At 45.7% G+C, this 123,388-nt stretch overlaps 8 protein-coding genes and 2 long non-coding RNA genes across 23 annotated transcripts; 5 read left to right on the forward strand and 5 right to left on the reverse strand.

Moving 5' to 3' along the window:
- Positions 1–3,856: 3,856 nt before the first annotated feature.
- prpf4 (pre-mRNA processing factor 4) lies at positions 3,857–28,043 on the forward strand. Its single transcript, XM_004084569.4, has 15 exons — positions 3,857–3,949; positions 8,002–8,179; positions 9,928–10,114; positions 10,282–10,369; positions 11,461–11,540; positions 18,689–18,782; positions 24,947–25,041; positions 25,122–25,180; positions 26,018–26,141; positions 26,251–26,340; positions 26,409–26,531; positions 26,997–27,104; positions 27,469–27,587; positions 27,667–27,773; positions 27,853–28,043. Exons 2-15 carry the CDS (start codon positions 8,023–8,025, stop codon positions 27,937–27,939), a joined length of 1,518 nt encoding a protein of 505 aa, XP_004084617.1. The 5' UTR covers positions 3,857–3,949; positions 8,002–8,022; the 3' UTR covers positions 27,940–28,043.
- A 1,380-nt stretch (positions 28,044–29,423) lies between these two features.
- LOC105357611 lies at positions 29,424–32,974 on the forward strand. Its single transcript, XR_911486.3, has 2 exons — positions 29,424–29,939; positions 32,029–32,974. It is a non-coding gene; the product is annotated as an uncharacterized LOC105357611 (long non-coding RNA).
- An 835-nt stretch (positions 32,975–33,809) lies between these two features.
- On the reverse strand, positions 33,810–42,158 carry LOC105357610 (RING finger protein 224-like). The gene is made up of 3 exons (XM_011492844.3): positions 41,600–42,158; positions 40,794–41,024; positions 33,810–34,191 (listed from the first exon to the last, which is right to left on the reverse strand). Exons 2-3 carry the CDS (start codon positions 41,016–41,018, stop codon positions 33,871–33,873), a joined length of 546 nt encoding a protein of 181 aa, XP_011491146.1. The 5' UTR covers positions 41,019–41,024; positions 41,600–42,158; the 3' UTR covers positions 33,810–33,870.
- Positions 42,159–42,342: 184 nt separating this feature from the next.
- Positions 42,343–51,722, reverse strand: pisd (phosphatidylserine decarboxylase). 2 transcript variants are annotated; one of them, XM_004084567.4, is made up of 9 exons: positions 51,592–51,722; positions 50,787–50,827; positions 50,580–50,716; positions 45,567–45,701; positions 45,388–45,489; positions 44,065–44,188; positions 43,416–43,559; positions 43,183–43,343; positions 42,343–42,810 (listed from the first exon to the last, which is right to left on the reverse strand). In XM_004084567.4, the coding sequence occupies exons 1-9, from the start codon at positions 51,657–51,659 to the stop codon at positions 42,565–42,567; spliced, it is 1,158 nt and encodes a 385-aa protein (XP_004084615.1). In that variant the 5' UTR covers positions 51,660–51,722; the 3' UTR covers positions 42,343–42,564. The 2 variants fall into 2 exon arrangements, with proteins under 2 accessions (XP_004084615.1, XP_011491147.1); XM_011492845.3 differs by lacking the exons at positions 50,580–50,716; positions 50,787–50,827; positions 51,592–51,722 and adding exons at positions 45,937–46,081; positions 47,144–47,352.
- A 5,282-nt stretch (positions 51,723–57,004) lies between these two features.
- On the reverse strand, positions 57,005–64,456 carry LOC101173760. 4 transcript variants are annotated; one of them, XM_023960692.1, is made up of 11 exons: positions 64,275–64,456; positions 62,433–62,546; positions 62,157–62,366; positions 60,585–60,987; positions 60,166–60,456; positions 60,033–60,056; positions 59,760–59,919; positions 59,603–59,691; positions 59,309–59,380; positions 58,957–59,087; positions 57,005–57,467 (listed from the first exon to the last, which is right to left on the reverse strand). In XM_023960692.1, exons 2-11 carry the CDS (start codon positions 62,536–62,538, stop codon positions 57,307–57,309), a joined length of 1,647 nt encoding a protein of 548 aa, XP_023816460.1. In that variant the 5' UTR covers positions 62,539–62,546; positions 64,275–64,456; the 3' UTR covers positions 57,005–57,306. The 4 variants fall into 4 exon arrangements, with proteins under 4 accessions (XP_023816460.1, XP_023816461.1, XP_023816459.1 ...); XM_023960693.1 differs by having other exon boundaries at positions 64,368–64,439; XM_023960691.1 differs by having other exon boundaries at positions 62,157–62,546; positions 64,368–64,439.
- Positions 64,428–69,656, forward strand: LOC101173361 (UDP-glucuronosyltransferase 2C1-like). Its single transcript, XM_004084564.4, has 7 exons — positions 64,428–65,637; positions 67,435–67,924; positions 68,079–68,227; positions 68,305–68,436; positions 68,516–68,603; positions 68,731–68,950; positions 69,304–69,656. Exons 1-7 carry the CDS (start codon positions 65,392–65,394, stop codon positions 69,581–69,583), a joined length of 1,605 nt encoding a protein of 534 aa, XP_004084612.1. The 5' UTR covers positions 64,428–65,391; the 3' UTR covers positions 69,584–69,656.
- A 10,663-nt stretch (positions 69,657–80,319) lies between these two features.
- Positions 80,320–88,189, reverse strand: ythdc1 (YTH domain containing 1). 3 transcript variants are annotated; one of them, XM_023960834.1, is made up of 16 exons: positions 87,976–88,189; positions 87,137–87,238; positions 86,793–87,064; positions 86,335–86,725; positions 85,663–85,725; positions 85,492–85,586; positions 85,256–85,364; positions 85,065–85,182; positions 83,654–83,738; positions 83,414–83,568; positions 81,957–82,036; positions 81,766–81,802; positions 81,610–81,649; positions 81,473–81,535; positions 80,924–81,112; positions 80,320–80,837 (listed from the first exon to the last, which is right to left on the reverse strand). In XM_023960834.1, exons 1-16 carry the CDS (start codon positions 88,001–88,003, stop codon positions 80,667–80,669), a joined length of 1,998 nt encoding a protein of 665 aa, XP_023816602.1. In that variant the 5' UTR covers positions 88,004–88,189; the 3' UTR covers positions 80,320–80,666. The 3 variants fall into 3 exon arrangements, 1 of the variants encoding a protein (XP_023816602.1); XR_002874296.1 differs by lacking the exons at positions 80,320–80,837; positions 80,924–81,112; positions 81,473–81,535 and having other exon boundaries at positions 81,604–81,649; positions 82,414–83,568; XR_002874297.1 differs by lacking the exons at positions 80,320–80,837; positions 80,924–81,112; positions 81,473–81,535; positions 81,610–81,649; positions 81,766–81,802 and having other exon boundaries at positions 81,920–82,036; positions 82,414–83,568.
- Positions 87,068–90,316, forward strand: LOC110014262. Its single transcript, XR_002289380.2, has 3 exons — positions 87,068–87,421; positions 88,898–88,990; positions 89,067–90,316. It is a non-coding gene; the product is annotated as an uncharacterized LOC110014262 (long non-coding RNA).
- Positions 90,317–101,773: 11,457 nt separating this feature from the next.
- ufc1 (ubiquitin-fold modifier conjugating enzyme 1) lies at positions 101,774–102,939 on the forward strand. Its single transcript, XM_011492252.3, has one exon. The coding sequence runs from the start codon at positions 101,838–101,840 to the stop codon at positions 102,348–102,350; it is 513 nt and encodes a 170-aa protein (XP_011490554.1). The 5' UTR covers positions 101,774–101,837; the 3' UTR covers positions 102,351–102,939.
- fktn (fukutin) lies at positions 102,924–114,265 on the reverse strand. 8 transcript variants are annotated; one of them, XR_002874298.1, is made up of 10 exons: positions 114,006–114,265; positions 110,493–110,552; positions 104,906–105,106; positions 104,635–104,827; positions 104,436–104,566; positions 104,212–104,344; positions 104,017–104,146; positions 103,807–103,940; positions 103,608–103,732; positions 102,924–103,508 (listed from the first exon to the last, which is right to left on the reverse strand). XR_002874298.1 is itself a non-coding variant. In XM_023960838.1 (10 exons), the coding sequence occupies exons 1-10, from the start codon at positions 114,105–114,107 to the stop codon at positions 103,295–103,297; spliced, it is 1,407 nt and encodes a 468-aa protein (XP_023816606.1). In that variant the 5' UTR covers positions 114,108–114,264; the 3' UTR covers positions 102,930–103,294. The 8 variants fall into 8 exon arrangements, 7 of the variants coding, with proteins under 7 accessions (XP_023816606.1, XP_023816604.1, XP_023816605.1 ...); XM_023960838.1 differs by having other exon boundaries at positions 102,930–103,508; positions 104,645–104,827; positions 104,906–105,103; positions 110,493–110,549; positions 114,006–114,264; XM_023960836.1 differs by having other exon boundaries at positions 102,930–103,508; positions 104,645–104,827; positions 110,493–110,549; positions 114,006–114,264.
- Positions 114,266–123,388: the final 9,123 nt, after the last annotated feature.

A 123,388-nucleotide genomic window follows, 5' to 3' on the forward strand; every position in this document is an offset into this window, starting at 1 on the left:
CTTTCATTCAAATTAATTCAATTAAGTAGGTGTAACTTTGGAGCCGCTGTTAGATCGGCACCGCAAGGGATTGTGGGATACCATTCCCTTTGACTGTCTGGACGGATTTGGGTTTAAGTGTGGGTTTTTGACCAAATGTGTTTAGTTTAGCTGTTTTACTGTGTTTTGTCTAGTTATTTTGTCCTGTTATGTTTAATTCTTTCTGCACCATGAGTGAGAGGGAGGGAGAGGATGATGAGTGTTAAGCACCACTAGTGCAGCATAATGTTGCTAGGACTGAAATTAAAATTAGAGTCATAATAAATAAATGCATGGGTCATATTGCAAAACCTCATTGTCATTTATTTTAATGGTGTAAAATGTATTCTAATGGCCTCAAACTTAGACATATGGGAGTTCAAGAAGTACAATAAATTAAGATGGAAAAACATTTAATTGAATTGGAGTAATATGACATTTAGTTAGACAAATATGTTAAAAAAAAAATTCATTCATTCATTCATTTTCTTAACCGTTTTTCCCGTTCGGGGTCACGGGGTTGCCGTAGCCTCTCCCGGCCACTTGTGGGCGAAGGCAGGGGACAACCTGGACAGGTCGCCAGTTTGTCGCAGGGTAAACATTTGTCTTGTAAATTTGAGTTGTATAAACATCTGAGTTGGATAGACGTACGAAATTAGGTTGAATAATTGAACTCAAATAAATTACTACTATTGGTAAAAAGTAATTAAGTTGGATAAGTTATATACAGGGCTCCAGACTGCGAGCAATTGGTCGCATTTTGCGACCAAAATTTGAGAGTGTGCGACTGAATTTTACATCCAGTCGCACATGTGCGAGCAGTAAATTTGCCTCCCCCACCCTTCGTATTTTTTTATACATTAAACGTGAAAGGGGCACGTCAATGATCAATGAAATAATCAATGAGACGCGAGCGCACACGGAAGCAGGCAGACACACACACTCGCGCACATACTCATGAAACGCGAGCACGTACACTCTCGCGTGATGCCCGTGTGTGAGGCGGCCCTGCGTGTGAGAAGAATAGGGAAAGCCACTGTGAGTGGCTAAAATGCGTGTAGGGGGAGGGGCCTAGAGATAATCGAGTGCGCGTAAACATCTGTGGGAAGGAAACGGAGACAAATATCACAACCTGATATGTGCGTCTGAGCTATGGGTAAGCGAACTATTGATTCGTTCTTCCGACCTGCGGCTAGTGTACCAGTGCCAGAGTGTACAGCAGGGGTCTCAAACTCACGGCCCGCGGGCTATTTGCGGCCCCCAAGATGATATTTTGGGGTCCCCGCCTTAATATGAAGGTTTAATGTTACTGCAGCCCGCCAGTTTGTATGAATGACACATTTTCATTGTCGTGCGCGGAGCTGACCAACCAATCACAGTGGGGTATACGACTCTTGGGGGCGTGACAATGACAGGGCTTGAAAGCAGGACACCTGACAGCCCCCTCCCCAGACCACATTAAGGAGTTCCTTACTGTCCTTTAGAACGGATTTATTCGCTCGTAATTTTCTAAATACATGCAGTCCGTGCTGAACTTTTCTCTGGGTCACACAGACCCGGAGGAAGGTTTAGGTTTTGGTTACGGTTACGGCGGCGCATCAAACGGTTTATGCACGGCTGTCAAGGCAGCTCACCGCTCCCGCGGGAGTCGGGTCAGCTGAGGAGAATAAATGTCCCACACCTACATGCGTGACAGCTAACGGGGCTTGAACTTTAAACACGCTCGAGCAAAAACAACATTAGTTTTAGACACACTGAAAATACGTGGGGAAAATGCAACGATAGACGTGTTTGAGATGAACATCGCCTGGATCGTTGGGGAGACCAGGCGGGGGGGGCTGTGAGATGAAGGCGAATCTGCAGCAAGACTGAAGGAGAACAGGAAATTGGAGTTGTCCTTAACATTCAATTTAGTTTTAATATTCTTCTCCCCCTTAGTATGATCTGTGTTATTATATATTTTATGATTATTTTAATATTTTGTGATGTATGTAGCCTTTTTTTAATGAATTGGTATTTTAAATTATTTTAATTAATCACTCCACTACAAAAACCATCAGGACACATGTCCCATAATGCATTATTTTGTAGTCATCTGGGCAGCTTTCAGTCAGTGCAGTACTAAATTTCCAGCTGCGTTCGCTCAGGTTGGGGCCTTGCTCCCGCCCCTTTCTCGTGATATTTTTGTTTTGATTGACAGTTGATGTTGGAGCAAAAACAAAAATATATGTCACACACCAGGTGATCTGCGCAGCGTTGAGTCCACCTGGGTGATCTCAAACATGCTTATTGTGCATCTTGGCTGCACCTATTTGGTGTCACAAAGATAAATTTCCCTCCGTTTTCTTTACTTATTTGTACTGTCATGACAGTGATGGTGCTGTCAGTTTACCTTCTTGTTGCATCTTCAAAAGTGCAGAATAAAATGTGACACTGAATTTGAAACAGCACATTGTAATTTCTGCATCTATTATTAAAGTATTTATTAGTAATACAGTGGAAATTAGTAGATTGGGTTAGAATGTTGATTTACGGTATGCGCCCCTAAATTTTCTGGTTGTGCCCCTAAAATTTTCAGTTGGGGGCCACAGTGCTCCCAGTGAAAAAAGTTAGTCTGGAGCCCTGTATATATATGCGTCACAAGGAAAATAGAAATAAGATCAGAAACTCGTGCGTTTACTTTGTCTGTTCTTTTCTCCAAGCAGAAACTCTCTTTTGCTGATGATGCAGCCGTGTTACTTTATTGATGGACGTATAATCTTCATACGCCGTCATTTAAATGTCCGAATCCGTCTTACTGAAGTACAGCTCTCTCTCTTTTTTTCTCCACACGTTTCCATGGTGACTCCAGAAATCGGCGATCCATTGAGAATGTTTTTATGTACCTGCTGTGCACGTGCATTAACCCAGGGTTACCAAGTGGAGCGTAATTATGCTAACTCATATCCGGTCTGTTGGAACCGACATACCCAGAGTAAGCAAGTTCAGGTGGATTTCAGCCAGAGTTCAGGGTTAAAGTCAGGGGAGTTTAAACATGACTTCTGGAATACCCCCCTGGTCTCTGTGGGGGTTTACTCAGGAACCTCTGGTTGGATCAGATCTTCAGACTCCCACAAAGAGGGGGTCAGAAGTCTACAGTGTTTGACCTCAAAGTCACAAGCTACTCCAAAATATCATTTTAAAGAACAAGCTCTGTTTCTTTTACATAAATTATGGGACACTAGAACTTAAGCTCATCTCTGGTTCTGTGGGTTTGGGCTATTCTGGAATTGAAGACGCCCTGTGACTACACCCAGCAATAAGAACCATACCATTTCTCCACTGAACCTCAGGTCTGAATCCAGCAGCCAAAACAGCGCCCCCTAGGGAGCAAAGTGGACGTACTTTGCTGATTATCTGACACACCTAACCACGAAACGTGAAAGGTTCTAGTTTGATGCTCCACTGGTTCCAGTTCAGTCAAAGGGTCTTAAAAGAATGAGGATGCTCTGGGTCACACGGATCAGTTTGTGTAAGGTTTTGGTTGACAACCACCTGTTTCTGTCATGACAGCCAGCTGTACAGAATCTCTGATTCGGAGGAAAGCCACGAGCTCTGCTCCGTCTGCAAGGAACCCAAGACCTGGAGATGAGCTCCGGACGTTTGACCTCCTTTCTGGACATCCATTCAGCAAATAAACAAACACCACGTGATCTGCAGTTTTACTTCTGGTTAGCAACAAATTAGGTTCGTCACGCGCTTTTACCAGTGAGCTTACCTTGAACGAGTGGGTAAAACGCGCGCTCGCGGAGCTCCACGACCTGTTGTTGAGACACAAGACGCGCGTATCCAGGTTTTTCCGGTGAACCGGAAGTAGTAGGTTGACCCGGAAGCGGTTACAGCACATATATCCGGATCATTTAGCGCGTGGAGGCAGCTTTGTCGGATTAAGGTGAGTTTACGAAAAAAGTAACGAAGCTGTAGCAGCAAAAACAGTTAAGGACTAGCACGCGCTCACAGCATCTAATTTATTCCTCCGCCGCACGCGCTTTCAATCAGCCACAGATTCCCCCGCGTGGATCGGAACCGGTTCCACTGCAGAAATTGGTTGGAGGTTCTAACTGTTGTGCAGCTTCGCCTGCAAAAAGGGTGATGGAGGGAAGAAATGTTCAGTGTTTAGTAGATGACGTCATTAGTACAGACTGAATGTCCGTTTGCCTCAAGAAACGCAAAACAAAGAAAAGACGTAAGAATAGGCTGGCATTTACGATAGGACAGGTATAAAACATCAAATTACCAAGGATAGAAGATTAAAACTACTGTCGACTAAAATGCTTCATCGTTTAAAAAGGCGACCGTACCAAAATCTCCAAATAGGGGAGGAGCATCTGAAAGAAACAGAGAAGTTCAGCCGGCTAACAAGGAATATTGTGTTTTTGTTTTTCATTTAACTTTATTTGTTTTTAATTAACTTTATTCATTTCGTAGACAAATGCAAACAAAGGGAGTCAAACGTACACATGTTAACATAAAATGATGGATTCCTAGAGAAGAAAATAATAGAATAACTGAATATGATAGAGCTTATTGATGCTAACAGATGTGAAGAATTTATGTCATGTTTACATTTTATTTCTAAGTATCACTTCGGGTTTGCTGTTGGGGACTTAGCTGAATATAGAATTTAGCAAAAAATTAATATTTTTATTAAAATATGAATCCTTTTTGTCCTGATTAAAATGATAGAAATCGAAAATAACATTCTCATAAGGGTGAAAATCAGTGCAGATCAAGTCAGTGATCGTCTTTTAGAGAAGGAGGCCAGGCGTCAATCGAGAGGGTCGGAGGGTCCTGTCCCGGGTAATTATGAAAAGCAGACCCGTTATGTACATTTTCAAGGCATCGTTTCAGATGATTTGAAACCACCAGGGGGGTATTCCAGAAAGCAGGTTATGCTAGCTCCCACGGTAAGTTTGAGGCTAAGGAAGTGGATAACCTCAGCTTTCTGTTCCAGAAATGGAGGTATGTTTCAGGGTAGGTCAAGTTGCCATAGCAACTCATGCTCTGAACATAACCTGGTCAGGAGCAGGTTTAGTTGAAGGTTAGTTTGTTTTTCAGAGATGTGAAGCAGCATGGCGTGTCCATTTGAAGATGATTTAGTGGATGAAGAAGCTCAGATAATACTTTTTCCACCATGAGAGGATGATAAGACCACATATGGATGTTGGAAAGAGAAACTTTATACTTTCATCTAACTTAATTATTTGCTTAAGTTAAGATGAATCTTTTTTGGAGTTCAGTCAGCTTAAAAATAACACGTAGTTATCAGACATTTATTTTACTTTCATTCAAATTGATTCAATGAAGTAGGTGTAACTTTGGTGCTGCTGTTAGATCTGCACCGCAAGGAATTGTGGGATACCATTCCCTTTGCCTGTCTGGACGGATTTGGGTTTAAGTGTGGGTTTTTGACCAAATGTGTTTAGTTTAGCTGTTTTACTGTGTTTTGTCTAGTTATTTTGTCCTGTTATGTTTAATTCTTTCTGCACCATGAGTGAGAGGGAGGAAGAGGCGGATGAGTTTATTTAGCACCACTAGTGCGCGTTTCCATGGTGACTCCAGAAATCGGCGGTCCATTGAGAATGTCTTTATGTACATGCCGTGCACGTGCATTTACCCAGGGTTACCAAGTGGAACGTAATTACGCTAACTCGTATCCGGACTTTTGGAACCGACATACCCAGAGTAAGCAAGTTCAGGTGGATTTCAGCCAGAGTTCAGGGTTAAAGTCAGGGGAGTTTAAACATGACTTCTGGAATACCCCCCAGGTGCAGAGATTGGGTTCACTTCTACTCTGTTGACGGCTACATTTTCTTCTGACCTGCGGGTTTACGACACAATTTCCAAACTCATCTCCAGAGTAAATATAAACATGTGAGCGGTGGAGGCGATGCGGCTCAATGGCTGCGGGCCGTTATCGTGTTGTGGGGATGGCTTTATAATAATAATTGTTATGAACATTCATCGTCTCCGCCTTGTTCTCACTGTCCACTTCTGTCTTGATTCACACTTGAGTTGCTCCTTTTTGGTCTCCTGAACAAAATCCGTAATAAACTGCATCTGGTCCAGAATTCCACTGCCCATATTGTCTCCAGAACTCCAACCTTTGATCACCCCCCCCCCCCCCCCTTCCTCCAGCAATTGCACTGGCGTCCAATTCAATTCAGACTCCTCCTCTTCCTCACCTTCAAATCCCTCCATAACCTGGCCCCTGTTTACCTCTGAGCTCCTCCAAGTTGACGCCTCCTCTCGTTTTCTCCGGTCCTCTTTTTTTCTCCAGCTTTCTCACATTGTTTTTTTATCCTATTTTTCTAAATGTATTTTTATTCTTGTTTTTACTGCTATGTACAGTGACCTTGTGTGTCAAGAAAGGCGTGTGTCATCAAATTATTATATGCAATTCTTAAGATGGAAAAATTGATATTAAAATATAAAAGGAAAAATTCTACTAAATTTGGTCAAAATTCATCAAATCCATTCAGAGCAGGCTTCTAATGAATTCCACTGTCTATTTGATGTCTGCATTTAATGTCTCCACCTTATACTTAAATTTAAGTGAAATGAAATTAAACCATTGGGTGTTTTTGCTGATATTTGTTCTCAGTCTGTTATGATATTTCAACTTATGGACAACAGAAGAAAACGTGTCAAGGATCCTCTGAAGTAGGCCTGCACAATATACCGCAAATTTATCGTTATCGCAACATTAAGCTGTGCAATATGCATACCGCAAAAGACGGCGAAAATCGCAATAAATGGTTACCTCAAATGTACAAAAACAAACTCATGGCAGCTTGAAATATTGAACACATGAAATGAATCCCTTTATGCATTTAACCAATCGGAAGGACCCGTTTATGTTGTTGATCAATCAGATGAGCCCTTATATGTTTGATGTTTGCCTCCTACGTCAACAAGGGTCATTTGGATTATAATTTTTAAACTGTTGTAGTGAAATGGAAATTATTTTTTGGTTGTTTTGCTATTTGTTTATATACCGCAAATTATATCGTTATCGCAATATTAATCACCAATATCGCATATCGCGAGTGTTCCTCATATCGTGCAGCCCTACTCTGAAGTACAGTAAACCCTTGTTTTTCGCGGGGGTTACGTTCCAAAAAGAACCCGTGATAGGCAAAACCGTGAAGTAGAAACCTTTATTTTTTTTACAATTATCATACAATTAAATCCTCTATTATACATTGAAAAGAAAGAACAAACCATTTTACAGGCTCAAGCATTTGTTTAACAAATAAAGGTACTTTAGAAACGTTTTTTTCAACAAATAACTTCTATACTGTTCTGTCAAATAAAATTTTAATCATCAATGTGAACAGAAGGCGTCAAATCGCGGAGATTAGCCCCGCCCACCGCGACCCGAGTAATTTGATTAAACGGGAGAAAATTTAAAATGGTTATGAAAAAAAATACAAAGTACAGTGGGACAAATAGTGACTCAGGTGTATTTCACTGCTCTTCAGTCTGAGCCGCTGCATCCTGATGGGTTTAAGAGAAACTCGAAATTGCAAGAGAATTTGCACGACGTAATGTTAATTTGGCAAGCTGTTGTAGGTATGTGGACATATTAAACTGCAACGTTATTGATGCACAGGTAGAGAAGAAGCGGAGTGACTTTTTGGCCAATCAGAATGCAGAACACAATGCACGATGCAAATCCGTGAAGTAGCGAAACCGTGAAAAGTAAACCGCGTTATAGCGAGGGATCACTGTACTTGTATAATGAATACTGTACAGCAGTTTTACACCAAATCCTTTGCAATTTAAAAATAGGACAAAAACAAATAAATGTTGATAAATTCTGTTTTGTAGGTTTGAATTTGTGGATACATTTGAATGAAACATCAAAAAGTTAATTTATACTATTTAGTCCAAAGTCTTTCACGCTTGTCTACATTCTTCATCGTCTCTTTTGTTCTGCAGCTGAGGAAGAGCAGCACGAAGATGTCAGACGAAGAAGATGCAGTTCCGGTTGCAAAGAAAAGCCGTGTTTTCTACGGAAGCCTGGAGGAGAAGGAACGTGAACGTCTGAGTCTGCAGGCTACAGGAAGTGATGCCGTGAGGGCGGGGATTAAGGCTGGAAACATCAACATTTCCTCAGGCAGGTCAACTGTTGAATCATCACTCTGTGACTTTGGTTTCTGTGGTGACCACGCCGCAGGGATCCTTCAGATTCAGGGTCCGTCGTTGTTCCTGTCAGCTTCGTCCCAGGCACAGACGCAAAAGACCGGCTCTTCGTTTTGTCCGACGAAAGCCGGACACAAACCACAACTAATAATTTCTGCTTCATCAACAATTTTGAATTCATCTTCCATGAATTAAAGGGACGATATCCATACATCACTCCCAAATCCAAGTCTCTGATTGGTCAAAGTACAAAAGGTGTAACTTTCAACCCGCCGTTAATGGCTGTCATTTTTATTGGCCTGAACATGGTCATGGAAACTTGTGTGGCGATGCGTGAACGTAAGACTTTTAAACACGCATGTGCGCACATATGCATGTTCACATAGACTCTTCATTGGAAGTGGGCGCTTGAACTCAGGTTTCCGAGGGCGGAGTGAACGTAGCTTAACTGCAGGAACTTGGACAGCTAACAGCTCTGCAGATTGACAACTTTACTGCAAATGTAAACAAAAATAGCACCGATTTAAGTCAAAGTCAAGTAGGGATGAGACGATAAGCGGATTACAGCCCTTTTTTTTTTAATAGTTCTGCATATGGTGCGTGATTGAAACTATAATAAACACATTCATCTTTGCTGATAATTTACTTTTTCTGCTAGTCCTGTGTTCAGACTTCAAGGGTTTCTGGGGGAAACCTATGCTGCACACCCTCCCTCTACTCACACACACACGTGCGCGGTTACAGCAGCACACACACATCCTCATTCTACAACAGAACTTTCCGTCTCGCTAGGAAATGCGACAAATTTACTGCGTTCTAATTATTTATTTCCATTACAAGCTGCGTTCTTGAGTGCGTGACCCGGCCGCCCGCCGGAGGATTTTGTGTTGGGGGGGGGGGGGTTATTACTGTTCTCCTTCACTCTGCAACACCAAACATGAACTGCTAGATTTCCATGAATATCACTACATGTTTTGTTTGGGAACTATTTTGTGCAGCGTAACGTTACGTGTCTGTATGAACAAAGGCCTCCTGCCCCGCGTTCTTCATGGGTGTCAGGCCTCATGGCTACCAGAAAGGTGACAAAGTGTCTGCAGTCTGTTTATTACTGGTCAATATAGAATATTCTGAGAAGATGTCTGAACCAGAGAGCACAGGTGAAGCCTCACATACAGCTAGAGAGCAGAAGAATCAAAACACACCCCCAGCACACGTGTGCGCTCTTTCCTCCTACACACGCAGCGCGCTGACACACACAGACTCACACACAGTCATTCTACAACACCTATATAGTTAGTTCATAGGTAGTTGTTACCGTTATTTATTAATAAGGAATACTGCGTTGTAATTGTATTTATTTGCGACGTGGCCGCCATGGGATGTGGTTGGGGGGGGGGGGGGGGGGGTTGCAGTTAAATGTGACAACCCGCCCCCTGCTGGTTCATCACAATCCCACACCGTCACAGCTCTAAAGTCAAGTCAAAGTCAGCTTTGACAAAAATGCTGCAGACACAAGACAAGCAGCACAGATTAAACTACTTTCCTCTCGGCCCGCAGTGCGAGCAGCTTATACATTTTACTTTAAATCACAGAATCAGGATTCAGAACTCAGTCAAAATGAAAGAGACCACAGAAGTGTTCCATCCAGGTGTGTTCTCTCAATGCAGACAGGTAGTTTACAGCTCTGTCCCTGTTGTCTCTGTCTCCCATGATGCCTTGCAGGGGAGACTCTGGAGATTGAGGATCGAGTCAGCGAGCGGCAGCAGGAAGTGCTCGCAGAGTTCGAGCGGCGGCGGCGAGCTCGACAAATTACAGTCTCCACCGACGATGCAGAGGTGAAGGCCGGCCTCCGAGCACTGGGGGAGCCAATCACATTGTTTGGAGAGGGGCCAGCTGACCGCAGGGAGAGGTGGGTAATCTCAACTGAACTGTATTTAAAAATACTTGAAACAACAACAGTTAGAAAAGCAAAAACCTGCAGTTCTGTCTAACCAGCACAGTAACACAAATCATATTTTTGGAAACTGTATGAATAGAAATATCCCGCCAGAACGATGACACAATGCTTGTTTTCAGATTGCGAAGTGTTTTGTCTGTGGTTGGACCAGATGCCCTAAAGAAGTCCAGGAAAGACGAGGACAGAGCCAGAAGGTCCCAGGAACAGGTCAGCCTGCAGTCCTGCTTCCTGTGCTGCTAAGTAGCATTCTGAAGTACATTGTAGTACTGCAAATCTCCACTTGATGGCGTTGCTCTCACCGTGTTCATCAGCGTTGTTGGCGGTCCCTGCGTGTGCATTTAGCCAGGGTTCGTTCTTTAGTCCAGGGATTACCAGGCGGTACTTTCTCCCGGTCTTCCAATCGTTTCTTGGGGTCATGGATCTCATTGTCTGCCGGTTCGTTCACGGCGTGTAACCTCCTCACTTCCTCCAGAAGCTCCATCATGTTTCTGTTGGATCTTGATGACCCTCACGTCGTTAAGGCCGCCGTGGCGCAGAGATAGGGCGGTTGACCCCAAAGACCTCAGATTTGATTCCTGCCATGTATCGAAGTGTCCTCGGGCAAAACACTGAACCCTTCGTTGCTTCTGGGGGTTATGGGTTGTCTCCAGTTCGTGAATGTCTGTGTGTGAACGGGTAAAGCGTTTTTACCATTTAAGACATTAAGGGGTTTTCTTGATGGTTGGGGAGGACTTTTAACAAGTAATTAAAGACCCACTCATGAAAATGGATGTTTTTGCTGTTTTTAAACTGTTCTTGTAGCAATTTTCAAATATAAAAGAATTTGAGATTGAAACAGCTTTTCTGAGTATTTCTTTATTCAGATTGTGTTGGATCGGGGTGGGCTTATGACGCAGTGTGTGGGTCAAAGTCTCCCTTCTTTGGTTTCAAACCTAAATTCTCCACTTGAAGATGAATAAATCCATAAACGTCTTTTTTTTTCCTTGTCTTCCATGCCAACAGTTCTGCCCACATCCAAAAAGCAAATTTCTAACAAGCTCCTGCAGCTCTGGAGAAAATATGTCTCAAAACGACACAGGCTTTTTGATTGAGCCTAAAAACAGCACAATCATAATTAAAATACCACTGGGAACGACTTTAGCATGGAAAAAATATAGTTGGAGTAGGACTTTAAATTGTAAGATGACTGCTGCTACTGTGAAGCAAAGGTCCTTACTACTTCATATGAATTGATGAAGTAGATCTATTTGATGAGAATTGTCTTTCTAAGTCTGAAAATGTTTTTCCTCCAATCACAGTGTCTGCAGACCTGGTATCATGAAGGCTCCGCCTCCCTAAAACAAGCTCGACTGTGGATGGCCAGATATTCTCTGCCTCGGTAAGTTTCCAGCAAACTTGCTGGGCAGAAGAGGGGTAGGAAGGGTAAAACAGGTTTCTGCTGGACTGATTCTATAGAGCAGTGGTGGGGAACCTTTTTGGCCGAGAGAGCCATAAACGCCACATATTTTTAAATGTAATTTCCTGAGAACCATACAATATATTTAAAACTAAAAATACAAGTGAATGTGTGCATTTTATGTAATGTCAACAATTTCAAAGTACAATAAGTCTGTGGATTATTTTTAATAACATTGTTATTGAGGACTGAGTTGGACTGGGTGGCTGTTGGGTCCCGTTCTAAGTTCCAGAGTTCATTGAACGCATCAAGCAGAGATGCTGATTGGCCCTCAGTTCTGTCGCTCAGCCTGTCGTTGGGGGGTTTGGACCAATGGGGTTCAGCTATGGGCCGAATAAGGAAATAGGGGGACTGGTGCGGGAGCGAGGGAATAAGGGGGGGCTTCGGCGGGAGAGAATCAGGAATTGCTGAATCGATTGTACGGTGTTGGTTACGGCCTGCAGTAACCAGAATAAAGAACCTTAAAGGAAGTTAAGTGTCCGTGCCTCAGTGTGGGAAAGGGACACTACAATATGCTGTTGCTGATTAATAATGAGTATTTGTTAGCATGAATGTGACTCTGGTGCTGCGTGGTGGTTCTGCTGATGGTCTAGTCTGGTTACGTGGTGAGTTTAAGCTTCATGCAGGCGTTGAGACGTCCATCCGTTAAACGGGATCGTAGGTCTGAATGTTCTGTAGACGTGAGGCAGACCGCTCACATGCAGACGTCAGTACAGCAATACTCACGCGCTGCAGTGTGTGGTATGTGACGGGCAGGGTGTTCTCATTAGAGCGCCGCTTCACCTCGCTGCCTGAGCCCACGACCCCTCCCCTTTTCCTTCCCAAATAGGGGGGGGTGCAGCTGTAGGGACGGCAGTTCACAGTTTCAGGCTGCTACAAACCCTGTGACATAACAGATAATAGGAAGCCAATAGTGGAGCAGATTTTTTTTCTATAAGCACTGCTACTACTGCGCGCCCCCCCTGGCATCGCATCACACGCGTGAGAGACTGGTCTAATGAAACTTAAAAATATATATAATTTAAGATTTGTCTGCGAGCCAGATGTGTCCATCAAAAGGCTCGTGAGCCATGGGTTCCTGACCCCTGCTTTAGAAGAACTTGACTGTGACACCCAGGTGGGGGTTGATGTTTCTGACTCATGTTTAGCCCCTATTACGTCAGACAAAAATAGACCGTAATGCTGGACAATAGAAGGACAGCCAACGTTTTTTACTGTAATGTTTGTGGATAAGGTCAGGAGGAAGAACAGGTGATGTGGTGAAGAACACATAAACTAAACACATCATATCTGTGACACGGACACTTTGTGGCTTTTTCTACTTTGGATTGCTGGTCACCATGAAGTTAGTTATTTTGTAGTTCTTAAAAATATCAGAACCAAAATTACAGAAACAATTAGTATTAGATTAGGTAATTAGATTAGCCATTTTTAATTGCATTACTCTTCCACAACATAGAACAGAGCCCTCCAGGGGTCAGTGGTAAAAAAAAAGAAAAACTGATAAATTGTGCACATGGATTATCAGATTTTTTTTCTTTTTAACCAATAGGGACCTGGAGGGCTCAGTTATATAGAATTATATTTATATATAATTTATATAATGGGAGGAAGGCATAATAGTCAGAGAAAATTCACACAAAACTCCAAAAAGTAATGTCCCAGCTGGGATTTGAACCTTCTCGCTGTGAGGCGAAATTCAATTCAATTTTATTTGTACAGCCCAAAATCACAACAACAGTCGTCTCGATGGGCTTCGAAGTAAAACATGAAATCAAAAGGATCACGAATACAAAGAGTTCAATAGAAAAATACTAAAATGAACTAACAAACTGACTAAGCTATACTGGCATCCCTGCCCTTAGACCCCCCTTCGCGGTAAGGAAAAACTCCCAAAAAAACCGGATTCCGGAAAAAACGAAGAAACCTCAGGGGTGAAGGAGGGATCCTCCCCCAGGACGGACAGGCGATTTACCAGAAATCTTAGAGAAGAATTAACTTATCTAAATCTACAACTACATATATAAAAGTCCAGCAGACGAGCTTCATCCAGCCGTGGTTATCGGGACAGTCAAAGGCGCGAGTCGAGCCGGAGACAGGAACCACAGCCAGGTGTAGGAGCAGGAGCAGAGACGAGGTACTCGGTCAGGTACAGAGCAGAGACGAGCCAGAGATGAGCCAGAGGCAGGATCCACAGCCAGGTGTAGGAGCAAGAGCAAAGGCGAGGTAAACGGTCAGGAACTGGAGCACGGATGAGCCAACTGGAGTCTGGAAGCACTCCCACTCCCCAGGAGGGGAGAGGAAAAGAGGGACAATACATGAATCGCACTGCACCAAACAGAGGCATGGAGAACTAAATGATAAATTATGATCAAGAATAGAGGAGAGGAAGGGTAGAAGTAAAAAAGGAAAGAGGACAGAACCCCAGTGTACCATAGTTACCCCAGCTTCAACTTCTAGCAGCCTTTTAAAAGAAATAGTTATTATTAAGTTTAATTTAAACAAACTAACATTAAGTTAAATAATCTCTGAATACTAGCCAGTCTGACAATAAGCCTGTCCAAAGAGGAATGTTTTCAGTCTAGCTTTGAATGTAGAAACTGAGTCGGCCTCTCTTATATGAGCTGGGAGTTTATTCCATAAGACAGGGGCTTGGTGGCTAAACGCTCTACCTCCAACCGTACTTTTACCAATTCTAGGAACCACAAGCAGTCCTGCATTTTGCGAGCGAAGTGTTCTGATTGGTTGGTAAGGGACTATGAGGTCCTTAATATAGGACGGGGCCATTCCATGTAAGGCCTTATAGGTTAACAGGAGGATCTTGAACTTAATTCTAGAATCAACTGGGAGCCAATGGAGCGAAACTAACACAGGAGTGATGTGATCTCTTCTGCTGGTTCCAGCTAACAATCTAGCAGCTGCGTTCTGAACAAGCTGGAGACTTCTTAAGGAACTCTTAGGACACGCTGCTAACAAGGAGTTACAGTAATCCAGCCTCGACGTAACAAATGCATGGATGAGTTTTTCAGCATCACTCTTAGAAAGTATATTTCTGATCTTAGCAATATTCCGCAGGTGAAAAAAGGCAGTTCTACACGCCTGAGATATATGAGCCTTAAATGATAAATCCTGGTCAAGTAAAACCCCAAGGTTTCTAACTGTGGAATTGGGGGCTATACTTATACCATCCAGGGAGACTATCTGAGCAGACAGAGCATCTCTGAGGTTTTTAGGACCAAGTATAATGACCTCAGTTTTTTCTGGGTTCAAGAGGAGGTAATTAATTGTCATCCAGGTCTTGATGTCACTGATGCAGGCGTTCAGTTTCTCTATCTGGTCATTCTGGTCAGGCTTCATGGATAAATACAACTGCGTATCGTCGGCATAACAATGAAAATTAATGCTGTGTTTCCTGATTATGTTTCCTAGGGGTAACATATAAAGCGTAAACAGGATCGGTCCCAAGACTGAGCCCTGTGGGACTCCATAGTTGACTCGAGTGCACTGAGAGGAATGGCCATTTACATTAACGAACTGATACCTATCAGACAGATAGGATTTAAACCACTGGAGAGCAGATCCTCTGATCCCTATGTCCTGCTCTAATCTATGGAGTAAAATACCGTGGTCGATAGTGTCAAAGGCTGCACTGAGGTCCAACAGGACCAGAATAGAAAGTAGTCCCTTTTCTGAGGCCAATAACAAGTCATTAGAGACTCTAACTAGTGCAGTTTCCGTACTGTGGTGAGGTCTAAACCCCGACTGAAAGTCTTCAAAGTGGCTGTTGTCCTGTAGGTGGCAGTAAAGCTGCTTAACTACAACTCTTTCTAGGATTTTAGAAATAAAGGGCAGGTTTGATATCGGTCTATAGTTGGCCAAGATGCTAGGATCCAAACTGGGCTTTTTCAGAAGAGGTTTAACAACTGCATATTTAAAAGACTGTGGCACGTAACCCGTTTCCAGAGAGGCATTTATCATTGTTAATATGGGATCATTAATTAGGGGAAAAGTTTCTTTAAAAAGTCTAGTGGGAATTGGGTCTAACAGACACGTTGAGGATTTGGAGGATGTAATAATTGATGTTATTTCCGCTTGATCCACAGCAGTGAAGCAGTCTAATGTTACAGAGGTTTCTATGGATGCCTCCATTTCTACCGCTTCAGCCTGTTCTGGGCTGATAGTAGGAATAACTTGATTTAACTTATGTCTAATATTTGAGATTTTACTATCGAAAAATGTAAGAAAATCATCAGAGCTGAGAGAAACAGGAACATGTGGTTCTACTGAGCTCTGACTGCGAGTTAATTTAGCTATAGTGCTAAAAAGAAATCTTGGATTGTTTCCATTCTCTGATATTAAGGTTGAATAGTACTGGCTTCTAGCTCTACGCAGAGCTTTTTTATAATTTAATAGGCTATGTTTCCAGATATCCAGAGACTGCTCTGAACCGGAGCGGCGCCATTCTCTTTCCAACTTACGGGTTTCTCGTTTAAGAGAACGAGTTTCAGCGTTAAACCACGGTGCTACTCGGTTTTGTCTGACGAACTTAGGTTTCAAGGGGGCAACAACATCGAGTGTACTCCTGAGGGCTTGTAAGGCATCATTAACAAAGTGGTCATTTATACTAGGACTGATACTATGGGAGCTGGTCTCAGAGTATTTTCTCAGAATATCACTAAGTACTGGCTGAACTGTGTGTTTAAACTCAGACACAGAACGGTCAGTTAAGATTCTTCTAAGCTGTTTCTTATTCACTGGGGCAGAAGGATGTTCCAGTGTAAGCTGGAAGGTAATCAGAAAGTGATCAGAAATGATGGGGTTAAGAGGAAGGACACTCAGCTGGCTGATCTCTATCCCATGGGTTAGAACAAGGTCCAGGGTGTGCTTATGACAGTGAGTGGGTTCATTCACACTTTGGGTGAAACCAACATCATCTAATAAAGCTGCAAAAGCCTTTCCTAGGCAGTCACTGGGGTCATCAACATGAATATTAAAATCCCCTAATATTATAATTTGATCAGAATCTAAGACAATAGTCGATAGGAAGTCGGAAAACTCAGTTAAAAATTCTGAATATGGGCCGGGGGGGCGATAAATAATTATGAGTAAAACAGGTTTTCGAGTTTTCCTGTTTGGGTGACTTAAAGACAATATGATGCTTTCAAATGAATTATAAGCATTTTTAACTTTAGGGCTGAGAAGTAAGCTAGACTGTGATATTACTGCCAAACCACCTCCTTTACCTGAAATCCTGGATTTCTGATAGTTAGCATAAGTGGGGGGGGTTGCTTCATTCAATCTAACATAGTCATCCTGATGGAGCCAAGTTTCTGTTAAGGCTAAAAGACTAAGATTGTTATCAGTAATTAACTCGTTGACTAAGAGGGACTTGGAGGAAATGGATCGAATGTTTAATAAACCGCATTTAATGACATCATAATTCTGCTTGTGAGAACTGCTGTCTGTCACTGTAAGGTTTCTATGACGCGCTCCTTTCATTTGTCTTTCAGCACATAAGCTAAAGCTAGGACCTGCTTGACTTTCCCTGCATGGGTTTTGCACCGGCACTAACCCTAAGGGAGGCACTAACCTTAGAATTGATCACCATTAAAACAAAAAGAGTACAGGTCCCTGTCATTGTTCTGGCAATCTGTCCTACCTTGTGAGATTTTCCTACCCGTAGCACAAAATGATAAATACAGCCATCTAACTGTCCTCATCAAATAATTCTACCGATATGAACGGACGCACCATTTGGATGTTGTAAACAATGGGGCTGGGTTGATAAAATCGACAAATTGAGCTGAATCGTTCCAAGCTCAATTAATTGGTAACCAATCCATAAAAATAGAGATTGATCTTTTATACTTTTCCTTTTTTCGGTGACGCTAAACATCAGTAAAGCTTGAGTCCACTATCTTGATGCTAACGTATAATGGAATTTACCATAGGACGGCTAATGCTAACTAAATGAGAAGCTTTATAGACTCACAGGCAGGAATTTTCCTAAGTGTTTTAAGGAAAGATGTTTTCTGATTAACCATATGTGGTCTAATGCAGGGGTCCCTAACCGTTTTCATGTCAGTGTTTTCACTAACCGAACGGGGCTGAAATTGGCATGCAATATTTTTTTGCTTACGGTTTGTGAAGAACCAATTTTTTACATTAAAATGCTAATACAAGAAATTAAGTTTAAAAATAAAACATTTGTACTAATAATAATAATAAATAATAATGGATTGGATTTTTCTGCGCTTTTCCAGATGCTCAAAGCGCTTACATTGTGTCCATTATTCATTCACTCCTCATTCATACTTGGTGATGGTAAGCTATGGTTGTAGCCACAGCTGCCCTGGGGCAGACTGACAGAGGCGTGGCTGTCAGTTGGCGCCTACGGCCCCTCTGACCATCACCGGGATCATACATACACATTCACACACCAGTGGAGACACACTGGAGGCAGGGAGGGTGAAGTGTCTGGCCCAAGTACACAACGACAGTTGGCTGGTGGGAGCGGGGATCGAACCGCCAACCCTTCAATCATTGGACAACCCGCTCAACCGCCTGAGCCACTTTTGCCCGTAACAGTGTAATAATAAAACTTTTTTGTGCAGGTGACGATTATTCAGTGCAAAAAATATAAATTATTTTTCTGATTTGTAAAAATTCCATAAAAATAATGTATTTTCATAGAACAGCATTAAAACACTGAGAACTCAGAGTCTGATCATGGCTCAGAGCAGAAACATTTAACATGTTTAGTTTTTACATGATTCTGTGGATTTTTATCACAGGAACACTTTCTGCACTAACTTTCTTAGCTGCTGCCTAATTCTCCCTAAATCTCTGTACGACAAGTTTCCTCAAACGTCTTCAGCAGGTCAACAGATTCATCTGATTGAATCTGTTAAATGTTTGCAGCTGCTTTAAACTTTGTGATGAAGATGTCAAAGTGGAGGCTAGCGCCTACAGGCTAACGACTACAGGCTAACGACTACAGGCTAACTTTAGCTGTGACCAACTTTTAAGGTTTGACGGACAAATAAAGCAAAAGTTGTTTTGTTCCATAGGGCCGTGGCTCGCCTGGAAGCTGCTCGTGCACAGAGAGATGTTTCTGAGGCAAACAAGACCATACAGCAGCAGGAGCTGCACAAGAGCCTGAGGGTGAGACACCAGCTGGACCATCTTCTCAGACTGCCCCAGTGTTGGGAGCATTTAGCTATTTACTATCAGTGTTGGTAAATAGTAAAATGGTTAGATATTGGAGATTCTGTCACGTTTCTGGCTGATTCAAGATCATGATTGGTTAAGGAGTTAAGTGGGCGGTGGCCTGCTCTCCATGCTGTTTTGTAGCCTTCATCAAAACAACCAGACGCAGTGGCAGACAATTCACATGAAGTCAAATTCACATTATGTTCCGGAATAAAGACATTATCCACATCCATCACGGCATTCCCACTGTCAGTTTTGCTAACCGGAGACCTGAAACTACCTCAGCGCTATGTGCTTCGGTGACGAAGCAACGCCACTTAAAACAAACAATTTGGATTTTACATCCAAGAGCTAAAGTTTCAGCACACTTTGTGGTAGAAAACATGCTCCTGCCATCCACTAAGTCATTCAGAGCTCTTATATCAAAGATTCCAGTCAGATCTTTTCCCGTCTGTACCGTAAAACGTTTACAGAAAACATTGATGAAGAGTGCACAAACACGAACACGGGGGTGAAAGGATCCTTTGCACAGTTGCAGTAACTTTCAACCTCTGCTCACATCTGCAGTGTTCATAATGAAAGTTACCTGGAAGTGACGGCCCCTTGGTTAATCCTACTAATATGCCCCAAGAGTTGATTTTTATGGAGTCCTAAACTGTTCATAATTAAATAAATAAATATGACCTCGTGAAAATAAACAATCAACCAATAAATCTCTCATAAACATATAAAAAGATCATAAAATTGTGAAAGACCTGCACATTAATTTTAAATAAGCCATTATCTTATTAAATATATTTCATTTTGCTTTAAAAACCTTTTCATTATTTTAAAACAGCATTTTAAAATATTCATTTTAATCATATGGAATATTATAATTCTACATCTTTTTTCAGAACCTTGGATTTCAAAATCAATATTTTCCAAAGTAGCTTTGTTTTTATTTCATGTTGCTGTTTCAGAATGACTTATTTATTTCATAATGACCTTTTTCAGCAGACTGAGTCTGTCTGTCAATCAAACTAGACAAGGCGGAGACACTTTTGTGATTGGCTACTCCTTTACTCAGACATAAGCAGCAGCACCCTAACCACATCTATCGAAGATGCTTCAGCGAACGTGACGGCGCAATGCCCACCCCTCAACACTAGGGGGAGTATGCACCTCAACACATCCACAGTGTTGGCAGAAATTGGGCAGTTTTGGTTCTAAATTTGCAGAAAAAAATGGTTTTGGGCGAGTGTGCATAATTCAGCTGGTTTTGTGATCAGTTCGGCGGTTTTCATTTTCTCATGAAAATATAGTAGTAGCCAAAGTTAAGCTGGGTGGCTGTTGGAGTTCCACTAAGCTTCTATGAACTGGAGTTCCATGAACGCACCATGCCGTGTGTGGGAGGAGCTACCAGCTAAATTTTGTTAGGCCACATGGAGCTGTGGCTGTGCTTATCTCACTTACAATGCATGGATGCACAATGCACATGGAGAATGTTGAGAGATCAGGTTTATTTATTTTGAATAGTTCCACATGATAACAATGTTTTCATGTTTGAGTTCATGAGATCATCCCAGAGAGTCTCTGCTTCAGCTCCTGCAGTCAAACTACGTCTTGATGATGGCCGCCTCAGCGGTTTTGTCCACCACTATCAGAGCGTGCAGTGCAGGAGTGTGTGTGTGTGTTTGAGCGCAAGTTAACTGTTTGTTGTTCAGTTCGCTGGAAAAGTAATAATAAAAGAACAGAGACTTGTTCTTTTATTAACCCGCTATGGAGGCTCAGAACGGGGAACAACCGCGGTCAGAAACGTCATCGCAGGAAAGGTTCAACATTTTCCCCAAGAGGGGAAAATGTTGAACAGGGGACCTGATTTATAATCATTGTCTCATTGAAAATAGAAAAATATCTTGCATATTAGACACCCTGATTCATCTAGAGCCTTGTGGGGAGGGTCTGGTGGAGGGGGGCACGGTGAAACATCCGTGCTCATCTTTCACTGGTCCCCCCCACAATTTTAACTTCCACTTTAGAAACACACACTGCATGTTAGCAGCACACACAGAGCAAATACCCACCACACACAGAGGGACCCCGGAGTGGGGGGGCTCTGTGGCTTGGCAGCGGTGGGGCCCCCCACACTGGAGACCTCCTATTTTACCTGCAGCACACCCACAGCACACCCACACCTCCATATATCGGTGGGGTCGGGGGGGGGGGGCTGCAGTAATTGGTCGAGCGCGCGGCGCTGGGGGGTCAGTCGGCCGGCCGGAGGGGGTTACTGCGGGGGGTGGGGGGTAACCAGAAGATTGTGAGTATGTGTGTGAGAGTGCATGGGTGGGACGGACCTGGGGGCTGGCTTGCTGGGATTCTCTGGGGCTCTCCCTCCCCATCACAGAGGGGGGAGGGCACTAAGGGGGTTGGGGAGGGGGGCTTAGATAATATGGCGGGGGAGGAGGGTTGTAGAGGGTAGGGTTATGGGGGGTGGCTGTGGGTGCGCGGCGATCTCTGGGATGCTCGTGCCGGGGCTGGCTCGCGGGGGCGGGGCACCGGTTGGGTGGTTGGCGGCCCATGGGTTCTCGGGGCCCGGCGCCGTCCCTGGCCCTTGTCTCGGTGTCCGGCGCCCGGTGGCCCCCATGACTGCCGCCTGGTACGGCCTAGCGCTCCTATCCTGTGGCCTGGGGGCTGGACGCCAGGTTCGCTTATGCCTTTGGGCGTCGGGGGAACCCCTGTAGGGGGGCATTCTCTGCGCCTGGCTGGGTGGGTGGGCGATCCCCTCCTCCCCCCCCTCCCGGGCTGCCCGGGTCCGGTGCCATGGGGGTTCCTGGCCTGGGGGTCTCTCCTCCCCTCTTCTGGTCTGGCTGGGTAGGATCTGGTTCCCCTTATGAACACACGGTTCACGTCGGCAGCATGCATGTATCTCCACCCCCACGTGCACACTGCCACACTGCTCCCTGTCTGCTTCATCCCTCCTCCTTACCCACAGTGTATTGATGGACATATATTTTTCGCTCATCTTAGTGTCAGAATTTCACCTTTGATGTAATATTTGTCTTTCCAGCAGATTTGGTATAATTGTTACAGCTTAAAATAATAACTTATTCAAATCAGTACTTGTATCCCCCACTTTCTCACCTCTTCTCCTTTTACTCTCTTCAACCCCCCCCCCCCTTTCATTCTTCCCCTCTCGCTCCCCACACACACTAAATGTAACAAATAAATAAAAAATAATACAACAAAAAGGGGTTTAAACAAATCTACACTCTAGTTTCTCGAAGCTATATAACCTCTTTTTGTGATAGTAAAACCTGTCCAACACAAAAAGGCTTCATCTGTATGCTCAGCTGTTGGACAGAACAAGTAAAAAAAAAAAAAAAAAAAAAAGAAAATAGAAAAATATCATAAGGTTTAGGAGGCCGAGCAGGCTTGTTCCGCTTTCCACAGCCGGTCTGTCTAGGTCAGGGGTCGGCAACCCAAAACGTTGAAAGAGCAGCATTGGACGAAAAAAAACAAAAATGTCTGGAGCCGCAAAATATTAAAAGCCCTGTTTAAGCCTTATAATGAAGGCAACACATGCAATATGTATCTATATTATCTATATTAGCCTACTATCAAAATTAATAAGTTGTTACAAATACATAATGAGCATTAACGATTAAATGTGTATTTGCCCTGCAGTGCATTCTGGGAGAACGACTCGTCACGTGACTGCTCTGTTGTGGAAGTTTAACTTCATTACAATATCAATGAATTATGTTTCATTTCTTTTTATAAAATTAAAGAAATGTAATAAAGAAATGCAATTTTTGATGTCATTTTTATATTTAGGATTCAAACACAAAACAATAAAATGGAACGTGCGTGACCCATGACAGTCAGCTTCAAGCATTTGCGGCGCCTGGAGACTTTCATTGAGCTCCTTTAGGTGGCTCCTCACAGGCATATCCACCAAAAAGTGCAGCTTTTTGAGTCACACAGTATCTTTCAGTTACGGGTAGTTCAGGTCTTTGCTTTTCAGGAATGTTTTCACGTGTTCTAAACAGACAAAGTGACGCAAAACGTCCCCCCCTGGACAGCCATCGGACTTTGTAGTGTAGCAGGAGATCAGAATATTCACTTTCAACTTCATCAAGCAATGCACGGAACTGACGGTGGTTCGATTTACATCAGCCACCTGCCTAGCGGTCTGCTAAAAGTAAGAAAAAGAAGAAAAAAAAGCCCTGCTGGTAGAAATGTGTCGTTGGCTATGACGCAAATCTTCGTTGACAGAAATGTTGAAATTTAATATTGTAGTGGCGGTCATGTGCATTTTAGGTCTGTTAGCAGCAGGGGATTGTGGGATGCGGTCTCCTTATCTAATTAGGGCTCAGCATGAGCGTTTCTGTTTGCCCACGTTTCTTTTCATATGGCAGTTTTGTTGTTCCACCTTAGTTTATTCTTCCTGTTATGTTGTTTCTTTATGTTGCACCGTGAGTGTGGAAGGGGGAGAGGTTGATGACCCCTGTGCGATGTTCATTGTGGTGTGTGTTCAACGTAAATGGGCTTGTTATGCCAGGAAGGGGACAGCGTTCTCAGCTTCTCTATCTGCCTCCTCTTCTCTGAGACTGTGTGGATTCGTGCGGTGTGTGTGTGACACGGACAGTTCTCCAGGGCAACCAGTTGATTGACAGCTCAACTTGTTGACAACTTGGCTCCCGTATTTCCTGCTGCAAGTGACGTATCTGCTGGGCGTTACAATATTTATTCTTCACATTCTTAAAGCATTGGAAAACGTTAAGAATGTTTGTGTCATGTTTTTCCTCCTACAGAAACCATATTAAAACAAAAAATATATTTCTCTCCCCCATCTTTTTACATTTTCAAACATTTTTAAAATGCTCCAGGGAGCCACTAGGGCAGCGCTAAAGAGCCGCATGCGGTCTATGTGGACGACTGGAGCTCCTCTGTGGTTTGGTCCACACAAACCCCCAAACTACAAAAACAGAGTGGTCCATGTTTGCATCTTCTGCAGCAGACAGATTGTCTCTATTTGATCCTCTAATGTCAGCAAAGCCGTGCAGATATCGCTGAAATATGTCATCTCTCTCTCTGTCTGGTACACCCCAGAAGGAGTATCCAGGAATATGAGTCGATCTCCAGGGATCAGCCAATGTGCGTTTAGATCCCACCCACTTTCACTGATTGACAGACATTCTGCTGAAAAAGCTCTTCATGAAATAATGTCATTCTGAAGAACAGCAATATGAAATAAAAACAAAGTTCCTTTGGAAAATATTGATTTTTGAAATCCAAGCTTCTGAAAAAAGACATATACTTATAATAATATTCAACATGATTAAAATGAATATTTTAAAATGCTGTTTTATAATAAAAAACAGGTTTTAAAGCAAAATGAAATATATTGAATAATATAGTGGCTAATTTAAAATTTCATCCCAATTTCATGATCTTTTTATATGATTATAAGAGACTTATTGGTTGATTGTATATTTGCATTAGGTCATATTTATTTATTTAATTATGAACAGTATAGGACTCTATAGATTTTAGGTCCAATACTTTTTAATTTATAAATGTTTCTTCTTGGGGACGTCATCTTGAGATATGGTATTGACTTTCACAGCTACGCTTATGACACACAGCTTTACATCGCTGTGTCTGCTTAAACCTATAAACATTCTTTTAACTGTTTCTTAGATATAAAGCCGTGGATGGCAGAAAACTTCCTACAGCTCAACCAGAACAAAAAATAAATTTTAATCAGGGGTTCTAAAGACAAGAGACTAATTTACCACATCTTTAAACCTTAGTGTGTGAGAAACCTGGGCGTACTTTTTGACTGAGCTGAGTTTTATCCCACACATTAAAAGTGTCGTTAAGACAGGATTTTACCGTCTCAAAAACATTGCCAGAATCCGCTTCGAGCTGTGCAAGAATAAGAAGCACATTTTAGAAATAAAGTGTGATTTGATTTGAAAGAAGAAAGGCTGCTCTGACTAACTTTTTACTGTCTGGGTGATGTTACGGATTACTTTTTTGAAGTAAGATGCAGCACTGCTCTACCTTCAACATGGACTCTTTGGATCCGGTATCTGTTCTGTCAAAGACACTTCAATGTTTTTCTTCAGAATCTGAACAACTTCTGCAGTCAGATTGGTGATGATCGGCCAATCAGCTTCTGCCACTTCAGCCCCGACTCCAAGATGTTGGCCACCGCGTCCTGGTAATGAACCCTACAGACTTGTTCTGAACGTCTGACCTGCTGCTCATTATGAAACTAACTCTGACCTGCTGACCCCACAGGAGTGGGCTGTGTAAGCTGTGGTCAGTCCCTGACTGCAACCTCATTCGTACACTTCGAGGTGGGTGGAGCTTCAACTTTTTTTTGATTTGATTTGAAATGGTTTATTTCAAGCAATCAAATAGAAATAATACACAACAACAATACAATCATCAGTTATACATTCATACAATAAGTAATCAAACTTGGGATAATTAGACATATTAATAAATATTGCTTGAAAGGGAGTGGAAGGAAGCGAACCTATATAATCCCACCCCTGTTCTTCCTTAACCATTTTATAACATGATTTATCAATATCCGGTTCATAACTTTTGTCAGACAGAATTTAAAAAAAAACAAATATCAATAAAGCACATGACAAAGATGAATTACTTAATTATTTTGTAAAAAATAACTTTTAGAAATCAACATGGCAATTAAGTATCCAAAATATATGCAGATTATCTTACCTATAAAAGTCATTGATATGATTAAAAAATAATACTATATCAGTAAAATGGACATAACACTGTTTCAGGAATTTACATAGCAAAATTTTGATCAAGTATCAAGTTAAAAATATGTCCAAAATTATGTTACATTAGGAAAAATCATGAATCAACTTATCAGTTTTTTGGAGCAAGTGAAGTAGTATCATTAAAAGTTAATCAATTTAACCATTTTCAATAATTGATTAATCATTTGTTTTATTATTTTTTATTTATTTTCTATAATAAAGTAATAACTTTCAGGCTGCTCTATGTGCACAGAAGCACAATTAACCTTTAACCTTTGTGAGAATTGTTGACGTCTAGGTTAAAAACTATAAATGTTTTTTATTTGATTTTCAGTGAAGGAGTCATTGCACCAATAAATCAATTGAACTTTTAACGCCCTGTTTTCCAATTGGTTAAAGGACACAACACCAATGTCGGTGCCATCGTCTTCCGCCCGCAGTCTGGAGTCTCTCTGGACCAATCAGATGTCAATTTGGCCTCATGTGCTGCTGATGGAACAGTCAAACTGTGGAACATGGAGAGGTGGTTTTTAGGAGATGATTGTGTCATGAAGAAGGGACGGAGGAGTTAAAGGCTTGCAAAACGTCTCAAATAAAACCGTCAACGTATTTTCTTTGTGTGGTTGCGGTAGTGATGAACCTGTGGCAGACATTGAGGGTCACAGCGATAGAGTGTCTCGAGTGGCCTGGCATCCATCTGGAAGATTTTTGGGAACAACCTGGTAGGTCACAGCAGTGAGTACTCTGCAGCTGTTTGCAGTACTCTGTTTTGATAGTGTTCTGTACACAGCTACGATAACTCGTGGCGTCTGTGGGACCTAGAGGTTCAGGAGGAGATCCTCCATCAGGAGGGTCACAGCAAAGGAGTCCACGACCTGAGCTTCCACCCTGATGGCTCGTTGGTAGCTACTGGGTGAGTTTGTGCACTTCGTAGTATACCAAAATAGTCCGATACTCCCAGCCAAGTTTATTGTTTACCATCAAAATACCAGAAACAGAATAATGCACACAAATACACACATTTAGAATCAGACTCAAAATCAGAATTACTTTATTGATCCCACTGTGACGGGGTTTTTATCAGCAGCGAAACATGAAATGTGAATGATTTGTCCCACAAAACTATAAACTGTTACTGGGCTGGGAGAAAAGAGAAAAAAAAGGCTACAGTAAATGAAAGCATTGTAAACATAAGATAAAAGATTAAAAAAAAGAATAATATAAAACAATGAAAAACAACATGAATGTAAACAATAATGTGGTATAATTAAAAAAGCTATTTACAGACATTGCAGGTAAAAAGATGTGCAACAAATGGGAGTCACATAAATCCCGTAATCCCTTTCATGTGTTTTCTTTCTCTTTGGTGTTCATTCAGAGGGTTGGATTCTTTTGGAAGGGTCTGGGACCTGAGGACAGGACGCTGTGTTGTCTTCCTTGAGGGACACCTGAAGGAGATCTACAGTCTGCACTTCTCTCCTAACGGGTCAGCCAGTTCAATTCAATTTTATTTCTATAGCCCAATATTTACAACAAGTCGTCTCAATTGGCTTCATATCGGTAATTGTGTAATGAATCATAAAGTGATAGAATTCAATAGCTGATTGCTAAACTAAACTAAACAGACTCAACTAAACTGGGTATCCCTGCCCGTAGACCCTCCTTCTCTGTAAAAAACTCAGCCAGCTGCATTTCAGATCCAGACAGAGAGCTGTTGACTGAAACTGTCAATATAGGATGAAAGAAGAAATGGTCCAATCGATGAAATGATCCTATAATTTATATCTACAGATAAAAAACATCATTAACCAGCCAACAGCATTGTTTCATGGTGTGTTTTCCTCTGTTAGGCATCATCTGGCAACAGGAAGTGGTGACAATACCTGTAAGGTTTGGGAACTGCGCAACAGGAAGTGTCTGTACACAGTCCCAGCCCACCAGAACCTGCTGTCCACTGTCCGCTTCCAACGTAACAAAATTTAGTCTTCCTGTCTCTTTTAAAAGGACACTACTTCTTGTGTAGCTTCAGTTTGTGTTTTTGTTTGCAGCCACAGACGGTCACTTTCTGTTGACTGGAGCTTATGACAACACAGCAAAGGTTTGGAGTCACCCCGGCTGGACACCGTTGAAGACCTTGGCAGGACATGAGGGGAAGGTATAAGCATTGATTGTGTCTATGCATTTAGACCTGATTGCTCCTGATATTACGATAGTGACACTGTTGATTTCATCAGGTGATGAGCGTGGACGTGTCACCTGACGGGAAGCTGATAGCCACCAGTTCGTACGATCGAACGTTCAAACTCTGGTTGTCTGAGTGATGTCACCATTTGTTGTAGTATGTCAACCCTGACTTCATTTAAAAATATGACGTGTTCCAGTACTGGTTTTATGTTTTCTAATAAAAGAAAGCTCAGATGATGAATATGGTTTTCCTGTCTGCATGTTGATGTTAGGTCTTGAAAATGTAGTCAAGACGAAGGTGAAATTTTTGCCCTCAACTAATACCGAGATCTTTAGTTTTTTTGTTGCTAAAATGACCACTATGATGCATTCGTGAACCAAGTTCAGTTCACATTCAAGCAGTAAAAACTACAACTTTGCACCACACCTAAGTGTAATCTAAGCCTAATTAAACTCTAATTAAAAACTATAGGTAACCCTTGTGCTATCCTAGGCATTTTAACATTGGGAGTGGGGTCATCTAGACCCACTAGACAGTGCTCTGAACCTTTTTTCTTCAATGATTTGTGATCTTCACTGGTGTCCATGGATTACATGAAATCTTTCCACCTTTATCCACCTTTGTCATGGTAGGGAGAACACGCCAATGGAAGGGGGGGGGGGGGGGGGGTCATCTAAGATAACACAAGGGTTAAAAGTATATAAATGTACTCTTACAAGCTACTTTATTAGGTCCACCCGGCTGGGTTGGATCTTTAGCCTTCCGAACCGCAAGATCAAGAACAAGGTTCCGGAAACGTCCCTGAAATTTTGCTCCATGTTGACTTGACAGAATCACAGTTGCTGCAGATTTGTCTGCTGCACATCCATGATGCCGATTTCCCGTTCCACCACATCCCAAAGAGGCTCTATTGGGTCCTCATGGGAGGACAAACCCTTGCATGGGATGTACCACCGGACCATAACTGACGTGGCTGATATCAAGGAGTCCTACCAATGGCTAGAAAGGGCTGGCCTACAGGACAGCACTGAAGCACTCATCCTGGCAGCTCAGGAACAAGCCCTGAGCACCAGAGCCATAGAGGCTCAGATCTACCACACCAGACAAGACCCAAGGTGCAGATCTACCACACCAGACAAGACCCAAGGTGTAGATCTACCACACCAGACAAGACCCAAGGTGTAGATCTACCACACCAGACAAGACCCAAGGTGTAGATCTACCACACCAGACAAGACCCAAGGTGTAGATCTACCACACCAGACAAGACCCAAGGTGTAGATCTACCACACCAGACAAGACCCAAGGTGTAGATCTACCACACCAGACAAGACCCAAGGTGTAGATCTACCACACCAGACAAGACCCAAGGTGTAGATCTACCACACCAGACAAGACCCAAGGTGTAGATCTACCACACCAGACAAGACCCAAGGTGTAGATCTACCACACCAGACAAGACCCAAGGTGTAGATCTACCACACCAGACAAGACCCAAGGTGTAGGCTGTGCAAAGAGGCGCCTGAAACAATCCAGTACATAACTGCAGGATGTAAGATGCTGGCAGGTAAAGCATACATGGAGCGCCACAATCAAGTGGCTGGAATAATATACAGGAACATGTGTGCAGAATATGAACTGGAAACCCCAAGGTCAAAATGGGAAACACCTCCGAAGGTGGTAGAGAATGAGAACCAGACATTGTACGGTTGATGTCCAGCTCCTCTGAAAATGGAGAATGTGAAAACTTGTCAAGGACTTTTGAAACAAAAAGGAGCAGAATCAATAGCCGGATTCTTCAGCTATGACCTAGTTGTTCAAAAATGCCTTTAGCTGGGTTCGGTTTTACGTCTGTGTTGATCCCAGTCCCTCTGGGTGTGTCTATGAAGCCAGAAATGAAAGGAATGAAGCAAAGACCAGTTTCTGTCCAACCTGTTGGAGAACGGGGGGGAGCTTCATAGAAATGAACTGACAGAGAGAGAGGGAGTGTTGACTGGTAGAACAGGTTTAGGTGAGGTGGTCAAGTGAGCTTGAAGCAGACCAGGGAGCGAGCTGCCGTGTCATTGTTTCAACACAGAGAGGAAGAGAAAACCGCAAAGAGGACTCTCGGCGGGAAGAGAAGCTGACTGTGGACAGGTGAGTTACCTGGGAGGCTTGTTCAGGTACAAAGGGAGGGACACAGGCTTCAAAACATGTTTCTCTGCAGAGATAGTTGGGAAAAACCAACAACACAAAGTGGATTTTTACCTGTGGTGATTCTGGTTCTGCTGCAGGTTTCTGCTCAGTACTGGCCAACGTCATTTTAAAGCATCTGTCGCTCACAGACTTTTCAAAACACACCAGAGACAAATTTAGCCGGTTTGGGATGATCTGGACTGAACCACTACCAGAGAAATTTAGATTGGGGTTAAAGTGCCTAGGATAGAACAAGGGTTGAGTGATCTAAAAACATTTTCCATCTCCAGGATTTCAGCTCTGTGTTCATCCAAACAGGCCCTGATAAAACACTGAGTAGTGAGGAATATGAAAGATACTTTTGTCTTTGTGTTTATTTGATTCTATTAAGACATTTTGATCAGAATGACGGTACCGCGATTTAGCCGCAGCTTCATCAGTTGTTTTAGGAAAAGTCCCGCCCCTTTAACTGTCTCCGCAAATCATTCTTAGAAGTTTAATCACGCGTCATCAGACTGACCAATAAAGTTTCCAACAAAAAAAACAGCTGAAGCTCGTCTTTAGCGGTGTAGCTTTCCGCGGGACCCGCTGTCAGACCGTGGAACAAGTGAAAAAAAAGATGACGCTCAGAGACACGAGTCTTTCTGCGTTTAGCGGTTGTTTCTACTACATCTCCCATGATGCATTGGGTTAAAGTCACAGCGTCTGGGCACACGATGAGTCTCTATTAACGTCTTGAAACAACAACAAACACTCATCAAACAGTTTTTAAATCTTCTAACTTAACTTTTAGTACTTCTTTTAGAAAAAAGCAGCTGCAGCTTCCAGCTTTTTCTGCCACAATTATCACAAAAATGCATGTGAGATCATGGAGGGACTGTAGATAAATACAGACTAGGAGTTTCTCCTTTTTTAATTTGGGGATTTTTGGTGTGTGCCAGGATTTTTGTCAAGGTTAAAGTGTGACGTGGCTCAAAAAAGGTTGAAAAACGCTGATCTAGGCCACAAAGACATTTAGATAAACCATGTTCAAATACAGGAAGTCGCGTGAGCCTGGAGCAGGACAAGGCTTGCTCCTGGTTTAGCTGCAAGTTTGTTTTGTTTAGATCTGCTTCTCATTTTTAACCCTTGTGCTATCCTTGGCACTTTAACATTGGGACGTTGCCCATCAATGCAAGGGGGGGGGGGGTCATCTAAGATAGCACAATGTTTAACCCTTGTGCTATCTTAGATGACCCCCCCCTTCCATTGACATGTTCTCCCTACCATGACAAAGGTGGATAAAGGTGGAAAGATTTCATGTAATCCATGGACACCAGTGAAGATCACAAATCATTGAAGAAAAAAGGTTCAGAGCTCTGTCTAGTGGGTCTAGATGACCCCACTCCCAATGTTAAAGTCCATAGGATAGCACAAGGGTTAGAGGAAGACCAGAGAGGAGGTTTCTGGATGCAGAGAAGGAAAACATGAAGGTAGCTGCTGGTAGAGGGTGCAGGAGACAGACGGAGGAAGCTGATTGGCTGTGGAGACCCTGAAGGGAAAAGCAGAAGAAGTTGTCCGTAAAGACAGACTTATGGAGACGAGGCTTTGGCGGGAAGGACACACAGTGACACAGTTTCTTCAGTCTCCAAAAAAAGGTTAAATTGGGAGGGGTAGTTTTTTCAGATCAACCCCCCTCCATCAAATCAAAATGGCTGATGTAACAGCCCCCACACACATAGATACAAACGTGACCCTAAATAGAAAATACATAGAAAATGAAGCAATAATGATGGAAAAGTAATCAGACTTTTAACTTAATTTTTTTTTGGTTTAAACGTCTAACTTCTGATGGGAAGATGCTCCTTTCAGCCTCTGGTAGTTTTTGGGGAACTGCAACCGCCGGTAATTAATGCTCAGAATCCAGAAATGAAAACCAGAATATTTCCCCAATAAACCAATGAGTTGAGCTGAAGGAAGTGTGGTATTTCTGATGTTCTCTGCAGCTTCAGTTTTGACAAAAAGTTCTCCACAGATCTTCACCTCTAAAAACTCTCTGGTCTCATCACAGGTTGACGGTCCTGCTTCCTATTTCCGCCTTTCCTGCTGTGGTTGGTTCACTGACTGGACTCTGCTCCGCCTCCACAATGTCATCAAACATCAATGTCTCTCTGGATAATCCATATGGTCAGGTGACTATCCCGAGGGCAAAGCTCCGCCCCTCTGATGGGGGCAGTACAGTAATAGCAAATCCAACAGCTCTCAGCAGCAATGATACATCTTACACATTTTCAAGCTCCGCCCACAAGGATTCATATATGGTGAAGGAAGATGAAGGTGTGGAAGAGGAGAAAAGGGGCTGTTGCTACCGCTGCAGGAGGAGGAAGTGACATCACTGCGGCAGTGATGCAGGGACTGGATCCATGTTATTTTCCTACGGAAAGAGAGTTCAAAAGCCAGAGGGGAACAACACGAAGGGCAGGACGCTACATCACGAGGCCATTTTGTTTCTGCAATCAACTTGAGCAAACCATGGTCATGAGCGAGGCGTAGTCCAGCTGAGAAGAAGTCCTGTCAAACAACGCTGGAACCAGTTTTAGAGTCAAAAGTTTCAAAGTGACCACAACTATCTTCCCCTGAACCTCTGTAACCTCTGACCTCTGCTTCTCTGCTGGAGACTCCACCCCTTTCACAAGTTCTACTAAAATAATGGGCGCTCAGAACTGCAGGACCTGGATACCTGACTGGTCATGGGGTGATGGTTCTTCTAGAACGTTCTGACAAATCAATAAAAGTTTGAGACACACAATGGCTGCCCTTGACACCGTCTAAGTTTCTTGCCACCATTGTTGCCATCAGCTAAGGTGCACATCCCATGAAGCGGCAGCCTCAGTAAACTCTGAGCAGTATGTGTGTATTTGTTGCATGTCTGATCTTGTTCGGGTTGTACTAGAACACATCTCGTATGTAAGTGTAAAAGCTGTACATATGACAATAAAAGGATTCTGATTCTGATATTTCAGAATGATGGACTTTTATATATGTAGTTGTAGATTTAGATAAGTTAATTCTTCTCTAAGATTTCTGGTAAATCGCCTGTCCGTCCTGGGGGAGGATCCCTCCTTCTTCACCCCTGAGGTTTCTTCGTTTTTTCCGGAATCCGTTTTTTTTGGGAGTTTTTCCTTACCGTGAAGGGGGGTCTAAGGGCAGGGATGCCAGTATAGCTTAGTCAGTTTTGTTAGTTCATTTTAGTATTTTTCTATTGAACTCTTTGTATTCGTGATCCTTTTGAGTTCATGTTTTACTTTGAAGCCCATCGAGACGACTGTTGTTGTGATTTTGGGCTATACAAATAAAATTGAATTGAATTGATATGTTTACGGACTATTGTCCCTCTGATTCTTGGGGTCCGTTTCTGCTGGTCTTTTACATTTGGACCCAACCGATTGAACTGGCTCAGAAGAACATCCAGAGTCTGTCCGAGTTTATTTTGTAAACAGAAATAGTTCTGTTCTGTGTGCAAAAGTTCTGACCCGTTTCTGCTGGGAAGTGCTTTGATGAACATTAACCCTTGTGCTATCCTAGGCATTTTACCATTGGGAGTGGGGTCATCTAGACCCACTAGACAGAGCTCTGAACCTTTTTTCTTCAATGATTTGTGATCTTCACTGGTGTCCATGGATTACACACGTTGAATCTGGTTGAGGGATTCATGGAGTCTGGAGAACTACAGAAGATCAGCAGCTGTGGACGAGGCGGATTCAGACGGAGGCGGTAAGGGCAGAGGAGGAGAAGCTAGTTTTGCTCCACAGATGGAAACAACACAGAAAAATCACAGACAAGAAGCAGAAACAGCGGTTCAGTTGTTTTTATTTCTGGCTTTTGATTTTGTGCGATTTTTCTGTCAAAAGAGTCAGTTACCCCGCCATGTGCAGCAGAACCAGCAGCATAAGGAACAGGGCAAAGGTGGGCAGCAGTTGCCATAGTGATGGAAGCGAGGCTCAGCCAGACCTCCATGTGACCTCCTGTAATCATTCTCCTCCGTCCCCAGCCACAGCTTGCCCTTAGCTACCATCTCTCCTGAAGGCCTCCTCTCTCTGCCACTTGGGTTCCAGGGGATGCAGGCCTGCTGGCTTTTGACCCCCAGAAAGGACGTCAAGTCCAAGTCCAGACCTGCAGCTCCTCCTCTGGGTCGGGGTGTGTTTTGTCGACACTGAGGACAGGGGATCCACACCTACAGGGGTGGGAGGGCAAATCACATTTAGCCTGCAGCAAAGCCACATTCCAGTGAAAATTTATGCATTTGCAGAATGAAAAAAGTCCACATTCAAAAATGGGTCAGTGTGTCTGTGTATGTCAGCGAGTACACACATTAACCCTTGTGCTATCTTAGATGACCCCCCCCCCCCCCCCCGTTCCATTGACATGTTCTCCCTACCATGACAAAGGTGGATAAAGGTGGAAAGATTTCATGTAATCCATGGACACCAGTGAAGATCACAAACCATTGAAGAAAAAAGGTTCAGAGCTCTGTCTAGTGGGTCTAGATGACCCAACCCCCAATGGTAAAGTGCCTAGGATAGAACAAGGGATAACACCACTGACTGACTGTGGACGGAGCCAGCAGACCACACGTCATCTGGTTGGCAGCTGCATTGATGCTTGGCTCCACTGCAGCTGCAGTCTTACCCTCATTTGTATGAGTAGTTTGAAAATGGCTTTTCTGCTTTTGTTCTTTTTAAATATTAATGTTTTTCTTCTCCAAATGTTTAAATTTTTAATCATCTTCACTGGATCACTGCAGTTTTCAGAAAAGATCCAGAAAGAAGAGACAAAGTTTGGACTGAATGAGCAGCTTGTGTTGATTTTTTTCCTGAAATGGGACTAAATCTGAAGGAGCAGTGATTGTACCAAGCAATCAGTTGTTCCTTTCTTTGTCTTAAAATTCTAAAAGTTGGAACAACCAGGTAGGAAAATCTGTCATGAAATGTTTTTTAATGTACTTATCTAAACGTAGAAAACAATAAAGTTTCTGTCTGAGTAATAACTAAACTGCATTTAACCCTTGTTCTATCCCAGGCACTTTAGCATTGGGAGTGGGGTCATCTAGACCCACTAGACAGAGCTCTGAACCTTTTTTCTTCAATGATTTGTGATCTTCACTGGTGTCCATGGATTACATGAAATCTTTCCACCTTTGTCCACCTTTGTCATGGTAGGGAGAACACCTCAATGGAAGGGGGGGGGGGGGTCATCTACGATAGCACAAGGGTTAAAGGATTTGATATTAAAGCCTCTGCCAGAGTCTGAGCACAAAGCTGTCGCTGTTATAGACTCCAAACAGGAGAGAAGACATTCAAATTTAGTAAAGATGTCACAGCTGAGCACCATGATGAGGATGGGATTAGAACCCTGAGGAAAACACTTGAATGTGCCGCTAAAGACAGAAGACAATGTCAGTGAACGCATCTATGAGCCACTGATGGACATCACCGGTGCCAGTTGGAGGACAGAGAGCTGATGTGACCGAGGGCAGTGAAAGGCGTCCATGAGGGGCAACAATGATCTCAGAGGAAGATCAGAAACGAGAAATCCATTGGTAACGCTTCCTTTTAGAGTACAGTACTTACAGTGTACTTAAGTGGTATTTATATGGTATTTATTGTGTAACTACTGGGTACTTACAGGGTGTTTACATGGTACTTTTTATGGGACTTACTGGGTACTTACATGGTACTTTTTTGTGTCTACTCTGTACTTACATGGTACTTGCTGTGTATTTATGTGGTACTATTTGATTCATACTTATGTGGTACATACTGGGTATTTATAATATACTTACTGGGTATTTACATGTTGTGCAAAGGTGTCTTTTGTGGTACTTAACACATGTAAGAACAAGGTAAGTCCAAATAAAGTTCCTTCAATTTAAGTCTGCACGCGTATGTTTCATGGTATTTACCATGAATTTACCACAACTACCCCTTAAGTACAATGAAACTGGACTGTAAAAGAAAGTCAGCCCTGTTTCCACTCTATTACATGGTACTTTCAGTACTAAATGCTGGGTATGATCACGTATTACCTTCCTGTACAGTGTACATACACACTTTGTCTTCTGACCAAATGAGACAATGCTATTGTAATTGTAAAAACATATTCTGGCCTGATTACTTCTTGTAACGTGGCAAATTTAAAGAGAAACAAGACAGCAGTGAAAACAACAATCTTTAATATGATACACTTCTGCAGCATACAATGCAGTTACTTCACCTTTACCAACAAGTTAGCATTGTCTCATTCTGGGTCATTTATGGTATTAAATACACAACAATAATTTAAGCACAAAACAATTGAAGAAATGGGAATGCAGACCAGTTCTAAGTTTCTTCACATTTAATCCACAGCAGCCTCCCTCTTATTCTTGCAATTTGCAGGACTTGCAGGGATAAATTGATGATAAAGATGAGGGTTAAAGAAAACTACAGATAATAACAACAATAATGGATTAGATTATCTGTGCTTTTCCAGACGCTCAAAGTTCTTACAATGTTCCCATCATTCATTCATTCATTCATTCATTCTTGGTGATGGTAACTACTGATGTAGCCACAGCTGCCCTGGGGCAGACCGACAGTGTACGGCCCCTCTGACCATCACAAAGACATTCACACGGGTCCACACACCGGTTGAGCCGCGCTAGTGGCAAGGAAAGGGGGGGTGTACTGCCCAGGGACACAGTTGGCCGGGGATTGACCGGCTGACCCTTTGATCATTGGACAACCTGCTCAACCACCTGAGCCACTGCCACCCTAAGATCGTGCTGTAACCATTGGTTTTAACCAATCCATTCATATCTAAATTTTTGGTCGACGAGCCGATTCCAAATCAATTTTTTTTTATACGGTCCAAATGAATCTGATTCCCTGAACTAAAATGGATCCAGAACTTCATCGAAACTTCCAGCAGTGAGACTCAGACAGAAATTCCTGCTACTGATCAGTTTTCCAGATTGTTGGATTTCTTCCAGATCATCAAGTTAAATGAAATCTGTGTCCAAACCAACAAGTAAACTAGACTGAATGTCAAATCCATTCACATGTTAGTTTCCTAAAGTTCACCACTGTTGTTTTTCCACATCCAAAGAATCCAAAGGGAACATTCTTAGAACATTCTAGACACTGGATGGTCACATGACTTTATTCAAAGTCTGTCCACACATTGGACTGGAATGATGGACTGATCCGTGTTGATGACATCACACGTGTGTTGCCTGCTGTGCAATTGGTCGTTTTTACGTCACAGTGAAATAAACCTACTGTAGCTCAATCCAGATGGTATTTTCCAAAATCCATTGTTGATCAATTCATGTCATTTTGTAACGATTTTCTTATGGTTTGGATCGATTCCATTTGATTAACAACTTGCCTCAGATCGATCTTTCTCTTTCGGCTTTTCCCATCAGGGGTCGCCACAGCGAATCATCCTTTTCCACCTCACTCTATCATGAACATCTTCTACCCTAACGTTAGCCAACTTCATGTCCTCTGTTAAGACATCCATGTATCTCCTCTTTGGCCGTCCTCTTGCCCTCCGGCCAGGCAGCTCCATCTCCAACATCTTTCTACCAATATATCCACTATCCCTCCTCTGAACATGTCCAAACCATCTCAGTCTGGCTTCTCTGACTTTGTCGCTAACACAGGCAACATGAGCCGTCCCTCTGATGTACTCGTTCCTTATCCTGTCTAACCTGGTCACTCCTAAGGAGAACCTCAACATCTTCATCTCCGCTACCTCCATCTCAGCCTCTTGTCTCTGTCTCACTGCTACCGTCTCTAACCCATAGAGCAGAGCTGGTCTCACCACTGTCTTGTACACCTTTCCTTTGAGTCTTGCTGGCACTCTTCTGTCACACAACACTCCTGACACTTTCCTCCACCCGCTCCAACCTGCCTGCACTCGCCTCTTCACCTCTTTTCCACACTCCCCATCACACTGAACTGTTGACCCCAAGTACTTAAACTCCTGCACCTTCTTCACCTCAGCCCCCTGTAACCTAACGCTTCTACCTTGATCCCTCTCGTTCAGACATATGTATTCTGTCTTACTACGACTGACCTTCATGCCTCTTCTTTCCAGAGCAAACCTCCACCTCTCTAGCTGTTCCTCCACCTGCTCTCTACTCTCACTGCAAATTACAATGTCATCCGCAAACATCATTGTCCAGGGAGATTCCTGTCTTACCTCGTCTGTCAGCCTGTCCATCAGCATAGCAAACAAAAAAGGACTCAAAGCTGATCCTTGGTGTAGTCCCACCTCCACCTTGAACTCCTCTGTCTGACCTACAGCACATCTCACCACCGTCATACTTCTCTCATACATGTCCTGAACTACTCTGACATACTTCTCTGCCACTCCAGACGACCTCATACAGTACCACAGCTCCTGTCATACGCCTTCTCTAAATCTATGAACACACAATGCAGCTCCTTCTGACCTTCTCTGTACTTTTCCATCAACATTCTCAAAGCAAAAATGGCATCAGTGGTGCTCTTACGGGGCATGAAACCATACTGCTGCTCACAGATCTCCACCTTCTTCCTAAGCCTGGCTTCCACTACTCTTTCCCACAGCTTCATTGTGTGGCTCATCAACTTTATTCCTCTATAGTTGCTGCAGTTCTGCGTGTCACCCTTGTTCTTAAAGATTGGGACCAGAACGCTTCTCCTCCATTCCTCAGGCATCTTCTCACTCTCTAAAATCCTATTGAACAACCTTGTTAGAAATTCCACTGCTGTCTCTCCTAGGCACTTCCATACCTCCACAGGTACGTCATCAGGACCAACTGCCTTTCCGCTCTTCATCCTTTTCAGAGCCTTCCTAACCTCATCCTTTCCAATCTCTGCTACTTCCTGCTCCACAACAACCACATCTTCCTCCCTTCTTTCCCTGTCATTTTCCACGTTCATCAGCTCCTCAAAATACTCCTTCCATCTTTTCTGTACACTCTCCTGGGTTGTTAGCACCTTTCCATCTCTGTCCTTAATCACCCTTATCTGTTGCACGTCCTTCCCATCTCTGTCTCTCTGTCTGGCTAGCCTGTACAAGTCCTTCTCTCCTTCCTTTGTGTCTAACCTGTCATATAGCTCATCGTAAGCTTTCTGTTTGGCCTTTGCCACCTCTCTCTTCACTCTACGCTGCGCTTCCTTGTACTCCTGTCTACCTTCCTCAGTCCTTTCTACATCCCACTTCCTTTTAGCCAACCTCTTCCTCTGGACGCAGTCCTGTACTTCCTCATTCCACCACCAAGTCTCTTTACCGTCTTTCCTCTTTCCAGATGACACACCTAGCACCTTCCTACCTGTTTCCCTGATAATCTCTGCTGTAGTTTCCCAGTCCTCTGGAAGCTCATCCTGACCACCCAGGACCTGCCTCAACTTCTGCCTAAATTCCTCACAAGTTTCTTCATTCTGTAGCTTCCACCACTTGGTCTTCTTTTCTGTTTTCCCTCTCTTCTTCTTCCTGACCTCCAGAGTCATCTTACACACCACCATGCGGTGCTGTCTGGCTACACTCTCTCCTACCACCACTTTGCAGTCATTAACCTCTCTCAAATGACCTCGTCTACATAGGATGTAGTCCACCTGGGTACTCCTACCTCCACTTCTGTATGTCACTCTATGTTCCTCTCTCTTCTGGAAGTAAGTGTTGACTACAGCCATTTCCATCCTCTTCGCAAAGTCCACCACCATCTGTCCCTCCAGATTCCTTTCCTTCACACCTCAGATCGATCAGGTTGCCTCAGATCGATCAGGTTGGGTAAATGAAGTCATCCATTAAGCGTTACATCCCTACTTGCAGAGTGATTTGGGCCTGCAAACTCAGCAGAAGCTGCAACGCTTCACCTCACTGCTAACCAAAGACACTTTATGTGTTTGTTTGTTTTTTAATCATTAAGCAATTTATTTATAAACTGTAGCTTGAGAACACACAAACCATTGACATCAATTTATAGAGTTTGCTTAATTTAACTAACTAATTTATAATAATTTATTTAATAACTAACTAACTAATTTAATTTATTTTACTTTTGACAGTAGTAGATTCAAGTTTCTTGAATGTGTCCTGTGTCAAATAAGATTCTCCTACAGATTCACTTCAATAAAAAAGCAAGAAAATCATGAAAAAATGTTTTTTATTGCTATGATTTAAAGGCCTTATCATGCTAAGCCTCTCAGAGTAAACTATATCCATGTACATTTTTATATTTTACCTTTGACACGCTAAAAGAACATTTTTTTTAAATAAAAAATGAGTTATTTTTGCAGCTCATTGTCCTTCCCGGAAGTGAGACGACTCTATCTCTGAGGCTCCGCCTTTATCTCCTTGTGGGTGCCGCCCATTTCATGACTCATCCTAGAGTCTGCCTCAGCATCGTGTCTGCTTTTCTCCCACGAAATCAAAGAACATCCGAACTTTTGCAGAGATGGATGTTCATATTGTTCATGGAAAATGAAAGCGTTTAGCCGATCATCGCTAGCTCCTCTGAGAAAGTGGGCGTTAGCCTGGGGGCGGGCTAGCCCTTCAGAAACCGCAGATAAGAAGATGCAGAAAAAACATCACCAGCTCCTGAATCCTGCTGGGCAGCCCAGAGAAGGTAGTGGATGAGGGGCCGCTAATCCCAGTCGGACACCGCAGATTATAGAAAGTCTAACTGCATCTGGTTCTGGAGCCACACCTGCTTCAGAACCAGGAAATCTGGATACAGGGCCCTCAGCTCCACCCAACTCGTGGTCACAAACCAAGGCGAGTACTGATGATGTCATTGCTCACCTGCTCATTGATCACCGTGTCCAGTCTTTTCAGACAAGCCTGACAGAAGGCGTGGCCACAGTGCAAGCGCCGCGGTAACCGCGATGCAAGGTCATAGCTGCAAAAACACACGATGCACACCAGGTCCTGCCTTCTTGATGAAATCACCGTCTCCACGAAGACCGAGGAGGGAGGAGGCTGACTTTTAGTCTCCTCCTTCCCAGCTTCTTCCTTCTTGTCTGACATTTTTTTCTAATTAAAAAAAGAAAAATTTGTCTTTACAATCCAGAGTTTTTCCAGACTAAAGCTGAAGCGGAGACAAACCAGAGAAATCAAGGTGAATTCTGTCAAAACATCATCTGTAGTATTTTACAAAACACAAAGAAATGTAATAACGTAAATGCTTTCCTCTGATTTTCCATAAATAGTCTTGAAGTTCAGTCTGATGTCATGACTCAAACTCAAGACATCTGGATCAACGAGAACTTCAACAATTCCAACATTCACCACTAGGGGAAACTGTAAGTGAGAATGTAAAAATGCTTCACTAAACTAGTCCTCAAGTTAAAAAAACTACTTTTATGGCACAAATAAAGGGAATGCAAACTTCAGCCAGATCAAAATGAAGCTAAAGTGATTTCACACTGAACTAGCTAAACATTCAAGGCTAACAAGTCCTTAACATGGTCCAAACTGAAGCTACTCCTAAACTAAAACGGTCTAAAAATCCAGATTTCAGGATTAAGGACCATTTCTGTTCCTGTTAGGGTTAGTGGGTTCTACTAAATTCTTCTGCTTTTAGCTGTTCTCCTTCAGGACAGACTCACCTGGGCTCCTTTCTGTGGGAACGTTGTCTTTTTTCTTCACATTTCTGTTTTTGTCTTTCTTCCTGTTTTCCTCCACACTCTGCTTCTTTCCTTTCCCGTCTGCTGTTTAAAAAACCTTTCCTTCGTTTCTGTCGGGATGTTTTGCTTTTTTGTCTGTTCTCCCTCCGTTCTGCACTGTCAGAGAGAGAGAGGTTCCGCTTCATCAATAATTCAGGCTCGCTCTCCCATGTAACCTGTTTACATGGTAGAGACGTGAATGAAGAACCAAAACCAGATGACAGAATAATCTGGAGTTATAAACTGCCTGGCATTAATACCAGGTGGAACAGAACCAGGCCAGATTATAATGAGGACTGACATCCCGGCCAGCAGAACTGGAACCAAAGTTCTGATGATGCGGCTTCATTTAGAGGGCCGCTCACACCTGTCCTCTCCTGTTACCAAGCTGGGGGCAGACTCAGATTTCCTGTAACACTCGACTGGACTGGGTCACTCCTGTGAGGGTTCTGACAGAACTATGGTTAGACTGAACCCAAACCAGAGAGAAAAGATCAATTCGGCTCCAAAAACAGTAGAAACCAGCTGCTGCAGCAAAACTTGCAGCACAGGCCAGGCTTACCCAGGCGAACCCTTCTTGTAATCTGACCACATGTGTTTAATGAAGTGGGACAGAGAAACCTCCTGGGACAAAACATTTCATTATTATTTCATTCCTTTGTAGAAAAGAACAGGAGGAATGAAAGTATCCTTAAAAGAGAAACAAAGTTCGATTTTAATCAGCTCTCCACTCAACAGGTGAACAATAAAGCTTCAAACATTCAAAGTGTTTTTTTCCTGAAGGTGGAGCGACCGATACAGAACAGAGGTTTGGCAAATCCTCTTATGAGGCATGAAGCATTCTGGGAGTCTGAGTCTTTGTCACATCATGGCCTTCTTGTGCCTCTGAAGCGTGGAGCCTTCAGTCCTCAGTGGGCGCCGAGGCCTTCGCCCACTCTGATTCGCTGTCCTGGCTGCAGCTTGAACACAAAGTCTTTGGGAGCCTCAAACAGCAGGACGATGGTGGATCCCAAGTTAAATTCTCCAATGGCTTCACCTTTTTGTAAGGCCACACCTCCTTCACTTGTCCTCTGCAAGACCTGGTTGCCCGTGGCAACATAGCTGCGGTCATAGAAGGAGCCTTTCCTGTAGCGGGGAGCGTTGGTCTGCAGCTCCTGCCGACAAATGGGGACATTACAACAACTTCCTGTTCTTCCATGACAAACATGATCTTTGTCCTTAAGACCCTTCTGTGGTTCACTTGGAGGCTCTGCTGCTACACGGCTGCAGGCAGTCATACATGGTGTGCAGCAGGTAAGAGGTTGGAGGTTTCCTGTGTGTTCAGGTGTGTTCTTGTGGGTGGGGTTCCATTTTTACATTATTGTGCTTTATTTTAAATATACTAATAATTTAAGTGAACAGAACTTTGTGCTGCCTATTGTATGAAAAGTGTTATATAAATAAAGATGAATTGATTGATGTACATGCCTGTCTGTGCACTCACACGTGTACTTGTGTGTACCAGTCAAGTTTTGACGTGAGCTCACCTGGTCAAAATACAGTCTGATGGAACCCACATTTGTGGCACCAACTGCCGTCAGTGAGAAGAAACCGTGCTGCCATTGGCCGCTCAACACCACACGCTCATTCAGGCAGAACAGTTCTTTGACCCAGCGAGCCACACCCGGGTTCACAGACATCAACGAGCCTGATACAGACAGACGGAAGTGAAGACGGGCGACAGGCGGGGGCAGACGGGCACTCACAGCACCACACCCACCTGGGAAGTGCCGCCGGAGCTCCACCTTCCAGTCAGCAGGGGAATGGAAGCAGTGATAGTCCCCAGGAGCCAGGTAAACCACCACGTGGAAAAGGTCACTGTCAGGAGACGACAGCAGGACGTCCCGAAAAGATGAGGATGAATCTGAGGTCAAGCAGAAAGAAAGTGTTTAGTTAAGCCAGCATACAAGATCCTCCCACCATACATGGTCTGTTTCTGCAGCAAGTTTCCTTCTTTAAGGAGGTGAGACGGGAGCCTTAAGTGAGACAGGGGTGTCAGGAGACGCAGGGGAGGCGGAAACCAAAGGCGAGCCAGGAGCCGCAGGTTAGATGGAAACCGCAGGTGAGACTGGAACCACAGGGGAGACGGGCAAATTACCTGGAGGGTTCACAGCTGATTACTTCGTCCCAAAAACAGATCTATCTAGCCGTAGTATCCCTAAAAAGAACCAGTGGGAGCATAGACCACAATAGCATACAGCGCCAAGCCACGCCCACAGGAAGATCGTACAAGCAGGGGTTCACATCGGAAGTAGAGCAATACATTAAAGAAAGCGGCTGTGAATGTCTTCATCATCTAACACATTCAGTTTCTCCAGACCTTTTCTAGTCCAGCTAACCTTTACCAGAGGACAGGGGCGTGGCCTTACCCAGTTGTTCCATGGACTGTGGACCCAGGAAGTGCTCCAGACTATAGGTGACACCTTTAACTTGTTCCACTTCAGAGTTCTTCACACGACCAAAATGGAGAATCTTTCCATCAGCTGGAGATGTCTGGAACCAAATGAATGGGAAACGTGTCAAAAGCCACGTTTAAGTCCCGAACTCTGAATTCCATCACCAAAATCCCACAGATCAGGGAAGATTCTGCATCATCTTTTAGTTTCATTGCTTTTTTTCTTCAAAAGATAAACATTTTATTTACAGAAAACAGGCTTAAACAGAAGCTGTTAAAAAAACGTTAAAGTCTGATTATCGTATCTCTTTCAATAGTGGGCGGTCTCTAATAGACGCCGATCTCCAATAAACATCGGGTCTAACAGGTCCTCTTTACTTTAGACGCAGGTCACTAATAGTGGCCAGGCTCCTTACTCGGGAGCCCTCAGTCCAGCCGCCAAGTGTTGGGAGTTTACCCTGGTGGAGGAGAGGGTCATGTCCCTCCAACCTTCGGGTGGGGGACGGGTCTCTGATTGTGGTTTCAGCCTACAGACCAACCGACAGTGTGGAGTGCCCGGCCTTGTTGGTGTCTCTCAATGGGTTACTAGAAAGTGCCCCAACGGGGGACTACATAGTCCTCAAGGAGGACTTCAATGCCCACGTGGGCAATGACAGTGGCACCTTGAGGGGACTGATTGGTAGGAATGGCCTCCTTGGTCTGAATCAGAGCAGGGTTTTGTTGTTGATCTTCTGTACTCATCCAAGCTTGTCTATAACAAACACCATGTTCACAAGGGTATCAACCAATAAACGTGGTATCAGGACGCCCCAGGCGGGAGATCAATTATCGACTTTGTAGTCGTTTCAGACAACCTTTGGCCGTACATCTTGTACATTCGGGTAAAGAGAGGAGCAGAGCTGTCCACCGATCACTACCTGCTGGTGAGTTAAATGGCTGGCGAGGAAGGAGGCCGGAAAGACTTGGGAAGACCCAAACGCTCTGTGAGGGTCTGCAGGGAACGTCTGACTGGTTTAATTTTCCTAAAGCGAAAAGCCAAAAGGTATAAATCTCCTCAAGTACTCTGGAACTCTGAAGGTTCCTCACACTGCCCTAAAAGCTCACATCCTAGAACTAACAGGATCCAAAAAGTATTTGCGTTCTGGTTCCAAATCTGAGATTTGGAGAAGCAGAATAGAAGAATAGTTTATGACATCATTGACTGTTTGGGGTTTCAAGTACCGTATGCGTTTCATGTCCCTTATGTGTTTCATAATAACAGCACGGAGTGCTGTGTGTGTAGAAGGGCGGAGCTTACCAGGTGGGAGGCCGCACATACAGGGCGGACAGCAGGTTTGAGGCGCCGCCGGAAAAATTCTCCTAGATTTCTATAATGATGCAAGTCTTCAACCGCTGCTTCCTGTTGGACAAACACAGGAACAGTCAACTAGGTGAAAAAACAGGTGAGGAGAACGCCAGCTGGTTCCAAGCCCAGACCTGCATATTGACTCCAAACGTCCAGATGTACAGAGAGTAGATGGGTTTCCTGAGCCATGTGGGTAGATTCATCTCGTTTAGACGACCCCAGGCTCGGGAGAGGAAACGAGTTGGAAAGGAGCGGTACAACGCCACCTGCAGGAGTAAAAGACAAAGAAAAAAAATGTCCATCAGCCTGGTCCAGCTGGACCTTTGTGAAGACGATTGTTTCAATTCCTGAAAAACTAAACATTCTGTTTTCAGTTATGAATTCTGCTTTGCAAGGAACCAGGAAAGACGAGCGAGAAGCTGAACAGAGTGAAAGACGACTACATCCCTGCCACCAAACTACCCTCCCTCAGTGGCCCCGCCAAAACACAGCTGTTCTTACCCGATTGGCCAGTGGACGCAGAGTATTGAACGATAAGATGAAACCAAGGAAGGCAATTGGTCGGCGGCGCCAAGGGGCGGGGCGACAGACCCCATTACTGAGCTTGCTCAGACGGTGACGAAGAGCCAAATGAGGCACCTGAAGCCTGATATTGTTTTTGCCCAGAATGAGAGTGAAGAAGAAGAGGAGCAGATAGGAAGAGGGGTGAGTTAAACTGGTAGAAACTTCCAGAACTAATAAATACAAACACTTGAACCGAGATGCGAGGAAGAGGAGGAGACAACAAGCCAAGGAGAGGCAATTGGAAGGTGGCAGCAGGAGAACCACAGGCAGGTAAAGACCAGAACCTAATGGAGCTTCAAAGCAGAAGGTGGCCGAGGACAGACAGGAGTCAGCAGATCGATGAGGAAGATGTGACGACTTAAGTATTCACGATTATCAGATATTCGTGAAGGAAACTGATTTTATTTAGACACATGATGGAAAGAAGAAAAGTGGATCTTCTGTGTGTTTAGGAGAAGCAGAGGAGGAGGAGGCAGAGATGAAGATGCTGAGGTTCTCTGTGGGATCAGGATGGATCAGGACTGGATCCATCAGAGGATCAGATCATGGATGTTCTGGAGATCCATGCAGGGAACCAGATGGAGAAGTTTGAGAGGAGGAACAGAGGAGGACCAGTGATAAAGATAATTGCGAAAGGATGTTGAGGTTGGAGCTACCAGGAAAGAGTTCTAGAGGAATGACTGGAACATCCAGACCTTCCTTCATGTCATCTTAAACACACACCCAGATTGGGGGAGGGGGAGGTCAGATTAGGGGGGTTTAACAGGTCCTCAACTAAACAACTAGGTTAGCAGGTTATCAGGGGATTAGAGACAAATAGGTGGAGCAAGATGCTACGACAGCAACTTTTATCGAGACAAACATGTTGGTTTCTTTAAACTTTTGGGGACACAAAATTGACACAATTATAGCCCCGACAGTTGACCTGGTTTCAACTCTAAAGCGTCAGACCTGAGTTTCAAGATCAAGTTGGTCTGTTTTGGTTCAAATAATAACTGGGTTCCCTGGAGCCGAAGTTCCATGAATGAGTAGAAGACCATCAACCAGAACAGGAGTTCTCCTTCCTCCTGATGTTCTCTTGTCTGCTAAAGATACCTCCCCCCAACATGAAAATTCAACAGCCCTCCCGCTGTCACTCTCCCACCTGAAAGGTGCTGTGGTTCTCGTCTTAACTGCTCTTCCTCCCACTCCACTGCTTTCTCCATCGCAGGTGTGATGGCGTCGCCTCACCTGCCGCAGCAGGTCACGATCCTGACCGACACCGCTGCGGCGCTTAAAGCAAAACCTCACCATCAAAGAGTTTGGTCACAAAGGAGCAGACGGATCATTCAGGAGTGCAGATAAGACAGACAGGGATCAGAGGCCTTAATGCCCAGAGCTCCCCCCTCTGGAAATGGGAGTGTCTCGGCCAGCTGACCAAACAGAGCTCACTGTTTGGTCACACGCTTGAAGTCAGGAAGAGCCCATCATCAGAACCCAAATCCTCCAAAGAAAAGATGCAGCAGGTTTGTTCTGTTCTGGAAACTCCAGACATGAAGTTCATGAGACATGATCAAGAAAGGTTCTGGTCACCAGAATACATTTCCATGGGAGAAGACGCAAAGGCAAAGCCAAAGTCCCAACAGGTTGTTACACACATGACATTTTCACCAGTTTGGAGGTGTTCAGTGTCCATGTCAGGTTCTTGGAGATGTACGTGCCAAGAAACCTGACAGAGTCGGTCTAGTCCACCTCCTCACCTCTGATGTGGAGAGGGGGTTGAGTTGTTCTCCTGGTCCTCCTGAAGTCTATAATGACCTCCTTGGTTTTGGTGGGATTGAGGACCAGATCGTTGGCTGAACACCACTCCTCCAAGTGTTGGATCTCCTGCCTGTACCAGGTCTCATTATTGTCTGTAGTGTCATCAGCAAATTTCACTATAGTTTTGGAAGAGTGCATGGGAGCACAGTCCTGAGTGAAGAGTGTGAAGAGGGCTGGACTGAGCACACAGCCCCGTGGTGTCCCTGTGCTCAGGATTATGGAGTCAGATGTCAGGCTCCCCATCCTGACATTCTGAGGCCTGTTGGTCAGGAAGTCCATAATCCATGAACAGAGCGTGGTTGAGAGTCCGAGATTGGAGAGTTTGTGTATCAGTTTATGGGGAATCACAGTGTCGAATGCGCTGCTGAAGTCAACAAAAAGCGTCCTGACGTAGGTGTTTGGCTGCTCCAGGTGGGTCAGGGCTGTGTGGAGTGTGGTGGAAATGGCGTCCTCTGCAGATCTATTTTCCCGGTAAGCAAACTGATGTCTGTCAAAGTATGCGGGGATGTTATCTTTGATATGTTCTAAGACGATCCTCTCAAAACATTTCATTATAACCAGGGTGAGGGCAACTGAACGGTAGTCATTTAGTGTTGTGACACCAGGTTTATTGGGCACAGGAACAATGGTTGTGGATTTGAGGCAGGTGGGGACTGTGGACAGCTGTAAGGAGAGGTTGAAAATATCTGAACACGCCAGCCAGGTGGTCAGCGCAGGACTTCAATAGACCCCATCCGGTCCAGCTGTTTTTGCAGCGTTGATCCTTTTCAGAGTGGATCTCACCTGGTGTTGCTCAATCATGAGTGATGGCTCCCCCTCAGGCTGTATCCAACCAGCAGGCTGGGGTCTTCCCTGCTGCTTGTCAAAGCGAGCAAAGAAGAGGTTCAGTGTGTCTGGGAGATCCCTGTCCTTACTGACCTGTGGGGTAGTTCTGTTGTAGCCAGTCAGAGTCCTGATTCCTCTCCACGTGCTGCGAGGGTCGTTGTTCCTAAAGTGTCCCTCTATCCGTTGTCTGTAGTCGTTTTTGCCTTCCTTAATTCCTTTTGTCAGATTCCTCCAGGCTGTGCTGTATTCTAGTTGGTTTCCTGACCTGTAGGCGGTGTTCCTGGCCTTTAGCAGTGCCCGAACGGTTCCATTAAACCAGGGCTTCTGGTTGGGGAATGTTCTGATGTTTTTTTTGGGTACCGTTTCCTCTGCACAGAACTTGATGTAATCCAGTACAGCAGCTGTGTAGCCTTCCAGGTCAGATCCCTCAGCAAACACATCCCAGTCCATGACTTCAAAACAGTGTTTCAGCGATCACTCCACACCTGTACAGTGTTTATGGTGGGTCTGCTTCTGCACCCCACTGGTCTGTAAGATGGGGTCATTAGCAAAGAGATGTGGTCTGATAGACCTAGGTGGGGGGCTGCTGCAGCTTTGTAGGCTCCCTTGATGTTTGTGTAAATTTGGTCCAGAATATTGTCGTCTCTTGTGGGGAAGTCTATATATTTGTGCAACTTTGGCAGTGCTGTTTTAAGATGTACATGATTAAAATCTCCTGCCACAATCACTACTCCCTCTGGATGGGCATTTAGCTTGCTGCTCACAAGGACGTGCAGCTCCTCTAGCGCTAGCTTAGCGTTAGCCTGTGGTGGGATGTAAACAGCAATGATCTGGACGATTGAAAACTACCTCGGCAAGTAAAGTGGTCTGCATTTCACTGCCAGATATTCCAGGTCTGGTGAGCAGTAAGTCCCGTTTATATCCACAGCTGTGCACCAGTTGTTGTTTAAGTAAACACACACGCCTCCGCCTTTCTTCTAACCGGAGCAGGCCGTCCTGTCGCCTCGGTAAACAGTGCAGCCAGCAATCCCGGCAGCCTCAGGGATGTTGTTGTCCAGCCAAGTCTGACACACACATATGCAGGTCTTGTCGGAGAATATCCTCAGTCTTATTTCGTCGATCATATTGCCGAGTGACCGGCAGTTGGCAGGAACAGGAACGGGGGCGCTGGTCGATGCGGGTTAGCTCTTAGCCTAGCCCGCAGGCCGCTTCTCTTGCCTCGTTTCTGCCATCGTTGTCTGAGCCGCCTGCGGCGTCTCGGGGGAGGGAGAGGGAAGGTTGCCGAGGAGCCCTCTGGAAGCTTGATCTCTGGAGGAATGTCATCAGGCAAAGCAAGCAGCGAGTCTTTGTACATCAAATATTTTTTCCCCAAGCAAAGTAGTTCATCTCTACTGTAGTCAATGTGAGCATCCACAGAAATGACACAAAACAAAAAGACGAACAAACGGACAAACACGATCAAAAATCCACAAAAAGATGAAGAGTGCCAAGCCACTGCGTGTGCACGCACCGCCATCTTAAGAATTCTTAAGAACATTCTAGCTCACTGTATGGTCACATGACTTTGCCAAATTCAAAGTCTTTCTACACATTGGACAGGAATGATCCATTTTAATGACATCACATGTGTGTGTTGTCCGCTGATGCACTTTGTCGTTTTTACCTTACAGTAAAAAAGAAATAAACCTACTGTACTTCAATCCAGATAGTATTTTTCAAGATCGACCTTCAATTTTATTTAAAATGTATGGCATTGATCGATTCGATTAACAACTTGCCTGGTTGGATCGTAGGACTAAAAATCAATCCATTGATTGATCGTTACACCTCTAGAACTCAAACACGTGGCTTAGCAGATGTTTGGCTGACTCACATCCGGCCTCATCTTCTTCAGAACTAAACTGGATGTCAGAGATGATCCATTAGGTTTATTCAGGTATGTGGTCACAACATACCTGTGTGGGTGTGGCCAAATGGGGTGACGTTTCCTCATCCTGTTGAAACTTCTTCTTGTAGTGCTGGTAGCCAAGATAACCACCCCCAGTCCCTAACAGGAGAGCAAAGGGCCGGGGGCGGGGAATGAGGCCCCGCCCTGCAAGCACAGATCTGGTTAGCGTAAACACGAATGACGACAACAAAACAACCTCGTCACTGGTGCTCACCTGTGCTCAGGCTGCGCTGCCAGCAGGTCCGACACACAACTCTGAAGCACAAGTAGGTCAGAGGTCAGACATCACAACACTGAGCCGGACGGACATTTGTTCCACCGTTTCTACAGAACAGGTTCCTGGTTCTGTTCGAGTTCCGACCTGAACAATCTAGCAATCTAGATAGATAGTCTGGTGTTATTGTGACGGTGAAGACAGAGAGGGGGGACCAACCAAAAACACCTCAATAGGATGAATAAGGGGCCGTTGGGAGGGGGGTCTGATTCACCAACTCCTTAATTGGAGCCGAGCTGCTGCCGTCCTGCAGACGCATGGTTGTGGAAAATTCGTGACGGATTCTCTGCTTCTTCACAGAGTTCATCATCACCTTGTGAAGACAGGCGGAGCATTTATCAAACACTCATGAGTGGGAGGAGCTTGTTCCATGGCCTCTTTCTGGAGACAACCAGTCTGATTGGAAAAATGACAGCAGTATCTGAGGTTCAGCCAATCAGAGAGCAGCAAGCATCTGCTGATGGATAAAGTTCATCGATGGGTCCAAATCTAGCGTGTGCGTGAATGGCCCATCTACGTGCACGGGTTTCAATGACAACGTAACGGAGAACGTCTTTCTTTGTCTGTGGAGACACATAAACTCGCGTGTTCGATCCCTTAAGTAGGTAAACTTCAGCTGTCACTGACGTCATTCTCATAAACAAAGACCAACGTGAGCGCGCGGACACGAACAGAAAACGTGTTAACAACAAGCGTGAGTCTGCGTGTACACGCACGAGGCGCAGACATGTAGGTGAGCTCCTACCTGCCGCCGCTAATGAGCCTCCGGAGCGCCGCCGCCATGCTGTCTGCGGATATGATGTAAGCACGCATCTGCCCACGTGATCCGGACGTTTCCTGCAGACTGAGCAGATGCAGCCGCGTGACAGCGTTTTACACAGACCCATCAGCTGATGCTGACGATAGAAAATGTGTACGCATGCGCACAGGCGCTCACGCGTCCATAGTCCCCGCCCCGAGAGTGAAGTCCAGGCTATAATTGGTTTGTGACAAAAACGAACTCGTTAATCAATCACTGGATGATAAAGGAGAAGGGTCCACATTTCATAAGATCACTGAAGAATTCGAGCAGCTTATTTGATCAATTCCACAAAGTTTACATTTCTTTCCACAAAACATCAAGTTTGGAGATTTCACCAAATTCCAAATATGCTTTCAACTGAAGGGAACTCGCCTGGTGAGAAAAGTACAAACAGGCTCATCAGAACTCCTGTTCGGATGTCTGTCAGCACAGATGGCCTAACATGAGAAAAAGTCAGTGGAATACAGTCATAAATACATTATTAACAATAAACTCAAAGAATTTGTTCAAAAACATATACAAAAATATTAGCCAGTAAAAAATGTGTCACATTTCTGCTGATGAATGTATAAAGTTATATTATTATGATATCAGCAAAATATTATCTACACGAAAGAAAACCATTGGGGTAACCCTTGTTCTATCCTAGGCACTAACATTGGGAGTTGGGTCATCTAGACCCACTAGACAGTGCTCTGAACCTTTTTTCTTCACTGGTGTCCATGGATTACATGAAATCTTTCCACCTTTATCCACCTTTGTCATGGTAGGGGGAACACCTCAATGGAAGGGGGGGGGGGGGGGGGGGTCATAGGATAGCACAAGGGTTACATCAGGAAGTCACTGTATCTTTATACATTTTCTTAAATATTTGGATATTTGAACATTGTTTGAGATCATTACTTAATCCGTTCCAAAGTTTAGTGGCACACACTGACACAGTGTGTAGCACTAGTTGCATACTAAGATTTGTTTACTGTTTTTGTTTAATCAGTTTATATAGAGGCATAAAAATGCTTAACGAGGGGTTGAGGGATTCAGACGTAGCACTACTGAAGGCCCAGGTGTGTAATGCACGGTCAGCCACTGAAAAAATGAAAGTCCCGCCCCGTCGCATTTGACATGCAAATGTTGGCCAATCAGATCAACCAGAAAGGTTACCACCCCAGAGTGACAAACACACCCCTGAACATTCCTTGCAAAACCAGTGGGCGCACAGAAGCGCCGCTCAGTTAGGATTGCAACCGTGCAGTTGTTAAATGCGGGGTCGCTCGCTTAGCATTGCGCTTGCACAGTTGTAAGGTTCGCTCACTCAATTCCTGAATAAACTTGCTCAGTTGTCTTTGCGCTCGTTCAAATAATGGCAGCCATTAAACGCCAAATGTGTTGACCACAGTAAAAAGTTCCCTATGATTGTCTGTAGAATATATTTGTGTAATCAACAAACAATATGACTTTTAAAAGTTTTGAAACAATACAATACATATGATTTATGTAAATATGGAATAGCACCGGGCCCAGAATTGATCCTTGTGGGACACCACAACTTATCTCTTTGGCTTCTGATGTAAATTCATCAATCTTGACAAATTGTTTTCTTCCTGTTGATTAGCTTTTGAACCAAGTTAGTGCTAGTCCTCTTGTCCCATACACTTCCTGTTTGTCAAGTAGGATGTCATGATCGAGAGTCAGATGGTTTATAACCCTTGTGCTATCCTAGGCACTTTAACATTGGGAGTTGGGTCATCTAGACCCACTAGACATTTTTGTCTACTGGCCAAGGTTAAACCTCTCCTCTCTCGTTATGACTTTGAGATTTTAATCCATGCTTTTATTTCAATTTGTTTGGACTACTGTAATGCTCTCTATGTTGGGCTTTCCCAGGAATTACTTGCTCGATTTTAGTTAGTCCAAAATGCTGCTGCCCGTCGTCTAACTGGTGCACGGAAACAAGAACATATTACTCCCATTTTAGCATCTCTTCATTGGCTCCCAGTTCACTTTTAAAATTCTCTTATTTGTTTTTAAATGTCTCCATGGACTCGCTCCAAAATATCTGTCTGACCTGATTCAGGTGTACACTCCCCCCCCCCGCTCCCTTAGGTCAACACAGCTGGTTGTCTGGAAGACCAGGAGAAAACTGAGAGGTGACCGAGCCTTCTCAGTCTTCGGATCATAAATCTGGAATGAATTGCCCCTGTACCTCAGATGGATAGACTCACTCGGTGTTTTAAAATCTGCTCTTAAAGCATATTATTTCACTTTGGCTTTTAATTGAGTTGGAATCCAGACCTTTTTCCTGTGTTTTATGCTTTATATTGCGCATGTGCTTTTATTAATTTTTGTTTTGTTCAGCACTTTGGTGAACCTTGTTCTGTTTAAACTGCTTTATAAATAAAGTTGAGTTGAGTTGACTAGACAGTGCTCTGAACCTTTTTTCTTCAATGATTTGTGATCTTCACTGGTGTCCATGGATTACATGAAATCTTTCCACCTTTATCCACCTTTGTCATGGTGGGGGGACAGGTCAATGTAAGGGGGGGGGGTGTCATCTAAGAAAGCACACGGGTTAAGTCAATGAAAATTCCAGCTGCATATTTCTTTGTATTTTTATTTATTCCTTTATTTAACAAGGACAGTGCACAATAATTAGAAAATATACATGCACAATGAACAATCATTTAAAATAGATGAAAACATTCACACAGTGAGAAACATAAACACAAATATAAAAGACACAAAGGTGACAGATCGGACAGGGAGGGGTAGTCATTAAAATAGTTCAATGTAGACATGTTTGTTGTGACATGAACCAAGTTCTTTAGGTGCTTTTTAAACAGAGTTTATGTGCTGAGGTCTCTAATAACGTGAGGAACAGAATTCCACTCTTGTGCTGCTGTTACGGAAAAGGCGCTCTGGCTGAAGGCACTTCTCCACAGAGGAACTATCCAGTCTTGATGAACCGTTCCTTGTGTTACTCTTTGGGAGAATGATCTTATTTTTACAAACTGACTGAGTGGAGGGGATGACAGACCATTGATGATTTTTTTTTAATGATTTTCCTTTTGTCTAGAAGTTTTGTGATTTGATCCACAGCATCAATGAGGTGGATATGTTTTCTCTAAAACCATATTGGTTTTCATTTATATTGTTATGATTATCAAAAACTGTAACTAATTTATCATTGAATGTTTTTTTATCATTTTTGAGAGAAAGGAGAGAAACAAGTCTATAGTTTGTGAATTGGCGTTTGTCTCCACTATTAAAGATAGGTTTGATATTCAATTCGGTGATAATAATGTTGTTGGGTCTGGAGTTCTGCTCCTGGTCATCCATTCATTTTTCGATGATCTCAATCCTGTTGACAGTCTGATCGTTCAGAGACCGAACCTGTCTCACCTCCTCTAGCACGTTTAGGATGTGTCCATGAAGGATCGTCATCTAACTTCCTCCAGCACGAAATCGAGCAACTGCTTGATATCCTGAGATTCCTCAGCTACTGGCTTTTTTTTTTTTTTTGGGGGGGGGGGCATGACCAGGAATTGCTTTTCGCAATATTTACGCTTTTCCGCAGTAAATAGAGTTGCGAAGTCCAGCTGCTCCATGCCTCCGAGGCGTCTTCCCCAGTAATTAATTAGAAAATTAGGATTATAATGTATTATTTAAAAACGTATATATAAAGGCTACAATAAAATATTTTATTTTAATATTACATATTAGGACCACAGAAAAAGAAATAGCATATACATAAAGGCTTGCAATGAGTTGGAAGAGGTTGGTCATACTGAACACATAATTCAGGAAATATTGTTGTCTAAATGTCGCCTCTACCGCTGTACTTTACAAGCTTTACATATTCTGTTTACATATTCACAAAGTACTTATTGATAAGGATTCCAGCTGTAAATATTGATCCACCAGGCCGGAAACATTACCGTGACAGTCGCACAAGCATAAACCATGGACAAACACAAAAGGGTAGCAAACCATTTTATCTGGTCCTGCCTCTTTTCCCATATTTGGAACTCCGAGTTGGGCGGATCCTATGAGCTGACCATTTAGGCTTCAAGTAGTTCTTTGTCCTGTTATGTTTAATTCTTTCTGCACCATGAGTGAGAGGGAGGAAGAAGATGATAAGTTTATATAGCAGCCCTACTGTGTAGTGGTGTAATGTTAGAGTTGGAGAAATGACAAATGTCGACGCGCGTCATGTTGCGAATCCGTTTTGATTCATTCATTTTATTATAAAAATGAGAATATCTGCAGCTCAAACTTAACCCTATGAGAGTTCAAAAAGTACAATAAATTAAGATGGAAAAACAATTAATTTAATTGGAGTAAAATGACATTTAGTTAGATACATATGTAAATTTGAGTTGTTTAAACAATTATTGAGTTTTGTAGACGTAAGAAATTAGGTTGAATAAATTTAACTCAATTACTTGTTACCGATTGAATTAATTAATTTAAGTTGGATAAGTTATATATATATATGCGTCACAATGAAAATAGCAATGACATAGAAACTCGTGCGTTTACTTTGTCTGTTTACTCTTTTGCTGATGATGCAGCCGTGTTACTTTATTGATGGACGTATAATCTTCATACGCTAACTCATATCCGGTCTGTTGGAACCGACATACCCAGAGTAAGCAAGTTCAGGCAGATTTCAGCCAGAGTTCAGGGTTAAAGTCAGGGGAGTTTAAACATGACTTCTGGAATACCCCCCAGGTCCAACTTCAAAACAAATGCTTGAAGTTCTTTTCACGTTCCACCATCCATTTTAGAAGAACATAAACACTCACCTGAGCACAGGTGTTAGCTCACCTTTGCACTTATAGTTTGCATGACTGAATGACTGAAATATTTCACACTAGTTGGTTTTGAGGCATAAGTATGCGTGTGAACACTATCTGTTTTGTGTACATGTTGACATGTGGACATTTTTTGCAGCTAGCAGGTGTGTTGATAACATTGGAGTGTGTGTGTGAACAGGCCCCGCCCTTTTGTACTACATTTGAACCTTACCGTAATGATAAACAACCAGTAAACCTGTCTGCTCTATGCTGCTTCATGGTCTTATCCCCCCTCCCACTGTCACCCCCCCCCCCCCTCTCTCTTCTTCCCCTCTTTCCTTTTCTGTCCGGTCCAACACCAAAGATTTTCAAACATGGTTGAAATGAATAAAGTTTGGCCTCAATTACAAAAGGGGTTTATTCAGACATACCTCTGGTTTGTCTGAAGATTAATAACCCCTCTTGTTAAAGTAAAATATGTCCAACACAAGAGGCCCTCAGCTCTCATCTGTCTGCCCAGCTGTTGGACAGGACAAGTTAAAAAAAACAACAACAAATGCTTGAAGTTCAGAGTCAAAGAAACTTTATTAGTTCAAAAATATTCTCTGTACATTAAAAACCACTGACCCCCCCGGGCAGATGAGAGCAGATCAAACAGGAGGGGAGGGGCCTCTGATAAGGTCCATGAACAGGTGACTTCCTGTGGACTGGATGTCTCCTGATTTAGATTCCAGACGATTTTGTAAACCAAAGCAGGGAGCTCAAATGCACAGCATGCCGTTTCCATGGCAACCACACCAGCAGCTGTGCGCGGTCTCAGTCAGCTGAAGGGGAGGGGTTTCACAGTAAGAGCTCCATGACATCACTCGTCCAGGTCCTGCCGGGTCAGGAAGTCTTCGAGCGCGCTCAGTCGTTCCACCAGCATCACGTCCAGGTCGCTGTCGTCATGGATGCTGAGGCCGTGGATGTTGCGTCGAGCGGCTGCCCGTTTTCTGGGCGCTGTGGCAACGAGAAGCCCCGCCCCTGAGTAGACACAGTAAAAGGTGCAGTTTCAGTCTGGGTTCTGTAAAGATCTCAACCAGCATGACGCACTAACAGTTTTTACTGAAGAACTTCTGCTCAGCAGAAGGTGATGAAGACTAAACCAAACCCAACCTCCAGACACAAAAGCTTCTCTATAACCACAAGAACACGGCAGTCTAACGTTCTCAGGGAAGAACGGTTCTCCCCCGAAAGAGGAACTTGGGATGGATTTTATAAAAATCCCTGTTTGATGGATGACGGGGATGAAGTTCTGCGAATAAACCTTTAAAACGGAACCACGTCTGTAAGGAACATGCATTGGTGGGAGGAGCAGTACAGATGTGGTTTCCAGGCGGGAACATGTGAGGAGGACGTGAGATCTGTCAGATGTTTCATCAGAGAATGAATGAAGCAGCAGATGTTCAGAGACGGATCCTTCATCCTAGAGCTCACATCCTGATTTCTCCAGATCTTCCCAGAAAAGCTGCTTCCTAACTAATGTGACTCTAAAGCAGAAGATTCATTTCCCACAAAGAAATGATCTACAAACAAATGTTTACATCATTTAGCCTAAAGAGAAATTTTAGTTTCAGTTGAAAAGTTTGATCACATTTCTAAATGATGGACAATTCCAGATGAATGAATCCATGGTTCACAAGTGGAGGAAGCTGGAAAACAAACTCTGACAGTCAAGAAGACGCAGCTGAGTTTCTGCGGAAACCAGGCGACTAAAGTGATGGATGAACGATCAGCTTGGAGAAGCTTCTCAGTCACTGTTCCACAGAGGGCAGTAACACTGACAGAGGAAGCTTTTGCTTTCGTTTTATGAAACGCCGTCATCTTTCCATCCGGTGAGGATTACGGTGCTGCAGCCACTTCCAGCGGATTACAATGAAAAGCTGTTCATCTTCCGCTCATACTGCAGTAGAAAGATCGCAGACAAAACCTCCAGCCACATCACCAACATGGAGCAACAGGAGCAGCGCGGTAGGATACGCACAACGGGGCGCGGCTTTTATTGTTGTGGGACGCAGCGAGTCACGCCACAGTTTCACAATGACGGAAGGGAATCTGACGTTTGATAGAAATTCAGCCCAGCTGTTCATTTCAGATGCAGAAGATGAGGACTTTGATGGATTTTTGGATGCTGATTGATGACTGAAAAATGAAAAGAAACCACAACAACTCAGTTTTGCTTCTGCTGCCTTTTTTAAACACACACTAGCATGCATGTTTTACCGGTGTGTGTTAACGCCTTAAAACCCGGTGTGCCTTTTGTATGTGTCAAATACAGAAATATCCCCCCTATCTTAGACCGCACCCTGTAACCCAATGCCCCTATGGTCGTGAAAATACGGTACCATAATCATGCTCATAAATATTTCTACAGCTCACATTATTTCATTTTTTTGTGAGATGATCCAAAAACAGAGACCCTAAAAACAGGACGATGGAGGAAAAACTCACAGGACTACATTTCCCAGCATACCTGGGGGTTTCTTCCTCTTTCTGGGCTGAGTGACATCAGGGAAGAGGAGGAGTCTGCGTCTCTTCTGTTGACCAATCAGCAGCAGAGCTCCATCTTTCTCCCGGGGCTCCTCAAAGATAGTCTCTAGACTTCTGTGAAAAAGAGCAAAGCATGCTGGGATATGTGCTGGACAGTATATAACATCCGTGGCAGGTGTGGACCTCCGGTCCTGGAGGGGCTGTTCTGGTTTTTCTAGCCCTTTCCTTGTTCTGACTCCTAACTTTCTTTTTGATGGCACCTGTTCGCTCCCCCACAGTCAAAACTGAAAACTCAAAACTGAACTTGTCGACGGGAAGTGGGGGCGGCTGCGTACCTGTTAGTGGGCGGGGCCCTGTAGTTCTTATTGGTATAGATCTCCTCTACGCTGAACTCTTTCTTCTTTAACCTGAAAGACAAACATCCCATCATCCATGTGCAGCGGCACCACCCAAGGGGGCGGAGTCAGTCCAATCAATGAAAATAAGGTCGTTTCGGGGGGGCGTGACGATGACAGAAGCGGTTCTACGTTCTGGTTTGAAGTGATGTGGTTTTCACCAGGAACGGGCTGAATGTTCTGTCATGGTCACTCACAGCCCATCTGGACCCTCCTCCTGAAAATGCTGCACACCTTTTGACCTTCGGGAGGCCCATCGGCGTAAGCTCCGCCTCTCGTGGGGACGACCTTCGGATTCGGATCTGAGAAACTCGTTTACTGAACTGTGGTGAACAGACAAGCCTGTGAGGTGGGAAGGAGGGCGGCTGCAGGAAAACACAAACCTCCTCACCTCCGCCTTTGTGGACAGGAAGTAGGAACCGCCTGTTGATTGGTCAGACAGTGAACTCAAAACCCCATTGGCTGAACCAACAGGAGGGGGGAGGGCTTTCTGCCCGAGCTGAAGGAAGTTTTGAGCGGCATCACGTTTTTGATGAAGCTGAGCGACCACGCTGAAAAATCATCGTTTGAATTTCAGTCATTCATCGGCATTAAATGTGATTATACAATGCACTCAATAACACAACTCACACACACACACATGTTCACACACACACACAGTTACCTTGCAGACGTCTTCAGGGCGTAGCTGCGGACGAAATGTCAATCAGTGTATAATGAAGATGAACTTTAGGGTTCAGAAGGTCATAGGTCAGATTATTGTAGTGGGGGCGGGGCTTGGTACAGCATCCACTTACCAGTGATCACTGCTCAAACTGGGTGGGGCCGTCCAGTCCTTCAAAGGCCACAGAGAACCCCAGCTAGCTCCGCCCCTCAACCTATACAATACTGTTTCTATGGCAACTGATGACAGGTGAAGTATGGGGGGGGAGTTAAAGTAGGAGGTGGGGGTGCACCTGACCTCACTTAGCAACGAGGACGCGTGGGGGACGCCGTTGGAGGAACACCAACCAAAGGCCACCGGCTGGTTTCCATTCCGCCCGTTGGGAAGTGACTGCAGGACGTGCAAGGCATCATGGGAGGAGAACCTGCAGCAAACAGAGGAAAGCATGAAAATCCTGTGTCCCCTTCATTAGTTCACCTGCTGCTTCCTCACTGCATCCAGATGGTCATGTGACCCCCGTCTCACCTGGTTTACCTGTCTCCGCCCCCTCACCTGTAGCCATTCTTCTTTAGGACCATCCAGGGCTGTGATTGGCTGACCCCTCCTGGATTCACGCTGAACTTGTGTGCTGTAAACCCGCCTCGTCCCAAGGAGTCTGTTATTTGACTGATACACCTCCCTGCCTCCTCCTCCTCTTCCTCCTTTGCTGAGCTGTTTTCTTCTACATCTCTTGAGAGAAAAATGTCCTGGTGGCTAATTTTTCTCCTCTTCGCCCTGTTGACCTTCTCCTTGGCGCTCCTCCTCTTACTCTTCTGCTCTGGGTTTTTTGCAGAAGACCGCGCCTCCTCGCTGCTGACTGAAGAAAGCGATGTCAAGGAGGAGAAGTCAGACTGGGCAAAAGAGGATGGTGTGTCTGAGGTAAAGAGGGTGGAGCTAGAGGCAAAGGCAGGTGAGCCTGCAGACGGAGACACAAACGGATGACATCACACATTTGATAGTGACATCATCGCTGAGAACCAAACCACAAAGAAGACATTTTTCAGACTTTTAGGGCTGCAGGCCGCAGTACGCTAAACAATATATAACAATAACAATATACTCTGTCCTGGGCTGCACACTTGAGTCCATGGAGGAGGTGGCGGACAGGAGGATGTTAGCTAAGCTGACATCCATCATGGATAACCCCTCCCACCCCCTGCACCAAACTGTAGAGGCGCTGACCAGCTCCTTCAGCACAAGACTGTTGCACCCTCAGTGTAAGAAGGAGCGCTACCGCAGGTCATTCCTCCCCACAGCCATCAGACTGTACAACACCGTGTTACAGTGACACTCCACGGTCCCAGGGGTGTTTTTCTGTTTAGTCATTGATTCATTTACTTTTGTTGTAGTTGTTGTTTTTCAATTTTAAATTGTTTTTTGTTCCTGAACAGTTGTTTGTTTTTGTTCTTGGTGTGAACTTCATTAGTTATTTCTGTATTTTGAAAAAATTTGTAATGTTTTTTTTTACAGTTTACATGTTTTGCAGACCGCATGTTTTTTTACACTTTTGCAGCTGTATTTATTTAATATTTATTTCTTTATTTAATAAGAATCTCATTTTTGATAATAATTTTTCATAATAATTTTAGTAATATTTTTAATTATCTAATATAAATGTAATTTGTGATGTCCTTTATTGATGTTATATTATATAGATTATTTCTGAATGTCGTGTTGCTGCCACAGATAAATGAAATTTCCCCATTGTGGGATTAATAAAGTCATCTATCTATCTATCTATCTATCTATCTATCTATCTATCTATCTATCTATCTATCTATCTATCTATCTATCTATCTATCTATCTATCTATCTATCTATCAAAACTGATAATGACATCAGACTACACTACCCAGAATGCCCAAACAATCCATCCTAGTTTACCAAAGTTCCTCTAAAACGAATTTTTAACGCCATGATCCGCAAAAACCAGATCAGTACATAGAACCAGAATTCCTTCATTAGACGCTGTTGATGTATGAGATTAAAGGTCTGGAGATCAGAACCCTACGGAACCCGATCCCATCAGATCCCATCAAAGCAGTGTCTGGGGATCGGGTTCCATAAAGTTCTGAACCAGCTCACCTGAGTGATGGGTTCCTCTGTTCGGGGTCCTCCTCCTTGTGCTCCCGCTCCTCCTCTCCAGTAATTCCAGCCGATGGCCGACAGACGCCAAAGCTCCTCGCAGGAGCCGACGCACCTCCAGCCGATGAACCGCCAGCAGACGAGTAAGGAGGGAGGAGCAGGAGCATGGAGGCGCCGGGGGAGGTGGAGAAAGAGGAGGCGAGCAGACTCCTGAAGAGGAGACACACACTAATGACTGTGCATACGTCAAGCACAAGCAGCTCCATCCAAACACACCTGCATGGGTCTCCTTCATGTCCGTCAGAAACAGAACCGGAGGTGGAGACGTTAGGCCACGCCCCCTAACAGATGGCTTGATTGGCGTAACTGGTCGGGAGAGCATCACCAAGACTTGTAGAAAGAGAGAGAGAGAAGTCACCTTCTGAGCACAGGAGTTTTGACTCCACACACATGAACCAGAGTGAGGATGAGGTGATGGAGGTGACCTTCATCTCAGGGTCTGTCAATCAAATAATTGATCCTAGCATGATGAGGGCAGTCTGTCTCAGTGCTGGTCACCTTTGCTCAAAGCCCTTGGGGCGTCGCCACAGCCAATCAGCTTCCACTGAGCTGCTCAGGTGCTTTGGCAGAGATTGTAATGCCGGATGCCCTTCCTGGCCCGAGCCTGTGTTGTATTTGGGCTGGGATGGGCACAGGGGGGCCCAGACTTAGGGCCCTTGTTGCTACATTCTGTTAAAACCGTTTTATCCCTCATAACTGAGCGCTAAGAACAGGTGAAGTAACCGCGGGGTGGAGCGTGTCTCCTGTCGAGTGCGTTTGTTTATCTCACCAAAGGGAGAGCTTATTCACATCACTACGTTTACGCAAACGTTTCCTCGCCATGTGGCGAATAACCCTCAAACTGCTATTCACCAAAAAGGAGAAAATGCTTGCAACTGGGGAGTGTTCATTTGGACCCTTCAAAATAAAAGTCTAATGCGCTGGACTCACTCTACTATGGAGAAAAAGTTCTATTGCCATGAATTTAATGATGGTTTTATCGCCCGGCCCTAGCTGCAACAAAAGGCGGGATGCAGACACAGTCTGACCCTCTGCTCAAATCGCAGCAGCATCGCACACTTGATTGACAAGCAGAACGGCCAATCAAACATCCTCTGATGCATACGGCATGGTATGTTGTTATTCTTACGGTCTGGATCGCTTTTTTTCACAAAAAGTGGACTATTTGTTACGTGGAGTGGCCTATTGTCATGGTAACATGCTCAGCCGGCACAGACCTCAGTCAGCGGCAAAGGAAGGCGACATCTATGCTGGAGGTCACCACGGTTAAATCAAACATCCGTTCAGAGAGGAAGTTCTCCTCTTCCCGCTTGTTTTGATGAAGACAGTTTGTTTTAAAGAGGCCAGTGCAATGAGACAGAATATTTAACACATGTGACCTACTTTTCAGGTGTGCGGTCATCACTTTTTAATGCACACCCAGCAGCCAATCAGAGTTGGTATAAATGCAGAGAATATAAATATAGAAATATAGAAACTTGTCTCTACAGTAGCTCGTCTGCTAAAACAATGTGGACCCCTGATGTAGAGCCTGTTCATCTTGATCTGTGATGCATCATCTGTCCAGATTATTAAACATTTCTTTCTGCAGAAAGTCTTTTCCTGTGTTTTTGTGCAAAAAGTAATTCTACTAAAGTATCGATCGGATCGATACCCCACCCTGGTGTCCAGGAGGAGGCGCTGTGGTCCGGAGCTTTGCTTCCTCTGATGTTGGACCTTCATGGAGGTTCTGAAGGTTCTGACTGCCTGGACACTAACATCCTAACCCAAAACTGCAAAGCCCCCCCCCGGTTCCTCAGGCCGCCTTGTCCTTCCTGCTGCTGATTATTTTAAGATTTATAATTTATTTATTAATGATTAATTACCTTACAGGTAATTCAACCTGCTCTCGCGAGACTATCCAAAAGCAAATTATATCAAACCTCTCCTGATCAGATTCTAGGGGGCGGGGCTGTGCGTGTTTTTGCGGGTTTTGGCAGGTTTTAGTAACGGCTAGCGTCTGTTAGCTAGCCCTTTGGTGAACCGGGACAGCCCGGCTCGGTTCCCGCCTCGCCTTACCTTCTTCGAGCCTGCAGGTCTACCGGTCTCCGTTAACGCGTCCTGCGAATCATCTGAAACGGTTCTGGTGTGGAACAAATCGGATCGACCTACTTTTTTTAACTGGAACGGTGGCTGTTTTCACAACGGACCGGTGTCAGGATCCCGGAAGTCCCACGAGTGGAACTTCCGCCGAGCACATCAAAATAAAAGTCTACAGGGACCTTTTTCATTAGGAGATCGCAGCACATAAACATAAAATGATATCTGTCTTCTTCTCCTTCAGGGTCTCCACAGCCAATCAGCTTCCTCCGTCTGTCTCCTGCATCCTGTACCAGCAGCTACCCTCATGTCTTCATCTCTGGATCCAGAATCCTCCTCTCTGGTCTTCCTCTACACTCAGCATCCTTCAGTCTCTCCTCTGGACATCTCATCCCAACCATCTCAGACTGACTGGATCTCCAGAACCAGAACATGTTCTGTCCCTCTGATGTCCTCATTCCTGATCCATCCTGAACCTCAGCATCTTCATCTCTGCTTCCTGTCTTCCTCAGTGTCTCTAGGAAACAACATGGATGCTCTCTCCACACTTATCTCCACCTTTCCTTTCATTTCAGCTCAAACTCTTTTCTGACACTTTTCTCCATCCATTCCAACCTTCCTTCTTCTTCACTTCTTTTCCACTCTCTCTGTTCCTCTGGACTGCTGATCCTTCAGATCCTCCTTTCTTGATCTCTTCTCACTTTAACCTCACTCTTCCTCTCATCACACACGGCCTTTACCCCCCAGACCCTCAGCAAACCATCATCAGCTGCTTAAGACGGACTCAGGTCCGGACCACACATTTATCTCTGTTGTCTCTTTGGTTTTCTGTCTGGACCCAACTCTGGGATCATCTTCATCCTTTGGAGGATGACCACCATTCAGACGGCTCCGGATTCCTCCACTTTCCTAAAAAGGAACGGTTTGGGCCACTTCCTTCTCTTTACGGTGACACTACGTCTGTGTAGGAGTGAAGTCCAAAGACAATAAAAGCTGGACCTCCACACCCATCTACTCTCATGTTTACCCAACCTCTGATCAGGTTGGACTTTGGACCTGCTGCTGCAGAAAAACCAGTGTCTCCTCTTCAGCCAGGATGAAGCTCGCCACAGTGTCTCTGTTTTCCTCCGGCCTGCTGCTTGCTGTCTTCTCGACTGCAGCTCATGGCGGTAAAGTTCTGGCGTTTCCAGGCGAGTACAGCCACTGGCTGAACATGCGGACTATCATCGAGGAGCTCGTGAGGAGGAACCACTCCATCACCGTCCTGGTGCCAGATGCTTCACCGTCTGTCAACTACAACAACAGCAGAGACGCCGCCAAGTTTGACTTCCTGGTGTTCAAGGTGATGGCTTCACATACAACTCTGCATGAGTCCTGAAGAGAGGACAGAGTCCATGTAGACCCAGTCCACAGGTCCGGGGTGAGAGGGTCAGGTGTAGAGAGGATTCTGCAAGTGTTGAATTTGGATCTGGAGCTTTTTGGCAGAAACCTCCAGAACCAGATTGTTCTTCTTGAAGAGTAATCCTGGTTGGGTTTGTTTCTCCTACCTGCATGGGGGGTATTCCAGAAAGCAGGTTATGCTAGCTCCCTCGGTAAGTTTGAGGCTAAGGAAGTGGATAACCTCAGCTTTCAGTTCCAGAAATGGAGGTATGTTTCAGGGTAGGTCAAGTTGCCATAGCAACTCATGCTCTGAACATAACCTGGTCTGGAGCAGGTTTAGTTGAAGGTTAGTTTGTTTTCAGAGAGGTGAAGCAGCATGGCGTGTCCATTTGAAGATGATTTAGTGGATGAAGAAGCTCAGATAATACTTTTTCCACCGTGAGAGGCTGATAAGACCACATATGGATGTTGGAAAGAGAAACTTTATACTTTGATCTAACTTCATTATTTGATTCAGTTAAGATAAAACATTTTTTTAGTTAAATCAGTTTAAAAATAACACGTAGTTATCAGACAGTTATTTTACTTTCATTCAAATTAATTCAATGAAGTAGGTGTAACTTTGGTGCTGCTGTTAGATCGGCACCGCAAGGGATTGTGGGATACCATTCCCTTTGCCTGTCTGGATGGATTATGGTTTAAGTGTGGGTTTTTGACCAAATGTGTTTAGTTGTTTAGCTGTTTTACCGTGTTTTGCCGAGTTATTTTGTCCTACTTTTCTCAAGTCTCTGCACCATGAGTGAGAGGGAGGGAGAGGAGGATGAGTTTATATAGCATCACTATCATCATGAAATGTAATGACAATGTTGGAAAATTCCTAAATGCATGAATGTACGCAGTACATACTGTTTTGTTCTTTTTATTGTTATAAAAATGAGAATCTCTGCCAGCTCAAACTTAGACATATGAGAGTTCAAGAATTATAATTCATTACGATGGAAAAAATATTAATTGAATTGGAGTAAAATGACATTTAGTTAAATAAATATGTAAATTTGAGTTGTATAAACAATTATTGAGTTTTATAGACGTAAGAAATTAGGTTGAATAAATATAACTAAAATACTAGTTACCAATAGAAGTAATTCATTTAAGTTGGCAAAATTGGATACGTTTTTATATATATATATATATATATATATATATATATATATATATATATATATATATATATATATATATATATATATATATATACATACATGCGTCACAAGGAAAATGGAAATAAGATCAGAAACTCGTGCGTTTACTTTGTCTGTTCTGTTTCTCCAAGCAGAAACTCTTTCATTTGCTGATGATGCAGCCGTGTTACTTTATTGATGGTCGTATAATTTTCATACGCCGATATTTAAACCTCAAATTCCGTCTCACTGAAGTATAGCGCTTTCTTTTTTTCTCCACGCGTTTCCATGGTGACTCCGGAAATCGGTGATCCATTGAGAATGTCTTTATGTACCTGCTGTGCACGTGCATTAACCCAGGGTTACCAAGTGGAGCGTAATTACACTAACTCATATCCGGTCTTTTGGAACCGACATACCCAGAGTAAGCAAGTTCAGGTGGATTTCAGCCAGAGTTCAGGGTTAAAGTCAGGGGAGTTTAAACATGCTTCCTGGAATACCCCCCAGGACTTGAACTGATGCTGTTTATGTTTCTCTGAGGTTCAGGAACTCGGCTGATGCGGATTCTTGTCCCACAGGTTCCCTTCTCTCGCTCAGACTGTGTCAGCATGATGCAGGAATTTATGGACTTCTCCATGTACGAGATGCACAGCTCCTCACTGCTGCAGGTCTTCTGGAGGATGAGCTACTTCATGCAGCGGTCCTCGGACCTGGGCATGCAGCAGTGTGACGCCATGCTGAAAAACCAGCAGCTCATGGCGACTCTGCGGGACGCTTCTTATGATGTGGTCCTGGTGGACCCGCTGGTCATGTGTGGAGACTTGGTGGCGGATCTGCTTGGGGTTCCGCTCATCCTCTCCTTGCGCTTTAGCTTTGGCAGCACCTTGGAGCGGCACTGCGGCCACGCCCCGTTCCCACCCTCCTTCGTCCCGACGGCTCCGCTGCCGTACAGCGACCATATGTCATTTGTGCAGAGGCTGACCAACACGCTGATGACTGTGTCCATGTCGGTGCTGCACGAGGCGCTCTGGAGGCTGAAGCTGGACCCATACTACACAGAGGTCAAAGGTCAGATACTCAAACAAGCAAAGCTGAGGAGAAACCAAAATACAAGAATGCTAATCATGTGACAGTATCCTCGCATGCTTTTACTTTGAAAGAGTTTTGCAGACTGCTTGCATGCTGTTTTTGGAATTACACAGCAAGTGTTTTGTACGAACAGGAAGTCCCAGTAGCTACTGCGGCACCTTTGGGAAGGCCGACATCTGGCTGATCAGGACTTTCTGGGACCTTGAGACGCCACGGCCCTCCCCACCCAACTTCAAATTTGTGGGTGGTCTGCACTGCAAGCCAGCCAATCAGCTGCCAGAAGTAGGAACTCTCTAGTGTGCTGTCACTCTTCAGCTTAAAGTGAAGCAGTTATGTAACTCTGATGTCACTTCCTGTAGGAAATGGAGGCATTTGTGCAGAGCTCTGGTAACGCTGGTGTGGTGGTGGTCACCTTTGGCTCCATGGTGACCAACCTAACAGCAGAGCGAGCCGAAGTCATCGCATCTGCACTTGGTCGGATACCTCAAAAGGTCAGAGGTCAGGCCGCTTCTATATGAAGTCATCTTTGTGTGTCAGCACAACAAACTGCAGTGTGGTTTCATCCGTCAGGTCATTTGGCGTTACTGTGGACATCGACCTGCAACGCTGGCGCCCAACACGAAGCTTTATGACTGGATCCCACAGAACGACCTTCTGGGTAAGTGTCACCCTTTCACAATAAAACCAGCTTTCCAATGCATCTGTTTAGGACGTGCGACAACCACCAAAAAGTGGTTTAGTCCTGATCCTCTTCAAAATAAGAGCCCTTTGTCTGATTCCCTCAGGTCATTCACGGACGCGAGCATTTGTGACTCATGGCGGCACTAACGGTCTGTATGAGGCCCTGTTTCACGGCGTGCCGGTGGTAGGCGTGCCACTTTTTGGAGATCAGCCAGACAACCTCGCCCGAATCAGTCGACATGGTGCTGCTCTGGTCCTCAACTTCAACAGCATGACAGCCGATGACCTGACGGAGGCGCTGCAGGCCGTTATCAACCAGCCCAGGTAAGCAGCAGAACCAACGCACACACCAGGTCAGGAAACGCTCCGCCAAAATCCAGAGACGCCATGAGGAAAAGCTAACCTTTAGCTGTAGGATTGTGGTAACCGATCAAATCCTGACTGGGGACAGCCAATCAAGTCCAAAGCTGCCCTTAAATGCAGCGGAACTGCTGTGGGTGAGAGGCTGAACGTTCAGGCAGCACTCGGACGCTCTACAGCAGCCTTCGCCGTGACGCCTCCACCCACTGAAGTTACTGGGGGACCAGGAAGCACCATTTTGTTTTGAAAAGCTCCACAAACTGAAGAACGGCTTCTGTCTGAAGGAGTTTGCTAACATGGCCTCCATCTTCCTACAGCTTCAGGACCAGCATGCAGCGCCTGTCGGCTATTCAACGCAACCAGCCGGTGGCGCCGCTGAGCACCGCCGTCTTCTGGGTGGAGTTTGTGATGAGACACGGCGGAGCCAAACACCTGCGGCTGGCGTCACATGACCTGACCTGGATCCAGTACTACAGCCTGGACACGGGGGCAACGCTGCTGCTTGGCCTGCTGACCCTGGGGGCCGTCAGTTGGGCGGGGCTTCTCCACATCCTTCAGCGATGCAGACGGCGAGAACGCAGAGAGAAGAAGGACTGAGGGATGTTTTAGCGATAAAGTTGATGAATGAAGATGATGGTCTTGATGAGAATTAAAAATGCAAAGAATGACACACACGTGTGGAGAACATTTCTGACAATCCCACACGTAACAGAGACTCCGCCCACGTCTGCCTCTTTTGGCCTCGTGCAGATGTTCCAGCTGTAGATAAGAAGACGTTCTGCAGATGTTCTAGCTGCAAATCAGAGGTTCTGCAGATGTTCCAGCTGTAGATCACAGGACGTTCTGCAGATGTTCTAGCTGTAGATCAGAGGTTCTGCAGATGTTCCAGCTGTAGATCACAGGACGTTCTGCAGATGTTCTAGCTGTAGATCACAGGACGTTCTGCAGATGTTCTAGCTGCAAATCAGAGGTTCTGCAGATGTTCCAGCTGTAGATCACAGGACGTTCTGCAGATGTTCTAGCTGTAGATCATAGGTTCTGCAGATGTTCCAGCTGTAGATCACAGGACGTTCTGCAGATGTTCTAGCTGCAAATCGGAGGTTCTGCAGATGTTCCAGCTGTAGATCACAGGACGTTCTGCAGATGTTCTAGCTGTAGATCAGAGATTCTGCAGATGTTCCAGCTGTAGATCACAGGACGTTCTGCAGATGTTCTAGCTGTAGATCACAGGACGTTCTGCAGATGTTCTAGCTGCAAATCAGAGGTTCTGCAGATGTTCCAGCTGTAGATCACAGGACGTTCTGCAGATGTTCTAGCTGTAGATCATAGGTTCTGCAGATGTTCCAGCTGTAGATCACAGGACGTTCTGCAGATGTTCTAGCTGCAAATCGGAGGTTCTGCAGATGTTCCAGCTGTAGATCACAGGACGTTCTGCAGATGTTCTAGCTGTAGATCACAGGACGTTCTGCAGATGTTCTAGCTGCAAATCAGAGGTTCTGCAGATGTTCCAGCTGTAGATCACAGGACGTTCTGCAGATGTTCTAGCTGTAGATCATAGGTTCTGCAGATGTTCCAGCTGTAGATCAGAGGTTCCACAGATGTTCTAGCTGTAGATCAGAGGTTCTGCAGGTGTTCTAGCTGTAGATCAGAGGTTCCACAGATGTTCTAGCTGTAGATCACAGGACGTTCTGCAGATGTTCTAGCTGCAAATCAGAGGTTCTGCAGATGTTCCAGCTGTAGATCACAGGACGTTCTGCAGATGTTCTAGCTGCAAATCAGAGGTTCTGCAGATGTTCCAGCTGTAGATCACAGGACGTTCTGCAGATGTTCTAGCTGCAAATCAGAGGTTCTGCAGATGTTCCAGCTGTAGATCACAGGACGTTCTGCAAATGTTCTAGCTGTAGATCAGAGGTTCTGCAGGTGTTCTAGCTGTAGATCAGAGATTCTGCAGATGTTCCAGCTGTAGATCACAGGACGTTCTGCAGATGTTCTAGCTGTAGATCAGAGGTTCTGCAGGTGTTCTAGCTGTAGATCAGAGGTTCCACAGATGCTTTAGTTGTAGATCAGAGATTCCACAGATGTTCTAGCTGTAGATCATAGGTTCTGCAGATGTTCTAGCTGTAGATCAGAGATTCTGCAGATGTTCCAGCTGTAGATCACAGGACGTTCTGCAGATGTTCTAGCTGTAGATCAGAGATTCTGCAGATGTTCCAGCTGTAGATCACAGGACGTTCTGCAGATGTTCTAGCTGTAGATCAGAGGTTCTGCAGGTGTTCTAGCTGTAGATCAGAGGTTCCACAGATGTTCTAGCTGTAGATCACAGGACGTTCTGCAGATGTTCTAGCTGCAAATCAGAGGTTCTGCAGATGTTCCAGCTGTAGATCACAGGACGTTCTGCAGATGTTCTAGCTGCAAATCAGAGGTTCTGCAGATGTTCCAGCTGTAGATCACAGGACGTTCTGCAGATGTTCTAGCTGCAAATCAGAGGTTCTGCAGATGTTCCAGCTGTAGATCACAGGACGTTCTGCAAATGTTCTAGCTGTAGATCAGAGGTTCTGCAGGTGTTCTAGCTGTAGATCAGAGATTCTGCAGATGTTCCAGCTGTAGATCACAGGACGTTCTGCAGATGTTCTAGCTGTAGATCAGAGGTTCTGCAGGTGTTCTAGCTGTAGATCAGAGGTTCCACAGATGCTTTAGTTGTAGATCAGAGATTCCACAGATGTTCTAGCTGTAGATCATAGGTTCTGCAGATGTTCTAGCTGTAGATCAGAGATTCTGCAGATGTTCCAGCTGTAGATCACAGGACGTTCTGCAGATGTTCTAGCTGTAGATCATAGGTTCTGCAGGTGTTCTAGCTGTAGATCAGAGGTTCCACAGATGTTCTAGCTGTAGATCATAGGTTCTGCAGATGTTCTAGCTGTAGATCAGAGGTTCTGCAGATTTTCCAGCTGTAGATCATAGGTTCTGCAGATGTTCTAGCTGTAGATCATAGGTTCTGCAGATGTTCAAGCTGTAGATCAGAGGTTCTGCAGATGTTCTAGCTGTAGATCAGAGGTTCTGCAGATGTTCCAGCTATAGATCAGAGATTCCACAAATGTTCCAGCTGTAGATCAGATGAGGTTCTGCAGATGTTCCAGCTGTAGATCAGAGGTTCTGCAGATGTTCCAGCTGTAGATCAGAGGTTCTGCAGATGTTCCAGCTGTAGATCACAGGACGATCTGCAGATGTTCTAGCTGTAGATCAGAGGTTCCACAGATGTTTTAGTTGTAGATCAGAGATTCCACAGATGTTCTAGCTGTAGATCATAGGTTCTGCAGATGTTCTAGCTGTAGATCATAGGTTCTGCAGATGTTCTAGCTGTAGATCAGAGGTTCTGCAGATGTTCTAGCTGCAGATCAGAGGTTCTGCAGATGTTCTAGCTGTAGATCATAGGTTCTGCAGATGTTCTAGCTGTAGATCATAGGTTCTGCAGATGTTCCAGCTGTAGATCACAGGACGTTCTGCAGATGTTCTAGCTGTAGATCATAGGTTCTGCAGATGTTCCAGCTGTAGATCACAGGACGTTCTGCAGATGTTCTAGCTGTAGATCATAGGTTCTGCAGATGTTCTAGCTGTAGATCATAGGTTCTGCAGATGTTCCAGCTGTAGATCACAGGACGTTCTGCAGATGTTCTAGCTGTAGATCAGAGGTTCTGCAGATGTTCTAGCTGCAGATCAGACGTTCTGCAGATGTTCTAGCTGTAGATCATAGGTTCTGCAGATGTTCTAGCTGTAGATCAGAGATTCCTCAGATTTTCTAGCTGTAGATCATAGGTTCTGCAGATGTTCTAGCTGTAGATCAGAGGTTCCACAGATGTTCTAGCTGTAGATCAGAGGTTCTGCAGATGTTCTAGCTGCAGATCAGAGGTTCTGAAGATGTTCTAGCTGCAGATCAGAGGTTCTGCAGATGTTCTAGCTGTAGATCATAGGTTCTGCAGATGTTCTAGCTGTAGATCAGAGATTCCTCAGATTTTCTAGCTGTAGATCATAGGTTCTGCAGATGTTCTAGCTGTAGATCAGAGGTTCCACAGATGTTTTAGCTGTAGATCAGAGGTTCCACAGATGTTTTAGTTGTAGATCAGAGATTCCTCAGATTTTCTAGCTGTAGATCATAGGTTCTGCAGATGTTCTAGCTTTAGATCAGAGGTTCCACAGATGTTTTAGTTGTAGATCAGAGATTCCTCAGATTTTATAGCTGTAGATCATAGGTTCTGCAGATGTTCTAGCTGTAGATTAGAGGTTCTACAGATGTTCCAGCTGTAGATCAGAGGTTCTGCAGATGTTCTAGCTGCAGATCAGAGGTTCTTCAGATGTATTAGCTGTAGATCAGAGGTTCTGCAGATGTTCTAGCTGTAGATCAGAGGTTCTGCAGATGTTCCAGCTGTAGATCAGAGTTTCTGCAGATGTTCCAGCTGTAGATCACAGGACGTTCTGCAGATGTTATAGCTGCAAATCAGAGGTTCTGCAGATGTTCTAGCTGTAGATCAGAGGTTCCACAGATGTTTTAGTTGTAGATCAGAGATTCCACAGATGTTCTAGCTGTAGATCATAGGTTCTGCAGATGTTCTAGCTGCAAATCAGAGGTTCTGCAGATGTTCCAGCTGTAGATCACAGGACGTTCTGCAGATGTTCTAGCTGTAGATCAGAGGTTCTGCAGATGTTGTAGCTGCAGATCAGAGATTCCACAGATGTTCTAGCTGTAGATCATAGGTTCTGCAGATGTTCTAGCTGTAGATCATAGGTTCTGCAGATGTTCTAGCTGTAGATCAGAGGTTCTGCAGATGTTCTAGCTGCAGATCAGAGGTTCTGCAGATGTTCTAGCTGCAGATCAGAGGTTCTGCAGATGTTCTAGCTGTAGATCATAGGTTCTGCAGATGTTCTAGCTGTAGATCAGAGATTCCTCAGATTTTCTAGCTGTAGATCATAGGTTCTGCAGATGTTCTAGCTGTAGATCAGAGGTTCCACAGATGTTTTAGCTGTAGATCAGAGGTTCTGCAGATGTTCTAGCTGTAGATCATAGGTTCTGCAGATGTTCTAGCTGTAGATCATAGGTTTTGCAGATGTTCTAGCTGTAGATCATAGGTTCTGCAGATGTTCTAGCTGTAGATCAGAGGTTCTGCAGATTTTCCAGCTGTAGATCATAGGTTCTGCAGATGTTCTAGCTGCAAATCAGAGGTTTTGCAGATGTTCTAGCTGTAGATCAGAGGTTCCACAGATGTTTTAGTTGTAGATCAGAGATTCCTCAGATTTTCTATCTGTAGATCATAGGTTCTGCAGATGTTCTAGCTGTAGATCATAGGTTCTGCAGATGTTCTAGCTGTAGATCAGAGGTTCTGCAGATGTTCTAGCTGTAGATCAGAGATTCTGCAGATGTTCCAGCTATAGATCAGAGGTTCTGCAGATGTTCCAGCTGTAGATCAGAGGTTCTGCAGATGTTCCAGCTGTAGATCACATGACGATCTGCAGATGTTCTAGCTGTAGATCAGAGGTTCTGCAGATGTTCCAGCTGTAGATCAGAGGTTCTGCAGATGTTCCAGCTGTAGATCAGAGGTTCTGCAGATGTTCCAGCTGTAGATCACATGACGATCTGCAGATGTTCTAGCTGTAGATCAGAGGTTCTGCAGATGTTCTAGCTGTAGATCATAGGTTCTGCAGATGTTCTAGCTGTAGATCAGAGGTTCTGCAGATGTTCTAGCTGCAGATCAGAGGTTCTGCAGATGTTCTAGCTGCAGATCAGAGGTTCTGCAGATGTTCTAGCTGTAGATCATAGGTTCTGCAGATGTTCTAGCTGTAGATCAGAGATTCCTCAGATTTTCTAGCTGTAGATCATAGGTTCTGCAGATGTTCTAGCTGTAAATCAGAGGTTCCACAGATGTTTTAGCTGTAGATCAGAGGTTCTGCAGATGTTCTAGCTGTAGATCAGAGGTTCTGCAGATGTTCTAGCTGTAGATCAGAGGAGGTTCTGCAGATGTTCTAGCTGTAGATCAGAGATTCCTCAGATTTTCTAGCTGTAGATCATAGGTTCTGCAGATGTTCTAGCTGTAGATCAGAGGTTCCACAGATGTTCTAGCTGTAGATCAGAGGTTCCACAGATGTTTTAGTTGTAGATCAGAGATTCCTCAGATTTTCTAGCTGTAGATCATAGGTTCTGCAGATGTTCTAGCTGTAGATCAGAGGTTCCACAGATGTTTTAGTTGTAGATCAGAGATTCCTCAGATTTTCTAGCTGTAGATCAGAGGTTCTGCAGATGTTCTAGCTGTAGATCATAGGTTCTGCAGATGTTCTAGCTGTAGATCAGAGGTTCCACAGATGTTTTAGCTGTAGATCAGAGGTTCTGCAGATGTTCTAGCTGTAGATCATAGGTTCTGCAGATTTTCTAGCTGTAGATCATAGGTTCTGCAGATGTTCTAGCTGTAGATCAGAGGTTCCACAGATGTTTTAGCTGTAGATCAGAGGTTCCACAGATGTTTTAGTTGTAGATCAGAGATTCCTCAGATTTTCTAGCTGTAGATCATAGGTTCTGCAGATGTTCTAGCTGTAGATCAGAGGTTCCACAGATGTTTTAGTTGTAGATCAGAGATTCCTCAGATTTTCTAGCTGTAGATCAGAGGTTCTGCAGATGTTCTAGCTGTAGATCATAGGTTCTGCAGATTTTCTAGCTGTAGATCATAGGTTCTGCAGATGTTCTAGCTGTAGATCAGAGGTTCCACAGATGTTTTAGCTGTAGATCAGAGGTTCCACAGATGTTTTAGTTGTAGATCAGAGATTCCTCATATTTTATAGCTGTAGATCATAGGTTCTGCAGATGTTCTAGCTGTAGATTAGAGGTTCTACAGATGTTCCAGCTGTAGATCAGAGGTTCTGCAGATGTTCTAGCTGCAGATCAGAGGTTCTTCAGATGTACTAGCTGTAGATCAGAGGTTCTGCAGATGTTCTAGCTGTAGATCAGAGGTTCTGCAGATGTTCCAGCTGTAGATCAGAGTTTCTGCAGATGTTCCAGCTGTAGATCACAGGACGTTCTGCAGATGTTCTAGCTGTAGATCAGAGGTTCTGCAGATGTTCTAGCTGCAGATCAGAGGTTCTGCAGATGTTCCAGCTGTAGATCACAGGACGTTCTGCAGATGTTCTAGCTGTAGATCAGAGGTTCTGCAGATGTTCTAGCTGTAGATCATAGGTTCTGCAGATGTTCCAGCTGTAGATCAGAGTTTCTGCAGATGTTCCAGCTGTAGATCACAAGACGTTCTGCAGATGTTCTAGCTGTAGATCAGAGGTTCTGCAGATGTTCCAGCTGTAGATCACAGGACGTTCTGCAGATGTTCTAGCTGTAGATCAGAGGTTCTGCAGATGTTTTAGCTGTAGATCAGAGATTCCACAGATGTTCTAGCTGTAGATCATAGGTTCTGCAGATGTTCTAGGTGTAGATCAGAGGTTCTGCAGATGTTCCAGCTGTAGATCATAGGTTCTGCAGATGTTCTAGCTGCAAATCAGAGGTTCTGCAGATGTTCCAGCTGTAGATCACAGGACGTTCTGCAGATGTTCTAGCTGTAGATCAGAGGTTCTGCAGATGTTTTAGCTGTAGATCAGAGATTCCACAGATGTTCTAGCTGTAGATCATAGGTTCTGCAGATGTTCTAGGTGTAGATCAGAGGTTCTGCAGATGTTCCAGCTGTAGATCATAGGTTCTGCAGATGTTCTAGCTGCAAATCAGAGGTTCTGCAGATGTTCCAGCTGTAGATCACAGGACGTTCTGCAGATGTTCTAGCTGTAGATCAGAGGTTCTGCAGATGTTCTAGCTGTAGATCAGAGGTTCTGCAGATGTTTTAGCTGTAGATCAGAGATTCCACAGATGTTCTAGCTGTAGATCATAGGTTCCACAGATGTTTTAGTTGTAGATCAGAGATTCCACAGATGTTCTAGCTGTAGATCATAGGTTCTGCAGATGTTCTAGCTGCAAATCAGAGGTTCTGCAGATGTTCCAGCTGTAGATCACAGGACGTTCTGCAGATGTTCTAGCTGTAGATCAGAGGTTCTGCAGATGTTGTAGCTGCAGATCAGAGGTTCTGCAGATGTTCTAGCTGTAGATCAGAGGTTCCACAGATGTTTTAGTTGTAGATCAGAGATTCCACAGATGTTCCAGCTGTATATCAGATTAGGTTCTGCAGATGTTCCAGCTGTAGATTAGAGGATGTTCTACAGATGTTACAGCTGTAGATTAGAGGTTCTACAGATGTTCCAGCTGTAGATCAAAGGTTCTGCAGATGTTCTAGCTGTAGATCAGAGGTTCTGCAGATGTTCTAGCTGTAGATCAGAGGTTCTGCAGATGTTCTAGCTGTAGATCCGAGGTTCTGCAGATGTTCTAGCTGCAGATCAGAGGTTCTGCAGATGTTCTAGCTGCAGATCAGAGGTTCTGCAGATGTTCTAGCTGCAGATCAGAGGTTCTGCAGATGTTCTAGCTGCAGATCAGAGGTTCTGCAGATGTTCTAGCTGTAGATCAGAGGTTCTGCAGATGTTCTAGCTGTAGATCAGAGGTTCTGCAGATGTTCTAGCTGTAGATCAGAGGTTCTGCAGATGTTCTAGCTGTAGATCCGAGGTTCTGCAGATGTTCTAGCTGTAGATCAGAGGTTCCACAGATGTTTTAGTTGTAGATCAGAGATTCCACAGATGTTCTAGCTGTAGATCATAGGTTCTGCAGATGTTCTAGCTGTAGATCAGAGGTTCCACAGATGTTTTAGTTGTAGATCAGAGATTCCTCAGATTTTCTAGCTGTAGATCAGAGGTTCTGCAGATGTTCTAGCTGTAGATCATAGGTTCTGCAGATGTTCTAGCTGTAGATCAGAGGTTCCACAGATGTTTTAGCTGTAGATCAGAGGTTCTGCAGATGTTCTAGCTGTAGATCATAGGTTCTGCAGATTTTCTAGCTGTAGATCATAGGTTCTGCAGATGTTCTAGCTGTAGATCAGAGGTTCCACAGATGTTTTAGCTGTAGATCAGAGGTTCCACAGATGTTTTAGTTGTAGATCAGAGATTCCTCAGATTTTCTAGCTGTAGATCATAGGTTCTGCAGATGTTCTAGCTGTAGATCAGAGGTTCCACAGATGTTTTAGTTGTAGATCAGAGATTCCTCAGATTTTCTAGCTGTAGATCAGAGGTTCTGCAGATGTTCTAGCTGTAGATCATAGGTTCTGCAGATTTTCTAGCTGTAGATCATAGGTTCTGCAGATGTTCTAGCTGTAGATCAGAGGTTCCACAGATGTTTTAGCTGTAGATCAGAGGTTCCACAGATGTTTTAGTTGTAGATCAGAGATTCCTCATATTTTATAGCTGTAGATCATAGGTTCTGCAGATGTTCTAGCTGTAGATTAGAGGTTCTACAGATGTTCCAGCTGTAGATCAGAGGTTCTGCAGATGTTCTAGCTGCAGATCAGAGGTTCTTCAGATGTACTAGCTGTAGATCAGAGGTTCTGCAGATGTTCTAGCTGTAGATCAGAGGTTCTGCAGATGTTCCAGCTGTAGATCAGAGTTTCTGCAGATGTTCCAGCTGTAGATCACAGGACGTTCTGCAGATGTTCTAGCTGTAGATCAGAGGTTCTGCAGATGTTCTAGCTGCAGATCAGAGGTTCTGCAGATGTTCCAGCTGTAGATCACAGGACGTTCTGCAGATGTTCTAGCTGTAGATCAGAGGTTCTGCAGATGTTCTAGCTGTAGATCATAGGTTCTGCAGATGTTCCAGCTGTAGATCAGAGTTTCTGCAGATGTTCCAGCTGTAGATCACAAGACGTTCTGCAGATGTTCTAGCTGTAGATCAGAGGTTCTGCAGATGTTCCAGCTGTAGATCACAGGACGTTCTGCAGATGTTCTAGCTGTAGATCAGAGGTTCTGCAGATGTTTTAGCTGTAGATCAGAGATTCCACAGATGTTCTAGCTGTAGATCATAGGTTCTGCAGATGTTCTAGGTGTAGATCAGAGGTTCTGCAGATGTTCCAGCTGTAGATCATAGGTTCTGCAGATGTTCTAGCTGCAAATCAGAGGTTCTGCAGATGTTCCAGCTGTAGATCACAGGACGTTCTGCAGATGTTCTAGCTGTAGATCAGAGGTTCTGCAGATGTTTTAGCTGTAGATCAGAGATTCCACAGATGTTCTAGCTGTAGATCATAGGTTCCACAGATGTTTTAGTTGTAGATCAGAGATTCCACAGATGTTCTAGCTGTAGATCATAGGTTCTGCAGATGTTCTAGCTGCAAATCAGAGGTTCTGCAGATGTTCCAGCTGTAGATCACAGGACGTTCTGCAGATGTTCTAGCTGTAGATCAGAGGTTCTGCAGATGTTGTAGCTGCAGATCAGAGGTTCTGCAGATGTTCTAGCTGTAGATCAGAGGTTCCACAGATGTTTTAGTTGTAGATCAGAGATTCCACAGATGTTCCAGCTGTATATCAGATTAGGTTCTGCAGATGTTCCAGCTGTAGATTAGAGGATGTTCTACAGATGTTACAGCTGTAGATTAGAGGTTCTACAGATGTTCCAGCTGTAGATCAAAGGTTCTGCAGATGTTCTAGCTGTAGATCAGAGGTTCTGCAGATGTTCTAGCTGTAGATCAGAGGTTCTGCAGATGTTCTAGCTGTAGATCCGAGGTTCTGCAGATGTTCTAGCTGCAGATCAGAGGTTCTGCAGATGTTCTAGCTGCAGATCAGAGGTTCTGCAGATGTTCTAGCTGCAGATCAGAGGTTCTGCAGATGTTCTAGCTGCAGATCAGAGGTTCTGCAGATGTTCTAGCTGTAGATCAGAGGTTCTGCAGATGTTCTAGCTGTAGATCAGAGGTTCTGCAGATGTTCTAGCTGTAGATCCGAGGTTCTGCAGATGTTCTAGCTGTAGATCAGAGGTTCCACAGATGTTTTAGTTGTAGATCAGAGGTTCTGCAGATGTTCCAGCTGTATATCAGAATAGGTTCTGCAGATGTTCCAGCTGTAGATTAGAGGAGGTTCTGCAGATGTTCTAGCTGTAGATCAGAGGTTCTGCAGATGTTCTAGCTGTAGATCAGAGGTTCTGCAGATTTTCTAGCTGTAGATCAGAGGTTCTGCAGATTTTCTAGCTGTAGATCAGAGGTTCTGCAGATGTTCTAGCTGTAGATCAGAGGTTCTGCAGATGTTCCAGCTGTAGATCAGAGGTTCTGCAGATGTTCCAGCTGTAGATCAGAGGTTCTGCAGATGTTCTACACTGATGTCCAGAACATGTTTTCCGTTCAGGAACAGAACAGCAGCACTTTTGGATGGAGAACAGGAAGAGAACAGAAACAAAGACCAGGTGGACGACTTTATTCAGAACATAAAAAATTTACTTTGAAAGAGTGAACAAAACAGCAGTAAAATCTGGTTTATCTACTTCCTGCTTAATTTCATGACCAAAGCTGGCCCCTGGCGCACAGACAGAGTGAGGGGGGGTCTGGGACATTATAACGAAACAAAAACGGCTGCAATGCACTTAGTCTGACCTTCAAAATAAAAGCTCAGCAGGTTATTAGAATAACCTTTCTTGACCTCTGTGGTAACTGAGTTCACAGAGCTGTTCTCAAACATAACCATGGTTGTTAGGAAATACTTGAAAAGCACTTCAACCCTTCAGAATAAAAGCCTGGACTTCATTTGATCACCTACGGTACCGCCCCCTTTCTTTGTCCCTTTCTCTGTCCCTATCCCTGCCGCGCTCCCGGTCACGGCGTGGTCCTCCACGTTCACGTTCCCGCTGCCGCTCACGCCGGCTGCTCACCACTGCTTGAGTCCGCCGCAGGAAGTCATCCACACGCATGTCGTAGTCATGCTGCATGATGGGAAACAGAAGACAGGTGACGCCCAGCAGATGAAGAAGAGACGATGAAGAGGAGACGATGTCGCTCAAGAACTCACCGGGCTGGAGGTGAAGGTGCGATGCTGCGGGACACGCTGCTTGTCTCTGAAGCGAGAGGGTGGAGCATCATGGGGGGGCAGGGGGGGGTGATGATGATGGTACGTCTGATGAGGGGCGGGTGGGGGGTGACTGTGGTGGTAATATGGAGGATGGTGGGGAGGCTGCTGCTCCACCCCAGGATAGGCCGCCTGTCACACAAACATGAAGTCATCATTACATCACAGCTGACACAAGCCCCGCCCTCCTTTCCTGAATTTGACACAGACCAGGAAGTACCAGACATTGCAGTTCCTCCAAACACCACAGGGGGCTGGTTTCAAAAGGGGCCCATTCTGCACTGACTTATTTAAAAAATAAAAATGTATTTTGTATGTTTTGTTTATGACAGCTGTGAGGCACGTTGAGCCTTTTCCTTAAATCTCTGCTTTTATTCAGAGTTTCTGTATTTGGAAGGTAGCTGGACAATAGTTTGGAAAACGTTAGCTTCATGGTCGTTCCTCTGCCATGTTAGTTCAGAAGGTCACCACTAGGGCTGACGAGAGCCATACCAGAGTTTGCCATGGAGCCGGGGGCCCGACGTTGTGGTGATAATCTCTCATGTAGTCGTAGGACTGGAACAGGTAAGAAGCAAACAGGTGAACACAGAGGGGCCGTCCCAGTCAAACATCAAAGTGCCGGCACTCACCCCGTTGAGGAAGACGTCCCTCCTGACGCCCGAGAACCTCCTGCAGAGTTAACAACAACCTTTATGAGCCATTTCACAATAAAAGCCTTTGATTTCTGCCCCCCTTTTTGTTTCTGCTCTGCCCCGCCCACTTTCAGGTGACGTGGTGTGCCTCACCTGTCCACCGGCTGGTTCCGTGGGTCCTGGAGGAATCCTGAGAATCAATGATAGTTAAGAGATACAGTTTCAAACGTCCATACGGACCATTCCACTGTGAGTGTGTATGTGAGCGTGCACGTGGATGTGAGCCACAGCACAGTGAAAGTCACTCAGGTGTGTAAAATAATCAAAACCTCCAGGTGAACAACCTGCTCGTTGTACAAAGTCCGGTAGGCCGTCGGCTCGCGGTCGCTTCCTGCTGTGGATGTCGTACTCTTCCAGCCGACGCCTACGTGAATAAGTCCACAGGTAAGACACTTGCTCGTGCGCGCTCACACGTGCACTCACAGACACGTGTTCGTATGCACGAGACAAAACCTTCTGAAGGACGAAGCAGCATGAGCAGATCAGACCGGTGACCTCCGTGGTGGACCAGCACGGTTCTGGTTCAGGGCCTAAATGAGCCTGAGGTCTCACAGTGTTTGTTACCACGGCAACAAATCACACAGACCTGGAAACCAGGACCTGAAGAACCCCAGTGACACTGATCCTGCTTCGTCTGACAGAGTGTGGCCATCCAGAGGTTGCAGCACGCACGCACGCACGCACACACACACACACACACACACACTAATGCAAACACACGTCTGTGAAGGAACAACATACCGCTTCTGTCGTCTATGAAGGAGGGGCAACACTTTTTACACAAACAGTTTTTCTCCTCATCAGTCCACTTAAGTGCTTTTTAACCCCTCTTATTTTGAAAGGGTGAGGAGATGATGATGATGATGATGAAGTTCTGTCAAGCAACATAAATTCCCACTCCCATCAGCCCCTCCCTCCCTTCTCAGACTAGCAGTCCAAGACAAAAAAACTGTCCATTCCTTTCCACGCCTTCCTTCTCGTTAGCTCCACCCACCCTCCCATTCAGGGCCAGAGACCCCGCCCACAAAACAGTCCGTCCTTAACAACCTGGCTCGGAGTCCTCATTCTCTGCGTGTGCCAGGGGGGTGGGTAGGGGTGCGAGGAAGCATGGGGGGTGGGGGGCAACAGTGTCCTCTTGATGTAGGGCGGGGGGGGGGGGGGAACACCATTAGTCCAAGAAGTTCTTTTTTTTATTCATTTGTCCTTTATTTACCTCAAGAGGTGGGTACCCTGGCCCCAACAGTCCTCAGGCCCCACCCCCTGCCCCCCTTACCTGTTCCCCCTTCTCACACGGAATCCAGTCCCTTACTCTCGTTTTGCTTTAGCTCTACCTTGCACGTCCTCCCCTCACCATCAGTCCGGCCAGTGGTGCTCTTATTTTGAAAAGCCGAGCCAGTCCCACTAAAGCTGAATGGTTTTTAACTCCAAAGCACCAAACTCCTGCAAAGACAGAGAGCTTGACAGGACGTTTACGCCAGCGGAAGACTTCCCCTCAGAACTGATCAGAACTCAACCAGACGGGTTGCTGCTACGGCAAACACCACAAATAAACCTGCATCAGACGTTAACGTTACTTCCTGCCTGACCGTCAGCCTCCAACCAGACGCAGAGGGGCGCAGCGACCAACCACCACCTGAGCGCCGCCAGGTAAAGGTCGCCGTTGTATCCATGGTCCGGCAGCGGGTGGCACCGTGGTTGCAGCAGTACAGGATGCGGGGGAGGAGCTTGATGATTGGCTAACCTTCCCGGTTCTCTCAGTGGCGGTCGGCCTCGGGGCCGCGGCTCCGTCGGTGTCCTGCGTTTGTGCCGAATGCGGCGAGACACCTGATGAACATCCACACTCTCGTCCAATGGAAACAGTCCACAGAGTTGAGCGCCGACGTCCGGCTGGATCTCCTAAAAAAAGTCGAAGTAGGATGAGTCCGAATGAAAAAGCTGCAGAAGCACAACCTCCTGAAGCGGGACGCCACGGTGGGCAGACCTGTCCATCTCGTCCAATTTTGATCGGCTTGTGCTCGTTCCATGGGTTGGAGAGGTGGGCCGTCTTGATGAAGGGCAGCTCCCTCCTGTGGGCGACAGAAGCAAGTTCAGCAGTGGTCTCAGCCAGTTCCCACAGTGGGTAACCGCCACCAGAACCGCAAGTTGGAGTATCACAATTCAATGTACTCTGTGCTCTAACGGGAAGACTGCCAGAACCATGAGGATTCTGGGGTTGCGCGTATTTTTCAGGTGTCGTCCAACTATCTGGTCTACAACCACCTTGAGCCAGTGAACATTGGTCTCAGACAGAGGATAAACCATGAGCACAACCGTTCTCACCACAGCCGTGGGCAGGTTCTGCCACAGGCAGACGCCTTGGCGGCGTTGGACCGGGCTTCTACAAGCCCCATCTACTGAGAATGTTCTGGAACTGGCTATTTCAGGAGGTCACTACCTCCAGAACAGCTGTGTACCCGTACAACTGATCAAACAACCAAAGCACTGCTCACCTAGAGTCCTACTGTTAAATACAACCGGATCTACACCACGCGAACTGTCCAGAGTGATCATAACTGCCACCAAATGCTAATGTTAGCTTAGCCCTCGCCATCCTTCTCAAGCAGAAGTCCATGCTGGCACCATGCACGTCCCTGATTCTGACCAAGCCCACTTAAAACTGCTCTCCCAGTCACCAGGGTTCCACCAACACCCCACATGCTGTCTGGCTGCCCCCTTCAGGAATGCCCCACCACCCACTGATTCCAGCTGACCCCTCACAAGCTCTATCCATCACTGTCCCACCTCCAGGGCCGCTCCACACGGTCGGATCACGGTGCTGCTGTCCCAGCATAGACCAGCACAGCTGCCTGTCTGGTCCTAATCACCATTTACACATGCAAGCTAGGAGGATGAGGCACTAAAGTTTGGTCAACCAAACAACACCTGATTTAAAACCACGGTCCCCACTAAGCAGATGGAGAGCTCAACAAGCGTCACAGAAGTTGGCCAACAGGTGGCGCCACAGCTGGATTCCTGACCTTTAACAGCATCAGGGGGCTGTAAAGACATTTGGGTTCGTCAGTGTCCTCTTTACCCTTTTCTCCACTGCACTGACAATGAAGGCATCCTGAAAGAAGTATTCAATCCATTTTCTGTTTTTTTTTACAAAAAGTTAACTATTTGGTGTGTAGTGCAGGCCGTTGTCATGGTAACAGCTGAGCCAGCACACTGATCATTCCATGATGAAGATTAAGTTTGTTTTAAAGAAGCCAGCGCAGCGATACAGGACATTTAAGATATGTGACCGGAACTACTTTTTAAGCGTGCATTATCACTTTTAAGATGGGATAGACGACTGTGGTGGAACCTCTGAAACTTTCAAGCCAGCAGACTGAGAACCGAGGAACGTTTACCTGCAGAGCCAGTCGATTTTAAAGACTCCTCCCAGCATCTTAGCATTAATGCCGGCAGGAAGCACCCAATGGATGGGAGAGCCGCCATGTTGAGACTCTGAGGCCAGCCGAGCAAAACCTGGAGAGAACAGCAACGATAAACGAGACGGCAGGCAGACGAGGACGGCAGTCATCAGCTTTTCTGGCTTCACCTTGAAATTTTCCGCTTTCCCTCACAGAGAAGATGAGGATGACGCTCCGCGCCGAGCGAAACGCCGCGTTCAGCTTCTTCTCGTTGACCGGTAACGTGGACCAGACTCCCTGCACATGACAGACACAAAGATCAGCACGCTAACAAGAAACCCAACACCTCTGAAAGCTAGCAAACAGAAGACGGACACCGAGGCAGAGATGGCATCCCAACAGAACATGAGAAAGACAGACTCACTTTGGCTTTAGCCAGGGACACGTTCTCGTGGTTATTGCTCTTGATGAGGAAAAAGCGAGCGTCACGCAGGATGTAGCGCAGCTTGCTGGTGGGATCTGAAACGCAGAGAGCAGCTGGACGTGAGGGTCCGGCTTTGGACGCGCTTCCCGTCCTGTTTGGAGGGGTTCTTACTTTCCACGCCTTTACGAACGGCTCGCACAGACGACGACAGCTTCTCCTGCTTCTTATCGGAACCTGTCAAAATAAAAGAACAAAAAGAGCCTGTTATGGTGACATGTTCACGCGTGCTCCTTGACATGCGTGAAGAACAAGTGTGTCAGTGTGCAAAGAGTTCAGCTTCATCGCATCATTTATTCAGATCTGTTTCTTGAAAAGCAAGAATGGTTTTGAAAAAAATCTGCTTTCCGTTTGATCACAAATGAAAGCCACACCCCTTAACCCTGAATGACACACGACTTGACATATCGTAACTCTGTTAACGCGATTAACACGGATCAGCTGACTCCGACGCAGAGACGGCGACTTTTCACCGACATCCAAAGAGTTGCATGACGGCGCAAAGCCGCTGTTCTCTGCTGGGATGTAAAGCGCCGGCGTTCTAAGCCACATCCACGCCGTCTACACGGAAAGATCTGGGCTAACCGGAATTGAAACAGCATCATTTCTAAACTCTAATGGTTTCTTCTGGTTCTGAAAGTATTTGGAGCAGGAACCAGGTCCTGTTCCTTCTGGAGCAGAACTTCATCCAGTTCAGTTTTGGACAACTGATCAGGAACACAGAAGATCCCCTCAGACCCGGCCCAGTGCCAGGTGGGATCCTTAGAGGGGGGTTGCCATGGTTACCTGAAGCCTCTGATGCAGAGCCCGAGTGCACAGACTCGCCCTCTTCAGAGAAGCTGACCGAGGAGGCGGAGCGCGACCCGCCAGCTTCGCTGCGAGTGTCGTAGTCGTTACTGTCTCCACCACGGCGCTCGTCATACTCTTCCTCCTCCTCTTCTTCCTCCTCCTTCACGCCTTCCTCCTCTTCTTCCTCCATTCCTTCTTCTTCCTCCTCCTCCTCCTCCTCCTCATCCTCTTCCTCCTGCTCCTCCTCTTCTTCCTCCTCTGCATGGGAGGCAGTGGGGGAGGAGCTTCCAGATGCCTGCTCTGAGCCGTACTCTCCCACCACCTCATCCTCTGATTGGCTGTCGTCACGGAGGTCGGAGCTGGCTGGCCGCTCGTCCCGAACCAGTTTCTGATAACAAACAGGAAGTGAATAAAGATGTCTGGACGTATGGCGTGGGCTGCAGGTGTGTCAGTACCTGGTTTAGGTCCGGGCCCCTCTGGAGGTCTCGGCGCCGTCCATCCTCACCTCTGCGGCTCCGAACGGCGTCTCGGGAGTCGCGCCGCCGCTTTCGCTCTTCATAGTAGTCGTGACGGTAAGCAGCAGAGGGGCGGCCGCGAGGGCTGGACGACTTCTTAGAGGATGACGCTGATGAGCCCAAGCCTCTCTTAGTGGAAGAGGCGTGGCTTGATGGAAGGCGGAGCCTCTTCAGATCTTGGCTATCAGACCGTTCGCTCTTCCTCTTTGTTCCTAACAGACGAGACCCAGGGTTTAATGTGACACCTGCTTCCACACCGGCAGAACATCTGGAGACCAGCGCACCTTTCTTGTCACTCAGGTCCCGTTCCGTGTCCGGGTTGTACAGCTCATCGTCCTGATCCGGGGCTTCCGTCAGCAGGTCCTCCAGCACGTTCAGCTCGCCGTCTGAAAAACAACAACACGCTTAGAACACCGGAAGGTTCTGGACAGCAACAGGTCGGCTCCTTTCAGACCGAGCCGGGCCAACATCTTCCAGCTGGACCGAGACGGACCAGTACCTTCCACCTGGATCTATGCTTTCCAGGCAGAAAGTCAAAGTTCAGTCAGGGAAGAAAAACGTCAAAAAAGGTAAAGTTCTGTTTCTGGAGAGAACAGTTAGTAGAACAGAACCAGGGAACTCCTGAATCTGAATCACACTCCCAACAACAGAACCACTGATTACTTGGTTCTGGTATCTTCTGTTGCTACAACATAGCCAGACAAAGCCCACCTTTAGACAAGTCAGTAGGCAGAACCTGAAACGGCCAGGTTCTGGACCAATTGGATCTTATGACGAAAACAAAGAGCGATTAGGTTCGGCCTTTTAACTATACAGAGCGGACCGGTACCAAAACAAACTGTCTATTCTAAAGGTTTAAATTCATCCAAGTGCTGATTCCTGAAGTCAGATGGGTCAGAACCGCGGTGTTCGTCTGCAGCTAGCCGCTAAGCTAACCTCCGCCAACGTTACCGGAGGAATGGCTGACCGCGAGCGCGTGACCAAGTTTCGAGGGATGACGGGTGCGCGTGGCCGTTTACAAAGTTCGGGTATCGATCAATTCAGAACCGCTATCTGATCGAATCGATCGATCGGCCGGAGAAACAAAGAGCATGTCGATGCTAACATCTGCTAACTGTCTCACCTTTGTCCTCGCGCCGTTCGGCCGCCATAGCGCGGGCTGGGGCGTCTCGCTGCCTCGCGCGCAGCTAAAATGTGCAGACTTGATGAGAACTCCTCAAATGAAGACACGAGCGAACGACACTAATGGCGGACCGCGTCGTTTTCTTCTTCTGGTGTTTACGGTAAACAGCGCGTCGACGCGGGATTAGCACCGCCCCCAGAAGGGACAGCAGCGTCACGTGACGAGAGATCAAAAGGGTGGGTCAAACCAAACGAAGCTTTGATGTTTCCCATTTTTACACTGTGATAAAGGATGAATTGGTTTTTGGAGAAGCCCGGGAAACTGCTGAAATCAATTCAAATCAAATCAAAACAAACCAAACTTTATTGGTAGAGCACTCTTCTGACTAACCAAGATCAAAGCGCTTCACATAAAACATTTTCCAAATGTGAAAATTAAAAAGTAAGAAAAAAAATAAAATCACATACCCCCCCCCCCCCACACACACAAGATAATCAAGCATAAAATGAGAAGCTAAAGATGCAAAATAGAAATCTGGCTTGATACCAAGTGGAGAAATAAAATATGAGGGACCTGTCTACGTCAGTGACCCCACACACACACACACACACACACACACACACACACACACACACACACACACACACACACACACACACACACACACACACACACACACACACACACACACACACACACACACTGCCACAGAATCCCCCCGAGGAGCCGGACCCTGGAGATCCTACTGCAGATCCACTGACAAGATTCAATCCCTGATGTGGAGGATCCCTCCGAGAACAAAAGTTCAAACACAGATATAAAATAAAGAAAAGTAAACCCGAGATTATAAACCGGACAGACGGACGGATGGACAGCTGTCATTCAGACTAATGTCTTTCTCACAAACGTTCTGTTTTACCAGGGTTCCACTTCCTGGAACAGGAATAAGAGAATCTTTAAAAGACATTTGAACCTGTGGTTTCAACAATCTCTCGTGTAATCATCACATGATCAGGTATCAGAACATGTTATTGCTAAACAGAGAGGTTTTAAAATGTCACATCTGGTTTAGGTTTACACTGTCTTCACAGCAGCTGGATGGCTCTGTGGGCTGCATGCAGGAGCGGCACAATCCCATGTTCGATTCCCAGGGGCCACGATTAACTTCACCCAGTGTGGGTCCTTGGGCAACCTTTACGCAACTGCCCAACTATGTAACTACAAGAGCTCAAGTCTGGGTCTCCCTGTGCCGGTCCCCAGCTCGGGTAAAATACAGCGTTGTGTCAGGAAGGACACCCAGCGTAAAAGTCTCTGCCAAACCACCTGAGCAGCTCGGTAGAAGCGGGTTGGCTGTGGCGACCCCTGAAGGGACATGCAGAAAGGTGAACAACTGTATTTATTTCTGGAGGTTTGGTTTCTTTTGTTTCCAACACATCATTGACCTCCCAGAGGACTGCAGATGGAGATTGGCCTTTGGCTCGTTTACATTTGATGTTTATGTTTCCAATATCATAAATAAATGTTCAGAAACAGTTTGATACGTGGAGCGCTTGGTGCTTGTTGGAGTTAGTCCATCCAGTCCATGTTTATTCTGGAAAAGGTGTTGGGTGTTTTTCTTTGTCTCCATGTGGATCCGTCAGGTCAGGCCCCTCTGTAGGGGCCAGTCCATCCCCGTACAACCAGGGGCTCTTGGCTTTTATTGAAAGGAGAAAGTGGAAGCCGTTTCTCTGTGCTTTTGGACTGAAACACTTTAACAAAAACTGAAAAAAATGATGTTTTGGGCAGAATTTCAGGAGGCAGCCAGAGGCTGAGGTTTCAGTTTGAGGGCTTCATGGGGCGAGTGGCAGATTAAAAATATATAGATGTATTCATGCAGAAACACATTCAGTAGAAATAGCTTTTGACAGACACTGATCCTGCTAATTGTCCCACTTAGAAATGGGAGTCCGGTCTGTAGTGTTTAAAATGGAACCACTTCACTGCAAAAAAGGATCCAGGTGATCAATTAGTTTGACTTTTAAAGAATTTATTCCAGGGGTCAGCGACCTTTACCACTCAAAAATCGTTTGCATCAGTTTCCTACAAAACACAGGAAGCAGCAGCAGCCTTTGGAAAACCTGGAGTTTCCAGAGAATGACATCATCTCACTGGTTTTTAAAGTGAAGTGAAGAAATGTTTATTTTCCCTCTATCCTCCGTCATTGAATGGGTTCTGATGAGAACTATTTCCTGAAAGGCCACAAAACTAGCAAATATGTGGTAATGAACCAGCAGTTAATCTGCGTTTCCAATAGATTTTTGTCAACAAACAACTGTTTTTATCATCTTGATCGGGGGCCTGTTTCAGAAAGGAGGTTCAACCAACTCTGAGGATAAACTTGAACTCTGAGTTGGTCAATCGAGAGATTAACAACTCTGAGTTTTCTGTTTCAGAGAAGCTGATCCGAGTCAGGTCAATCAACTCTGAGTGGACTGATTCGGAGTTAAGCGTGAGCACCGCGACTATAAGAAGCCATTATCAATGGAGCGCAGATATTACGAGTCACCATGGCAACCGTGAAAAAAAGAGGTCTGCATATTTTTCTCCAGCTGATCTTGACGTGCTGCTGCAGAGTTACAGTGAATATGAGCACATATTCCAGAAGAAAAGCAACACCGCTGCATCTGCAAAACAGAGACAGTTAGCGTGGGAAAACATAGCTGCTCAAGTTAATGCCTAAGTTTGCATTTAAATCATTGTTATAAAATATTGGCTGTAATAACTTTTTAAATAGCGTAAGGTGTGAAATAAAAATGGTGATATTTAGGTGTACTTTTGAAGTGTTATTCCTGGTGTAATTGCATGAAATGCTGCATAGTGTACAGAAGCAATCTGGGGGAAAAATGCATTTAACGTCGGTAATGTTTAGAGGACTTTTCTGTTAACCTTCCCCTCTTGCAAACGTTGGTCAGTTTAATATTAATACATGCAATTGTGTTTTTAAAAGTGAACTTTTGTCTACCCTTGTATTGATCAAGTGGTATAGGTTTATATGGGATTAAGAAAGTAAGCAGTGCTAGCAAATTGTGTTTCCAAAAAGTAATCGTTACATTAATCTAATTCAATGTCCCTGATTTCATTTTCATGTAGATGCAATCCTGCAGGAATTAAAAGAACATGGCAGCAGCTAAAAATGAAGTATAAAAACATAATTCAATCAGATCAAATGTGAGCATGTCATGGATGGAGGCTTTGTTGACAATATTTGACATATGAAACATCTACATAGCAATACATATCTAATGTTGTTTTCATTGTATATATGTAATTGACTGCAACGAAAAACGGTAACGCTCAAACAAAAACGTATGGGGAACTGACAAAAAATCCAGTCTAGGTCTCAAAATCCTCGCACGACGTAAATGTAATTCTCTAGGAATTAATGCAGCCTCCTCGTCTATTGGGTCCTCCAAAAAAGAACAAGCCATTCTTGTCACTTAGACCGTCTCTGTGTGACGGAAATGTGGGCAATGAAGGTTAAAGCGAAAAATACCACTTCGTCTTTAAAAAGGGGAGGGGTCCGGCAGAAACCTTGAGTTTGGAGAATAAAACCTGCTCCCGACCAGGTTAGGTTCACAGCGTAAGTAACCATGGACACTGACTCCGAGTATAAGTTACCTCTCTTTCAGAAACGGGTTTGACTTACTCTGCTTTCTCTGGTTTAACAAACCTCCCATTCTGAAACGGAAAACTCAGGGTTTCCCTGATTTTAGGGTTAACGCACTCAGAGTTTACACTTAACCTCCTTTCTGAAACAGGCCCCAGGATGTTTTCAGATCCAGAAGGATTTTTATTGAAATTGAACAAAACAGTTTCACAGCCTAGGAATTTGCTGTGCTGCCAATGTGCCACAAACAACAGCCAAGAAGAATAAAATAAACAGTAAAGAGTCAAAAACACAGACCCAGGGATCAGAACCATACACATAATTACAATAGTGCAACACAGGATGGATAAGGTAATGGGAAACTGGACTGATGGTTTAAGGGGGGAGGAGTTAAAAAGTGTTCATGAGTCTGACGGCAGAAGGAAAGAAACAGTTCTTGTGTGGTGAGGTTCTGGTCCGGATGGACCGTAGCCTTCTGCCCGAAGGGAGTGGTTCAAGTAGACCATGTCCAGGGTGAGAAGGGTCGGCTGCTATCCGACCCGCTCCCCCCCGGGTTCTGGAGACGTTGAGGTCCTGGACAGATGGAAGGCTGCAGCCAATCACCTTCTCAGCTGAGCGGCCAATACGCTGCAGTCTGTTGATGTCCCTGGCTGTGGCTCCAGCGTACCACACGGTGATGGAGGAGGTGAGGATGGATTCTAGTTTTGGGCAAAGCTGCATGTTTATTCTGGGATGTCTCGCCACATTTGAGACTTTGTTGTTTTGCTAATTCCTCGTCACATATGAATCATACTGATAAAGTAGCTGAAAGCAGAAAAAAAATCTGCCCAGGCGCCAACAAACCTACTGTTTTCTTCAGGAACGTCCATGTTCTCCATCCTTGTCCTGCCTGGGTCGGAACATTGATGGAATTACACGCCGGAGGGAGTCGTGGCGGTGAAGCAGGTTGATGGTCACTAGAGCTTTTCTTAGAAAATGTCAACATTTAGAATTTTTTAGACCTAACCCTCATCCTGTTTGTCTTTGTTTTTCTACCCTTGTGCTATCTTAGATGACCCCCCCCCCCCCTTCCATTGAGGTGTTCTTCCTACCATTGACAAAGGTGGATAAAGGTGGAAAGATTTCATGTAATCCATGGACACCAGTGAAGATCACAAATCATTGAAGAAAAAAAGGTTCAGAGCACTGTCTAGTGGGTCTAGATGACCCAACTCCCAATGTTAAAGTGCCTAGGATAGAACAAGGGATAATGTTTATTTTTAACCTTTGTACAGTGTCCTTGGGTTTCATAAAAGGCGCTTTAAAAAATGGATTATTATCATTATAATACACGCCTCGGTCGAGGCGTGCCTTTATGTGGGCGGAGTTAAATGGCTCTTATCTCATATTTTGCACCAGACTAGTGTAACCGGTCGCTTTCTGCGTTGTGCTGGTTAATATATGGTGTGACACAGTGTTACCTCTTGGAGAGAAGCCTCCCTTTATTCTGGTAATAAAACAAACAGAAAACAATACACTGTGTGATCCTGCCCACTCCAGTTCCTCTCTGACAGGAGGTCATACAAAAGGGGTATGCCGCACGCGGCATGCTAGCTTAAAACCTTATACAGGCTCTGTAACACATTTTACACTCACATTTTTCTCATACATACCTGGTAATAAAACAAACAGAAAACAATACACTGTGTGATCCTGCCCACTCCAGTTCCTATACAAACAAAACAAATCGACATTTAAGCTTTAACAGTGAATCCCCAAAATATCTCTCCTGAACCATCAATCCCTTTTAATCATCACATCACAAGTTAGAAACAAACATTGCTGTAGTTATACAAATAAAAATTAAACCCAAAAGGGCAATAAACAATAGGATGTATTGGGATTATAAAATGATTTTAGGATGATGGCACCCACCTCTCTGACAGGAGGTCATACAAAAGGGGGTGGGGAACAGTAGCCTTTGGAATATATAGGGGAGTCAAAAGAAGTAGAAGAAGAAGAAGAAGAAGAAAGGAAGGAGGGGCTATGACCAGTAGTGTAATGCAGTAGTTTGTTGGAGATCCCTCATGTATGGTAACCCTTGAACAGATTTTGTGCCATTATAAAATAAGATAAAGGCTGTCCCGGTTACACTCACCCCTCTAGAATAGCACAAAATCACAAAAACTCATGTCAGCACATTTGCCTTAAACCAGAAACAATACATGTTCCAAAAAAAATACCATCAACAAAATGGTCAAAATGCCAGGAAAATAGCTACCCAGCTACACGGTCCAGATACTCTACAAACAACGTGAGGTGCCATTTACACCTCACATAGATTGAACCATATTGACAATACCAGGTAGAGAGTAAAAGAAATCAAACCATATAAACTTCCATCACAAAAAAAATAGGAAGCAGTAGTAGAAAAAAAACAATTACACATTTACAGTACTTGTATGAACATACCGTGTATCAAACAATGCTTCAACTTGGGCCATAGATTCAATCAAACGGCAAACTGGTTTTATAATCCTACCAAACCGGGAAGTAAGCCGATGACCCATATCCAAACTTTCCCCGTCAAGGACGGAAGTGATGGGAGAGACAATGTGAGACTCACTGAGGGAATTATCCATAGCACCAGCTCCAATCGACCCACTGGGCTCTGGTGGGGGCAGGACAAGACCCAGGGCAGATTCACCATCAAATGAGGCAGATGATTGTTGCCTAACCCAGGATGTGGTGCGGTCAAGTACATTTTCTTCGCTGCATGAAAGAGAGCTGATGAGGGGGTGCTCTGCATGTACTGCCTCCACAGCTGATGTGCCAGTGTCGCACAGGTCAGGAACTGAAAAGGTACTAATGACACTGCCACCAGAACAGACAGCATCACCGGCCAAGCGTACATCTAGTGGCAAGAAGTTCACGTTCAGCAAAAGGTTACGATGCACCACACGCTCATTCCCTGCTCGGTCCCTGATACGGTATATGTGAAGAGCAGGTTTGGAAGCCACCACTGTGTAAACTACTGACTCCCATTTATCTGAAAGCTTTCGTTTCCCCTTTGCTCTCTTATTTGCCACCAGCACCTGATCACCAAGGGAAAGCGGTAGACCCTTGGATCTCTTGTCATACTGGTCACGCTGATGTTTCTGCTCCCTGCTACTATGCTGCTGGGCCAAAAGCATGGCGGAGCGAAAGTCGTTTGCCAGCGACTTGACATAGGAGTCATAGTCACATATGATGTCATCTTGAAGGACATTTTTGAACATTAGGTCAACTGGCAGTCGGGGGACCCTCCCAAACATAAGGTAGAATGGGGCAAAGCCTGTGGTTTCATGCGCAGTACAGTTGTAGGCAAAAGTCAAGGACTGAAGCATTTTCGGCCAGTTCTGCTTTGACTGAGAGGGGAGAGACCTCAACATATTGCCCAAAGTGCGGTTAAACCTTTCTGTGGTCCCATTACCCATTGGATGGTAAGGGGATGAGTGTGATTTCCCCACACCACTAAGTTCCAGAAGCTCTGCAAAAAGCTCACTCTCAAAATTTGCTCCTTGGTCAGAGTGTATGCGCTGAGGAAACCCATAGATACAGAAAAATCCATCCCATAACTTCTTTGCCACTGTCTTAGCTGTCTGATCATGACACCGAAATGCATGTGCTAACTTCGTGAAATGATCTGTGACCACAAGAACATCAACAGACTTGTTGTTTTTGTCCTCAGCTGACCAGAAGTCAATGCATACGAGTTCCAATGGCGCAGAAGTCTTAATGTTCTCCAAAGGAGCTCTTGCAGCAGGCTCTGGGGTCTTACTGAGGACACATCTAGGGCAGTTCTTCACATAATCACGCACATCCCTCTCCATGTCAAACCAGAAAAAGCGATGACGAGCTAAAGAGAGTGTACGTGGCTGACCCTGATGACCCGCATAGTCATGCACACCGGAAAGAACAGCAGATCTCAAGGAGTCAGGCACAACAAACTGAAACCTCTTGTGTTTGGTCAGGGGATCTTTAGAGACTCGGTAGAGTACACCATTCAGAAGTGTGAGTTTGTCCCACTGCTTTAAAATCCTCAGTGTCTGCAGGCCCTCATTACAGCGTTCACGTCTTGATGGTCTGCGCTTCCGCTCAACATAAACGACGACTCTTGATATGACAGGGTCATGCTGCTGGTGAGAAACAAGACTAGACTGTGACAAGGTAGCAGGAGCATCCGCAGCAGGTGGGGCTACAGACGCCAGATAGTCAGCGAGAGATGTTGCTCGCAGCCTAGAGGCAGAGTCCCAGTCACAGGCGGCAGACAAAATAGAAGAAACCTCTCTTTCTGACATGGAGACATTGACAGCAGTTGAGAGGTGGGTGCCATCCAATGTCTGTGGTTGACAGGTCAAATGGAAAGCTTCCTGTACTGTGTCATCTGTGATGTCACAAACCTGATCGAGCAGCCTACAGTATGGCTCTGTCAAAAGGCGTTGAGCTACAGGTTTTACAAATGGGCTCCTGCTCAGTGCGTCGGCCACAACATTCAGCCTGCCAGGGACATACTTGATCTCAAAGCAGTATGGCGCAAGCTTGGAGACCCAGCGCTGCTCACAGGCGTCAAGCCTTGGTTTAGTCAGGATGTATGTGAGGGGGTTGTTGTCAGTCCAAACAGTAAACTTTTGACCTTTAAGCCAATGACTGAATTTATCACATACAGCCCACTTTAGAGCCAAAAACTCGAGCCTGTGAGCAGGATACTTTGACTGACTGCGACTGAGAGTTTTGCTCGCAAAAGCCACAGGTCTTGCCTTGTCCTCACCGATAGGAACTTGCGACAAGACAGCACCCAAACCATCCATAGAAGCATCTGTGGAGAGAATGAAGGGCCTCTCAAAATCTGGATGGGCTAGCATCACACAATTGAGAAGTGCAGCTTTCAGGTTCTCAAATGCACTCTCACATGCTGGAGTCCAATCCTGAGGGGTCAATACTCTGTAGGTCCCTGCCCTCCCACCTGCATTACCTCTAAGTCTTCTCTTCTGGCCTGCAGTAAGAGTGAAGAGTGGCTTAGCAATGCGTGAGCACTCTGGAATAAAGTGTTGGTAAAATAAAACCATACCAAGGAAGGACCTCACTTTCTGTTGAGATGGTGTGCAACCATCAGGGTTCATGAGGTCTTGCTTCTGGAAACTGGAAATAACCTGCACTTTATCCTGATCAACAGAAACCCCAGAAGCCTCAATCACATGTCCTAAGAACCTCACAGATCTTCGAAGAAAGTGACATTTCTTCTGTGCAAGCTTTAGGTTATTGGCTCTCAGACGACGGAAAACAATCTCTAGTCTCTGCAATGCCTCAACCTCTGAAGGTGCAAACACCAGAAGATCATCAAGATAACAGAGAAGACTGGAAAAGTTCAAGTCACCAAAAATGCTGAGCATCATCCTCATAAAGGAAGCTGGACTGTTACAAAGACCCTGTGGGAGGCGGTTGTACTCATAGAGGCCCAAAGGTGTTGTGAAAGCCGTGTAGTGTCTGTCAGACTCATGCAGGGGAATGTTGTAAAACCCAGACGTCAAGTCCATGGTACTGAAAAGGGCGTTACCACCCAGGGCAGCAAGACAGTCAGACTGGTGGGGCAGTGGATGAGCATCCTTAACGGTCTTAGCATTAAGCCAACGGAAGTCAGTGCATATTCTTAAGTCTCCTGACTTCTTCCAAACCATAACAAGGGGTGAAGCATACTCACTGACTGACTTGCTTATGATGCCTTTCAGTTCCATGTCAGATAAGACTTCCCGCAGCTTCCGATAGTGTGCTGGGGGCACTCGTCGATAGGGCAGACGAAAGGGGTGGTCATCGGTTAAATGAATACGATGAACAAAATCCTTCACCTCACCACAGTCTAGCTTGTCTCTAGAGAAGACATCCTGATAGTTAAACACGAGTTCAGCCAGTTTCCTTTTCCACACATCAGCCACCTCACATCCATCAATGTCAATGTCCTCCAAACCACAATCCCTAAGTTGTTGGAAAGGATCACCTCCTGGAAACAATGAGGTCAGCGAAGCAGTAGCCTGACCATGCTGCATTTCACATGTGGCTTGAGTAAAATACAGATCTTCAACAGCAACACAAGGAAAGACATCAGCAATTTTAGCATTGCGTCGCAACGTCACCGTTGCTTGTGTGGGATTGAGGACCTTGAGTGGAACCCAGCGATCGCCCCACATAGGTGTTATGACACGACCTACCAGGATGTTTTTTGGAGTGGAGCGGGCAGATGAAGGCTCCACAATCACAGTGCTGCCGGGCGACACAGAAGAAGAGGGGGGTAACTTCCCCCACACTACATATTCTTGGTGAGGCAACAAAGTCACCGCCTGTCTCAACCTCACCGTCCCAATCTTATCAGGTAATTGAGGACCTGACCACCTAGAAATGCAACTTAGTAACTGGAGAAACTGTTCACATTCTGGGTTTTCATTAGTGGAAGTCACGATCTCCCAATATGTTGGATTAGACTTCATTTTCTGAATGATGGGCCGAAGCACGTTGCTCCCAATGATCAAGTCATCCCTCTGTCCAGGCACCACGAGTGTGGGCACATTAAACCTGAGTCCGTAAATCTCAATGTCCAAATCATAAATACATTTTGGTTGAGTGACGAGCCCTCCACAACCGACAAGCACCACGTTTCAGGAATGGCCTTGGGATTCAAAACAACACCAGCATCCTTCAGCCTAAGCTCTGCTGACTCACTCAGTGTGCATGACATGCTCCCCGAATCAAGCATCCCCCTCAAAGCAGACTGGCCACCAACAGACACTGTGGCAAAAAAAAGTTCACTAGCACCCTCAACTCTCTGAGATCCAACATAAACCACTTTTTTTTCTTCAGAAAAACTTTGACAAGTGTCAATGTACACAGAGCGAGAATCTGGAGCAGATGTGAGGGTTTGGTCATTATGGTCCATGCTGACCCTCTCATCACATGGACATCCTAGTTTAAAGCAGGGCTGGAGGTGGAAGCTACTGGCATTGATACAGGTGAGACAGTTCTCGGACAATCACGCTTCATGTGGCCAGAGCCATGGCAGTTGAGACACAGTCTGAACAACCTGCAGTGAGAATGGGTCGAGTGTTCATCTGAACCACAAACCCTGCATTGGGTTGGCTGAAATCTCTGCGAGGCTGGAAAATTTCCAGACTGACGTCGCCCCCGTTGGCTAGTTGTAAGAGACGCAGAACATAAGGAGAGGACTTTATCAAACATATCCACCATCTGTTGAGAAGGAAGGCCAACTTCAGGTGGAGATGGAGCAGATGTTACAGGTGCAGCGTGTAAAGGAGGCAAAGAGTGAGCAGGAGAGGATTGCAGATGACACACAGGGGCTGAATACCCTGAGCTTGGTTCTACCAAAACTACGGGGGTGGATGATGAAACATTAACTGGACTGACAGTGGGAAGACCAACAGTCTGGCATTGAGTGTGGACATGGGCACCCCCGACCTGTTGTGTGTGAACCCGCATCCCCCTAATCTTCCTGACATGCCCATCCAGGCGCTTCTGCACCTCAGCTGCTGTCCATTCCTCGGGAGACTTGACGTGAAACAACAGTGCAAGAGCGGGATCGGGACAATGATTAATGAACATTGTAACCACCTCTGCTCCTGGGTCTTCCACCCGCTTCCCTCGCCTCTGGAGACACTCATCTACAGCATCAATAGATTTGTTTAGACGAATCCAGTAATCCATTGCGTCCTCATCAACCCGCGGCAAAGTGTTATAAAAGTCTCTCATCGGAAGAGCAGAAAATGTCAGTTCACTGAAATTGTGTTTGAGAATATCAAAGACGGCTATAAACATTTCAGTGGGACTCAGCGCGGGCCGTGACCGAAGTGACACTTTAACTACATCCCTGGCTTTACCAGCCAGCCGGGACATGACAATGTCAAACATTTCTGCAGGGGTCACACATTTCACCCTGGACATGTAACATTTCATTATATCCTCCCATTCCTGGATCGAGAACGCATCAGACCGATCACCTCTAAAGTATGGGGGAGCCTTCACATCGGACTGAACAACCACCCGCAGCTGCGATAAGTCATTGTGACTACAGTGCTGGGATTGGCTGTCAGCAGGCTGAGGCTGGGGTTGGCTGGGCTGGTGCATAGCAGTGAGATTCGCTGTAATATTATCACCAATCTGCTTTGCCAAATCAGTAATCATGTTACTGAGAGCGTCATTTAAGACAACCTGACTGGGCTGAGTCTGTGGTGTCACAACTGGCGTGGAACTAGCAGCAGGAATGGTGGGGTTCATTAGTGACTGGTCAACAGAGCTCTCAAAATCACATGAGGTAACTGTCCTGCCCCTCCCAAATGAAACAAAATGTTGACCCCTTCCCATACTGAAAGAAACCTGACGACCCAGGGAATTGTGTTCAGCCATGTCAGTGGTAAAAACAGCACTCAAAAATCTCACAATAAAACCAAAATAAAATAAAATAGCTGGTGAAACAGTTCTAGTTAGTGTTAAGCAAACTTAAACAATATAGAAAGTCAAAATCAGTAAAAAAAAAAAAAAGTCGGAAAATCCCTCAAAGTTAACCTGCAAGTCCCCGCGCAGGGATTAACGATCCAACCTAAAGGAGCAGAATGCGCACGCTCACAGCACCTGCAAAACAATACACAGGGCACAGTGTCCCAGAGCGACAGAGCAGGTGTCAGGCGTTGGCGCGAACTCAAAGCTGCAAGGCCAGCGGAGGGGTAGCAGCGGCGGGTCAGACGTCCACTCCTCCGCGATGTGACGGGTCAAACGGCACCAAGTGTAACCGGTCGCTTTCTGCGTTGTGCTGGTTAATATATGGTGTGACACAGTGTTACCTCTTGGAGAGAAGCCTCCCTTTATTCTGGTAATAAAACAAACAGAAAACAATACACTGTGTGATCCTGCCCACTCCAGTTCCTCTCTGACAGGAGGTCATACAAAAGGGGTATGCCGCACGCGGCATGCTAGCTTAAAACCTTATACAGGCTCTGTAACACATTTTACACTCACATTTTTCTCATACATACCTGGTAATAAAACAAACAGAAAACAATACACTGTGTGATCCTGCCCACTCCAGTTCCTATACAAACAAAACAAATCGACATTTAAGCTTTAACAGTGAATCCCCAAAATATCTCTCCTGAACCATCAATCCCTTTTAATCATCACATCACAAGTTAGAAACAAACATTGCTGTAGTTATACAAATAAAAATTAAACCCAAAAGGGCAATAAACAATAGGATGTATTGGGATTATAAAATGATTTTAGGATGATGGCACCCACCTCTCTGACAGGAGGTCATACAAAAGGGGGTGGGGAACAGTAGCCTTTGGAATATATAGGGGAGTCAAAAGAAGTAGAAGAAGAAGAAGAAGAAGAAAGGAAGGAGGGGCTATGACCAGTAGTGTAATGCAGTAGTTTGTTGGAGATCCCTCATGTATGGTAACCCTTGAACAGATTTTGTGCCATTATAAAATAAGATAAAGGCTGTCCCGGTTACACTAGGAAATGCAACTTGCTTCTTTTTCCGTCCTGCTCAGTGGACGAACACGCCACCCTCGTCTTCCTCAGCGCGTTCACAGACGCAGGAGGTCAACGATCAGCCCAAACTACTGTCAGGGATCTGGTTGATGATCGTTTCTTCCCCTCGGGTGTCTCAGACAGCGCTTTTGTCATGGGGGGGGGGGGGTTGCAGTCTGACAGTCTAAGTGGACAGGTGATAACCAGTTCAAACAGTTATTACAGGTATCCAGAGGAGGACAGGAGAACAAAGATAAATCCTTATTTTCTGCTTAATTATACAAATAAATCCTTTAAAAAACGTGATTTTCTGGAATTTTTTACGTTGTGTCACACAGTTGAAGTTATGATGAATGATCCATATCCGGAACATTTGTCTGAGTACTTGATGTATAACATCACAACAGTTATTATATATGCTGGAAGAAAAGTTTAGAATTGTAAATGTTTTACAATAAACTTCATTAAAAATGTCCCAAATGTGACACTGCGTTCAAATGAAACTGGAAAGTGTGTGAAAACCCAAAGTTTTCCATTCAAAAGGTATGCTGGGCGGTGTTTAGCATTTATTCTGAAAATCCCAAGAGCGGAAGCAGTTTTTGCGCCGTGTATTGTGGGAGATCCACGTCACGTTCCAGAACCGAGCGTTATCAGTGAAACCAGGATGGCAGACGAGGCCACGCGCAAGGCTGTGTCACAGATCCCACTTCTCAAGACCCACGCGGGCCCGCGGGATCGCGCGCTGTGGCCCCAGCGCCTGAAGGAAGAGTACCAGGCTCTGATTCGGTTCGTGGAGCAAAACAAAGCCGCCGACAACGACTGGTTCCGGCTCGAGTCCAACGCGGACGGCACGCGTTGGACCGGCACGTGCTGGTTCGTGCACGAGCTGCTGCGGTACGAGTTCCGGTTAGAGTTCGACATCCCGGTGACGTACCCGGAAACGGCTCCGGAGCTGGCCATTCCGGAGCTGGACGGGAAGACGGCAAAGATGTACCGGGGCGGCCGGATATGCCTCACCGAACACTTCGCCCCGCTCTGGGCGCGGAACGCGCCGCGCTTCGGGCTCGCGCACCTCATGGCGCTTGGGCTCGGCCCGTGGCTCGCGGTGGAGGTTCCGGACCTAATCAGCAAAGGGCTCGTGGCCCACAAGGAGCGGCCGCGAGAGGCGGCAGAGTGACGTCACAGAGGCTCTTCAAAATAAAACTTCCATTTCCACAGCTGGTGTTTGGGTTCTGTTAACGGACGCTCTGCAGGTCATCCGTGAACCCGAGCCCACAGAACCGAGAAGAAGAAAGTCCAGAAACAAACCACGAAGAAAAGGAGGCACTGAGGAGACTCACCTGTTCCTCTGTGGTTTATTGGCAGACAGGTGATTGTTGCTTTGCGCCACGGCCCAGGCTGGAGTGGATCAGAACCACACCCCCAACCTTCTCCCAAAGCACCACCCACATGTTCCATGGCATGTTCACCAAATAAAAAGATTCCTCAGCACTTTGTTCCAGCTCATCTTCAGGTTCTCCGTTCACATTTCAGGTTCTGTCAGCATCACGGTTCCCACTCACATGTTTAGAACAGTAGGTCCCGATCCAAGTCTGGGTATGTCTCCACCTCCCTACTGTTGTCCTGATCGCACCTGTGACAACAGACGGAGAACAGGTGAGGAACTACAACACCTTTTCTGATGGTTCCTCCCAGGATGCCTCTGGTTGTTTACGGTCAAAACCTTCTGCAGATAAACTTCAATAAACCATTAAGCTTCCAGCACACTTTGGCTCTTTATTGGTGACTATTTAAAGAACATGAGGAACAGGTGAGGGACGAGCTGTCCTAGAACATTAACATCAGGATTTTCTTGAACATGAAACCCATCAGATCCAGCATGTTCCTGTCAGGTTCTCCTGCAGACGTTCTCTGAAGGTCCTCTGTACTCCTGGTGGGAGGAGCTTCAGCTCAGCAGGCGGGGTTTCTGCTCCTTTATTCTGAGAGCTAAACGAGCGCATTAGCCTATGAGAACTCAACCAGTGATGACATCACTTCCTGTTTGTGTTCAACACTTAGTGCAGGTCACATGGTTGCATACATCAGAAATTAAAAATAAAAACTCCCAGTCAGCCCCTCCCTCTAGTATACTTGAATTAACTCCGCCCACTGGCCTCGAGGCCATTCCCCGTTTTCCTGCACGTTGCTGGGGGAGGACTTCCAGTCCCAGTTCTTCAGAGGGACGCTCCACGTGGATCCATAGTTTGCCACGACGTAATCCTGCGTCTCACAGGGAACGCGAACTTTCAGCTCCAGAAGCTCCGCCCAGCAGAGAGAGAAGCGAGGGAAGGTGTACCTGCAGAGACAGTTTGGGACTTTACAGTGGAGGAGACAGAGCAGAAGAGCGAAGACACCTGAGCTGCAGGTGAGCTCGTCGGCTTCGGGACAATCTCACTTAAACTTTCTGCCGCTCTTGGCTTGCGTGCCGCCGTTCCACACCACGTCTCCGTCCTCATAGAAGAAGAAAATGTCCAGTTTGACATCCTGGCTTAGAAATGAAAGCTCCAGGCTGTCTTCCACCTGAAACCCAAAATACAGATTTTTTTCCCCCCGACAGGAAATGACATCACGCTCCTGCATAAACAAACGGAAACCTTTCCAAACTTGTGCTTCAGGCTTAAGCCAGCTTCTCTGAAGGCGCCGACGATGTCCGGCCTGAAGTCTGAGATGAAGATCCCGATGTCCACGTCCTGACTGTAAGAGATGACGCCGCACTGCCGGAACCATCCTGCAGGGAGCAGACACGCAGAGGGTTAGCCTGTTCCCCTCACAGTGGGTGGGGCTCTTTGACCGGTTCTGGTTACCCAGGCAGGTACCACTGCTGATCCAGAAGGGGATGTGGAGCAGACCAAGTGTTTGTGTTGTTACACGAAGCAGAGTCCTGGCTTTCCTTCGGAAGTCCAGCGCCGCCGCAGACGAGTCGTCGGGGTACAGCTGCAGACAGAGCGTCATTCATGGGGGGTCTGTGCAGACGGACACCTTGGCGGCCAGACACAGACCTGCAGGAAGTGGCGAGCTTCGTGGAAGCGGCACTCCAAGAAGCGAGCATCTCTCTGCTGCACCAGAAAGTGGGTGATGTTGCGAGGAACTCGAACATCGAGGCGATCCAGGACCGTAAGGATCAGTTCTGGCCTGGGGGGGCAACAAGCAAACAGCACAGTCACCGACTGGAGGTCGATCCTGGGGGGCTCGGAAAACAGAAGTCACATGGCCAAAACCCCACCTGTCGTACGCTCCAGCATAGCGCCCATAGTCCAGCAGGGAGAAGGGGGCGAAGGTCCGGTCCATGTCGGCCCTGAGGCGCAGCGGGCCGTGCCAGAGGTAGTTCCCGCTGCGCTCGTACAGGAAGACCACCTGAACACATCAGAGCATCAGTGCACACGACGGCCACTTCAGCACGGAACCAAAACCGGAACCAGTACCAGACCAGACCCAGACTAGACACAAGGAGTGCATGGCTCCACCCACATGGATGATGTAACCATCAAGGCGGAACAGGAAGTGGAGCGGGATCTCCTCCCCTGACAGGGTGTCCAGGCTGGAAAGGCGCGGGTCTTTTCCTCGCAGCTCCAGCAGCTCAAAGCCTTTGGTCTGAGCAGCCGCCACAAATTCAGGCTGCAGAACCAAAGACAGACCAGTGTCAGAACCAAACACGTTCCTCTTGAGCTGTAGAACCCAAACTACCACACTTACAGTGCTCTCCCACGAGCTGGCATGCACGCCAAACGCCAACACTGGACGGTCGGTGCAGAGGACACTGCATTGTGGCTCCTGGACCACCCGGTCACGCTGACGCAAAGCATGCTGGGACAGGAGCGAGAGCGCCAAAGTGTCAGCGAGGAACAGCGGCAGGTGGAAATGGTGGGCCAAGGCCAAGAACTTCTTCAGCACCTGCTGTAGAGACGGACGGTTACCATGGTGACCACAGCACGCATCCAAACATCAGCTCTGCACTCAGTTCGGTTCTCAGGTCACTGGACTGACCCAGATGTCCGTTTTCCTCATCTTTCCATGGCAGCTGCTGGTTGTGGTGGAACACCTGAAGCTGCAGGTGAGTTTGCTCTTTGCCTTTGCTAACCTTCGAGTTAAGAGACAGCGGCCTGGCAGAGACGAGCCGACAACAATAACCGGCTTAACGACGTCTGTCGCTTTGGGACATAGTTTCTCTAGAGCGGCAGGACTTGATTAGAAATTCATCCCTTAGTTTTTGGGCTGGACTTTTGATGGGGAAATAAGCCTCTGCCTTTTTTTCATGATCCCTTTCTTTTACATAGTCTCCTGCTAGCTTACAGCCCCTCACCCCCCAGCCTAACATAAGCACTGCAACAGAAACAGCAGCAATGTCGTAGCTATCCAGACGTCCAGTTCTGATCCACATCCCAGCTCAGACCAGGGAAACAAAGACGGTCATGTATCTATTTGTCTGACAGTGGAAGATCAGAAAGGGCCTGAGCGGGGAGACTTTGGCCCCGCCCCTTTCAGCTTCTTGGTCTGAGCTTTTTCTAACAGCTTTTTGTCGTCTGCTGCTGATGATTCACAACGATATGAATAAAAAAAAAATCAGAAATGCTGTTCAAATAATCAATTCTATAAATGTCCTCCGTCATCAGAATAATGCTACATAAACTCGACATCTTCATCACAGTGATGAACCTGCAGCCTGAACAGCTGTTTGTCAGAAACTTCACGATCAACAAGGTTCTCCGTTTGTAAACGCCCGTTCACACCGGGACGAATTTCACGCGCGATATTCGCCGACGTTTTTTTTTTTTTTTTTTTTTTTAACTTGTCCTGTCCAACAGCTAGGCAGGCAGATGAGAGCTGAGGGCCTCTTGTGTTGGACATATTTTACTTTAACAAGAGGGGTTATTAATCTTCAGACAAACCAAAGGTATGCCTGAATAAACCCCTTTTGGAATTGAGGCCAAACTTTATTCATTTCAACCATGATTGAAAACAGGGGGGGGGGGGGGGGGGGTGATAGTGAGAGGGGGGGGTAAGACCATGAAGCAGCATAAAGCAGACTGGTTTACTGGTTGTTTATCATTACGGTATGGTTCAAATGTAGTACAAAAAGGGCGGGGCCCGTCCACACACACACTCAAATGTTATAAACACACCTGCTAGCTGCAAAAAATGTTCACATGTCAACATGTACACAAAACAGATAGTGTTCACGAACGCATACTTATGCCTTAAAACCAACTAGTGTGAAATCTTTCATTCATTCAATCATGCAAACTATTAGTGCCAAGGTGAGCTAACACCTGTGCTCAGGTGAGTGTTTATGTTCTTCTAAAATGGATGGTGGAATGTGAAAAGAAGGAGGAGGAGCGCCCAGCCACCCCCACACCCAGACCCCCGCCACAGCAGCAGCGGCAGCCGGAATCCCCCCAACGCCACACGGGAACAGGCAGGGAACGACCGCCCCCCGGGCGACCAAGACCGCCACCCAGGCCATGGCCAGCAGGACCGCCGCAAGGCCCCCAGAGCCAGAGAGCAGGGAGGCGCGGAGGGAAAGAGAGCGCCGCCCCAGCCCAGCCAGGAGAGCAGCCCCCCCGCCGCGCCGGAAGAGCCCAACGCAGGGCACCACCGGAGAAGGACGCCCACAGCCACAGACGAGCACCCCACCACCACCCAGGAGTTCCGGGCATCGCCCCGCCCCAACCCCAGGTACGAGCCAGGACCCCCCAAGGGAGACCCGCTCCGCACTCCAGGCAGCCACCCACCCGGCCCACGGTTGGTCCAGGGAGGAGCAAGGCAGGGGCCCGCCGCCCCCGCCCAGGAGGGGGGAACCCCGGGGAAAAAAGGGTGGCCCACAAGGGGTGTTATAAATATGGCCCGACCAGGCTCGGCCATGTTGGAAGTTTGGCGGGGCCCAGCGCTCAGGGGCAAGGACCAGGACCCACCCCCCAGGGACACAAACACCCCCGGCTCAGGTGTAATATGAACCCCCCCACCGCGCGGAGAGAGCACCGCCGGGCCCAGGGAGCCGGGACCCAAGGGACACGGCCACCATCGCCAAGGGGCCCGCACCCCCCACCAGGGAAGGGGTAGGGGACAGATGGACCCAGGTCCCACCTTCCTTGCAAAATGTGTGTGCGTGTATGTGTGTATGAGAGGGTGTGTGTGTGCATGTGTGTGTGTTTATGTTGGAATGTAAATATTGAAGGGGGGGGGTGTGTGTACTAAGGAGGGTGCAGTTAAAATTGGCGAGTAGGGCACTAAGGGGACATCTCCTGATTACTCACAGTGATGTCCCCTCACCCTCCCCACCAAGGGGCCCTAAATGTCTAAGGTGCGGATAAAATTGGCGGGTAGGGTGCCAGGAGGACATCTGCTGCTTGCTTGCAGTGATGTCCAAGCACCCCCCCTACCAAGGACCCTTCATGTCTAAGGTGCAAATAAAACCGAAAGAGGGGGGGCCCACTCCATACGGCAACCATAAGAGGGGGGGCCACTGCCAAGTAGCCCCCCCCCCAAGGCGCATCAGGCTAGACCCCCCACCCCCTCACCCTAATATGAGGTTATATGAGGAAGGGGGTAAGTTGGGGACAGCTGGTAGACTGTCCCCCGGTGGTCAAACAGCTGTCCCCCAGCCCCCCCCCCAGCAAAAAGGCCAGGGCCACCCAGCCCAGGGGCCCCACCCCCGGAGGCGCCGACACCCCAGGCCCGGCACCACCCCACACAGAGAGAGAGGAGCCAGAGAGCGCCGCCCCCCCCGGAGCAAGCCCAGGCCCCCACCCCCAGACGCCGGCCCTAGAGGAGCTCTGGTCAGGCCTTGACGGGACCGAGGAGGCCAACCGGCCGAGGCAACCACTGATTGCCTCAGCGGAGACCCCGACCCGTTAGCCCCCCCGACCCGTACCAATAATGGGCCCCCCCTCCCCCCCAGAACGCCCCCCCACAGGACAGGGCCGACAAGCCCCCCACCCCAGACAGACCCCGCAGCCGAAGCGGATGACACCCAGAGCGACCGGGGGCCCCGAGAGGGTTGTCCCGTCCCGTCCCAGAGCCAGGGAAGGGCCGATCCCAGCCCCAGGTGCAGATGGGCAGCCCATCCGGCGCCCTGGGCCCCCCCCCCCCGAGCAGGGCCCCCTGCCAACCCCCCCCAGCGCAGGCAAAGGGACCACCCCCCCAAGCCAAGCCAGACCACCCCCCCACCACGCACCCCCACACCCAAGCCCAGATGACCAGGCAGCGCCCCAGCCCGCCCCACCCAGGCACCGGACCCGCCCTCCCGACCAACGGAGCCCCCGCCAGGCACCGGAGGCTGCGACCCCCACCCCCAAACCACGGCAGAAGGAGCAGCGACGACCAAGCCCCCCACCCCTTAAGTCATGGAGTCAACCACAGGAGACAAGAGAGACTGAATTCTTTCAAAGTTACTTGAACTTTGGGCTGACATTTTTTCCAAGCTGATATGATCAAACAGCAGATTTCTGTGTTGACTTATGTTTATATTTTTCTTGTTTTTCCAATTTATTAAAATAGTTTTTTTGGCAATACAAAGAGTTGTGAAAATGATAGATGCTAATCCTTCTTCTATATCGATGGCACTCATGTCACCAAGCACACAAAGTGACGGTGAGGCAGTGATTGAAACCTTAAGCCAGACTGATAAATCGGCACATACCTGCTGCCAGAGAGCCTGGACAGGCGTGCAGAACCACAGTGCAGATTATTATCACAGTGCTCGCAAATATCTGAGTTACTGAGACCCATCTTGAACATCCTCTGTCCAGTGTAGTAAATTGTGTGAAGAGTTTTCGCCGACGTTTAACGCCTCGTGACTAAACAAAGGGCACCAATGAGAGTGTGCACACCGACGGGAAAAAACGCCACGCGTCAAAGCGTCACTTTTTAAAAAACGCCTCGGGTTCTTTTTTTTTTTTTTTGATGCGTCGCGTCGAAATCTATTTGACCAATGAGAACGGCGTTTTTGCACACGTGTCTGGAGCTTCTGAAGTTACAGTAAAACACCACTTGGGGGCGCTCAAACACAAAACTGCCTTTCTGAGCACACATACCAGCGAAGAAAATAGACGCCAAGTAGCGTCTACACTGCCGCAAAGAAATAAGACGAAGAAGATGCACTCACTGACGGACATTCTTAAATATCCCCGAACCAAGCACCAGTTGGAGCTACTGATGCTTGAAGTATTCATGTTTTCTTTGTATGATTCTGACAAGCGCGTAAATACTTGCTCTCTTCCTCTGAGTGAAAAGCGACTTTAAGAAGCGTAAAGTTGCGCAGGGCCACCTTGTGTACAGGAGTATTTCTGTTTACATTAAGCGCCATCTAATGTCAGGGAATGAAATTGCATGTTCGCTCGGCTCATCGTCAGCGAAAATCGCCTGGGTGTGAACACAAAAAACATGTTGAAAGACGCTGGCGAATAACGGCTGGCGAATATTCGTCCCGGTGTGTACGGGCCTTACAGACTGAAAACATCCCATCATAAACACTAAGCTGCTGGGCTTCGTCACCGTTTGACCATCTGCTGACATCACCATCATCATCATGAAGCACATCTCATGATTCCTGCTGACTAAAGACATGGTGACCTAGAACATGTTCTAGGAAGATGAGGAGCACGAGGAGGATGAAGAGGATGAGGAGGATGAAGAGGATGAGGAGCATGGAGAGGATGAGGAGCATGGAGAGATGAAGATGATGAGGAGCATGGAGAGGATGAGGAGCATGGATAGGATGAGGAGCATGAGGAGGATGAAGATGATGAGGAGCATGAGAAGGATGAGGGGGATGAGGAGGATGAAGAGGATGAAGATGATGAGGAGGATGAGGGGGATGAGGAGGATGTAGATGATGAGGAGCATGAGGAGGATGAAGATGATGAGGAGCATGAAGAGGATGAGGAGCATGAGGAGGATGAAGATGATGAGGAGCATGAGGAGGATGAGGAGGATGAGAAGGTTGAAGATGATGAGGAGCATGAGGAGGATGAGGGGGATGAGGAGCAGCTCTTCCTTTAGGAGAACCAGGTGGTCCTGTTAAATGGCAGCTTCTCTACCAAGCTCCTCCCCATCCAGAACCTCGGTTCTGTTTTTCGTTTACTCTTGAGTTTGGAAACTGACCAGAAAACCTTTAGAGCTGATGGTTCATCAGAAGACCCCTGTGTCTCCCACTACACCACAGCCTGTTCTCTGTTGGAACTGCATTCATGTTTTCCTGAGTGGAGATGTGAGGAGAAGCTCCTGCTTCTATGTGACTGTGCCCCTCCCCCTTCAGGTGATGAGGTCACAGGTACCGACTCACCCATTGTACAGCGCGGTTGGTCAGGTGATGCACCGGGCTCAGTAACGGCCCCCCCTGCTGCTGTGGACCAAAGCACGAGAAAAACGGGTCAATGCCGACATGGGACCCACAATAACAACATTAACACACACAGCTACACACAGTGGGCGTGTCTGAGATGACCCAAGCGGACGCTGCCCAGATCAACTGGTGCGCGGTGCATGCTGGGTAGTTTTTTGCTCTAACGTCACAAATCAATCAATCATTGGAAATTTATTATTACACTCACTGCGAGACACCATGATGACTACAAAACAATGCATTGTGGGAAAAGGGGTTCTGACAGTAGTTTGATGCAGAACAGAAACGGTGGCGAACAATAAAGGAAATCTGAGTATTTTATAACTTTCTGCAAAAAATGAATCACTGATGAAAAAATAAACAAGAACAATTAAAAATATAAATAAAAAGATATAAAAGAAAAATGCAAATATAAGATCATGAAAATTAAAATACTTTCTGATAAAAAAAGATAGGTTGCATATTAAAATGAATGTAAAATGCATAACAGCACAGATCAAACTAAGGGGGAGTGGCTTATTCAAATTCAACCGAATGTTAAGACTTCCAGTTGTCCTTCAGCTTAGCTGCTTTTCCCGGCCCCACCTGGTCTCGCCACCATCCAGGTGAGCCGCTGGTTTATCTCAAACACGCCTCATAAAAAATGGCCCCTCCCCCCTTGTTCGATTTTATAAGTAAAAAAACTAATGTTGGAATAGGCGCCAGGGCTTTAACTCGAGGGGGCTGCAGGACTAAATTCAGCCAAACTGTGGTGTCAATCAGAGGCACACAGTTATGGAATACGCTGCCACAGCACATTAGGAACTGGGAAAACTGCCCCACCTCCCAAACAGCTCTGAAACGACGGCTGAAAACAAACCAGTCCTGCAGACATTAGTTATTGTGGTTTTCTGTGACTTTCTTGGACTTTTTTAGACTTGCTTTTTGTTGTTATAACCTTTGTAAATATTTTTACCTCTAATATTGTGCTATTTTATTGTGCTGTAAATGTAATTGTTGAACTTTATATCCTGCCCTAGGACAACGGATGAAATTTAGCTCCTGTGCTAATTCTGGCATGTTTCTGTTAAAGCAGCTGCTGAAACATTGTTTAATATGCATTGTCCTAATTCAAATAAATACATAAAAATAAATAAACACTTGGAGTCTCTAACATTCAATGGAAAAAAGTCTGGTCTTTCCCACAAAAATTCTTCTTAACAAACAAAGTCAAAGCAATCTTATTTAAACTAATACACAGATTTTACCCATCAAAACATTCTTTCATTTTCTTAACCGTTTTTCCCTTTCGGGGTCACAGGGCTGCTGGAGCCTATCCCGGCCACTTGTGGGCCAAGGCAGGGGACGTCCTGGACAGGTCTCCAGTCTGTCGCCGGGTATCAAAACATTACTTAACTAAATGTAAAGCTGACATAAACAGCAGCTGTACTTTCTGCCAGAAACCACCTGAAACCTGCTCCCATTTATTCTGCTCTGTGAATTCACATTCAAATTTTGGAAAAACTTTGACAAATTTATCTCCGACTCTATTTTTGCTGATTTACAGCTCTAATATAAAAACGTCATATTTGGTTTTCATAGTTTTAACTCAAAGATCGTGATGTTTTCTTTTTTTATTAAGATGTTGTTATTAATGGCTAAATTTCATATTCACAAAAGTAAACTTTCTAATAAAAAATCCTGATTTCTTTGTGTTCAAACTGGAACTGCAGCAATATATACAAAAAATACAAAGGCTCAAAAAACGATTAACATCTGTAAATATTTTGGACTAATGACTTATGTTTACTCTTGCGTTTCCATTTGTCTACGTTTATTTTTTTATTTTTAGTTTTTTCTCCTGTGAATGTTCTTAATAATTAGGATTTTCTTAAGGTTATAACAAGTTTATTCTGTTTTCAGAACCGTATTGTACATTATATTTGTATAAACACTGCAGTTTGTGTTCTTTTTAGTCTCCAATATTTCATTAAAAAAATAAAAAAATCTTTATTGAAGATTTACAGGATCATAGTACAAAATCACGTCAACTTTAAAGGACACAGGTAGAAAAATAAGTAACAAAATATGTCAGTGGAACATAAAGAACAAAGGAAAATGAAGATTATAAAGTAGAGCAATAAGTTACTATTCTGTATATTTAAAACATTCCAGGGTGTCAAAGGTTCTTATAGCTTTGGGGTTAGAAGAAGATTTTATTGTTCCGGTAAATTGGTTTAACTCAATAATAGAAAGTTTAAATAAGGCTTTTTCTTTTAGAAAATTTGCATTTATGAATATTAAATTTGGCTAGTATTATTAAAAGGTTAATTAAATAGTCTTCCCTTATTAGTGATTTTTTTTAACATTATAAAAACCAAATAATATGTCTTTGTATACCAGATCAATTTTTTTATACATTTTACATTGAACAAAAGAGGAAAAGTCTTTCCAAAAAGATGTTGTTTGTGGTCATTTCCAGAATAGATGTGATTGTTTCAGTGTCTCATTTACAGAAGGAGCAGTTTCTATTGAACTCTATATACAGTGAGGATTTGGCTGGGTGGCAAAATTAAAAGAAATAAACACTTGGAGTAATAAGATAATCAAATCCATCCAATTCCCACTAAAACTGTAGCTCAGCAAATAATGCTGCAACAACATTCTTCAGAAATGAGGCCTCTCTATGTAGAAGGAAAATGTTTGGGAGACAAGAAACTAACAAACACTTTTTTCCTAGAGATTTGAAATAATTCACATTAACCTTCCCCTTAAAAAGAAAATATATGTAGCAGAATGACAGCACCACAGAAGCTAAAAGGATACGAACATTATATCTATCATATCCTGTCCCTCACAAAGCTAAAGAAGTGACCATTAAAATATTAAATGATAGTTATTATTCCAATCCTTTTTTACATTCTGGCTTTAACTGCGATCTTTGTGTCTTTTGTGGAAATGATGTAGAAACTGTGGAACATCTTTTCTTTGAATGTTTTCATGTAAAAGAGTTTTGGTCTTCTTTTCATAATTGGCTCAAATCCAAAAATATCATTATTAATCCTTTAAATTGGAATACAATTAAAATTTGATTACAATTAATTCACAAAAATCTGGACTTTCTGATTAATTCACTGATTGTAATTTCAAAGCATTTTATTCATACTTGTAAATTCTTAAAGGTGAAACCTCACATTATTGGATGACTCAACCGTCTCAAACTATTTTCTAAATCTTTACATTACATCAATCATAAGAATGCCCAGACAAAATGTATTTGATCTATTTGAACCTTTGTAATAGACCCTTATTTTTATAGATTTTTTAAAGTTATATTTGTTTTCATGTTACTTTTCTTTTTTTGTCTACCTTTATCCCAGCATTAATATTGTTGTCATTGACAGACATGCCGTGATTGTTTGTTGAATATTTGCTTCAATAAAAAAATAATAATAAAAACACTTGGAGTCTCACCTTGGTGACGTACTTCCGGTAGTAATGCAGCTGGAACAGCAGGAACACGCAGCTGCTAACGATGAGCAGCGACAACACCGCCGTCCGGTTCACGCGAGGCATCCGGTCACGCGGGCCGCTTTGCCTCTGGTCATACCTCGTGGGCAGAGCCGTGCGCGCGAGGGCCTGTGGCCGAAGACTTTAGAACGAAGCGGGAAGAGCTGAAGCGACCCCGAACCCCGCCATCTTTATGGAGCAACGACAAGTGGTCACTCCCACTTCCGGTTATCCTTTCCACAATAAAGCGTCACGTCCATCTGCAGTAATCCCATTTAATCCCACAGAGAGATGCAGGCCGTAATCTGAACTCTGGTCAATCTCTACAGCGTCACACTCTTTCCGATTTCAAGCAATAAAAACAAAGTAAATAAAAATACACATCAGGTCTGTTTCAGACATGAATGCATCCATTGAACATATCAGCGATTCCATCGTCTTGACATTCTAACGGCTCCTCATCCTAAACAGACATTTGGGACACAAAGACCGACCTCTGACCTCTGTCCCCTGTCTCAGGTACGGACCTCACTATCCTCCAAGTCCTTCAGTCCATCCAGGTCCAGAGGACAGTGACATTGAAGGCATCACTATTACAGTGCAAAACACACATCAAAGTATAATAGAAAAATGTCTATATGTACAAAGTGAACCAAGAAAGTGTACAAATATATAAAATGTCCGTAATTGTGTGCAGATAGAAACATGATAGATGTGCAAAAACAACATGGAGGCGGGGAAGTGGGTTAGGGTTAAGTCTCAGTCTGTGATCGGTTAGAGAGGAAGTCATTCATCCTGTGTGTGGGTGGGGGGGGGGGGGGGGGGGGGGCACAGAGTCTGTCTGGGACCATAAAGCTTCTCTTTAGGGAGAATACGAGGCACATCTGGGGTTTCAGGGCTGAAGCCTCTCAGAGATGAGACTGAACCTGAATGAGTCTAAGTCTGCAGCAGCGGTCCGAGTCCTTCAATGCAGAAAGACCCATTGGGTCCAGTTTCTCACTGACCAGAACCCAGTGAGAACCGCATTGCTGTTACCGGTTAGAAAATACCCTTATTTATGTTTTTGTGACCATCAACTGTAGCTGTTAAATATTTTCAATCATTGAATTCAAAGTGTTGTTTTTTTCCAGACATAATAATTTTAACTTCTTGTACTTTTAACAGCAGCACAAATCATGTCTTTTCAAAATAAAGTACAGCACATACCAGTGGCGATTTCTTTAAGACTGCAAGGGAAGCGCGGCTACAAAATGAATGGTCAAATATGTACTGTTGTATTGTATTGACATTTTATTGACTAAAAATGCGTTAGAAAACGTTCATCTCAAAGACGAGTTCCTTCAGAATCAGTTACATTGAGCAGGTCGGCTGACTCGGTTTCCTTCTCATACAGCGTCACAGTGCATTACCACAAAAAACTCTACGTAAACTACAGTCTGTTCAGAACTCAGCTGCCAGAATTATCTCTCAAACACCTTCCATCCAACACATCACACCTGTTCTGCAGCAGCTCCATTGGCTACCGATCACACACAGGATTACATACAAAATACTTCTCCTGACCTTTAAATCCATCCACAACCTTGCTCCATCATATCTATCAGATCTTGTTCATGTGGCCGTTCCCACCCGTACCCTCAGATCCTCCTCCTCCCTTCATCTGGATGTCCCCACTGCTCGCCTTGTCACTATGGGGGGCAGAGCATTCAGCTGCTCTGCCCCCCGGCTCTGGAAGTCTCTACCTCCGGACCTCAGAAACATTGGGTCTCTCTCACAATTCACCAAAAAACTAAAAACTCATCTTTTCCAACTTGCCTATTCCCCCTGATAACTTCCTCTTTCTGGCCTATTTATATGTATATTTTATTGTGCATTCGATTGCTTTTATTTTATTTTCACTTTTATGTACGGCGACCTTGGGATCCTTGAAAGGCGCCTAACAAATAAAATGTATTATTATTATTATTTCCCTATTGAAGCCCAGCGTCCATTGACTTCAATGGGGCTGCTTTGAACGTTTTTTTTCATTAGATTGGATAAACGCTGCGATTATGTCCCGCCCACGGACGCTCAGCGTCTCTGGGGGTGAATGGGGAGTGGGCTGGCCCGGACTCCGAGCTTCTGCGTGATGATTGGAGGGTCTGCAGAAAGACTGCATCTCCTTTTGACTGACAGCGATTCTGTCCTATGAGGAATCACTGAAGCTGTTCTCAGTCCCATCGCGGATTTCTCAAGTTCAGTCGAAAGAAAAACTGCTGCAACCAATTTCTTTGATGTTTGCTTGGAGAAATTGCTTGATTTTCATCATACATTTAACACAATTATACACAACATTCCTGGTTTCAGTTTTACAGAGTTTAATTTTTTTTTCACAGACCATTGTCTTGACAAGGAACGTAGGGCAGAATTTACTTTTAAATAAATAGACAATTTTATGATGTAGGCTGAACATGAGTTTCACCTCTCTGACCGACCTGTAGCCGCCACTGCCACATCCTGTGTTGGACCAGATCCTGCTGCTTCAGACCAGATCCTGCTGCTTCAGACCAGATCCTGTGTCAGACCAGATCCTGCTGCTTCAGACCAGATCCTGCTGCTTCAGACCAGATCCTGCTGCTTTAGACCAGATCCTGCTACTTTAGACCAGATCCTGCTGATTCAGACCAGATCCTGTGTCAGACAAGATCCTGCTGCTTCAGACCAGATCCTGTGTCAGACCAGATCCTGCCGCTTCAGACCAGATCCTGCTACTTTAGACCAGATCCTGCTGCTTCAGACCAGATCCTGCTGCTTCAGACCAGATCCTGCTGCTTCAGACCAGATCCTGTGTCAGACCAGATCCTGCTGCTTTAGACCAGATCCTGTGTTAGACCAGATCCTGCTGCTTTAGACCAGAACCTGTGTCAGACCAGATCCTGCTGCTTCAGACCAGATCCTGCTGCTTCAGACCAGATCCTGCTGCTTCAGACCACATCCTGTGTCAGACCAGATCCTGCTGCTTCAGACCAGATCCTGCTGTTTCAGACCAGATCCTGTTGCTTCAGACCAGATCCTGTGTTAGACCAGATCCTGCTGCTTTAGACCAGATCCTGTGTCAGACCAGATCCTGCTGCTTCAGACCAGATCCTGTGTCAGACCAGATCCTGCTGCTTTAGACCAGATCCTGCTACTTTAGACCAGATCCTGTGTCAGACCAGATCCTGCTGCTTCAGACCAGATCCTGCTGCTTCAGACCAGATCCTGTGTCCGACCAGATCCTGCTGCTTCAGACCACATCCTGTGTCAGACCAGATCCTGCTGCTTCAGACCAGATCCTGCTGCTTCAGACCAGATCCTGTTGCTTCAGACCAGATCCTGCTGCTTCAGACCAGATCCTGTTGCTTCAGACCAGATCCTGTGTTAGACCAGATCCTGCTGCTTTAGACCAGATCCTGTGTCAGACCAGATCCTGCTGCTTCAGACCAGATCCTGTGTCAGACCAGATCCTGTTGCTTCAGACCAGATCCTGCTGCTTCAGACCAGATCCTGCTGCTTCAGACCAGATCCTGTGTCAGACCAGATCCTGCTGCTTCAGACCAGATCCTGCTGCTTCAGACCAGATCCTGTGTCAGACCAGATCCTGCTGCTTCAGACCAGATCCTGTGTCAGACCAGGGGCCTCATTTATAAAACTTTGCGTAGGATTTGCGTCAGAAGTGGCGTACGGATGAAACATAGGACGTGCGTACGCACAGAAATATTTGGATTTATTAAACCGTGCGCACGTACATCCTACGCATCTTTCCCTTTATAAATCACAACCGATTCTAAATGAAGCGCAGCTTTTGCGGCTTCATGACACGCCCATAGTTGCCCATAAATAGTCCGTGAAACGCCCACAAATGAATATTCATGGCTTGCTAAATCATGGCAAACACAGAGAGGAAATCAAAAAAACGTAACTTCACTCAATGTGAAGTAGAAGTTATCGTTGGCGAGGTGGAAAAGAGGATAAAACGTTGTTTGGAGGGCACAGTGTGGGCATTACTAATGCCAAAAAGGCACGTGAGCGGCAAACGGTGGCAGACGCCGTAAATGCTGTAGCCTCACAACCTCTGACCGTGGCCGAAATAAAAAAGAAATGAAAGAAATGATCGGACATCAAAGTCGAGGCAAAAAAACGTCTAGCGCTGCATCGGCAGAGTGTGTCCGCCACGGGGGGGACCGGAGCTGACCCCTCTTGATGAGAAACTGGCCGCTATTATTGGGGAATCCCTATTAAGTCCCCCTTATCGGCGTCCTCCTCCGCCTCAGTCACCTGACTGAGACGGAGGGGACGCCGACGCGCCAGGGTCAGGGTGACACAGGTAAGAGAAATAATTCAAATGAATGCAGTCAAGTCACATGTATGCAGGCTACACAATTACAGATTATTAATATAGAACAATTTTATTTTAGTTGCTGGGTGTTCCAGCGGGGCCAGTGGTTACGATGCTGCAGCTGAGCAGCCGTCTGGCCCCAGCGTCTCCACGGCACGCGGCTCTCAACCCTCCAGCAGTGGGCGTGTCCTCACCGATGCAGTCCTTGAAATGCAGAGGGAAGTCAGTAGTTCAATCAGAGAGGTGGCCAAGGAGTTGGGCGAAATCAAGATCGCCCTGACTGAAATAAACTGCACGATGAGGGAATTCTTAAATAAATAATATTTTCCACACCTCTTTTTCTTTACAAGCATCACTTCCAAACGCTGGCGCACAGCAGCAGCAAATGGCTCAAATGCGTGGGGATGGGGTTCAGGGTCGGGGCCAACACAGCAATCAGCGCCAGGGGGTAGAGGCACGTTTTTAAGCTGTGCCACATTGTGTAGCACAGCACATGCCAGCACGATTTGGCACACACTGTCACTTTCACGTGTTTCTTCCATCTGCCGACGGTGTCGCCGTTTCTCATTTCACCCGTTTTTGTGCGTACGCCTGGGTCAGAGCTTGCGTGGAGGACCGCACATTTTCCCGTCAAGTTTGCTTTTTATAAATCTCAACTATTGCGTAGAGAGTGGCGTACGCCTTCTTTTGTGTGTACGCAACGTTTATAAATGAGGCCCCAGATCTTGTGTCAGACCACATCCTGTGTCAGACCAGATCCTGCTGCTTCAGACCAGATCCTGCTGCTTCAGACCAGATCCAACTGCTTTAGACCAAATCCTGTGTCAGACCAGATCCTGCTGCTTTAGACCAGATCCTGTGTTAGACCAGATCCTGCTGCTTTAGACCAGAACCTGTGTCAGACCAGATCCTGCTGCTTCAGACCAGATCCTGCTGCTTCAGACCAGATCCTGCTGCTTCAGACCAGATCCTGTGTCAGACCAGATCCTGCTGCTTCAGACCACATCCTGTGTCAGACCAGATCCTGCTGCTTCAGACCAGATCCTGTTGCTTCAGACCAGATCCTGTGTTAGACCAGATCCTGTGTCAGACCAGATCCTGCTGCTTCAGACCAGATCCTGCTGCTTCAGACCAGATCCTGCTGCTTCAGACCAGATCCTGTGTCAGACCAGATCCTGCTGCTTTAGATCAGATCCTGTGTCAGACCAGATCCTGTGTCAGACCAGATCCTGCTGCTTCAGACCACATCCTGTGTCAGACCAGATCCTGCTGCTTCAGACCAGATCCTGCTGCTTCAGACCAGATCCTGTTGCTTCAGACCAGATCCTGTGTTAGACCAGATCCTGCTGCTTTAGACCAGATCCTGTGTCAGACCAGATCCTGCTGCTTCAGACCAGATCCTGTGTCAGACCAGATCCTGCTGCTTCAGACCAGATCCTGTGTCAGACCAGATCCTGCTGATTTAGACCAGATCCTGTGTTAGACCAGATCCTGATGCTTTAGACCAGATCCTGTGTCAGACCAGATCCTGCTGCTTCAGACCAGATCCTGTGTCAGACCAGATCCTGCTGCTTCAGACCAGATCCTGTGTCAGACCATATCCTGCTGCTTCAGACCAGATCCCGTGTCAGACCATATCCTGTGTTAGTCCAGATCCTGTGTCAGACCAGATCCTGCTGCTTTAGACCAGAACCTGCTGCTTTAGACCAAATCTTGCTGCTTCAGACCAGATCCTGCTGCTTTAGATCAGATCCTGTGTCAGACCAGATCCTGTGTCAGACCAGATCCTGCTGCTTCAGACCAGATCCTGTGTCAGACCAGATCCTGTGTCAGACCAGATCCTGCTGCTTCAGACCAGATCCTGTTGCTTCAGACCAGATCCTGTGTTAGACCAGATCCTGTGTCAGACCAGATCCTGCTGCTTCAGACCAGATCCTGCTGCTTCAGACCAGATCCTGCTGCTTCAGACCAGATCCTGTGTCAAACCATATCCTGCTGCTTCAGACCAGATCCCGTGTCAGACCATATCCTGTGTTAGTCCAGATCCTGTGTCAGACCAGATCCTGCTGCTTTAGACCAGATCCTGCTGCTTTAGACCAAATCCTGCTGTTTCAGACCAGATCCTGCTGCTTTAGACCAGATCCTGTGTCAGACCAGATCCTGCTGCTTTAGACCAGATCCTGTGTCAGACCAGAGTCTGTCAGACCAGATCCTGCTGCTTCAGACCAGATCCTGTGTTAGACCAGATCCTGTGTCAGACCAGATCCTGTGTCAGACCAGATCCTGCTGCTTCAGACCAGATCCTGTTGCTTCAGACCAGATCCTGTGTTAGACCAGATCCTGTGTCAGACCAGATCCTGTGTCAGACCAGATCCTGCTGCTTCAGACCAGATCCTGTGTCAGACCACTTCCTGCTGCTTCAGACCAGATCCTGTGTCAGACCATATCCTGCTGCTTCAGACCAGATCCCGTGTCAGACCATATCCTGTTAGTCCAGATCCTGTGTCAGACCAGATCCTGCTGCTTTAGACCAGATCCTGCTGCTTTAGACCAAATCTTGCTGCTTCAGACCAGATCCTGCTGCTTTAGACCAGATCCTGTGTCAGACCAGATCCTGCTGCTTCAGACCAGATCCTGTGTTAGACAAGATCCTGTGTCAGACCAGATCCTGTGTCAGACCAGATCCTGCTGCTTCAGACCAGATCCTGCTGCTTCAGACCAGATCCTGTGTTAGACCAGATCCTGTGTCAGACCAGATCCTGCTGCTTTAGACCAGATCCTGCTGCTTTAGACCAAATCCTGCTGTTTCAGACCAGATCCTGCTGCTTTAGACCAGATCCTGTGTCAGACCAGATCCTGCTGCTTTAGACCATATCCTGTGTCAGACCAGAGTCTGTGTCAGACCAGATCCTGCTGTTTCAGACCAGATCCTGTGTCAGACCAGATCCTGTGTCAGACCAGATCCTGTGTCAGACCAGATCCTGCTGCTTCAGACCAGATCCTGTTGCTTCAGACCAGATCCTGTGTTAGACCAGATCCTGTGTCAGACCAGATCCTGCTGCTTCAGACCAGATCCTGTGTCAGACCAGATCCTGTGTCAGACCATATCCTGCTGCTTCAGACCAGATCCTGCTGCTTTAGACCAAATCTTGCTGCTTCAGACCAGATCCTGTGTCAGACCAGAGTCTGTGTCAGACCAGATCCTGCTGCTTCAGACCAGATCCTGTGTTAGACCAGATCCTGTGTCAGACCAGATCCTGCTGCTTCAGACCAGATCCTGCTGCTTCAGACCAGATCCTGCTGCTTCAGACCAGATCCTGTGTCAGACCATATCCTGCTGCTTCAGACCAGATCCCGTGTCAGACCATATCCTGTGTTAGTCCAGATCCTGTGTCAGACCAGATCCTGCTGCTTTAGACCAGATCCTGCTGCTTTAGACCAAATCCTGCTGTTTCAGACCAGATCCTGCTGCTTTAGACCAGATCCTGTGTCAGACCAGATCCTGCTGCTTTAGACCAGATCCTGTGTCAGACCAGAGTCTGTCAGACCAGATCCTGCTGCTTCAGACCAGATCCTGTGTTAGACCAGATCCTGTGTCAGACCAGATCCTGTGTCAGACCAGATCCTGCTGCTTCAGACCAGATCCTGTTGCTTCAGACCAGATCCTGTGTTAGACCAGATCCTGTGTCAGACCAGATCCTGTGTCAGACCAGATCCTGCTGCTTCAGACCAGATCCTGTGTCAGACCACTTCCTGCTGCTTCAGACCAGATCCTGTGTCAGACCATATCCTGCTGCTTCAGACCAGATCCCGTGTCAGACCATATCCTGTTAGTCCAGATCCTGTGTCAGACCAGATCCTGCTGCTTTAGACCAGATCCTGCTGCTTTAGACCAAATCTTGCTGCTTCAGACCAGATCCTGCTGCTTTAGACCAGATCCTGTGTCAGACCAGATCCTGCTGCTTCAGACCAGATCCTGTGTTAGACCAGATCCTGTGTCAGACCAGATCCTGTGTCAGACCAGATCCTGCTGCTTCAGACCAAATCCTGCTGTTTCAGACCAGATCCTGCTGCTTTAGACCAGATCCTGTGTCAGACCAGATCCTGCTGCTTTAGACCAGATCCTGTGTCAGACCAGAGTCTGCTGCTTCAGACCAGATCCTGCTGCTTCAGACCAGATCCTGTGTTAGACCAGATCCTGTGTCAGACCAGATCCTGTGTCAGACCAGATCCTGCTGCTTCAGACCAGATCCTGTTGCTTCAGACCAGATCCTGTGTTAGACCAGATCCTGTGTCAGACCAGATCCTGTGTCAGACCAGATCCTGCTGCTTCAGACCAGATCCTGTGTCAGACCAGATCCTGCTGCTTCAGACCAGATCCTGTGTCAGACCATATCCTGCTGCTTCAGACCAGATCCTGCTGCTTTAGACCAAATCTTGCTGCTTCAGACCAGATCCTGTGTCAGACCAGAGTCTGTGTCAGACCAGATCCTGCTGCTTCAGACCAGATCCTGTGTTAGACCAGATCCTGTGTCAGACCAGATCCTGTGTCAGACCAGATCCTGCTGCTTCAGACCAGATCCTGTTGCTTCAGACCAGATCCTGTGTTAGACCAGATCCTGTGTCAGACCAGATCCTGTGTCAGACCAGATCCTGCTGCTTCAGACCAGATCCTGTGTCAGACCAGATCTTGCTGCTTCAGACCAGATCCTGTGTCAGACCAGATCCTGCTGCTTTAGACCAGATCCTGTGTTAGACCAGATCCTGTGTCAGACCAGATCCTGTGTCAGACCAGATCCTGCTGCTTCAGACCAGATCCTGTGTTAGACCAGATCCTGTGTCAGACCAGATCCTGTGTCAGACCAGATCCTGCTGCTTCAGACCAGATCCTGTTGCTTCAGACCAGATCCTGTGTTAGACCAGATCCTGTGTCAGACCAGATCCTGTGTCAGACCAGATCCTGCTGCTTCAGACCAGATCCTGCTGCTTC

The sequence above is a fragment of the Oryzias latipes genome, chromosome 12 (assembly GCF_002234675.1).
Source record: "Oryzias latipes chromosome 12, ASM223467v1".
Taxonomy (NCBI): domain Eukaryota; kingdom Metazoa; phylum Chordata; class Actinopteri; order Beloniformes; family Adrianichthyidae; genus Oryzias; species Oryzias latipes.

Coding starts and splice junctions, on each gene's coding strand:
- LOC101173760 (XM_023960691.1), bottom strand. CDS start 62,538: ATGCTCTCCCGACCAGTTACGCCAATCAAGCCATCTGTTAGGGGGCGT. Junction 59,692..59,759: donor TCCTGTCCACAAAGGCGGAG/GTGAGGAGGTTT, acceptor TGTTCACCACAG/TTCAGTAAACGAGTTTCTCA. Junction 59,088..59,308: donor AGGGCCCCGCCCACTAACAG/GTACGCAGCCGC, acceptor TCTTTTTCACAG/AAGTCTAGAGACTATCTTTG.
- LOC101173361 (XM_004084564.4), top strand. CDS start 65,392: ATGAAGCTCGCCACAGTGTCTCTGTTTTCCTCCGGCCTGCTGCTTGCT. Junction 67,925..68,078: donor ATACTACACAGAGGTCAAAG/GTCAGATACTCA, acceptor TTGTACGAACAG/GAAGTCCCAGTAGCTACTGC. Junction 68,951..69,303: donor GCCGTTATCAACCAGCCCAG/GTAAGCAGCAGA, acceptor ATCTTCCTACAG/CTTCAGGACCAGCATGCAGC.
- prpf4 (XM_004084569.4), top strand. CDS start 8,023: ATGTCAGACGAAGAAGATGCAGTTCCGGTTGCAAAGAAAAGCCGTGTT. Junction 26,142..26,250: donor AAACTGTGGAACATGGAGAG/GTGGTTTTTAGG, acceptor TGGTTGCGGTAG/TGATGAACCTGTGGCAGACA. Junction 27,105..27,468: donor CTGCACTTCTCTCCTAACGG/GTCAGCCAGTTC, acceptor TTCCTCTGTTAG/GCATCATCTGGCAACAGGAA.
- fktn (XM_023960835.1), bottom strand. CDS start 114,107: ATGCCTCGCGTGAACCGGACGGCGGTGTTGTCGCTGCTCATCGTTAGC. Junction 105,107..110,492: donor CCAACCGCGCTGTACAATGG/GTGAGTCGGTAC, acceptor CCGTCTCTACAG/CAGGTGCTGAAGAAGTTCTT. Junction 103,733..103,806: donor TGAAGCACAAGTTTGGAAAG/GTTTCCGTTTGT, acceptor TTTGGGTTTCAG/GTGGAAGACAGCCTGGAGCT.
- pisd (XM_011492845.3), bottom strand. CDS start 47,292: ATGGTGAGGTTTTGCTTTAAGCGCCGCAGCGGTGTCGGTCAGGATCGT. Junction 43,344..43,415: donor GCTCCGGCGGCACTTCCCAG/GTGGGTGTGGTG, acceptor TGTCTGTATCAG/GCTCGTTGATGTCTGTGAAC. Junction 42,811..43,182: donor TCAGACTGTATTTTGACCAG/GTGAGCTCACGT, acceptor ATTTGTCGGCAG/GAGCTGCAGACCAACGCTCC.
- LOC105357610 (XM_011492844.3), bottom strand. CDS start 41,018: ATGTCAGACAAGAAGGAAGAAGCTGGGAAGGAGGAGACTAAAAGTCAG. Junction 34,192..40,793: donor ACACGGTGATCAATGAGCAG/GTGAGCAATGAC, acceptor CCACCCCTGTAG/GTGTGGATCCCCTGTCCTCA.
- ythdc1 (XM_023960834.1), bottom strand. CDS start 88,003: ATGGCGGCCGAACGGCGCGAGGACAAAG. Junction 83,569..83,653: donor AAATTGGACGAGATGGACAG/GTCTGCCCACCG, acceptor GACTTTTTTTAG/GAGATCCAGCCGGACGTCGG. Junction 80,838..80,923: donor GCACCTTCACCTCCAGCCCG/GTGAGTTCTTGA, acceptor CCCATCATGCAG/CATGACTACGACATGCGTGT.
- ufc1 (XM_011492252.3), top strand. CDS start 101,838: ATGGCAGACGAGGCCACGCGCAAGGCTGTGTCACAGATCCCACTTCTC.